At 45.0% G+C, this 129,020-nt stretch overlaps 2 protein-coding genes, 2 long non-coding RNA genes and 1 other non-coding gene across 6 annotated transcripts; 2 read left to right on the top strand and 3 right to left on the bottom strand.

Moving 5' to 3' along the window:
* The first annotated feature begins 2,590 nt into the window (after window positions 1–2,590).
* LOC100053336 (serine/arginine-rich splicing factor 3) lies at window positions 2,591–4,020 on the top strand. Its single transcript, XM_005602773.4, has one exon. The coding sequence runs from the start codon at window positions 2,703–2,705 to the stop codon at window positions 3,195–3,197; it is 495 nt and encodes a 164-aa protein (XP_005602830.1). The 5' UTR covers window positions 2,591–2,702; the 3' UTR covers window positions 3,198–4,020.
* A 13,223-nt stretch (window positions 4,021–17,243) lies between these two features.
* On the bottom strand, window positions 17,244–23,872 carry LOC111775185 (uncharacterized). The gene is made up of 2 exons (XR_002810677.2): window positions 21,405–23,872; window positions 17,244–20,430 (listed from the first exon to the last, which is right to left on the bottom strand). It is a non-coding gene; the product is annotated as an uncharacterized lncRNA (long non-coding RNA).
* Window positions 23,873–33,384: 9,512 nt separating this feature from the next.
* CRTC3 (CREB regulated transcription coactivator 3) lies at window positions 33,385–128,615 on the bottom strand. 2 transcript variants are annotated; one of them, XM_023649559.2, is made up of 15 exons: window positions 128,307–128,615; window positions 118,874–118,972; window positions 73,574–73,693; window positions 65,928–65,989; window positions 64,500–64,562; window positions 62,306–62,406; window positions 55,360–55,395; window positions 52,684–52,769; window positions 50,863–50,912; window positions 45,718–45,935; window positions 43,066–43,364; window positions 38,839–39,039; window positions 38,674–38,754; window positions 37,329–37,431; window positions 33,385–36,881 (listed from the first exon to the last, which is right to left on the bottom strand). In XM_023649559.2, exons 1-15 carry the CDS (start codon window positions 128,436–128,438, stop codon window positions 36,673–36,675), a joined length of 1,860 nt encoding a protein of 619 aa, XP_023505327.1. In that variant the 5' UTR covers window positions 128,439–128,615; the 3' UTR covers window positions 33,385–36,672. The 2 variants fall into 2 exon arrangements, with proteins under 2 accessions (XP_023505327.1, XP_023505334.1); XM_023649566.2 differs by having other exon boundaries at window positions 33,385–36,878; window positions 128,307–128,614.
* MIR9055 (microRNA mir-9055) lies at window positions 49,682–49,772 on the bottom strand. Its single transcript, NR_128076.1, has one exon. It is a non-coding gene; the product is annotated as a microRNA mir-9055 (primary transcript).
* Window positions 78,714–83,350, top strand: LOC138916972 (uncharacterized). Its single transcript, XR_011424249.1, has 3 exons — window positions 78,714–80,607; window positions 81,757–81,913; window positions 82,943–83,350. It is a non-coding gene; the product is annotated as an uncharacterized lncRNA (long non-coding RNA).
* Window positions 128,616–129,020: the final 405 nt, after the last annotated feature.

Below are 129,020 nucleotides of genomic sequence, written 5' to 3'. Positions count from 1 at the left end.
TAAAATGTCAAAATAGGATTTTGAAAATGAAATTGGCCAAGACATGTGCAGAAACCTGAACCAAATGGCTTAGATCTTGCCCTTAGTTCTTGCAAGTATAAGATGCACAGCTATCAAAGAGACAAGATGTTCTCGGGGCTGGTCCCGTGGCCGAGTGGTTAAGTTCGCGCGCTCCACTGCAGGCGGCCCAGTGTTTCGTTGGTTCAAATCCTGGGCGCCGACATGGCACTGCTCATCAAGCCACTCTGAGGCAGCGTCCCACATGCCACAACTAGAAGGACCCACAACGAAGAATATACAACTATGTACCGGGGGGCTTTGGGGAGAAAAAGGAAAAAATAAAAAAATCTTTAAAAAAAAAAAAAAGAGACAACATGTTCTCACTTTGAAATATTAATGGGTTTGCCCATGAAACTTTCCACTATACTCCTAGGGGCACCCACTTAAAAAAAATTATATATTAAGTGATGCTCTACTAAAGTCGTGCAAAGCATTTTTTTAAGTGTGTCAAGGCCTTCCATTCCTAAGTGCCCAACCACAGCCAATGCTGTCGGTGCCTCGCCCATGTCCCCTTGAATCCCTCTAATGCTGATTCCAGTCCTGATATGTGGGGTTACTTCCCCACACCAAACAATTTCCAATACCAGCTGAGTGTCCTACAATTCAACTCAATTCTAACACTATCCACCTGGAGATAGTGTCAGATTCCCACAGGCCGAGGGCTCAGTCCTACAAGACTGCTCCCACCCCACTTCAGATGCCAATCGCAAATCCAGATTGTCACCTGGGCTTCTGACAGACCGGCTATAGGTCGGAGGTTCCCACCATCCCCTCCTTGGGTTTGATGAATTTGCTGGCGTGGCTCACAGAACTCAGAGAAACATTCTACGTACTAAATTACCGGTTTATTATAAAAGGATATAACTCAGGAACAGCCACATGGAAGAGATGCATAGGGCAAGGTATGTGGGAAGGGGTGAGGAGCTTCCATGCTCTCTCCCAGCTCGCCACTCTCCCCGAATCTCCACGTGTCACCAACCTGGGAGCTCTCCAAACCTCGTCCTTTTGGGGTTTTGTGGAGGCTTCATTACATAGGCATGATTGATTATATCATTGGCCACTGGGACTGAACGCAATCTCCAGGCCTTTTCCCTTCCCTGGAGGTGGGGGGATGGGACTGAAAGTTCCAACCCTAGAATCATGTGGTTGGTTCCTCTGGCAACCAGCCCAACCTGAGGTCACCTAGGGACTTCCCAAGTCACCTGATTAACATAATTTTAAAAATGCCTTTATTGCTCTCATCACAAAAAATTCCAAGGATTTTTGGAGCTCTGTGCCAGGAATTGGGACGAAGACCAAATATACACATTTCTTCTTATTAATCACAATATCACAATCCTTTTCACTGTTTCTGTTTGGTCATCCTGCAGCTTCTGTGCCCTTTGTTTCCAAGGGCTTGTGCCTGTGACCTTGTTGAGAGGATCACCCTCGGCTATTGGGGCTACTCTGCACACCAGCACACAAAGGGAGCAGGAAGTGCCCAGGAGTTTATGTGCCCCTCCTCCCCACGGCCGTGGCTGCTGACAGGTGCAGGAGTACAAAGCCGGGCTCCTTTGTTTGAGGAGGGACAAACTCCGAGGGGTAACTTACCCTTCAGAGCTCCCCTGTGGATCAGGCTGAGGTTGGGGCGTGGCCGACATCCTAGTCTTGCTGGCTTCTTCCCCTTCCTTTACTTCTTTCCCTCCGCTGTTTTTCCCTGGAGCGCTTCCTTAAAAAATTATTTGCACATGATTCCTGTCTCAATATTTGCTTGGAGGAACCCAACCCAAGAAACTAACCATTCCTGATAAACCATGCTGCCATGCAAGCCTAGGGTGAGGATACACATCAAAGTTCGCCAGAAAGAAACTGCACTGAAACATGCTGAAGGGAATCTTTGGTCTTGAATCTACAATGCAGAGAGACTTCTGCTCCACTGTAGGCAGAGAGGGGCTTGCAGAGGAGAGTAATGGTGCTTACAGCTTTGCTCCTGACGAAGAAACAGGAGCAGCCAGAGAAATGCCCACTGCACTCATTTGTGCTTCACGAGGAGCAGTCACAGGGGCTGTTGGTTGTGACTTTGTTCTTCCTGGTTGCTATGGAATGGTCCTGGGTCTCTGTTTTAACTTGAAGTGGAAGATTTGCAACCACAAAATAAAGATATTCTGCTGATCCAAACACGTTTTTAAAAAACCCAGTGTCTCCTGTATTGGGCACTCACTTGGCTGTAACTATAATTTTCTCACTCATCCTCTCACCAGAAAGAAAAAACAGTGCTTTTCTTTGACTGACATATCACCGTGCTGCGTGCATTTTTTCTTGTTGGTCTGCTCGCAGGGGACCCACAGTTCCTGGAAGCAATGATATGAAATATAGACATTTTCAGACAAGCGAAACAGAAAATCCTTTCTCAGGAGACCTGCGCTACAAGTGCTAGAGGTTGTTTATCAGGCTGAAGGGCAAGGGTATCAGATAAACACCTGAATCCAGAAAGGAATGAAAAGCATCATATATGGGTAGCTATAAAAGACTATATTTCTCCGCCATTTCGTGGACGCCGGGGTAGCGTGAGCATCTGCGGGGTCCGGGCGGGAGGGGAGCGGGAAGAGCCTTCCGAGGGTGTGTGGATTTGAGCCTCCGCATTTCTATCCCAAGATCTCGAAATGCATCGTGATTCCTGTCCATTGGACTGTAAGGTTTATGTAGGTAATCTTGGAAACAATGGTAACAAGACTGAATTGGAACGAGCTTTTGGTTATTATGGACCACTCCGAAGCGTGTGGGTTGCTAGAAACCCTCCCGGCTTTGCTTTTGTTGAATTTGAAGATCCCCGAGATGCAGCTGATGCTGTCCGAGAGCTAGATGGGAGAACACTATGTGGCTGCCGAGTAAGAGTGGAACTGTCTAATGGTGAAAAGAGAAGTCGAAATCGTGGTCCACCTCCCTCTTGGGGTCGCCGCCCTCGAGATGATTATCGGAGAAGGAGTCCTCCACCTCGACGCAGATCTCCAAGACGGAGAAGCTTCTCCCGCAGCCGGAGCAGGTCCCTTTCGAGAGATAGGAGAAGAGAGAGATCACTGTCCCGGGAGAGAAATCATAAGCCGTCTCGATCCTTCTCTAGGTCTCGTAGCCGATCTAGGTCAAATGAAAGGAAATAGAAGACCAGTTTGCAAGAGGAGGGGCGTACAGGAAATAACTTCATTTGACAGGAGTATGTACAGAAAATTCAAGTTTTGTTTGAGACTTCATAAGCTTGGTGCATTTTTAAGATGTTTTAGCTGTTCACATTTTTTGTCTCTTGGAACAGTGACACATAAAGTTGTAATTCTCTATGGTTTGAAATGGATCGTATGAGGCATGTAATACCAGTTGTTACTTTACAATGTTCCCTTAAGCAAAATTGAATTTGCTTTGAACTTTATTTAGTCTTGCGTAGACTGATAATAAACCTCTAACTCCTGCCCAGCTAAAGTGTGATGTTTAATATGAGGGAGACAAAACTGGCAGAAATTGAACTAAGACTGACTTTTTCCATAGCTGGGATATGGTGTACAACTGTAGTTGAAAAATCAGTCGTTAGAAGTTGCTGCGAACACAAGGCAGCAGGTAAAAATTAAAGTTGTACCATTAAACTAAATTGGTGGGGGTTTGGTTTTGTTTTAAAGAATCCAACTAGTCTTCGCACTGGGCAGAGGTTGTCTAGTTGGTGTAGAATCTAAGGAGTTTCAAGAAAGTTAGTTTACCTTTGCTTTAGGTCATAAGGTCCTTACGTGATTGCTGTATATGAATATATAACTCTTTGTAACATTCTTTATTTGGAAATTTGAGACTATTCAAGATACCAGTGTCCTGCCAGTTTAAGGGTACATTGTAGAGCTGAACTTTTGAGTTAACTGTGCGAGATTTTTTTTCATGCTGTCATTTGTAATATGTTTTGTGAGAATCCTTGGGATTAAAGTTTTGGTTACAAAAAAAAAAAAAGACTATATTTCTTATTACAATTCTTTTAAAAGACAACTATTTAAAGCAATAATAATAGCAATTTATTATAGGGTGTGAAACAGGTGAAAGTAAAACATATGATTATAATATAACAAAGACAGGGAGGGTAAATGAAATTATACTCTTTTTAGGTAATAAATTTTATGGAAATTGGTATAAATTAATTCTAAGCAAAATGTGATAAATTAAGAATATATATTGCAATCCCTGAGAGCTAAGCCAATAATATTATACAAAGAGGTGGAGCTAAAAAGCTAATGGAGGAAATAAAATGAACTGCTAAAAATCTTTGATTAATTGAAGGCAGAAAAGGAGGAACAGAAGAACCAAATAAAAAAACACCAAGTGAAACTAATATAAAACAAATAGCAGGATAGTAGATTTAAACCAAATCATATCAATAATTGCACTAAATGTAGATGGACTATGCACTTCAAATAAAGGGCAGAGACCATCAAATTGGATAAAAATGACCCAAATCTATGTTGTCTTAAGAGACACACCTGAAATATATAGACACAGATAAAGCAAAAGTAAAAAGATGGGAAAATCTATTATGTAGATATAATATAGATAGTAAGAAGAAATACAAACAAAAATAACATAAGAAAGCTGGCAGGGTCATATTAATATCAGACAAGTACGCTGCAAGACATGGAGTACTACAAGATATAGAGAGAGATATTTCATATTGATAAAAGGGTTAATTAATCAAGAAAATGTAACAATCCCAAATACGTGCACTTAGTAACTGTATTAGTTTGCTAGGGCTGTCATAACAAAGCACCACAGACTGCGAGGCTTAAAAAACAGAAATTTATTTTCTCACGGTTCTGGAGGCTGGGTATGTGATCTGATGATGCTGGCAGGGTTGGTTCCTTCTGAGGGCCATCTTCTCCCTGTGCCTTCACATTGTCTTCCCTCTATTCATGTCTGTGTCTACAACTCTATGCCCAATAACTACAGAATACACATGTTTTTTCAAGGACACATGGAACATTCTCCAAGATAGACCATGTGCCAGATCTTAAAATAAATAAACAAATATTAAGGGATTGACATCTTACAGAGTATGTTCTCTGATAACAATGGAATTATATTAGAAACAATAAAAAAAGAAGTCTAGAAAAGCCCCAACTGTTTGGAAATTAGCACACTAGTAAACAACTCATGAGTCAAAGAAGAAATCACAGGGGAAATCACAAAGGGAAATTCAGTTTATCTTAAACTGAAAGATTATGATAACACAACATATCAAAATATGTGGGATGCAGGTAAAGCTATGTTTAGAGAGAAATTTATAGCTTTAAATGCTTATATTACAGAAGGAGAAAAGTTTTGAATCAATGATCTAACTTTCTACCTTAAGTAGCTAGAAAAAGAAGGACAAATTAAGTCCATAGTAACAGGAAGAAAGAAAATAATAAAAACAAGAGCAGAAATCAATGAAATAGAAAACTAACAAAAAATAGAGAACACTAGAAGTTGGTTCTTTGAAAAGATTAATAAAATTGATAAACTCCAGCAAGACTTAGCAAGAAAGAAAGAGAGAAAGTAAAAGTGGGGCCAGGGTAAAGGCTATATGGTGGTTCTTTATACTGTTCTTACCAGTTTTTCTGTATGTTTGAAATTATATCAAAACAGGGGCCGGCCCCGTGGCCAAGTGGTTAAGTTTGTGCTCCACTTCGGTGGCCCAGGGTTTCGCTAGTTTGGATCCTCAGCACAGACACAGCACCACTCATCAAGCCATGCTGAGGCAGCATCCCACATGCCATGACTAGAAGGACCCACAACTAAAAATATACAACTATGTACTGGGGGGCTTTGGGGAGAAAAAGTAAAAGTAAAATCTTAAAAAAAAATTATATCAAAATAAAAATTTAAACAAAGCAGGTGAAATGTGCAAACTGATAATATTGAACGACTTAAATTTTGTGTCTATTTTTGCTGAAATGAAGATGGGAGTGGGAGAAATGTGGGAAGGAATAAAAATTATGGTTGAAGAAATGAGAGGGCCGAGTCCTTAGATGCGCCACGAAGATGCCCTTAACTGATCAGGTGCCAGTGCACGGCTTCTCTAACCCAGATGCCTACACAGCTGTGCGGTGTCGTTGTCATCTGGAGTCTCCTGAGCTGCACTAGGTTTCCACGCCAGTTTGCATTCTCTCCTGGATGTTTCTTGCACCCAACACTTAAACTCCTCTTGCAGCTCTAACCTAAACGCCATGTGAGGCCAAGTTTTTTCTACAATGTTATGGGAAAGAGGATTAACTTTTACAGGGGGAGAAGACAGGCATTTAAATTTAGATGTGATGGATGAAAGCAAGTCTCATATTGCATCTGAATCAGAAATGAGGCAGAGCCATTTCTTTATTCTAGAAGGCAACAGCTGCTCAGAGACTAGCAGACTGAACCACTTCCTCCCTGCTCAGAATTTCTGAGCACACACACACACACACACACACAGGCATTCATATACATATATAGTTAGAAGAACAAAGAAAAGGAGCACAAAGATAAATAATTCATTGATAACGTCATTTACAACTTCAGCGCACCGTTATATGTTTCATACCATGTGATTTCCTGCAAGAAGCACGTTCATGAGTCCAGGCAATTCTCTCAAACCCAGAGGTTAAGGATTACCTTGCAGATAAGCACTAACCAACCAATTAAGATTGACTAGTTATTTTTTTAAAAGAGAGAGATATTTCCTTTTTAGACTTTTATTTTTTTCTCCCCAAAGCTCCCTGGTACATAGTTGTATATATTTTTAGTTGTGGGTCCTTCTAGTTGTGGCGTGTGGGAAGCCACCTCAGCATGGCTTGATAGCGGTGCCGTGTCAGGGCCCAGGATCCGAACCTGAGAAACCCTGGGCCCCCGATGCAGAGCATGCGGACTTAACCACTCAACCACGGGGCCAGCCCCTAGATTTTTATTAGGAAAAATTTCAAACATCACCCAGACTGAACAACCCAATTACACTGAGTTGGAAGAAGTCATAAAAGAGGAAGTCTGCAGACTGGGATCAGAGCAGAGCACAGTGAAATTCAGCTTCCCTGGGAGCTCGCTCCGATTTGATTAGTCAGCGGATCAAAGCTCTTTGTTTAATTTAGTTTCCTTATGGATGTAAAGAAAGGCTGTTCCCAACCGCCCCGTCTGCACCAAGTTTCTTTGGGTGGAGGTCAAATGCTCACGTTCTGCTCAAGATTCTTTTTCTTAGTTGATTCAATCAAGGTTGGGGGAAAAGACGGTTTTATGTTATTTTCTACATTTCTTTCAACAAATGTGAGGCTTACATTTTCTCACTACAATCTGCCGTGTTTGAGATGGTGACAGGGTATCTGTGTGGAGATGATCGTCGGGCAAATAGACCTATAGATCTGGATCTCAGGAGAGCGTTCTGGGGCTGGAGACCTGTTAGAAGTGGCAGTCCATAAAATTGGGAGACGATGTCAAGAAAAAAGGGTGTGGAAGGAGAGTAAGGCCTGGGTGGAACTCTGGAACTCTCCCACTCGGTTACAGGAGGGACGTGCAAGAGCTAGGTCATGAAGCACGTGGCCCTGGGAGAAAAGAGGAAGTAAAAGGGTTACCCACCGACGAGAACTAAGGGTGCTGGAGCCCGTCAGAAGGAGGCAGGAGACAGGCACGGCCAAAGCCTACAGACAGAGATAATCTAATTTCTATCCAGCGCATCTTACTTGTCCTGCCCCCTGCTGGAATCCCTGGTCTCTTGGGGAAACGGCCCTTACTCCTTCCCCCCACCCTCTTATCATCTCTTCCTCCCCATTCCTCCTGGACTGGGTAATTTCTACTCGTCAGTCAGATCTCAGCCTAAAAATCTCTTTTCTGACCTTCCTGTGAGATCAGATCCCACTATTATCTACTCTGTACTTTCCCTCTACAAAATGTGTAGGTTGTCATTGTGTGTTTTCATGACTCTTTGACTAACACCTACCTCGCTGAGTAGACGGTTAGCTCCATGAGGGTAGAGACCAAGTCTGTTTCATTGGCAAAGTCTATGCCACGTGCCTACCTCAGTGCCTGGGCCAAGCTGCGCTCAATAAAGATGGAATGAATGAGTGAGCGAATGAAGGCAAGGAGGTGTTGGCACATTCCCAGGACTCAAGGCCAGATATTCTCAGAAGTTCCACTCTATCATCTGCAGTTCCCGCTCAGGATCCTGAGCAACGCTGACTGTTGTTGTCCCCTGCTGCGGCTCATGTGGCCAGGGTCCCGCCTGGGGTCAGGCCAGCCTCTCCCCTGCCCTCCAGCCTCAGCGCAGCTCTGTAGAGATCACTGGCCATCTCAGTGAGAGGGGTTTCGGGGGACTGATGCAGTGGAAGCCAGCCCGAAACAAGTGGGAGGTGAGGAAAGGAGACAGTGGATGTAGACAGCTTTTTCTCACGTTTAGCTTTGAAAGAGAGGAGAGAATTAGGGTGGGAGCTGCAACAAGCTTTTGGGCCAAAGCAGTTGTTGGTTTTTTTTTTTTTTTTTTTTAATTCTGAGAGAGATTTGTTTAAATCTCTTGCTTAAATGTCAGTGGTAAGTTTCCAGTTAGGAGGGAGAGGTTGAATAAATAGGAGCGAGACAGAATCCTGAGAGGAGGAGCAGAGGCACCTCCAGTGGGCACATGGATGTTCATACAGCTCTTTCTGGGGCTGGCCTGGTGGCCCAGTGGTTAAGTTCATGCACTCCACTTTGGTGGCCCACAGTTCGCCGGTTCGGATCCCAGGTGTAGACATGGCACCGCTTGTCAAGCCATGCTGTGGTAGGCATCCCATATATAAAGCAGAGGAAGATGGGCATGGATGTTAGCTCAGGGCCAGTCTTCCTCAGCAAAAAGAGGAGGATTGGCGGCAGATGTTAGCTCAGGGCTAATCTTCCTCAAAAAAAAACACAAAAACACCCCCCAGCTCTTTCTACCTCACAGTGGGCTGAGGCCCCCAACAAGTGGGGCAGCTGCTCCCCCGTTTCAGCGTGGGATGCTAGACTGCCTAAGCAGGACTGGGAAGGGAGATGTCCAAAGACTAGTTCTGAGTCACTATATTGACCACCCACCTCCAGCTCATAAAGAGCTTGGATAGACAGAGAGAGGAACCAGAAATTACTAAGCAGATTTCTGTAGGAGAGGCTGGTACTGTGGAGCCCACCCCCAGCCACCCCCACGGAAGACGGGAGATGTGCTTCCCCTTTTCTCAAGTCAACCGAGGGGGACCGCTTGGAGAACTGGAAGGGCAGTCCCTGGAGCCACAGAGACAGAGGGGTGTCTGGGGCCCACCTGGAATGCAGAGGGGAGGCTGCGGCTGTGCCAGCTGTCACCGGCTGGGCTTTTACAAAGGGCTCTGTTTGAGCGGAGGTGAAGGTTGGTCAAATGTGTGCACTTCCTATGGATCAGATGTGAGCCACAAGCGCTAGACAGAGTGGCCAGCGGCTCTCTAGATCAATGATTTTCACCTGGGGCGATTTTACAGCCTAGGGGACATTTGGCAATGTCTGGAGACACTTTTGATTGTGATGACGAGGGGGTGCTACTAGTGGAGGTCAACTAGGGGACAGAGGCCAGGGATGCTGCTAAATGTTCTACAATGCACAGGACGGGGCAGCACAGAGGGGAGGAGGGTATAAGTTTGGGGTTGAGAAGTTGAAGGAGTCCCCATGTGATGGTCTAAACGCTTTCTGTGGAATAAGAAACTCATCTTCTGCTGAGAGTGAGGGGGAAGGGAGGCCCACAGAGATGTGAAAGAATGCAGAATTGAAACAGTCATTTCAGGAGCGAGGGAGCTAGGTGACACATGGTAGGGTTGCCAGACAAGATGTAAGAGAATGGACGGTCCAGAGGTGCAGCCCGGACAGATTCCTGGAGGCCACCCAGAGGAAGGGGGCTTTTAAAGGGATGCCATAGGAGAGCCTGTGTGCCCAGGCCCCTCAGAAGAATGCTGTTGAACCCTGGAGTGGCACTGAGGGTCTCTCTATTAACAGCCTCATCTTCCTTTGTTGCTGTAGGTCTCAGCTGTCCACTGGTCCAAGTTTGGCACCCCCACTGGTCACAATCAATGAGTCAGTTCCTGGATCAGCGATGACACAGTAACTGCAGGGAGCTCTCTGCCTCAATTGTTCCCATTTTGCCTTTACAGAGGGGACACCTGCTGACTGCACCCCATAAATGTCATCGAGCATGGCTCTGGCTCCATGCGGTCTTGGTGCTCCCGCACAAGTCTGTGGATACGGACGCAGGAGACGCTGCTCTCCGTGCTTCTTACAGAGATGACCTGGTGCTATGGTGGTGAGCAACAGACACGGACCCCGACCACAAAAAAAACTCCACTGGAAGGATATGGAGTCCCTCACAAAATAGAGAGGAAAGTTGAAGAACCTAGTCTGTAAAGGACAGGAACCAGGGAGTCGTTGGGGACCCAGAAGCAGGAACTGATTGATGGTCTCATCCGGCTACTACACGGATGTGTCAGCCCCCACTTCTCTGCTTTTGCTACCCTCCATCCAAGAGTCAGAGTCCAGGAGAGAGTGCCCGGGTGGGCCCAGTGTGCTCCCACCCCAGGGAGGAAGACACCGTCTCTGATTCCTGTGGGTAATCAGAGTACCGTTCCCAGAACCCGGGGAAGCAGAGGCAAGACTGAGAAAACAAGGTTCGTGGATCTCCTGGGCTTTGTCGGGAGAAGAGTTCTGGACGCTCATATCTGGAAGACACTCCACAGTCCCCAAGCGCTCCTTCCCCCATGATAGAGATTCCCAAACTCTGAGTCTCAGGCCCCCTTGCAACTCAGGTGGAAACGCAGGACTGCATGACAGTTTCAGGCATTGCTGGGCCTGCAGTCCAGACCCTTCTCTAGAAGTCTCTCGGCCTCTCTAGCCGGCGTCTGCCTGGCTCAGCTGCACGTCTCTCTGGGGACCTGCAGTTTAACCATTTCACGCCCACCGGCACGTGGGTCATACAGGCTGGGCCCTGAGCCTTGTCTTAACCTCGTAAATTTTTTTCTAAAAGGGCGAGACACTATTTCAGTCGCTGTTTTGCAGGGAGAAAAAGTCCCGTTTGTCCTTATGATTCATTTTGGTGGTTTTTGGATGATGTTGTATTGATTCATGACGACTCACTCGGCATCTGGTATGAATTAAACTGGACTTTCTCTTGGTGACAGTAAAACGAAAGATCTTAAACAAGGCTCACATTAAAAAGAGGCCTGGTGGGAATACGAGGGTTTGAGCAATCTTTAGGACTTGAGTCAGCTCAGTGAGATGCTGTACCGTCTCAGCAAGTTGAGCAGAAATCGACACGCGGCCTCAGTGTGGTGCTGCCCATGACGTGATGTCTGCTCCTCGTTTCCACCCCGCTGACTCCTCGCGGCTCAGTCGGCTTCCCATAATGTGTGGTTTTACCCTGTAGCCCTTGCCCCAGTTAGACACACGGGGAAACAGACAGAGGAAGCTGCCATGGACATTGCATCAGGGGCCAGATTTTCTTTCTTTCTTTTTTTTTTGGAGGAAGATTAGCCCTGAGCTAACATCCGTGCCCAACTTCCTCTGCTTTCTATGTGGGACGCCTCACAGCATGACTTGCCAAGCGGTGGGTAGGTCCACACTTGGGATCTGAACCAGCGAACCCCAGGGCATTGAAGCACAATGTTCAAACTTAACCACTGCACCACCAGGCTTCCCCAGGGGCCAGATTTTTCTCTGGTTTGTTCCAGGAAGTTTTCTGCGGAGTCCTAGAGGCCATCCAATAGTCCTCAATGGGGGATGGTTTTGCCACCCCAAGGGGCATTTGGCAAAGTCTGGAGACATTTTTGGTTGTCACTGCCGGAAGGGTGCTACTGCTCTCCAGTGTGCAGAGGCCAGGGATGCTGTTAAACATCCTGCAGTGCTCCAGACAGTCTCCACAACAGAGAAGTTTCCAGCCCCAAATGTCAATAGTGCTGAGCTTGGGAAACTGCTCTAATCCAAACTGACCCCAAATCCCAGGTGACGTAATGGTTTCAGGTCATTAACCAACTTCACGAAAAGGCCTCCAGCTACGTAAAAGTAGATCTTCTGAAAAACCACGTAATTTCTGCATTTAAAAAGTGTATATGTCAGGGACCGGCCCTGTGGCCGAGTGGTTAAGTTCGCATGCTCCCCTTCAGCAGCCCAGGGTTTGCCGGTTCGGATCCTGGGAGCGGACCTACACACCACTCATCAAGCCATGCTGTAGGGGCATCCAAAATGGAGGAACTAGAATGACTTGCAACAAGGATATACAACTATGTGCTGGCGCTTTGGGGCGAAAAAAAAAAAGAGGTAGATTGGCAACAGATGTTAGCTCAGGGCCAACCTTCTTCACCAAAAAAAAGAAGAAAGAAAGAAAAAAAAGTGTATATGTCTTACTTAGATCTTAGTCTCTAAATACCATTCTCCACTAAAAGGAACCACAGCTGCTGAGAAATGGCCGATCCAGGGCTGAGACAGACTAGTGAGGAAGATATCAGAGACTATGGGGCCAGAAAAAAAGGACACAGGAGCCAACCTGAAGGAGCTCTCTCTGGCCAAATATGGAATGATTTGAGCACCAAAAAAAAATAACGCAAATATGTCAAAATCCATACCTGCAAATTGAAAGAGGAACTTGTGATCAAAAGATGAAAAGCTAGCTCAAAACCATGTGGCTTCTAGAGGTTTCCTTTATTTAAAAAAAATGGTGCTTCCATTGTCTCTTAAACCTGGATGTTTTCATTTTTCTTTAGTGTTACCAACAATGGGGGAAAGGAAGTTTGCATCATCTTTGCTGAGCTCCTATATTAAAGCTGTTCCAGATAGACAGCCAGAACGAGGGTACACAGTGAACACACAGTCATCATCAAACAAACCGTGACGGTACACGAGAGCTGGGATGGCTGCAGCTCTCACATGGGAAAGAGAGAAGGAGAGAGCAACGCGTGAACAGGCGGAACAGACAGATCCATCCAAGGTAGGGCGCTTCAGCTGGATTCTTCTTATAATCGAAAACTCAACTCAAATGAGTTTAAACAGTGAAAAGAAGTTATTGCATCATATAATCAAGAATTCTAGATGGTGCTACTCAGAGTATGGTCCGTGGAGTGGGATGGCTCACAAGCTGATTGTTCCTGGTCCATAATGAGATAGCACCCCGTGCATGAAATAACCCTGTGCATGATCACCTTTCTGCAGACTTCCTTTCCTCCATTGTTGATAATGCTGAAGAATAATGAGAACACCTGGGTTTAAGAGGCAGTGGAAGTACTACTATTTATAAGGGAAACCTCTAGAAACCATACGGTTCTTTTTTTTTTTTCCTGAGGAAGATTAGCCCAGAGCTAACATCTGTGTCAACCTTCCTCTACATTTTATATGTGGGACACCACCACAGCGTGGCTGGTGACTGGTGAGTGGAGTAGGTCCATGCCCGGGATCTGAACCTGGGAACCCAGGCCTCTGAAGTGGAGCATACGGAACTTTAACCACACGGCCACAGGGCCAGGCCCCCTATTCGTTTTTATTGTATGTTACAAAAATATCGGTCAGTAAGATATAAAATATAAAAACTGGAAACAAAAAACAAAACTGCTTTTGTCATGGACAGTGTGAGAAACACTGGCCTGACATGGTGATTAGCAATCCTGGCTGCTCGTTACAGTCACCTGTGAGTTCTGACAACGCCTCACACTGGAGCCCATTCCCAGAAATGTTGATTTAACCGGTCTTGGGCGGGGCCCAGGCAGGGGTACCTTTAGAGACTCACCAGGTGGTTCTTATGTGTCGGCAGAGCTGAGAAGTGGCCGTCTGGATTTCAGCTGGCCTCAGATGAGGCTCGATGCGGACGTCCAGAATGTCACCAAGGACCTGTGTTCTCATAGCACTCAATGCTTATATTCAAAAAGAAGAAAGAGCTCAATCAGTGACCTCAGCTTCTGCCTTAAGAAACTAGAAAAAGGTGAGTAAGTTAAGTCCCAAGTAAGCAAGTGAAAGGAACTAACAAAGACCAAAGAGGAAATCAGTGAACTGGAAAACAGAAGAACAATAGGGGAAATCAATGAAACCAAAAGCTGGTTCTTTGAGAAAAATCAATAAAACTGATAAACATCTAGCCAGACTGACTAGGGAAAAAATAGAGAAAACATAAATTACCAACATCAAGATTAAGAGAGGGGACATTACTACAGATTCTATAGACATTAAAAGGATAATAAGGGAATATTATAAACAACTTTATGTCACTAAATTCCATAACTTAGATAATACGGACTTTCAGTTTCCTTTTAAGTCTCAAACTCCCAAAGCTCACCCAGAAGATGCAGGTGACTTGAATAGCCCTATATTTATTAAAGAAATCAAATTTTTAGCTAGAAAAACCTTCTCACCAAGGAAACTCCAGGCCCAGATGGCTTTACTGGTGAGTTCTACCAAACATTTAAGGAAAAAATAATGCCACTTCTACACAAAGGCTTCCAGAAGAACGAAGAGGAGAGAACACTTCCCAGCTCATTGAGTCCAGCATTACCCTGACACCAAAACCAAAAGCATTACAAGAAAATACACAGAAATCCTTAAAATCCCAACACCCACCAAATTGGCACCCTTTCTGGAGACAGTCGTCACTTGCCGCCTGCCCCTCCACAGCTCTTGTGAAAAGAAGTTACCCCAACCCAGGACGGGCCCTGAGATGGCCTTGAAATGTGCTACATGATTTTCTCCCCCTGGGTCCAGATGTTTGGACCCAAGGGCAGCCATTTAACTTACATCTGGAGGCTGGCTTGCAAAAGCGTGCTGGAACCCAATCAGATGCCCTTCTCAGGAGGCTGATCCAAGACACTCAAAGGGAAAGAACACTTGACTGTGGGAGCGGAGGATGGAGACTCATTTTGACTCAGCAGCTCTGGCAGCTATATTGGAACCATGAGGCAAAGCAGAGGAAAGGTGGGTCCAAAGAGGAGAATGGGGCAGATGCGTAGGCACTGGCAGAAATTGCCCGAGAGAAGGAGCAGGCAAGCGAGCGAGCAACGAGGGAATACCTCACGCTTCTGTCCCTTGTGAGGCCTAGCTCGTCAGATTCTTTTAGATTCATGTAAGATCCTTTATACTTGAGTGACACTGAGAGGGACTTCTGTTTCTTAAAGCCAAAACCACCCTAAGTAAACAAAATGCTCCACGAAACCCCCAATGTGGCTATCTTTGGAGATAAGATCTTAGGAGGTAATTAAGATTAAACAAAGTCATAAGGATGCGGCCCTAATCTGATAGAATTGGTGTTTTTGTAAGAAAAAAAGAGACCAGAGCTCTCCCTTCCCAGCCCACCCCCAACCCCCACACAAAGAAGAGGTCACGTGAGCACACAGTAAGATGGCGGCCACTTATAAGCCAAGAGAAGAAGCCTCAGCATGAAAGTTGCCTTGCTGGCACCCAGATTCCAGCCTTTGAAACTGTGAGGAAATAAGTTTCTGTTGTTCAAGGCACCCGGTCTATGGGATTTCGTTATGGCGGCTCAAGCAGACTAACATACCGTGTGACCCACACCTACCCTTGGTGGGAGCCAGGGCAACTGGCCCACAGTACAAGCAGGTGGCCTGTGCCCAGCGTGGGGCGGGAGGAGAGTGCCAGCAGCACAGCCCGGAGGGAGGCCGTCCCTGTGGCCACCAAGTCCAGGCCACTTCCAAGCTGACATGGACATATTGCAAGGAGACGACTGATAAATTTGGAACTATAGTTAAATGTCAACCAGCCTCTCACTCATCTGTCCCCTAGGAAGTGCTCCAAGATGTGCCAACGATCCAAGAGGGCTTTCCTTCCATTTTCCTGGTCCAAACATGAGCCTGGAGGGTAGACCCATCTGAGCACTGACTTGTTAGGAAAAGCTAACCCCTCCCGGGGGGATGGACTCAGCGCCATTCACCAGCCAGGTTACACTGGAGCACTTCCGGAAAGAGCGTGCTGTCTTGCCACTGCTTCACTCGGGTACTGAACGGCAGGCCCTGCTCGCCGGGATACTGCAGACACCTCGGCCCAGAGTAGCTGGGAGGGGTCAGTCCTGATCCAGCCCCCTTCCTCTGTCACTGCCCTATGGGTTGTCCACTCACAGACTTCTGTGTTCTAAGGTGGCCACTCACTAACCTTGTCCTCCTTGTGTGAGAGCTAACGGATCAGTGACCGAGAGCTCCTGGTCTCCGTCTCTGCAGTTGGGTGTTTCCATCTCTAAGGGAGAGTTTTCATGCCTTGTTGGTTGCTTCCATGATTTCTCCTTCTATTTGCTTCTGCAATGCTGCGAGGCAGCCCCTTCACCTGCCCGCCATGACCCACCCAGAGGCCTGCCCTCCTGGGGCTGCCATGGTGGGAGGGGGACAGGGAGTGGGTGCCTCCAGGCAGGGGGAGGGGACTCAACCAGAGAGGGACCCGCGGGGGCTTCAACTCTCTTAGTAACATCTGCTTCGTTTACTCACACTGGGTGATGGGGACGTGGGCGTTCTGTATTATTCTGTATGCCTTTTTGTATATCATGATTCATAAAAGCCTTGTAAAAAAAGGTTAATACAAAGGAAAGTGGGTATATATGAGTGTTATAAAGATAGCAGAGCAAAATTCACACGGCGCTGTGGTGCAGAGACCACCATCTCCCTAATGCAGCTGAGCACCACCTCCCCAGCAGAGCCCCGAGACCGACAGCAACACCTCACAGGCTGAGCTGGAGAAGGTGCTGGAACCGCTATGCAGTGGGTCCAGAGTCCTGGGAAATGCTGCCCTCAGCGCAGAGAACGAAGCTCGGCAGTTTGCGTGCACCGCAGACGCTGCAGTCTCCATCAGGAAGTTTGGGGCTTCTCGTTGATCTGAAAAGGAGGCACCTGGTGGACATGGTTGGGCTGGGAAAAAACCAGCAAGCATACAAACAAAAAAAACCCCACCCCTGTTTCTGGTCCTTGGGCGACCATTAAATGTTCTACCACCATGGAGGAAGGGACAACGGATGTCGGGGCCCCCACACTAGGGAAAAGGTGTATTTGTATGGGAGTGTGTAGGGGAGAGGTGCGAGATAGACAGCTTAATCTTCATTTTCCCTAGTAAGGGGTGGAAATCAGTAGATCACGGTTCAAACTGAAAAATCAGTCAATAGTCATAAAAGCATGTTATTGAGAATGATGGAGGTAATTATCAAAAGAAGTAACCAAAGAGTCTGGACTTTGCGGGGCTAGCCTAGGACACGGTTGCTGTTTAACCGATGTTTATTGTACAACTGACCAAATACAAATTAAATTAGGAAAATAAATAAAACAGATCAAATCAGAGCGGCTCTGTCTGGGCTGGGAGGGCAAACCCCGGCCCCAGCCCACCCCTGGGACTTTCACAGCTTAATTTGAAACTAGACAAACCAGCGTTTCAAGACATTCCCAGGAAACAAGAGGGAACCGCCAAACGCCTTGGAGGAGAAACAGACCCTTGAACAACAATTAGTCTCTGTGATTCAGGACGGGAGAACTTTGCTGCGTTCCGTTCCTACAAAGAAGCTGGGCAGACATCTCCCTTTTGTAGTTTATTCAGCTTTCAGAATCTAGAAGCAGCTGGAGTCTCCCTCTGTGGCTGTAGTCCCTGAAACCTAAGAATTGTCATTGGCCCCACGTTTAAGCAGCTGTGTCTTTCTGAGATGTCTTCTCCCGGCTGAAGATGTGCCTTCCTGGTCCTTCACAGGGATGTGAGGAGGGGGTCTTGAGAAAGAGCACAGCAAAAAGCTTCTTGCCCAGAGCCGTCTCTGACAGTGTGTAGAATTTTTCAGACACAGTCTTGGCTAATTTAAATAAAAGAAACTGCACATTTTGGTTAGGTCCTTCCTGGGCCAAGTTTTTACATAGATTTCCAGCAATGTCAATGCATGGTATACAATGATAGTCTCTTTAAATTGGGAAGAGGCTGCATGAAGATGCGAATGCAGTTGGAAAAGCTTTCAGCCTGAATCATGTAGAACAGGGACGTATTTTTACTACATTATTTCAGAGTCACGTGTGAACAGTCACACGTGACTATGTCCTTTTTAAGCCTTAGGAATTTATATATTTATAAAATCTGCAAAAGGGAGCATTACATGTGGGGTCTGCCCAGGGATTTCCAGGAACACCTTTTTGGGGGGTTTGTAATGTAGAAGAATTTTTTGAGGTGTGTCCCAAAGGTTGCCTCTTTATCTGAGAACTCTCACACCCACTGCCATCCCCAAGGGTGGGCCCTGCCCGCTCCCCCATATGTTCATGCTCACTAAGTTGAGCTGTATGACAGTCGGGGGGTCTGACCCAGAGGAAGCACTCCAGCAGCTGAGCCAGTCGCCTTCTCTGCCCTGGGGATTTGGGTCAGTTAGTATAGGCACCAAATTCATTAGGGTTATGAAAAGACCAGCCACGTTTCAACAGAGAGGAAAAAGCCGGTCTGCAGAGAGACCAAGCGAGGAAAAAGCAGGTGTACCGGGAAGCAGAGATGAGAGATGCTGGGTCTTGAGTCAGATCATCAGGCAGAGACCGACAGAGGCCAGGAGACAGCAAGACCAAGCGACAGGCAGATGGAAGGACAAAGAGACAGAAACGCAGTAAGAGAAAAAAGAGAGGACAGAGAGACACAGGAGCATAGACTGAGAAAGACGAAGCGGGTGGGAGACCGTGCCTGGGCTCCCCACACGTGCCCCCACCCCCAGGCGGGCTGCTCCTCATTCCAGGATCCCAGAGCGGGCCCTGCCATCATCAAGTAAATCGTTACTCTTTCTTAACCTGGTGGACGAAACTCTGTCCCTTTTGGCACAATTCCTGGGTGAGTCAGTCATCAGACAGTTCTCGGGAGTGAAAGAAGCTAGGGCTGCTGTTTTGTGTCTGTTCTGATCATTTATTTTTATCTTTTTTAGGAGGAGGGGGCATCCAGTGCTTTTTTCTTCTTTTTTCCCAAAGGGAAGGGAATTAAGCATGTCAGTCAGTATAATAAAATTCACGAAGTACATCTCTTTGTTCAGACAATGGTATTTTTTTCCTATCTCCAGTCATTAAGTCATTGCTGCTGTAGGAGTGACACTTAAGTGACTGGGTTTTTATTTTTGTCCCCAAGGGACAAAAAGTACTGCCTACTTTCTCACTGTGCACAGGGTGGGTGATGTGTCCAAGGCGATTGTTCCAGAGCTTCAGAGAGCTGGGAACGGTTGACCTGTGTAGAGACCAGCGTTGGCCATCTCTGTAGAGTGAAACCCCACCAGCTTCTAGCGCACAGTAGGTACACAATAAATACAACTGAAAGAATGGACAAGGGACGCACATGAGTGCTCGTGGATATAACCTGGCCACAGTAGCCCAAGCTGGAGGAAAGGAGCGGTGTGGGGACCTGGGCTTCAGGAGTCTCCTCCGTTTCCTTTCCTGCCATGTGGCAGGCTGAGTCACCTGCCCACCTGGACAGAGCTGGGGAGGGTCCTGGGCTGTGCCTGCCCTGGGACCCTGAGGCTCAGGAGGAAGGGGAGAGAGTAGGCTTCTGTTCACTGCTGGTGTGGCTGATGTCAAAGCACAAAAGACTGCTCCAGGTTCAGAGGGGTCCAGCTCACTAGGGTGGGGGCCCCTGGGGATCTGCGGGAGGGACCTGGGCTGCCATTCCCTCATCACAATGAACAGGGGGAGGGGTGCCCAGTCCCAGCCCCCGTCCTACCCCACCGCGCAGAGTGATCACAGGGTCACAGCCCAGGGTCAAGGAGTCTGCAATGTCACAGCTGGAGTTGCCAGTGGCAGGCTGGGCTGCAACCTGCGCAGCTGCCCTATGGGGCAGATGGAGGCTGCCCTGCCAGCCCTGCTGCCACCAACGTAAGGCAGCAGGCCAGCCCTGCCCTCTGAGGGTTGATTCAATCATTCTTTCACTTGTTTGTTGACTGACTGCCTCCTCCCCCTGGAACCCAGAACCCAAGGCCCAGGAGAAGGGGACAGGCGGCCCACAGACGGCAGTCCATCAGCGTCAGCAGACTGACGAGAGCTCTCGCTTTCCAGGTGTCCTTTAGTCTGTGTTTCACTCAAGGCCCCTGAGGCCATTTTCCTGAGGTTCTGGGTCTGAGGTTGCCTTTGACTGTCTTCCGGGCTTCGGGTTTTGGGCACCTGGGAGGCACATGTCCCCTCATTGATTCTCCAGTTTTCACTCTGTTGTCTCAGGTGATGACTATTGCAGTGTGAAGTTCAAAGCTGTTCCAATTATCAAGATTTTTGAAAGTCATCCAACTGTTTTTTGTTTGAAATTTGGGAGAAGTCTTTATTTTTCCATCGGGTTTAGGGATTTCACCAGGCTAGATCTTCGAGTCGGGGTAGCTTCTCATTTTCATTGGTATGAGATGACCCATCCCAGTCCATTAGAAAGTCTTTCATTCATTTATTTAACAGATATTAAGGGCTTACTCTGAGGGAGGGAGGGAGAAGGAGTGAGAGAGAGAAAATAAGCTTTGATTATTGACTGTGTTCTACTTGATTTATTCAGAAACACTAGGAATTTTTCCCCATATTTTATCTTCACACTTTATCCTAAAAGTCTGGTCTTTTCCCTAGCTTTCCTTTCGTCTCTCCATTAATCCTCCCCATTTGCCACATACGTTTCTCTTGTCTGTCTTCTGTTTAATCACCCAGTCTCCTGTAATCCTATTAATCACAGCTTCCAGTGACAAGCTAAAGCAGTGGGGCCCCCGGTTCCCCCGCACTGTCCTTGTCTAATGGCCCTGAGAAGAGGGAACAGTTGTTCTCTAAAATCTTCTCTCACTTGGTGTGAGAGATCCTTTTCAGAGAACAGGGTTATCCATACAATTTCACTGCTTTCTTCTTTTACTTCTGTGCTGGGGGCTTTCTCACTGGGATCAGATTAATTTTTTTCCTCTCATATTCAGACTCCCTTGCCATTCATGTGTAAATCCAATAAGAGTAAGTGGACTTTTTTTTTTAAAACAATCACTAAACCTTGTAGTATATGTGTGTTCAAAAGGGAGGAAAGAGAGGAAAGAGAAAATGAGCGGAGGGGAGAGAGGATCCTGTTTACCACTCTACTCGAAGAGTGCAGGCCCCACACGAGCAGAGACAGAAGATGTGATGGCAATCTGTGCTTCTCTTAGTGGGTCTGGGGTCCCATGTGCCTCTTGTACTGTGAGCATCTCAAAGTGAGAATGTGATTCCGATGTCTAAAGATGTGTATTTTTCATATGACAAGACCCATAAGGCAAACCAACTACTTCATCTGGTGCTCAAGCAAAGAAACAGCCATCCATCCCCACTTGGAAGGGAAAACTGGCTGAAGTGGATATTTCATAGGTGATACTGTACAGTAGAGATGTTTGGGTAATTTAAGGAGTTTTCGTGAGTAACTGACTATATGGGATAAAGTCTTACCTGGAGATTTTAGAATCCAATCCTCAGATAAGATGTGACCCCATTGTACAAGACACGTCAACCACGGTGTCGGGGATGCCACAGCTCCTTCTGGTTGAATAAAGTGGACAGGCACCTCTCCTCATAGCCTCTAATTTACAGGTCCCCTGACAACCTATGACTTGGTCCAAATAGACAATATGAGCCAGTCAGATTCCTCATCTCTGAAACTGGGGACAAAGAATGAGGCAGTTAGCCATGGGAGCTGAGACTTGAATGTCACACACTGCCATTTCTGCAATGTCCCATCAGTTGCACAGGTCAGCCCTATTCAGTGTGGGAGAGGACTTTGCAGACACAATTCATTAACACTTGTGGGCACCTGTGACATTGCAGGCACTGTTCTGGGGACTGAGGGGGCAGGGATGAAGAAGATTCCTGTTCTCATAGTGCTTACCCAGAGGGGTGCTCTCGGCAAGGCATAAATAAATACGTGAGCAAGAGGGTCAGAGAATAGCAGAAAACCCTAAGTTCTGGAATGAAGCCATGAATTCTTTTTGCAAGTAACTATTTCCTTTTTGAGAAACCTCTTGGCTTGCTTTTGGGTTCTGTTCTTATCTGTAAGTTTAAGCATGGAGGAAGGGCTGATGATGAGGTTAAGTAACCAACGGGGTAGACTAAAGAGGATGTATGTCAACAACTGACTTTGGCTTCCCCAAACCAGGGAATACTCTGCCTCTATTTTGAGAATTCCTCACCTTATGGACTCACCCCTCCACATGGTGGAAGCCAGATGCTTTCCCAGCCTTGCTTACAGAATAGGCCGAGCATGCAACTTAAGAAACCACCACTCAGATGCGCCTGCATGAGGCTAAGTGACACTGAGAAGCAGGTGCCAAGGAATCCTTCCTGGCGAGGACGGCAGCAGACCCATACGGCTCTGAGAGGCAGCAGCAGCAGGCATCCCAATGGGGGAACCGTCTTCAAGTGCCCACCAGGGCAAATGGCAGTGTGTGTGCATTGGGGGCTATCTGAGGACCGGTCCATGTAAACAGCTTCCAAGCCTAGTTTTCTGCTTTCACAAGGATTTTATAAGGCACCTAATATCCTTTAATAAATTCCTCTTCAGCTTCCACCAGCTAGAGAGGAGTCTGTTGCTTGTAAGCAAGGTCTCTTACTGGTATGTGGAGGGAGAAGGGCAATAATCCAATGAGTGAGATACTTTCTGACAGAGGTCATGCTAGGAAGATGTTAACACAAGGAGATGTGAATGGAAACGGAGCATCCCTTTGGAACTGACTGCACTTGTAAATACATCACACGGCAAGTCAGAACATGTAAATTGAGTAGTAGCTACAAATTTGTGACAGTGGAAACACATACACACACAAGGTGATGTGAGAGAAAGTGACAGGCAGGGGTGGGGGCAACTTTTGATAAGGTGGTCAAGATACCTGTCTGAAGGGGTGACATTTGAGCTGAGACCTGAAAGATGAGAAGGAACCAGCCATGCAAAGATATGGGTAAGCAGACTTCCAGGCAGAAGGCACAGAAAATATAAAGGACGAGTTGATGATGTTGAGGGACAGATGGAAAGTTGGAGTGTTTGAAGTTTAGTGCAGGTGGGTGAACAAGGACACGCTGAGATGGAAAGCGGGTAGGAGCCAGTTCATGCCAGGCATTGCCGACCACGGCCAGGCATTTGTATTTTATTCTAAGAGTGCTGGGAAGCCATTAGAGGGTTTTAAACAGGGAGTGATATGGTACCCATGGTAGCCAGCCTCCAGAATGTCCCCCGAGGATCCTGACCTCCTGGTATTTACAACTTTGTGTAGCCCCTCCCACACAGAATACAGCTGATCTGTGTATGTACTAAGATATTGCAGAAGTGACAACATGTGACCTTCCAGGTTAGGTCATGAAAGACATTGTGACTCTGCCTTCCTATGTTGGATCACTCTCTCTGGGGAAGCCAGCCACCATGTTGTGAGGACACTCAAGCAGCCCTATGGAGAGGCCCACTGCTGTGGCACTGAGGCCTCATGCCAACAGTCTTGCAAGTAAGACATCTTGGAAGTGGATCCTCCAGGCCCATCAAGCCTTCAAATGATTGCAACTCCAACCAACATCTTGCCTACAACTTCAGGGGAGGCCCTGAGCCAGAACCACTCAGCTAAGCAGCTCCGAATTCCAGATCCGTAAGTGCATGAGATCATAAATATTTGTTGTTCTAAACCACTGAGTTTTGGGGTAATTTGCTACCTCTTTCCATTGTTCACAGCTGGTGTCTGTTTGTTTGGCGGGTGCCCATGCTTTAGAAGTTGTTAGGTATTTTGACTATCAGCCCTGAGTAGGAGTGATGACACAGAGAAGAGTCACGAGTGCGATGAGACCAAATGGTGGAGGCAGAGAGAAAAGCATCTCCCTGGGGAGGGATGACTCACTGGTGCTATTTGCAGGAGGACAGAGCAAAGATCTGCAGCCCAGCTTGACTGCAGTCTTGGCTCTTCCTGCATCCGAGTTGTTTTCCTGGGTTCCCAAGTTTCCGTGTCCTCATCATAGATGCCCCACGACTTGGGGTGAGACAGGTAATTTTCTTCCTTGTTCCATTCAGAGCAATTGTGAACCTGATCTTGGAGGCCTGGGCAGTTGTCCTGGTTCCCTTTCCTGGGCTGGGTGCTCAGCCCAGATAAGAGCACTGGGCGAGGGCCAGCGGCAGGAGCTGCCTTCCTTCTCCCTCCTCCGTGCAGTTGTGGCCACTCCAGCCAGGTGTGATGGAGGTTGTGTGAAGGGAATCCACTCCTTCGTCTCTTCCCATTGGAGGGGCTGGACCATGTGGATTCAGGATTCAGAGCTACGCTCCTCCATTTTTGCTCTGGCTGTGCCTGAGAGTTTGTTTGGGCTGATTTCAAGGACTTTTTAATGGGATTTAGGGAGAGGAGATGCTGGAATTTCAGCTCACTCTCATAATTTCCCGAAAATCAGACACAGCATTTCCCCCCTTTTTGGCATTAAATTTAAAACGTATTAAATAGAAAAAATTCAAACAATATAAAAATAAAAGGTGAACTCCCCTTTCTCTTCCCACTCTCTGATTGTTCAGATTATCTCCAGCTTTTCTCTAATACAAACAGTTCGGTGAGGAGCATACTTCACTTATCCATGTACTACTGAGCAGGTGTCTCCAAAGAACAGATGTCTGGAAGTTTATCTGCACATTTTACATCTTGACAGGTTCTTCCAATGGCCTTCAAAAGGCTGTCCTGGCACAGAACGCCCCCAGCACACAGGAGCATTCCTTTCTTTTCGCCAATGCTAGATATTACCAAATTTCAAATTTGCATTTCTCTGATCTCTAGTGAGCATAAATGTCATTTCTCAATGCGAGGCCATTTGAATTTCTTCTCCTGTGAATTGCTTGTTCTTGTCCTTTGACCTTTTATATACTGACATATAAAGCTTTAGCCTTTGATATGAAGGGACTCTACATTTTAGGGTTATTACGCATGTTGCACCTACTGTCTGTCATTTGTCTTCTATCTTTGATATGGTCTCTAGCCCTACAAAAGTTTTAAATTTTTATGAGGTCAAATCTGTCCATCTTTTCCTTTAGGGCTTCTAGATTTTGTCTTTCTTACGAAGGTTTTCCCCACTCCAAGAATATAAAAAATATTTCATCATATTCTCTTCCAATACCTTAATAATTCTGTTTGATAGCTAAAGTCAAATTGTCCTCCAGAAAGGTCGTACCAATTTACACCCCACCGGCACTGTGTGAGAGGCCTCTTTCTCATACCCCCACCAGCCCTGAGCACCCGCGGGCTTTCCAAATCTTTGCTAATAGTGAACAATATGTATCTCGTTGTTTTAATCAGGATTTCTTTAATTATGAGTGAGATCCAGCATCTTCTCATATGGGTATTAGTTATTTGCATTTCCTTCTCTGTGAACTGCCTGATTGCATCTTCGCCCTGGATTTTCTGTTGGCTGTTGGTCTTTATCTTATCGATAGATGGCTCATTGTTTATGAAGGAAATGAGCCCTGTGTCCGGCCCCTTTGTGGTGAATAATTTCCCCTAGTTTGTCCTTATCTCTCTGCTGTCTGCTAGCAGCATCTGTCGCCAGCTGCTTGGTGCAGCAGGATGGGGAGGAGCAAACCCTTGCCACACCCCATCAGTCACCTTGTCACCTCTCCTGCTCCCCGGACCTGCCTCCCCTGTGCTCGGCACGCCCCGAGGACCAGCCCCACTTTACAGGCATCCTCTTCTGAACATTTATGGCTAGATTTTTACCTTCAACTCAATCCCATCTATCTGCCTTTCACTTCCCAGCATCCTTTATTCCTCATAATTTCTGATAATGAGGATATCCCTTTGTAGTTTCTAGCCCGGTTATAGATTTTTAAAGTACATATTTTTTCCAGTCACGTTTAGAGGTTGGGTTGGGCTGGGGCGGTTGGAACAAGTGCTCAAGTTGCCCTCTTTTTTTTTTTTTTGAAGATGTTATTTTTCCTTTTTTCTCCCCAAAGCCCCCTGGTACATAGTTGTGTATTTTTAGTTGTGGGTCCTTCTAGTTGTGGCATGTGGGACGCCACCTCAGCATGGCTTGATGAGCAGTGCCATGTCTGCAATCAGGATCCGAACCGGTGAAACCCTGGGCCACCGAAGTGGAGCACGTGAGCTTAACCACTCGGCCACGGGGCCGGCCCCCTCAAGTTGCCATTTTGATTCAAGCTTTCCACCGTTAATTCTTATATAATCATGTAACTGATTTCTCTTACTGTTTCTTCTGGTCTTAAATTTGATTTTCTCCAAGATTTCAGGTCTAGCATCATGTCATCTGCAAATAATGATCATTTTACCAAACACATTTTAGCAAGCTTGCGTTGGCGAGCCACACTCTCATTCATGCAAACTAGATGACCAGGAAGACATTTAGAATTGAAAGAAAAAAACAAACCCATCTTCTAGACCAGAGGCTGTTGGTCAGCACATCCCGGGCGGGGTGCCCCCTAACAGTTATTACAAGGCAGTGGGAGAACGCCAGGGGGCGCTCTGTAGGCAACAGTTCCCTCTCCAGTGAGTATTAAAGTCTCCGCAGGTGAGGCTCCTTGGCGGGTCCCTTATTCATATTAATACTGGTAATCAACAGATGTAATAATCATATTCATGGATTGGTCAGAGGCATCGATCAGACTTCCATGAGCCTGGGACCGCTGGGTCCTCCATGTTGGAAACTCTGGGTGCCCCCTCCTCCTTTCTGTGGGCTCTTTCTCCGTTTTTGCTCCATCCTTTCCTCCTCCTTATTTGGTCCTTTCAAAGTCTCTGATTCTCTCCCGTATCCTGCCCTCACCCATCCCTACATGTCTCCATGCCTTTCCCAGTGTGCCCCACAGAACATCAGACTCACAACGTGGTCCCGACAAAAACGACTGAGAGGTCAACACATTTGAAAAATGCTGACCACCACGTCAGCCCCGTGGGGCTGGGCTGGCATTTTACAGCCTGTGGGAAGTCTTTTGGTGGAGATAGCTCTTCGCCGTGTTTACCGGGGCAGCAAGTACCCCGCGCCTGCAGAAGCACTGACCCGAGCACCCCTGGTTGGCACTCTGCAGATCCAGAGCTGGCCAGGCCTCGCCGTGGGGAGCGCTGGCTCTCAGGCCCCTGGGCAGGAAGTGATTAAACACACTGTTCGCAGTGGCTAGAGGTGTGTGCTGGTGTAACACTGGAAGTTCCCCAGAGCTAGGCCAGCAAGATCCACCGGGGAGACGCAGAGCTGCAGCAATTCCTCGGAAAGTTCAGTCTTTGCAAGCTGGCAGGCTGAAGCAACTCTTCGCTCCAGGGGACTTCTGAGAAAGTCAGTGGGGCAGCACACACACTCGGAGGAACTGCTGAACAGCCAGGGCAGAATAATGGCTGCTCAGGGGCCTCACGGGAACCTTCTCTCCAGGGCACTGCCATTAATGTGGCTCAGTTTCAGTGACCCCAGACTCTGTCTCTCCCATTCAAGCTTCAAATCCCTGGGAGAGAAGATCTGGTTGGCCAAGAGGATCAAACAAGCATGGCCAGGGGAGCAGGTCTGTGAAGGCCTGGCTTCTGGGAGCCAAGGGCCCGAGCAGCCTCCAGTTTGCATGGCTCCCCCTGCAACCAGTAAAACCAGCCCCTGGCAGCTTGGTGGAGGGAAACATGGGCCCTGCCGAAACCAGTTATGGAAGATTCGGTGCCTATAAGGCCAGGCTTTGAGTAGGTGAAGAATAAGCACCATTTGAGGTTAGACTGGAAAGCTGGTGCCTTGAGAAGATCTGAGCGCGGCCACTGGTGCCCTGGTCACACTGGTTAGCAACGCCAGCTCCTTAGAGAGGAGTGGGGAGGCTCGGACAGGAACCCTGGGTGTGTTGAGAAAACGATGTCCAGTGCTCCTTTCAGAGTATGGGCTTGGTCTTCTCAGTAAACCCTTTTGTTGTGTTTCTGAGGTCTGGCAATAAAGGACTCGTTTAATAAAAAGAGTAACAGGGAAAACGATAGCTAACATTTAGGGAGTACTTACCAGGGCAGGCCCAACCCCCATTTTGTAGATCAGGAAACTGGAGCACCCAGAGACCACTGCCTCACTCAGGCTTCACTGCCAGGAAAGATAGAGACCAGATTTGAACCCGGGTCCCTATCACTCCAGAGCCCATGCACTTGGCCCCTAAGCAACACTAGGTCTTGTCCATACACATACGTCCTGGTCATGTCTGCTGTCCTAGCACAGGTATCAACACCTTTCACTCTCAAAGTGTCCTGGTTTGGATGATAAATTCTAAGGAATCCAGGCTAGATGGAACCGACATTATCATAGCAAGATGCTGGTGGGCAGAGTTTGGAAATCCTAGGCTGCAGCTGCCCCTCACTGTCCCAGAACGCTGGCTCCCAGTGCTCCTTCTCCCAGGGTGGGTCTGTGTTATGCTGGGGAGATGGCCTCATTGCCCCGATACCTGGGCACTTTGCAAAGCAGCCTTCCGAGATTTCCACGACTCCAAGGTTCTTTCTCTGTATTCTCCCTGCTCCCACCTGCTCCATGGACTTACCAAGCTCTGCTCCCTGTTTTCATGCCTTAGCCTGGCTAGGAAAGCAGTTGCTGTGGTCCCTCTGTTCCCAAGAAGGGAGTCACGCTCTGAGTGTTTTCCCCAGCCGTGGGTACGGAAGCTTAGGGCTTTTAACCTTCTTGTCCAAACCTGCAGGTGAGTCCTGGAAGCAGAGGTGTTGGGCTCTCCACTCAGACGGGGCTGTCCTGGAGAGGGCGTTGATGGCAAGGATGGGAAGGAGGATACTGGGTGCCATTTAGTTGGGCACTGGGGAGCCACGATTGAGTCAGACACAGTCCTTGTTTCAAGTCGTTCATAGACCAGGGAGAAGGCACAAAAGAGGAAACGAACAGAGAAGGTGCATCAGTTAACTATTGCTGCAACAATGCTACATAGCAAATGACCCCATCATTCAGTGGCTTACTGTTACAAGTATTTATTTCTGGCACATGTATCTGCAGATTGACTGGGGCGGCCCTGCCAATTTCAGCTGGACCTGGCCAGATTGGCTCCTAGGCATGGGTTTGGTTGAGGTCTGCCCTGTCTCTCATTCTTCTGGAACCAGTGGGCTACGCAGGGGGAAGCTGTGCTCATGACAATGGCAGATGCCCAAGGAGGGCAAGCTCAGCCACCCACTCCCTGCCCCATCCCCCCCATGAATGCTTCGCTCCAGGTTTTGTCTCCAAACATCTTATTGGCCAAAGCAAGTCCTACAGCTAAGCACAAGGGCAAAGGGGCCTCGAGGGGTACCATTCCCACAGTGGGAGGAGAGGGAAGGAAATACTTGCCAAACAATAACCCAAATCTCACAGAAGGCTTCACACAGGATTTTTCCAAGTGAAGATGGGATAGGGCGCTGCTGTCAGCGAGATGAAATGCGTGTGTCTGGGGAGTTGTTAGGAGGCCTGGTCATGGGGGTCCCCTGAGCCGGAAGCCTGGCATGTCCTTTCTTTGAACACAATACTACCCGCGCCCCCCCCCCCCCAGTCATTTTCATTATTTCCAAACTCTAAAACTTCAACTCTATGTCACCAAACACAAGTTCAAGACTCAGTTTTCAGCAAGGAGTCATATTGGAAAGTGTAGCGCTTGGCCCTGCACTGGGGATTTATGCCAGTTTCACTGGTAATAAACCAGACAATGTTAGCCCACTCACCCCCATTTCAGGGTTCAGGTCTCCAACCTTGCAGCCCGGCAGCCACCCCGGCGTGGCTGTGACCAACGCAGCCCTTCCTGAACAGACTCCTTGACGACCAAGTCAAGGCAGCCATGAAGTGAACCCAAATAGCTCAGTAACGGAGGACTGGGAAACCCATTTTACAAGGACTGGCAGCAAGAGGGCGGCCCATGTGCACCAGGAACTGGGGCCAAACAATAGTGGGAAGGATGGTTACAGGACAGGACGCTCGTAGCGCAAACGTTGACAATGTAGAAATAAGAACTCACAGCATTAGGGAGGGGAAGGAGATAGGAAGTGGGTGAGCTCATTTCCTCATCCTAAATCGCAGGCTGTCAAGAGATACCATTGACAGTTGAAACATGTTTAAAGAATGAGTCCGGCCCCTTCATACTTTCCTTTTAGAGAAATAGTTTAGAAACAGAAGAGGCACAACTATTTACAGCTTGGCAACTTCTTTAGTTACATTTAGGTTTCCTTTTGTTCTGTTAAATTTAAAGACTTTTTCCAAAAAGAGCATGTAATGTGTGAGTCCTTTTTTGTAAACATTTCCATCCATCTCCTGTCCTTTTCTCTGAATGGGTGTGTAGAGAGATGTCTCCATTGAGGCTTCTGGGGGTGCTGGCTTTCCAGACCACTCGAACGTGTTTTTTGTACTCTTTAGTGTTACATGAATTTCTTATAAGGAGCATGCACCACTATTATAAAAGCAAAGGCTTTTTAAAAAAGTTGAAATACATTCTGGAAAAGAGAAAATTCTGCACTCCTTGGTTAGGCCCCTCTCACTTGTGCATCCTCCTGGCCAGGGCGGCCACATGGTGGACACTCCGTGACGGGCCTGGGATGGTTCCTTGGTGGCTCCAGGCCATCCACTGCCGGGAGGGGTGTGGTTCATCCCACTGGTGGCCCGGCTGGGGGCAGAGTGGGGGACCACTCAGAAGTCAGCAATGCTTGCAGTCCCGAGTGGGGAGGCACCTGGCCTTGGAGTTGGCCACCTGGGGTCAGAGCCTGTGCTCTGCATTCTGCGGGCTGACCTGGAGCCTCTCTGGGCCTGTCTCCTAGTCTGTAGACCCAGAAGCCATCCTCGTCCTGCTTTCCTTTCAGGCTGCAGTGAGGGCATGTGATGCGCAGAGTCTGATCGCCCACAGTCGTGTGGTCACTCAAGAGACTTGTTATTACACTGTGCCATCACAGGATTCAATTCTAACCAACACCGCTGCCAACGCAGTCTGAAGGCTAAATCTGAGGGTCAGGTGGCTCTATCCCGCTGTTTTCAGGTCTTGACAGCCACTCTTATGGTCTCAGCTCCATCTAGTGTCCACATGGAGACACAGGCACATATAATAGGCTTATTGTAAAACTTCTAATTTTTCTTCTAATTTCTATGCTAACTTCTACTAATTTCCATACTTGCAAAGAGTACAGCACTCATCAGGCAAGGAGGACGCAAATAAGATCTGTATCGAGTATTCCTCCCCAGACTAAGATTTGGTCCTTCAAAGCAAGCGTTCTACAAATCCAGTACTTCTAAAGATTTGTGCACCCTGTCTTTGAAGGGATAGCATATTCACGCAACAAATAACACTTACAATAACTGACATTCATTGAGTGTTCACTGTGTGCTGCGTGCAATTCTAAGTGCTTTAATTGTTCACCTCACCCTCCACGACGCTATGAAGCAGGGGTGGGGGGTGCTCCTTGTCCCGATTTATAGATATGAACACTGAGGCACCCAAAGATAGTAAATCTGTCACTCTGCTAATTTCTGAGGGGAGGCAGAGGCTGCCTTACTGGGGCTGGGGACGAGGAGAGAACCAAATGGGAAGCTACTGCAAGGCTAGGGAGACAGGGATTGGTGGCCGAGACAGTCCTTGGGGACTCTGGCTGGAGTGAAAGGTGAAGGAGGAGGAGGGTGCAGAAAGGCCTGCTTTCTGGCCTAAGCATCAGGGCAGAGGCTGTGATCCAAGAGAGCGTATACAGTAGTCAGTAGTTTAAAACTATTTGTTGAGCACCTACCACGTGGCAGGCACGGGAGATGGAGAATTCCAGTACACAGGCGTGGCCCCCGTCCTCGCAGAGCTTAGAGCTCCACCGGGAAGGTGGGTGTCACAGGGTGACAAGGCACGCTTGCTGGCGTACACAGGTCTACACAGGACAGGTGCAGGTGGGGTGCAGCGTAGATAAACCTGAGCTGACAGGTGGGTGGGGGTGGGGGCCGAATGTGGGGTCATTGACTTGAGGACTGGACAAGGTGGCCCAGGGACAGTTGAACTGAAGAAACAAAGATGGAAGGAGGATACACACAGGAGATGGATGTGTGACCTGAGAGAACAAGGACAAAAGGGTTTACTGGGGCTGAAGAGAGGATTTGGGGGAAAGGGACTGGCCACAGGGCTCAAATGTCAGGGAAAGGCCATGGAGGAGGGACCGAAGAGGCCACCAGACTGGACAGGCCAGAAGGGCTGGCAAGAGCATTGGGCAGTGGGACTCTGCAGACAGGGGCTGTGGATGGCAGGGAAGGGGGTGGAGTTGAGCGTGAGGGACTTCAGGGCGAGAAGGAGACAGGACTGTGGCCTGAGGAGTGACCGAGGCTGAAGAAAGAGTTGTTTCATCCAGTTTGCTTTATCAAGGAGGAGCCAAGGCACATCCACAGGCTGACGGGGACGAGCAGCTGGAGAGGGCTAAGCAGGAGGCAGGGGCTCCTTGGAGGAGGAGCCAATCCATCACAAATGGGGAAACGAGAACCAACTGAGGCAGGGGGAAGGCGGTAAGATGGGTATGGGTTTGGGACAATTCTGAGAATGGGGATAGAATGGAGAGCAGGTGGGATGCTGAGGGAGCTGCCCCGATGGCCTGGAATTTCTGGACGTGAGGAGAGAAGGGAGGGCCTGAGGAGAGGAGAGGTCTGGAGCGCCCCTGGGTGGCAGGAGAGGACTGGGTTAGTGGACAGTGTAGGGCTGTTGGTTTTCTTTGGCAGGGAAAGGCCAAGGGTCAGAGCAGGAGGGCTGGTGAGGGAGTCAGGGAGGCTACCGACCCCATGGTCTAGGCTAGGGAAGGAAGGGAAGTCAGGAGTGGACAAATAGCCTGAGAGAAGAAGAGACAAAGGATAGAATTCTCAGTGGGGTCAAAGAACAGGGTGTGTGTGGACCAGAGTGGAAGTGGTGGCTCAGGAAGTTAGGGCCAGAGATGGGATTTCTGAGGAAGATTTCGGAAGAGTCGCCTTTACGATAAGCCTGGGTGAGGCTGAGGAAGTGGGTCTCTGAGGGACACGTGTGGCTGTGTGCTGTTGGCAGGCCTCACTTGTGACCATGCTGGGACAGGGGGAAAGGGGGTGGGGACGGCAGGTAGAAAAGAGAACCGAAGTCCTTGGTGAAGTGGGAGAGGGCCTAAAGGCCAGCATGTGACAGCAGAGCATGGGGGGAGGAGCACCAGTGGGCTGAACCTCCGCAGGGGAAGGGAGGTTCTAGGTGAGGGCAGGGCCAGGGCTATGGACAGGGTGCTGGCAGTGGGAGGCAGAATCCTGAGGCCTTGCCAGGATGCCGTCTGTCCTTGGTATTCACGGTTGAAAGGAACCGTGTGCCTCAACCTTCTGAACTTCTCTCAGGAGTGGATGCAACAGCACGTGTTAAGAATGCTTGATGAGCAGGCCAGTGCAGGCCCTGCCACGCCAGGGACCAGAAATCCCCAATGGCAGGCAGAGACGAGGCTTCCCACCAGTTCATCCCACCGAGGCTGAAGAAAAACACCAGATGCAGATGCCACCTTATTGTGCTGCTTTTAATTACGAAAGATGTAAAATGAGGCGTTATAAAACTCGGAAGCTACTTTACACAAATTCCAATCTTTAAATATTGTTTAACAAGGGGCTGGGACTCAGGACACTGGCGGGCAGGCTGACTAGTTGCTCTGATGGGTCCACCATGAAGCAATGGAACCATCTGTGCATAAATCAGAAGAGCCCGTGAGAGTCAGATTGGAAATGTCTTCAAATACACAAATGGTTGGAATACACAACATCTCAGCTCAGGTGACAGACAGTAGACTTAGGAGAAATGAAACAGGACAAAGGAGAATTTATGTTGATCTTGACATGATCAAGAAAATTCTCTCCTAACACTGTCTGTCCTAAAAACCACAACCACACAGAAAGAAAAAACGGAAACAGATAGGTTTTTAGTTCTATGCTATTTAACTGCTAGTAAATGAAAGTAGTACAGCCATAAATTTCTTGTGACAAAACTAAATATTGAAAAATAGTTTATTTTGAAGTATGCAGCCACTTCAGATGCCGAGGACCACCCCTGGTTTGTTGCAAAGGCAGCAATGAGTGCAGACTCAGCCGCTGAAGGCACGACACCTGTCCATGGGTGGCCTGGACACCATCTAAGCAAAGTGGATGGTCTAATGCCCAAAACCTTTTCACAGGACAAGACTGGACTGATGGACTTACGGACAAACTTAGTTCAGTGCTAAACCTTACTGTCATCATTACAGTCCCGCCAAAATGTCACTTTTCCTGGGAGCCTCCATTTCCATGTGTCACCTGGAGAATGCCCCAGGGGCAGCGCACTTCACAGTGTAGGTCTCAGGGTCTCCAGTTGTAAGGCACGGCTGCCCTGCAGACAAAGAGAGCTGGCACCCCGACATCGATGATCCCCATGGGAAAGGCACTGTGCAAGAGTGGATTATGCTGGGACCTCCATTTCTCAAAAAAAAACCCAAAAAACCCCACACCAAAAACTTCTTACTAACAGCATCACTCCCTGTCTCAAAGGCCAGATCAGATTTCGGGGACCTTCGACACAGGAAAGGCAGCAAGGAGGTGGCTTCTGTCGGCACACTGGGGTGCTGTGTATTGTTACAAGGAAAGGCCCTTTGAACAGAAGTCACCTCCGTCTGAGATCTCAAGTCTAAAGGGATCTGCAAGTTGCACTGGGAAGAAGGCTTGGGGGGGAGGCCGACTCCTCTCCGAGCCAGGGCTCAGGCAAGGACTGCGGGTGGATCTGCCGATTCAGCAGCAGGGGTTCAGGGCTAATGCGAAGCGAGGAGACCTGGGTCCCCCAGAGGAGGATGGAGTGGTGTGCCAGCAGGGTAATTTGAAAGACTGGACGTAAGGCAATCCCTCTGAAGACAAAAGAGAAACGGGACGAGGTCTGGAGATGTTGACAGTCAGGATCCTGCGACAGACTCTTGCCATAAGGCACAGAAGTGTCGGGTTCAGACCCTCCTAGCGCAGCCTGGCTTCTTTGCGGGAAAGCAGTCTAGCGACCTGCAGTGACACTCCTGGTGGCCCCAGGAAGGGCCATGGCTGTCCAGGCAAAGGTTCGGCATCTCTCATCTTCCTGCAGTGTTGCTGTCCTCCCCGCCCTGTCTTCCCATGCCTATGCTCTGCTCCACTGCCCAGACCGCTTCCCAGAAGTGCTCTGAGGCATCGTCCCCTCTGTTCTCTTCAAACCCACCAGTCAGGTTTCTGGTCAGGGGCTGGCCTAGCCTAAGTTGGAGGAAGCAGGCAGGGGTGGAAATGTGGTGACACTATTTTATACTAAGGTACTGATGACTAATGATGGTTTCATGAATTAGGCCTTCAATTTACTATAGACTATTTCTTCAACCTCAAAGAATGAGTCTCTTTTTAAAGCAATCTAGAGCAAAACGTGCATCTGAGAGGGAAGACCTTTTGCGGTGGAGGCCTGGCCAGGATCCCTGAAGCCCCAGCCTTGGGAGGCTCAGACATCCTGGAGGCGCTCAAAGATAGTCTGTGCCTACCTGCCACGCAGAGCAACTCAAGGAGAGCACAGCACCCAGTCGGATTGTGGACTTGGTCACCTAGTGTTACAGCATATTAAAGTGCACGCTGAACTTAACCACAGGCGTGTTAGAAAAGCTAAAGCTCTGAGATTTGGCAAGGAATAGGGATAGGTAAAGATTAGACTGCCTCCCGGCAAGGCAGATTCGCTCATTCATTCCTTCATGCACACATTCAACACGCAGTTACACAGCACCCACGCAGTGCTAGGCACTTAGGTACTAGGGGTTCAACGAGGAAGAAGGCACAGTCCCTGCCCTTAAGGAGCTTACGGTCTAGTGGGGTCATAGTGCCACTCCCGGTCCACAGAGAAACAGCTTCCCTCAGTCCAGACCTCCGGCCATCCCCTCCAGCTGGTCTGCAGAGAGGGAGGCCTGCACTTGCCTGGAGCTTGTCTAGGGGATGACACGTGTCTGTGAGACACCTACAGCCCCCTTCCTTCTTCCCCAGCCACCAAGAACAGCACTGTTCTCCTCAGGCTCATCTATCACCAGGGGACTTTCTTTCAGTGACTGAGTAGAATAGTCTTCCTCTTCCTCTTGTCCACAGGAAAAGGGATCCTGGAGCAGCAGGAGAGACTGTAGACCGGAGGAAACAAAGTAGACTTCAGTTTGCTTAACTCAAGTCTGTTCTTGGCCTCGTGGTAGTCTTCTTCATATTAGAATTAAGGCATCGGAGAGAACACAGCTCTCCTCTCTGTTCTGGCACATCCCTGCCACCAGCTGGCGGGCGCACAGCCATAACAGCTAGATCGAGAAGGCCCGAGGTGCTGGGGTACTGCTGCTCAGACCCAAGCCCGTTCCCGAAAGCCTGTGGCTCCTGCCGGCCTCCCCTGCAGGGCCCTTCTTCAGTGTCGGCTGAGATCAGTGGTTCTGAGCACTACGCAACGCTACTGGGGCCTCCAGTGCATGGTATTTTCTACTTTTACACATCGATCAACCAGATGGCCAACAGAAAGATTTAACGGTCACGGTGAGGACCCACTCATCAGAAGCTCCAAAGCAGCCTGCCTGCAGCAGCACCCTTGCCGCAGGCCTGGGAGGCAGTGCAGAGCTCTGTGGTCGAGAGGGAGCCACAGCGTGCGAGACGCAACCTCATCCGAAAGCTGGGGGCCGTGGAATCGGTTCCTTCTACGTCAGAAGCTTGAGATAACTACAGCCCAGGGGTCTAGCTGGCTCCATTCTATTCCGTTCTATTTTAGCTGTTTCAGAAATAAATTCTCCTGTTCTGTTTCACTCTGTCACAGTCGGTCAGCTCGAAATGTCTCTTCCACAGAAGGGTCAAGCAGGCCCATGCTGGAGTCACTTAACATGTTGAGTCCGTCCAGGCTCAGGGGTTCAATTTGGAGCTCTTCTTCCAACGGAAACGGAGTGTCCACGCTCAGGCTGACCTCAGGCATGCCTGCCAGTGCGCTGCTGAGGTCTTTGAACAGGCTGGTGCTCGAGTCTTCTGGAAGGAGCAACGAGAGGGAGAAACAGTGCGGATTAGGAGGCGTGAGGGCCCCAGGCTAAGAGGACACAACTGATGACATCTCCCAAAACACTGTCCCTCTTATCTTCCCAAGCAGGACAGTGATGGCCTGTGTCCCAAGCACCCCCAGGTCTGCAGTTTTGCTGTGGAATCTACATTTTTTTCAGTCAGTTCCACAACTCCCTTTGCACAGTTGTCAGTCACTTGAAACTCAACAGTTCAGAAAAGGCTCAGGTCACCAGGTCCCTTCCCCAGGGCCTCGTGGTCTCTGGGGCTGGACAGCTGCATCTCAAAGAGGTAAAGCTGAGCTGGGGGACTTGCAGGTTCGCTTTATATAATATTGTTGTTTAAACTATCTTACAATGGAATCTTTAAAAACTAGCAAAATAAAAATAGCAAAGAAGCTGAGTGGTGGCCCACACTCACCTGTCAGCACGGTGTTTGGGAAATTCCCGCAGTTAGAATACAGGTTTGGTCTCAAATGAAATGAGTCCTGGGGTTCTCGTGGACCCTGCGGCACCAGGGGCACCTGGAAGCATCAAAGGTCACGTTGTAAGGGACCATCTCTGCTTCCAAGGAGTGAGAGTGCAACGTGCTCTCAGAGCAAAACCGGACATGAAAACTCTCTTAGAGGCCCTTCTCTCTAGGATCCGAGAGTGCTTTGCCATTATGATAACCTACGCAGAACATTCTTCTCAGGAGGCAGATGCTAGGGTGGAGGAGGGGTCCCTGAGGCCCACAGTTTGGTGACCTGTCCCCGTTCACACAGGGTCTGGCCCACTAAGCCATCCCAGGAGGCACCAGTGGTCATGGTTTCAGTGGCCCCTCTGGTTTCAGACACCCTTCCTCCTCAGTCTCACCAAGACTGAAAACCTTTGCAAACTCTGTGGTGGGAACCCTTCAAAGGCTCCATCTGTAAACAAGGAAGTGACAGGCTTTTTTCCTTTTTGGTGTCTAGAAAAACAAGAAAGTGGAAACTTTTTCTTCTCACACTCAGAGGGAGGAACCTCAGGCAAGCCCCTCTCTATGAGAAAGCTTCTGTGAGGACTGGTTCACCTTCTGACTCACCTAGACTAAAGCGGCTTCTTCAGAAGACGGGGAGGCAAGGACTACTGGTTCCTACCACAAGGCTCCACCACGGCCTACTCAGGAAAGATCTATCTTTATTTATTTTACTGTTATTATTAAGTTCTGGAAAATGCTCCACTCTTCCTTCTCTCCCTAATCCAGCCAAGAGCCCAATCCATACTTACTGAACACTACAGCATCCCGGGATATTAAAAATGATCAGTGTTAGGGAGAAACTAAAAAGCAAAAGGAAATGGCTGAAGGAAAATATCTTAGGGGAGGACCCCTGTCCCCACCAGGACCGAGCTCTCCCCAGGAGGCCACACACAAACCGTGTTGGTACAGGAACTCGGCCTGCAGGCAGAGGCCTTTTTGTGTCCCAGTCTCCTCAACATGACAGATTAGTGGACTGCTGTGGTCCCTTCTGGTGTGAACAATCCTACAATTCTATGACTAGAGTGTCATCAGAAGTCTTCTTGAACCAATTGTTCCAACAGTTTCTCTGCAGAGGCCTGACACTAAATAAGGCAGCCACACCAGCATCCTTAGGGCCAGGGGAGAGTCCAGGCTCGCCTCACCACCGAGCACATCTGAAATCAGGGAAGTGGAGTACCAAGTCCATCTGGTGTGGGTTCCACACTGGGATGGCCCAAATGGGGCAGTCCCTGCTCCGAGGAAGAGGCAGGCCTGGGCGATCACTCACCTGTTGGGTAAATGCTGGGTCTGGCCTCAAGGACTGCTGGTCAAAGCTCACATCCGGGAAGAAGTTGGTCAAAGAAGAGCCCTTCAGGGAATAAGGAGGGGACCATTCAGCTTGGAACTCAAGGCAAAATGGGTGTTCCCTCCTGATATTCCTGCTGGGACTCACCTGGGGCGTGAGGAGCGGGAAGTCTGACTGTGGCAGAGATGAGGCTGCCTGGGGCTGCTGAGCAGGGGGCTCCTGGGTGCGGGGCTGCTGCAGGAGAGGCTGGGGGAGCTCCTGGGGTGTGGGGTAAGGGGGCGGTGGGGACACATGGGCTTGAGCTTCTGTTGGCAGGAAAGAGAGCGGGCTTCGATCGGAAGACACCATCTGTAACGAACAAAGCCACTAATCAGCGTGGCTTCTGAGCTTCTAGTGGTTAAGTCCTTTAAGATTAGGAAAAGCCTGAGCTCTTCCTCACCATGGTATCCTCTGCGATGCTCTGAGAAGCCTCTTTCTCCTCCTTCAAAGCATATCTCAAATCTCACTTCCCCATAAAGTATTTCCCATTCAATGACAATTTCGATTGTCTTAAACCACAAAAACAAAACAAAACAAAAAACAGCCAATTTCACAAATTTCCTTGCAGTTTTCTCAGTGAAAATCATGTTTTTTTTTTTTAAAGCCATAACTTCTGGTTAAAGATGGGAGACTGAAAAAAGCACTTACTCTGCCGTCTCCCAAAATTCTACTAAAAACACTAAGATAACATTAAATAACAATAAAAATTAAGAAACAACACTAAAAAAACCACGAAGACAAAGATAAACGGAGAGAAGAAAATGGTAACAAAATATGGAAAATGAAAAGCAGATGGGGGGGATGGCCCCATGGCCTAGTGGTAAAGTTTGTGCGCTCTGCTGCAGGCGGCCCAGTGTTTTGTTGGTTTGAATCCTGGGTGCGGACATGGCACTGCTCATCAAACCACGCTGAGGCAGCGTCCTGCATGCCACAACTAGACAGACCCACAACGAAGAATATACAACTATGTACCGGGGGGATTTGCGGAGAAAAAGGAAAAAAATAAAATCTTAAAAAAAAAAAAAAACAGAAAAGCAGATGGACAAGTAGCAACTGTCTTAGCAGAGCTGAGAAAGCCAAATGCTAAGCTAGTAGCAGGGAAAAACCAAGAGGCAATGGGATTTGCAGCACAGCGGCCCTTAAGGGTCTGGAACCAGGACTGTGGGAGCAGCAGGGGAAGCCAGAGCCAGAGCCAGGGGGACCTCAGCAAAGTGGAGGTGAGCCGCAAGCAGGCTCTGGAGCCCTGCCTGCCAGGGGACCGGAGGGGTGTCCTCTGCTGGGAGCACCACTGAGGGTCTCGGGACAGGGGATACCAGACCCTGGAAGGCGGCACTCACGTGAAACCCAGGGTTTATGAGAAAGCTCACCTCCGAATCTTGAGCCCTCCACCCTTCTTTCCCAACTCGGCTCTCAGAATGCTGGTGTCCAGGCATACACCCAGGTGCATGATTAGGAGAAGTGTCCTTCAGGCACCTGATAAGCCTGAGAGAAAATCCTAAAACTTACAACATCAGAGGTTCCCCAAGGAAATGGCCGAGCCAGATGACTCAACAATGAAGACCACACTCAACAAGCCCAGCCATCTACACAGAGCTCCCAATCAGGTTGTTTGTGACTGTTCTTAACTACGAGCAGGGCACCAAGGATCAGAGGACTATGAGGAAAGCAGCTGAATGAAACTCAGAGACGAAGGCAGACACACTGAGAAGAGAAGCTTAGAGAAATCTAGGCAGGAAGAAGTAGTCAGGAAAAACAAAATTACCATTATAATATTTAGGCTATTAAAGAGCTCCTTATCTGTTAGAAATACCCATTAAAATAGTTGCAATATGTATTTTGATATACATTTTTTAAAAGAAGGGATATGGATGAGACAAGATTACAGAAATGCTAATAACTGTTGAGGCTAGATGATGGGTATAGAAGAATTCCTTATATTATGTTCTCTACTTTTATGCAAGTTGGAAAATTTCTATTACAAAACATAAAAATAAGAGAAACCAGAACAAAAACTACCACTGAAAACCTCAAAGAGATAAAAGATGATATTGCATCCATGGAATAAGTATGATGCTATAAAAATGGAACATTCAGAGAACAAAAAAGAATTGTTGGCAATTTAAAAGTATGAGAGCAGAAATGAAAAACTTAACAAAAGGGTTGGAGGATAAAGTTGAGAAACTCTTCCAGAAAGCAGAGAAAAAAGACAAAGAGAGAGAAAAGAGGCGAAAGAAAAAAATAAGGACATTAGAGGAACAGTCCAGGATGTCCAACATTTGTACAACAAGAGTTCCAGAAAGAGAGAACAGAAAATCAAAGGGAAGAAATCATCAAAGAAATAATTAAGGAAAACTTCCCAGAGATGAAGGATATGAGTTTCCAGAATGAAGAAACCAACCAAATATCCAGACTCATGTCAAGCCACATTATCTGGGAGTTTCATAACACCAGGGACAAAAAGATCCTACAAGTCTCCAGAGGGGAAAAAAGGAGATTTCATTCAAAGGAGTAAGAATTGGAATGCAACTGGATTTCTCAGTAGCAACTCTAGAAACTAAAAGGCAATAGACTAACACCTTCAAAATTTCTGGAGAAAATTATTTCAAATTTGAATTCTATAGCCAATTATTAATTAAACGTTGGGTAGAATAAAGACATATTTAAGGCATGCCAGGTCACACGTACTCATTCTTATAAAGCTACTGGAGAAGTTGTTTCTAAATGTATTGAGAGAGATCTACCCAATTCTGAAGGTTTGGGATTCAATAATTAACACACACATAGAAAACCAGATTAACTTCAAAGTGAGACATTGATTAACTCCCAGGAGAAAAAAACTGTTATTTCAGAGTTTACTATATGGTTCAATGATGACTACACTATTTTAACTATAAAAACACTAAACACTGAGTAGTGCTCTAATCAGAAAAACAAACCACATTGTTGGAGACGAGGAGGGTAAGTAGGAGTGTGTGTGTGTGTGTGTGTGTGTGTGTGTGTGTAGAGGGTTCAAAAGAGTTGAAAGAGAACTGATTCCTAATCTTCCATGTAGGATGCCATTAGATACTGCCTAACACTAAACATCTAGAACAAAGTAAGCATGAAATAGCAGTTACACCCCAGAGATTAGCTAAAGTGGTTGAAAGCAGCCACGTCTAGGCAGAAAGAAATATGGTTAGTGGGAGGGGAAGACAACTGTTATTTCATAACAAGCCCTTTAAAACTATTTGACTTTTTAAACTACGACATGAATAACACTGGGATTTTTAAAAATCTAAACATTAAGCAAATAACAAATGAAAACATCTGAAAGACGACACTCTCTATCCCCACAGTCTCCTTAAAATGTGGCTAGAAATTAAGAGTGTATTCTTTATATCCTATAAAATAATCTTGCAAAATAAAATAAAAGGCAATCCAAGAACACAGAAGAACCATTAAAAGACAATTATGAAATATCCTCTCGTCCTCTCCCGGAAGGGATTACTCATATAATCAAGATCCCGTAGTTAGCGACTGGTGAAGAGTGACTAACAACTGATCTGCTAACTCCTGCTGCTGTGTTCTGACTCCCCCTTGCTAAATCATCACTCATTTACAGCGAAGTGGTGAGTAAACGACGTTATAATGTATCTAGAGAGTGACCAATAGGTTAAAAATATTGATGGTTATGGTAAGGGAACCATCCTAAGGGCTTAGAACAAAGACAAAGCCAGCAAGTTAAAATATGATGTTTCAACTCCTAAATTCCTGTAACAGACTTATGACTTCAAAATGTGCCTCCTTCTAAATAGACCTCTTTGGGTCCTTTTACGGAGCTATGATTTTTATTATACCTAGTATTTCATGAATAATAAAAGTATTGTTTCTCAAATCTATAGTCCTAACTAGGGAGGAGGTCTAAGCCAATATCAGAGCTTCAGGAAGGCTCTAAGTGTCTTCCTCGGTGTTCCCCTGCAGCTTAAAGAACTTAGAGAATCAATTATTGATTTTCCATGCCAATTTAAAAATCCTAACCTGGTGTCCGCTGCTGTCTCAGATATATCTGGATTGCATCCTCTACGCCCTACTCTTTCCCCCAACCCCAACTTTGTGAGTTAGTGATTACAAACTGTCCAATGTTTGCTTAAGAGTAATCTGCTATCGGACCAAGAAATCTGCTACTAGAAATCATTAATGCATTCTGAATTATTCACACTCCTGCTCTCTCTGATTTAACATATAAGTGAGAACTGACTGCACTGGAGACCTCAGGGACCACGCCTGGCGTAACGGACCCTATCCATTTCCCACATGCTTCCGTCTGTTCCACTGTGAGTTTGTGTTTGTTTTTACCTGCGAGGCAGGGTATGGGTTCAGTGGGCTGGTTGAAGAGAGCTGTCTGCTGAAACCTTGAGGTGCTTCAGGGCCAGGAGAAAGTGTGAGAGGGCTGACGGGAGGCTGCCTACGCCGAGAGGGGCCGCTCAGGTTTGTGGTGGGAAGAGAGGGGTTGCTAAGGGAGAAGAGACGGAGTGAAGGGTGAAGAGCAGAGGCACTGGGAGCGGACGTCTGCGGGTGGCGACTTAGGGAAGAGGAAAGCGCCGTCTTGTTGAGCGTGGCCTGGATGGAGGGGTTACTCCGAGAACTCTGGAGACCTGGGAGACAACAAATTCACAAGTTACTTGCTATAATTTCAGAGAGTTTTCCAAAGATGAAAGGAAACTTAACTTCCTACCATCCGTACTGACGATGATTCTGTATGTAAAGGAGCTCCCGGGCAACTTTCCTACTGAGAATGTGTCAGATGGACCAACGCAAGGAAAAGACGAGCTCAGACGGAGAGAGAGACGCCACTGGGACAAGGATGAGTTTCTCTTAAGAGGAGTGAGAGCACGTACACCCCCTGGGAGGGCAGGCCTAGGTAAGCATGGGCTAGTGGAAGCGAAATGTTCGGTGTGCTCAGCTCCAACGCAGAAAAAGACCCCAGGGCTGTACAACAAGTTCTGTTGAGTCCCGAAGGTGTCTGTCCCAGGCACACTGCCCGGGTCCTCTGCTGCCTTTAGAGATGTCCTGTCACTAGGGTCGTGGCTCTGGGGGAGCTGCCTCAGTGGAGCCTTTAAATACCCTGAGCACCCCAGGGAGTCATAGGAACGGACACTCTCACGTCTCCTGCCCCGGGTTCCTTTCTTTTTGTTTTTCCGGCTCCTGAGAAATTGTTCACCACAGTCTATTCCAATTCAGGGAAAATGAAGTTCTTGCTGGCGCTTTGCTTTATTTGTGGGGAGGGTAGTGAATTTTATAGCAGGAGCAAGAGAGTTTGGGAAAGGCATTTCCATGACACAGGCTGCTAGGGCACAGGCTCCATGAGGCCAGGGACCCTGTCCCATGCCCTGCTGGATCCCTGGTGCCTGGCACGGGGCCTGGCACAGAGTGGATTTGCTCTGTGAACAAGGCTGCTGCTGCTGCTGCTGTGTATCTCAACTGGCAATGCCCCTGTTTCAAAGCCCAGCCCATCATTCTTGTCCAGCAGTTGGGGTGAGCAGAACTGTCAGTTGTATCATATTGATGAAAAACTAAGTGTTAGATAAACGTTATGGAAATGAAGAAATGATAAAATAAAGCATTTTTAGTTGGCAAATTATTTTTAAAAGGTAGGAAAGATGTCTCTGATAAAACCCTAACTAGTTAACCCACAACTCAACTCCATGAAAAGGGCAGAGATTCGGCTGGCTCAAATTAGAATCAGAGCTAAAGATCTGAATTTAGATTAAAAAAAAAAAACCACCATTCATTCATTCAGAAAGCTCAAACACTTTAAAAAAATATGTGCAACTTTGTATACCATGCATTTTAAGGAGTCGGTAGAAAGTGTTAAAACTTGACACTGGTTCTGACATGTTCCAGAAAAAATAATGCTTTTTTGAGGAAAGTAACAGCCAGTGATTAAACATGGGATTTTCAGCTGCAGCAAAGTGTCAAAGGCAGCACTGGAGAATGCTAGCTTCCCCAAGACCTGAGGGAGCCAAGTGCCAGTGCTGCTTCACTTATGTGACCTTGGATGTCCCTGTTACAGAGAATTCACCGGGGACACATATATAGCAAAAGGATAATAACATGACCAAAAATAAAGGTTGCCTCTGAAATCAATTCTTCAAATGTAATATTATGTTGCACAATGGCAGCATCGCTGCAACCAATAGGAACCTTCCAGGTGACTACCCCAAAGGGGATCACTCTCATTTGATGGTGAGTTCTGATTTGCATGGACAAGTCTTGCTGAACCCAGAGTGAACCAGCAAGCACTTCCCCTTTAGTCTCTCTCGAAATTGAATGGGAAATTGGAACATCGGTCAGGGTTCAAGTAAACATAGTCATGTTTCAACATGGGGCCCGAGCTGGGGGCACTCAGACTCCTACAGTGACACCAAGACACATTATGGGTAGCATTTTAATACAGCTGTATTCTGCATTTTTAAGCACTTCTGAAAATTTGAACCAGTAATTTTGAACTGTGGTAGATTTGTATTTAATATACATATCCATTAAGCATAAATATTTTCACCGTATCCATTATAAATTTTCTAAAATTTAAAATATTCTCTTTTGAAATCCAATGGGAAATTGCAGGGATCTAGAGAGACACCTGTAATTACAAAATATCACATGTTGACAAGAGCCACTAAACTTGTTCAGCCAAGAGAACAGAATGACACTTTTCTTGACTCTTGAATCTTATTCTCCAAGCCCCAGCACGCATGGGCTAGAGAAGGCGACAGAGAATGAGGTTTAGCAGAGCCGCTCCAGAGCTCATGAAATCCAGCAGACCTAGATCACCAAAGTGAAATGCCAGCAGGGTCAAGAGCTACAAAAACAGGGAGGTTATCATCTCTAACTCAGATGCAGTCACTCTCATTCAGCAATTCACTAACAGGCCACCTGGGCCGAGACCCCCCAGGATCAAGCACCCAGAGGACACGGCACGGTCCTTGCTGAGCGGGGGATACTTACCAGAAGAGCTTCTGAGGCCCAGGTGCGTCATAGCAGCGGGGAGGTTGCCCACACTGTGCCCTACACTCATGCTACCAAAGACGTGGTCACCGGTGTCCAGGGAGGCAGGCAGGGGCGTGGAGTAGTGGAGGTTGGTTAGATCTGGCAATGACCCCCCAGTGTTCAGGGTCCCCAGAAAGGGTGAAAGGCCTATGTTTTGACCGTTGTGTGGAAAAGCGCTGGAAAAAGAAAGGTAAATGTTACTTTCTAAAATGCACTTGGCTGTTGGGGAATAGTACACATATGATACTTTCCTTGTCAAATAAAGCAGTGGGTATCAAGGACCCAAGTCCTCAAACAGGGTCTGACTCTCGCTCATCTGAGAACTTGCGTCCTTGGCTTGACCTCTGTGAAGAGCAATTTCCTGACCTGTTTGACTGGAGTAAGGATGTCATCTATGTCTACTTTACAGGACTATTGCCCAAGACCAGATTAGATTACGGATGCAAAAGAACTTTGAAACTTATAAAGTACTATATAAAATGTGACGCACTGCTTTGTATTTATAAGGTTCTTTTTGCTAGATTTCTAAATTACCTTTCCTCAAAAAAAAAACAGAATCTCTATCAACCAGATAACTTCTAAGATAGAGTTTTTCAGTTACAGTTTTCACAAACTTTAAAGTGAGAAAGAGATGCTACCATTCATTTATCAAAATCTGTTGGTTGGTCACTGTGTGCCAGGCACTAGGCTAAGTACTGCAGTACAACGATCAGGGAGCAAAGTGTGCACATTGGTGGTCAGGCCTGCCCCTAACATCTGCAGGCCTGGAGTGAGAGTGCACATGGAGGCCCATATACCATCTCTTCAAATTTATAAAAGTTATAAATCAGATGAACAAACCTTTAAATGAACCATGTTCTATGTTTCTATCTTGACAAATCATACCTTCCTAAAAGCCTGGAAGGCCAGATGCAAGCTGAGAATTCTCCTGCTCCTTAGAGTTCTGCACCGCAGGGCATACATGTGGCTATTTCAGCCTATAAACCAAGCTCTGGCCGCACTCCGCATCCCTCTTGGCCACCCCTCAGGCAGGTGGTGTCCCCCCTGTGGCCCCTTGGATTCTATACTCCATGGGAGTGGAGGGGCTCAGGGAGGGGCTCCCAGCGCGCGTCTGAGGAGGCACTGCTCTTGGATTCATAGGCAGGCAGGAGACAGACTGGTAAAGCGAGCAACTGCAATATGGAAGGAAACATGCTGGGCCACGTCTGATATGGGGTAGGATAACCATTAGGTACAAGCGACACTGGGAACACAGAAACAAGAGTCGTCAACGTTAGGATGGGCTAGAGAAGAGAAGGCCTTACCAAGGACAGGACAGTGTGTGAAATGGGGTAGCAGGAGATGAGGTGGGAGGGGCAGATAAGTAAGAAAACAAGGGCAAGATGACACGCTGTTCTGAAGAGTCTGGATCAGAGACTGCAGGAAATAGGGAACCCAGGTTGAAGCTAAGAAAACGTCATTTTCTTATGACTATGATTTTGGTTACAGTGTAGAGGACGGCTTAAGGGAACAGAAAAAGAGGCAGGGAGAACCAGTTAGAAGGCCACTGCTGGGCTCCAGGTCTGACTGAGGAAAAGAGCAGTGAGGTTGAAAAGGAGGAGAACGGTTGGAGGAAGGTGCCACTAGCTAGGAACAGGCGGAAGGTGATGAATTAGCTTAAGGATGAATTCATTCTTAGGACAGTGTGGCTAGCAGACTTGGGGGAGGGAGGAGCAGGGTGTAAGGAGCAGAGCCGGGAGGCAGAGAGGTGAGTTATGATGCTGCTGAAAAGTCAAACAAGACACAGTGAAAGCATGGGGATGGGGAGACAGAGAGGAGTCCAGAGATATTTCAGGAAGTACTCAAGAATGACTCCTGATTTTCTGGCACGGGGACCCGTGGAGCCACCCACTAGGAGAGGGAACATGGGCTGCACAAGTAGACTGGGGATAAAAGCAGGTGGTATGGGTAAGATAAATTCTGTTTTAGACGGTGAGTTTCTGTGATGTAGGAAGACATGTAACAGGGATGTCACTTGAGGACAGCTCCATCAGAACAGCAGTGGTGGCCGGCCGGCCACAGCGGCTTGAGGAGTGGACAAGCAGTAAGGAAGGCTCAAGAGTCAATATCCTTTCACAAAGAGTGGCTGAGAATTCTGGACGAGAAGGAAGGAAGTAACTAAAAGGGAATGCAGGGTCAAGGAAGGACTTTTTAGTGAAGAATCCTTAAGTACATTTAAATGCAGAGAGAAAACCTACTAGAGAGGGAAGGTTGAAAATGCAGGAGTGGGAAGGGTAAGCAGGAGAGAGAGGCCTCGGAAAGGCCGGTGGGGACAAGGGCCAGGAATGGGGAAGTGACCGGCCTTGAACAGGAGGGACACACCTGTCTCTGAGACCTGGAAAAAAGGATGGCGAGAGGGGAACTAGGGGCAAGTGGGAAGCTGAGCATCACTCCTGATGGCTTCTCTTCTTGGTGAAAGTCGGAGGACTGTGACACCTGTGGAGGCCTGACAAGAAACGGGAGTTGGGAAAGGTGGCCAACTGGATGGATGAGGAGGAAGGATGATTTTGGTTGTAGAAAAGCTGAATTGGGTATCTTGTCTTTCAGATGGCTAGACGTAGCAAACTGGTTATAGGGTTCAAGGTCAAGGACTAGAAAAATAAACTGGAGAACCCAGAGCTGCTCACTCAGAGAATAGATGAGCTCTGACTGAGAGAAGAAAGACCCACGGGCAATCAGGTGGGAGTGAAGGCAGAGGGAGGAAGGCAGAAGGCAGAAACAAGTGCGCAGTGGCACAGAGCAAGGATGCAGAGTGAGAAACTGTGACCGATGTGAACAAGGTCTTTACTGATGCTCAAAACAAAATCTCTCCGATGAGAGAAATAGAAGTTGTAACTTTCCAAATATAGTGACTACCTGCTGGAGTCACCTTTTGGATCTGATATAAGGCAGGTGATGCTCTCCCTGGTTTGAAACCCTTTGATGATTCTTATCTTACCCTAGTCAGATCTAAGCTACCTCAGCCTCCTTGCTCTGCAGGTACACTGCTGTCTCAGGATCTTTGTACTTGCCGTCCCTCTGCCTGGAGCCCTCCTCCCCTTCACTTCGTTCCAGGCTCTGGTCACATATCACCTTATCAGAGGACCTTCCCTGACACCCATCAGTGCCCCTCTCTGTACTTTGCCTCTTTTTCTTCATTCTATTTGCCAACACGTGACATACAGTACATTTACGTGCTTCATTGTTTTTGCCCATCTTGCTCCACTGGAGCCTTAAGCCCTTGAAAGCAGGGACTTGACCTGGTTCGTCCATTGCTCTACTCCAGTGCTGAGAATTAGGGGTTCAATAAATACTTGAACGAATAGCAGTCACTGAATGGAATTCTACCTCTAACGTAAGAGCAAGAAACCGACTACCTAAGAAATACCTGCTGTAAAACTTGGCGGGTGGGAAGGGGTTAAAGTGCTGCAGCCTGACTCTGTAACGCAGGCCTCCCAAGCCCGCCTGGGTCACTCATTGTCTGAGGGCTGAGCCAAAACTGGTTCTTGAGGAAAACCTTGGCCCTGTCTATGGGGACATCCTACACCCCCAGGAGTGCTGGTCTTCTGTCCAGGTGGGAGTCCTGGCAGGCTCTGTGACTTTCTGAAAAGAAGGTCAGCCTCACCTCGGCTCAGTGGGCTGTTAATTACATCAGTTTATATTTAATCAGCCGAGAAGAATGTCTGCACTCTAGGTACTCAATAGTGAGGGCCTGAACTCACTGCTGGCAAATACTCATAGAAAGCTCTACTGGGGGAACCAGAGTTTATGGATTGTCCGAAATAGGGTTAGTTCATCCACAGACCCTCTAAAACCTGTGCTTCTTCTCAGCTAGATCATGCAAAGGTCCCATTTTCAAACCACATTATTTTGGCCCTGGGAAGAGGTGCTGTTTCTGAGCTGGTTTTGGTTCCAAGCCATGGGACAGCACGGAGGGACGCTGTGATAAATAGCCCCACGCAGCTCCCTTGGTGCTCTCTCAGGACACTGCCCATCAAGTCCCAAGGGGCGGTCCTCTGTGTGAAGACCTGTGGGAGAGAGTTCTTCCAGCCGGTCACAGCATCAGGGAGCCGCTGCTCCTCCCCTGCAACTGCCTGTATGCATCACTTAACTCGTCTTCTGATGGGTTTCCTCTGCTTCATCTGTTAATGTGTGGGCTTCATTACCTCTCTCATCTTCTCGTTCTTCCTTAGTCCCAATTTCCTCATGATCCTCTTTACTAATTTTTTGTACTATATGTATTTTTGTCAACTGTCTCAAATCTTTTAGGAAGTAAAGTTGTATAATACTAAATACATTAATTAATAAATGGCTTCATAGAAACTTTTTATATTGCAAATTTTCCTATTCACTCATCTTCCATTAATTTTGAACATTGTGGTAAAATATACATAGAATAAAATTTATCCCTTTTGGGGCCGGCCCAGAGGCGCAGCGGTTACGTTTGAACTTTCCACTTCAGCAGCCTGGGGTTCGCCAGTTCGGATCCCAGGTGCAGACATGGCACTGCTTGGCAAGCCATGCTGTGGTAGGCATCCCACATAAAAAATAGAGGACGATGGGCATGGATGTTAGCTCAGGGCCAGTCTTCCTCAGCAAAAAGAGCAAGACCGGCAGAAGATGTTAGCTCAGGGCTAATCTTCCTCAAAAAAAAATTTATCCCTGTTAAGTGTACAGTTCTGAGGCCTTAAGTACATTCACGGAAACTCTCTTAATTAACTTCCACGTAAGCAAGTTGCCAGGTGCCCAGAGCCTGCCAAAGGCATGAGGCTGGTGGGTGCTCTAGAAGCCCTCTCCCTTCTGCTTCTGCCAGTCCAGCTGTGTGTTTACCAAGAGTCAGTGGTGTTATTCTGAAACATATTTACGGCGGTTTTATTTGTTATTACAGTTATGTAATTTAATTACTTTAAACAAATGAAGTATGAGTACCAAAACAGAGCTGCTGTTTTTATGAAAATTCAGTTGACTTTCAATTTATACATAACAAGTGAAGTTTCCCAGATTCTGTAACAAAGTAGTAAGACTTTCCTTTTGGGAAAAGCTGAAGGACAGTCTCTGAGCCACGAACAAAAGAACATTACTTACTTGCCACCTCCAACATCACAGGATCGAGGGCGCCCTGACAGGGACTGCATCTGGGGAGAGACAGAAAGCTGGGCTTACATTGTGAAGCCAAATTCAAATTTTCAAAAAGTGTCTTTCTAAGTATCTTGGGCTCCAGTTAGAACAAGTGAAAGCAGCCCATACAAACAGCATCCTCGCACAGCAGCCATTTAAGTTTTGACCAGACTTTTCTAGGCATAAGGGTAGCATAACATTAATAAATTTTCTTAATTTGATGCTTTCTTAATTTATCTTCTAGATGAATATTATTTCCTTCAAAAAGGCCAAGGTTTTCCATATAGAGCTTTTAAATAAACATTCCTTTTCCAATTGGCCTGAGAGGAAAAGAAGAAAACAGAAAAACAAAACAGGGTGAAGAAAGAGGAAATTAAAGTCAGAAGAAAATAAATATTTCAATTAGAAAACAGGCTCCAGGGTGCAGGAATTCTTACTTTTTTTTTTTTTAAAAGATTTTACTTTTTCCTTTTTATCCCCAAAGCCCCCCGGTGCATAGTTGTATATTCTTCGTTGTGGGTCCTTCTAGTTGTGGCATGCGGGACACCGCCTCAGCGTGGCCTGATGAGCAGTGCCATGTCCGTGCCCAGGATTCGAACCAATGAAACACTGGGCCGCCTGCAGCAGAGCATGGGAATTTAACCACTCGGCCACGGGGCCAGCCCCTTATTTTTTCTTTATTGCAGTATCTCTGCACCTGGAATGCCTGGCAATAAGTGCTCAATGAATGTATGTTGAAAAAAATGAAGGAACCTATTGGCTGAGCTGGTCTCCCCGAAATGATCTGTGGAGGACTGCAGACCCACGAGAACTGAGGGAGGGGCTCCTCTTCCCAGGGAGCAGTCCCTGGCATGCAGGGAAGAGTGGGCACTTCTGCCCTCTTCGCCGGAGACAGAGCTGTCCTCTGACATAAGTCCCTAAAACCACTGTGCCTCCCACAGTGCGGCTGCTCCTCCTATGTTTAAGAACGGGAACTTTACATCATATCTCTTTTCTTCCCCCAAAAGATCAAACATCAAATACTTCTTGCTTTTACAAAAGACCCTTCAAGCCCATCCTAATGCTAATGATGACTTTGGCAGACCTGGCAGAAGGAAGTGGAACCGGACCACAGGAAGCCTAAACAGGCGGGGACAGTTAGGAACGGAGACAACACAAGCAACTGCAGCAGAGCATCACTAAGGGCTGCGACACATGAACTCTTTTCCGTCAAAGGCAACACAGCTTGCCTCTGGGAAGAAAGGCCAACTCAGGCACCGTGCGGCTCACAGAGAGAGCCATGGGGGAGGTCAGTGAGTGCAATGTGGACACAAACACTCAACGCCTCACGGGAACCACAGAAGACTTGCCTACTGACTCCTGGTGGACTCAGGTCAAATGCTCTTGATTAAAAAAAAGGAATATCTGGTGAACCAGCAATTCTAGACAGGAGTTGTGACTGGTAGAAGGTGTTAGCTACAAAACAGAAAAGCCTGCCTATGACATTACCAGATTTCTGTGCTTTTAGTAATATGAATGAAATATGAGGGACTAACAGGTTTTTCTCAATGAGTAAATTCACATGAAACTGAAGAAGTCAAGAGATCACTGCACTAATCCATCAACACAATTGTGATAATTTTTATTTGAACCATCATTCCCTAGTACATTCTTCCTATCTTTGTCCCCAGACATCCTCTCTTCCTCTTTCCCCAAATCCTCTTGTTTTCTCCTCTGCAGGATTTTACAATGACCTCTGAAACGCAAACAGTCAGGGACAACAAACATAGCTGAGCGCTCTTCACCCACCTCCTTGGTCTCCCACAGCTGTTTTGGCAGTGGCTTGGGAACATTTAACAGATTCTCTTCTTTCAATGGGCCAGGGAAAGACACAACTAAAGGGGGAGAAAAAAAGCATCACATTCATTGCATGAGAAGGCAGCCATCCCATCTCTGGCCAAACAAATTATCTTTATAAAAAAAAAGATTGATTTCACAAATATTTATTGACTGTCTACTGGGGAAGGTGTTCGGGCATGACTGTGGGGCTGCATAGACAAGCAGGACATGGATTAGGCCTTTAAGGAATTTATAATCTAGTCAAGGGAAAAGGATAACACATACACACCCACGACTGAGAGGAGAAACGAGTGGAGGCCCACGAGAGCAAAGGCTGCTGTGCTGCTGAAGTGCCGACAAGGAAGAGACCATGGCAGGCCTCTGGAGCTGGCACTGAGAGAAGCCCTTGAGAGGCACAGAAAAGGCATTCCAGAGAGGGGAAAGTAAGAAAAAAGGCCCAGCGAGAGGGCAGATGGTGACAACCATTGAGTAGAGCCGCTCTTTTCAACTGGAACGTAGGGAAGTAAAGAAGAGCGGTAGGAAATAAAGTTTGGAAGGCTGAGGCCAGATCAGGGTGGACCCGCAAACTTGGCAAGGAGAGAATGGAAGAAGAGGGATGAGGAGAGACCCATGATCTAGGAGAGACGAAATATCTCTAATGTCTCTAATCTAGGAGAGATGAAACGAGGAAAGCAGCGAAGAGAGAAGAGGACATTATAAGGGAAGACATGGTGGCAGTGAAGCTCCTTGGAAATGGGCTGGGAGTGGGGGATAAAGAGGAATCGAGAACCCAGATGATTTGAGGCTGGGCAGCTAAAGGGACCCACACTGGCCCTTCAATGCTGTGAAACAACCTGGCTCTGTTCCCAGGGATGGTTCCGGCGCTTTCTGCTTTAACACTCTCACTCACACCAGGTAAAACAGGAGTGCTGAGTCATAAAAAAAGGGAAAACGTTTTGTTCTCAGAGGGAGACCAGAAAAGGTCCAGCCCTCAGGAATTGAGGCATCTGAAGTCAGGAAGGGGATTCAACATTACAGACACTGGTGACTTCTTAGAGCTACAAACACTGTTAGGTTCTGGTGACCACGTAAGCTCCAGTGTGTCGTGATTGTCCTGTCTTAGTGCCACCCAGGATAACCTGTTTATCCAAGGATAGCAGACCCTAGAAAAAAGTCACTTAGAGACCACAATTTCAGAGCAAATTCTGCGCCTGATGTGATGCTCTTTACAGTTAGCCTGCTCGGTACCATCACACAGCAGGCGTCTACGCTCACGTATTCCAGGGCTCATCAGTGTTCCCAGCTCTCTCAATCCTGATAGTCACATCGCTCTCTTTTGGAAAGCTTATTTTGTCAATATCCTTGTTTGACTTCCTTTCCTTCAAATGCTACCTTGTCTAATTGTTAATACATATAAACTGCTTCAGAAATTAACTCCGGGAGGGAGGGCCTTTATTTTATTCGCTGCTGGGAAGTGCTTAAAACAGTGCCTGGCACACATGGCCCCACAGCTGGCTCTCAGCAGACTGGAGGACAGGGACGATGGCTTTGACAGCCTTCACACAGCAACACAGAGAGTCAGGAACAGAAAATTGCTCTGAAAGGTACTGTTGGATGATAGGAAAAGTTTCAAGGGCTGAGAGAGGTGGCTCTGTGACCCGAGGCTGCCTCTCATACGAGTCTGGTCACAGGAAGATGGCTGGGGCCGATCCTAATGCCTTAAAGGGTACCGTTTCCTTAGAGACGTTCATTGTTTTTAGTCTCTTTTCACATCCAAGACTGGTTGGGAATTCTTCAAAGAATTCACTGGCGGAATGCAAACAACCTTGAAGCCATTTCTTTATTTCTGTCCTAGTGGATTAGATATTTACTGATGTTTCAGCTTTTCAAGATTTTATTCCTGCCCAGGAAAGGAGTATACAGGATGATGACAGGGAATTGTGCCCTGGGACAAGATGTTCCTCATTTACATATTCCCTGTGAGTCCTCATCTCTGAGATATATAAACCTAATTTAGTTGTTCACTTTCAGACTATGAAAATTAAATTTCAGATTATAAAGATTTCAGGAAAAGGAAACAGTGCCTGATACTGAATGATTAAATGAACTGTGTCAGACCCTCATTTGTCAATGGCTTTGAGTGTCATTTCAGTAGATCTCCAACATTACTTCATTAGCTTTATGAAACTCCTCTACAAGTTTTGCAATTTCATTTTGCAATTAATTTGCATTTTCCTCAAACTGTTTATTTATATCTGTCAATTACTGACTCACAAAACTTTCTAAACTGGCAAAGAGATATCTGAGGAAGGAAGGATACTGGAATAACTGATGGGTTAAGTGACCAACTCATTAATATTTTCATGTTATTACAACTTTTGCTTCTCCACATAGCCTTGTGACTGTGACTGTGGGACTCCAATGATGAGGAGCCTTGTAATCTAACCACATGCTTTCTTTCTCATGGCCTTGATCATGGCTAGCCTTAATTTTATAGAGCAGCTCAGGAAAGTAAACCAATCAGCAGTTGGCAGCATTTGGGGAAGTCCTAAAAACACGAGTATTAACTAGTTCAGAGACTGAAAGAAGGTATGTACACTGCAGTCAGTATTCCACTCGGCACAGGCAGGCGAAATCAGTTCATACCTTCCCCGTGTGCGTCATTCTCACCATCACAGAAACCTAGTGGGAAAGAAAAAAACACTTTTATGTGGTGCTTTCATGTTTATTTATTCATGAATTAGTAACTCTTTCTGATTTAAAAGTCCATGTTGTATACTGTTATATATCTTTTTGCAAACAGTCAAGTTATTTTAAAAAGAAATTTATCTGGAGTCTCAGTCAATTTAAATTATATACATGAATAGCTATTCAAGAAGTTTTAAAAATTTGACCTGGAATAAATTGTGGCTGAATGAAGTATTTTTCACCTTAAAAATATATTACAGATGCCAAGCATTGTATATCCTATTGCTCTAAGCTAAAACCAGAGAATTATGCCAAGAATATAGCATGTTAGCATTCTCCTGGGAGCAATCAAATATATCAAATGAGCTTTCAGTATAAAATCAGGACAAATTTTCAAATGTAGCTTATTTAAAGTTTAGATACATTTCTGGATAAGCTTAATCTATAAGTTTAACCTTATTAGTCTACAATCATTCATTCAACATATATTAACTAAGTTCCTGCACTGAGTAAGTGCTAGGGGTGGTCAGGCGATGCTGTGTGGGAGAGACGACAGAGCAGGGCAGCACCTTCTAGAACGCAGGTGGAAGAGACCAGACTGCAGTGGAGCCCAGGAGTCGGGCAACACGGGGAATCCCCAGGAGCACTAGGAGGCGGGTAAATCAAGCACGTTCCTAAAGACAGAATTTCTTTCAGGCCTACGGAAAGAAAATCTAAGTGATTTAAAACTGTGTATTAGTGCACATAAAGACCACTTGGGTTAGCTTGTTAAAATGCAGGTTCATGGGCCCAAATCTCAAAGATTTTGATTCAGAAGGTGTGAGAATGGGCCCAGGAATCTGCATTTTTCATAACCGCCTCAGAGGACTCTACTACAGAAGGTTTCTCACTCTTGGAGAAACTTGGACCAGGCAATAGCTTAATCATGATTTTAACACGTCTAAAGAAAGGGAATGTGAGCAGAAGAACACCAGAAAACGAGGTGCAGAGAGACAGAAGGTGTGGCTCTGCAATGGCACTGTCAAGAGGAGAGGAAAAGCAGCTTCTGATGCATATTGTGGTGTCCCTAGGACCTCATGTTGGAAAAGGGCAGGGAACCTGACCATTCTGATCACTAAAAAGTGATTACCCTATTACAAATAAAAAACCAAGTTTTATACAGCCCTCTGGTATGGTTTGTTGAAGCATCTCTTCATCGTCGAGATACCAATCCCTCTGGGTTTAATGAGAAAGGCCAGTTTTCAGTTCAAAGCAAGACTGATCTGTCCCTGGAGCATAAGAACTCACCTGAGGACTACCGTGTGAAACCGCCTGAGTGGTGAGCAGCTACCCCACAAGATACCCCATTAGTGCCACCCTCTCCATCAGACTGGAACAGAACGAAGGCTTCATGGAGGAGATGGCACTGAAGGATAATGATGAGGACTAGAACTCCAGGACTAGAACTCTGGCCTGCGTGCCTTCAGAATGTCCATACTGCTGTACCTGGAGCGATTTAGACCCTTGGGAGTGAGGCTGAAGGGGATGCCCCAGTGCAAAGAGAGGGGGAGTGGGAGGAGGGTGTGTACAGCAGGGGCAGAGAACGGTGTGGTCTGGCTGGAGCACAAGACAGGAGGAAGGAATGGGAGGTGAGGCTGGACTGAAGGAGGCTGCCAGAAACTTGGCATGATGTCAGGAACAGGAGGTTTCAGTTAGAGAAGTGACATGATTACAGCTAAGCTTTGGAGAGCATGTTCGTGCAGCAAAGAATGAGATGGATTGCAAGGAGAAAGCCTACAAGCAGCAGGACCAGGTAGGAAACCAACATAATAGGGTACTGGCAATGAGGATAGAAAAGAGGAGGCAGGATAGAAAATTTGAGGCACCCTGAAGGAATCGAATGAACAGGACTGGGCTACAGAACAGGTGTGACGGGCACGGGAATGAGAGTAGTTACAGACGACTCCCAGGTTCTGAGTTCTGGTGACCAGAAGAATGGTGGTGGTGGTAACTGATATGTTAGGCCCGAGCTAACATGTAACCAAAAGATTCAAGCCTCGATTTTTACTACTGGATAAAAAGCATCATAGGATACGACTATGAATGAAGGGTTAAAAACAAAAAGGAACAAGTTGTGACATGGTATCTGGAAACAGAAAAAATTCATTCGCATCAGTCCTGCAGGGGATGGGACAGCAATGACCAAGGCTGCCTCTGTGTTCCAGTAAATCTCTGGGTCTCGCAGCCCCAGAGGGCTGACTTCCCGTACAACACAGTTCTGAAAGAACTCCCAGCACAGTCTTGATTTGCTCAGTAGACGGGTGCCAGAGGTAGATCCCTTAAGCACAGCACGTCCTTTAAGAACCCTCTGATGCTTCAGCCTCCCCATTCTGGGCCCTCCTGCCTCCTGGGTGACACCTTTTGCCTCTCTTTAGGTCTGGGGTGCTTGTGCCCTTCGCCTCTCCCTCCTATCTGTGCAATTAAGGGTCACTAAGAGGCTCACTACTTTTGTCGCTATTTGCATTTTAAACTTTCTCCTTAACTATGAAGGGGAGAGCTAACAAAAAGTGTTGAATGATCTGTTGAAAGGTCATTGAGGTCCAGGCACACCGCTTTCCCAGAGGAGGAGCTCAGGGCTGTCCTTCCCAAAGCTGGCAACAGTCAGCATCTCCAGCTCTCATGCACTCTTCTGCCCTGAGCTCTAGACTGCTCCCTGAAAGGATACGGATGCCCCAGACTCCTCCTCCACAGGCAGGCGATGAGCGCAGGGGAGTCAGGAGACAGTCTTGGGCTACGGGACAGGTCAAGTGTCACAGAGAGCCCCTTAGACTTGCCCGGCTGTGTGTGTGTGAAATGATCAACATTTCTCTTTATAGATTCTGGATAATTAAACAAGAAGAGAGAAATTATAAAAATCTTGTTTGGTTGAATAAAAGTTTATTTCTGTCATTCATATCAACTGCTTACCATTTATGCCTAATTGTCATGCAACTCAATAAATATTATGAAAATTACTAAGCATGTATCAGATTAATGGCTTTATTTTCTTGAGACACAAACCTCTACTCATGAATGTATCATCGTTTATTGCTCATGTAGTTAGGCTATGAGCAGATGCTCTCTTATCATCCGCTCACAACCAAAAAAATAAACAAACAGTGGGAACATTAATTGAGGCTACATCATTATGCTCAGGGACGATTCCCAGGAAAAGAGTAGTTATTATTGCTTCTGCTAGGGAACCCAATTCTGGGTTTCAATTTTCCCATCACTTTTTTAATCTTGACTTTATTTGGTTGGTCCTATAATAAGAAATACCTTTTTGCAAAGCTAGTTGATATTTTTAAAATCCAAGAGGAAAGAAAATAAAAAATTTTAATGAATTACAGGGGAAAATACATGAAACTATTTAAAATAGCTCTCACCAACAAATATAATTCTCCAGAAATAATTCCTATCCTTGGAGACTTGAATAATATTTTAAACACACTGGCTTTCCCATGTAAACACATCCATATTTGGATGTGTTTCTGAGTTCTGCTATACTTGCAGGGCAACTATGCAGACGCAGGCACACAGTTCAGACATTCGGGCTGGAGGTCAGCCCACCTTCCATGGTTGTCAGATACTGTGGCCCAACAATTTCTAACTGCTGATTTGAAAAGGAGTGACCACCATGATTCTCCAGTCCACCCAGGAACTCTGCTCCAGGATTTCTTTCTTTCTTTCTTTCTTTCTGCTTTTCTTAGGGCTCTGCCTACCAGGACCAACAATTGCACCCTTTGCCTTCCTTATTCATCCTTACTCACACTTTCTGCCTTTCTCCCCTCCTCCCTCAGAGCCTACATCACTCAGCATAAACACTTCACTCAATTAATCACTTTTATAGTTACTTTCTTTTCTCTCTGCATGGAGACCTCAAAACCTCCTTACTTAAATTATCCATGATTTCCTTGCTCTCTCTAGGCCTCTGTCCCTTTCCAGAGAAGCATAAACTCTGCACAGACAGCACACAAATGGAGGAATGGCAGAGGCAGAAATGCAGCTCTTGGGGCTGGCCCGGTGGCGCAGTGGTTAAGTGTGCATGTTCTCCTTCTCGGCGGCCCGGGGTTGGCCGGTTCAGATCCCCGGTGTGGACATGGCACTGCTCATCAAGTCATGTTGTGGTAGGCATCCCACATATAAAGTGGAGAAAGATGGGCACGCATGTTAGCTCAGGGCCAGTCTTCCTCAGCAAAAAGAGGAGGATTGGCAGCAGATGTTAGCTCAGAGCTAATCTTCCTCAAAAAAAAAAAAAAAGAGAGAAAAGAAATGCAGCTCTTTATTTGAGGTTACAGGGTAAAAACTTATCAGTCTGGTCCCCTCCCAGTCCAGGGAGACTCAGATCCTGCTGCACTCACCAGGGAGACCCACCGATCCCAGTCTCTGCTTTTTTAGGCTTTATTTATTTATTTTTTTAAAGATTTTATTTTTTCCTTTTTCTCCCCAAAGCCCCCCGGTACACAGTTGTGTATTCTTTGTTGTGGGTTCTTCTAGTTGTGGCATGTGGGACGCTGCCTCAGCGTGGTCTGATGAGCAGTGCCATGTCCGCGCCCAGGATTCGAACTGACGAAACACTGGGCCGCCTGCAGCGGAGCGCGCGAACTTAACCACTCGGCCACGGGGCCAGCCCCTTTTAGGCTTTATTTTTATATTTTCATCTCTACCTATCATGAAGCTAAACTACTCTGTCTTCCTATATATCCCACATCTCTAAGCAGTGAGCAGTGGACCCATATCCAATTCCAAAAACATTGCCAGCTTTACTCTCATATTCCCATGAGTGAAAACACAGCTAGAGAGCCCTCGCCAATTCTAAAAGATCTCATACTTTACAATCAAACAACTGTTTAGGCAAACGTAGTCATCTCTGAACTGCACCAAGGGAACAAATACAGTGACAATTACTCTTAAATCTCATTCCTACTATATGCAAGGAAACAAGACCTGGAATGTTCTCCTCAAAAGGAACAGCGACTACGTAGGCTTTCAACTGTCTAAAAACTAAAGAAAACCAGAGAAGCTGGTATTATCTTGGTGAAAGATTTACTTATTCCTGTTTCAAGATCAAACACACAGCCCTAACTGTTTGAGGACAAGAGTCAACGTGCATATGGAATGGGTAATTCAAGACCATTGTTCCCAGCAGATTATAAACCCCAGAAAGGCAGGCTTGGAACATGTCTTAGTGAACCAGCCTTGTTTCACATGCAGGTGAGATGTGAGCCCAACAGTATGTTTTAGCAAGAGCTCTATACACTTAAGGCATTCTGTAACTTCTCCACACTTCTCCATCATTGAGGGCTCTTCTGTGCCAGGCCCTGAGCTAGAGATAAGGCCATTAAAATGCGACTTCAAGAAATCTACACTGAGCAGGAGAGAAGCACATCCATGAAAAAGGCAGTCAAGTGACACAGGTGCCAAGACAGCCATCTACATGTAGGAGCTTTTGGATCTTAGAAGGACACAGGTAGTTCTGGGATGGCAAAGAGAGGAAGGTCAAGGATGGCTCCACAGGAATGGTGACAAAGCTGAAGTAGCCGGTCAGGTAGGCCAGGAGTGAGTTAAGAAAGGAAGAGTTGGGAAAAGGATGAAATGTTAGTAGAACCCAAAGTGGTTCACATGGCTGACTCGGAATAAGGCTGATGAGTGAGGAGAGAGGGGAGAGAGGTGGGCAAGGGCTGGATCCTGGAGCTCCTGTCGTTCCCAATCGGGAGATCTGGACTCTCTCCTGGAGGTAAGGGGGTGGTGATAAGGATTTTAAGCAGGAGAGTCATATGATCAGATCTGGGTTCACTCTGGAAGCGGATGGTGTGAATATGCCTTTTCCCCATCCTGGTCACTGTGGCCTCTCTCCACCCTGTGACTCATTCTGGCCCAAGGGAGGTGGAACACTGATCCGACAGGTAGAATGGGGAACAGCTGAGCAGGCAAGGCCGGGCTCTGGCTCAGCTGCTGCTTCTCCTGCTCAGGAGCGTGCCTTTCCTCAGAGAGCGTGCCTTCTCTGCTTGGCCCTGCCCTTGAGTCTGTCCTCAGTACTTCTCCCATGGGAGGCCACCCTGAGCCAGTGCTGCTGGCCACAGGGGGAGTCGGCCTCATTCTGGGGTTCAGTCATAATAGGCCACTGACCCACAGAGAGAAGCCACTTCCTCTTGGCAGTAATAAAGGTGATACTGAGCTCCATCTGTCACTTCTGGTTTGATTTCTCAGTTTGCTCAGATCCTGGATGGGAAAAGAGGACCTTCAGAGAACCCAACATACAACTGGATTAGAAGGATATAAGACCAGAAACAAGGAGCCCAGTTAGAAAATTACTGTGAGTCCAAGTAAAATATGAGGGCCTAGGGGCCGGCCCAGTGGCGCAGAGGTTAAGTAAGCACGTTCCGCTTTGGCGGCCCAGGGTTTGCCGGTTCAGATCCTAGGTGTGGACATGGCACTGCTTGGCAAGCCATGCTGTGGTAGGCATCCCACATATAAAGTAGAGGAAGATGGGCATGGATGTTAGCTCAGGGCCAGTCTTCATCAGCAAAAAGAGGAGGATTGGCAGCAGATGTTAGCTCAGCGCTAATCTTCCTCAAAAAAAAAAAAAAAAAAAAGAGGGCCTAAAAAAGGGACAGTGTGGTGGGGGAGGAGAGGAAGCTTGAGGGCCAAGAGATGCCAAGAAGGGAGAATCTGCAGTGGAAGAGGCAGGAGAAAATCACATGACGTCAAGAGCTCCGTTCTCCTTTTACCATGAACACACACACATCCCCTGCTGGGAGCTTTTTCTCCGACAGCTGTCAAACTGGGGAAGTGCATGCGCCACTTAAGCTTTTCTCCCTCTTGGTTCCAATAGGACAGAATGAGAAAGCACAGACCCTGTTAGCAGTGGGCCTGTGTGTCTTACCCATGTATGGGGCAGGCCAGGCCGACTGGGCCCCTCCTCCATAGGGGTCCTGGGGCTTGGTGCTCAGAGCACTTGTGTGAAGAGCAGAATCAGAATTGGTCCTAAGGGGAGGAGGAGAGAGTCTGGCTGAAAATCCATTTTTCCTTAGTGAAAATGCAATATTCTTTGCTGAAAATTACCAACAGGAAAGAAGGCAAGAATAACTGATTTACAATCATTCATAAAATGAGGGCTTTGGACCTACCTGAAGTCCCTCACATCAGTAACAGCCTCTGAGGATCACCCGCACCCAAAAAGATTTTAATTTGTACTTGTATAGTCTTACACTTTGAAGCTAATGGCATAATCATCTGTTTCAAGAAGGCAGACCTCGGATTCCTGGCTTCCTCTAACTAACTTTCTTTTCTTCCTCACAACTCAGAAGATCACCGTGACCAGTATATTCTCCATGGCTGCACTAGATTCTTCTCCACCTGAGATAACTCCTCCTATATGAAGGATCACCCATAGCCATGGCTCTCAAACCCTTCCAGGGAGAATGCAAGGTCAAGGTCTTTGTCCTTTCACCCTCCTTCCCTCATGAACACAGCAGGGTCTTCCAGCAGCTGCGTGATGTGTGATGGCACCACAGACTGAGCACATAAGCAGAGAAGCCAGCCATCTTCAAGAGATTTGTAAGAAGTACAACGATGCCACTCTTCTCAGTAAACTGTTTTGTTTTAGAAAATAAACTGTGCTTCCTAAAAAAGATATTATTTATGTTGACATGTACTGAGTTTACTATCGTCATTTTGTTATTTTTAAATGCATTAATTAGTATCTTTCATAAGTCTCTCAATTTAATTTCCAATATCAAGAGAAAATATCAATAGATACACTCACATAAACAAACACTCTTTGAGGGCCTCAATGGTTTTTAAGATTATAAAGGAGTCCCAGGACAAAAAGTCTGGGAACTGCTGATCTCTAGCAAATTTCTCAAATTCTCCCAGATAGCTCCAATTTATACACAGCTTTGACTCCAAGAGATGATTACTTCTCTCATCCAAGGGTCAAACTGTCTGCCATAAAGACAACTTGTGAGCGACTTCAAATTAGCCTAAAATTCTTCTTTGTGCCAGCCTGGGGGCCTGCCTGAGTGCAGTGGCTGTGTTGTATTCAGATGTGGGAAGAGGCAATTCAAAACCTTCCTGATGCAACAGGAAGAGTGTAGACTCTGGGATCAAAGAGCGCTGAGTTCAGATTCCTGCTCCTTTATAAGATTCAAAGAGGTTCAAAAGAATATCAATCAAACGCAGAGAGACAACTGGGAAAATTTGAATATGGACTGGGTAGTAGATAACAGTAAGGAATTACTGTTAATTTTGTTAAATGTAATAATGGCACGTGGTTATGTTTTTTTAAAAAAAGGTTCTGATCAGTACACTGTTAGAGGTATTTACAGGTGAAATACTGTATCTAGCCAGAGGTGGAATGGGGCTGGGAGGCGGGGGGGGGGGGGGGGGGGGGGGGTGGGCAGAGAAGAAACAAGACTGGCAGAATGCTGCGAAGTGCTGAAGCTGAAGGACGGGCCCAGGGATTTATAACGCTTTTCCCTTTTGTGTATGTTTAAAATTTTGTACTATAAAAAGTTTTCTTTTCAATCCCAGTTCCATCATATATTAGCTAAATGGCCTTAGACAAGTCATTTAACCTCTTGGAACAGAAAATAACACTCATTCTTGTAGGATGTTATCAGGATTGAAACAAATGACCTATGGAGAACACTGACCACTGGAGTCGTGATCATGGTTAACTAACCATGGATAACCATGGATAAGCTAACATTTATTGAACACTTGTACTTCCCATGTTTCTTATTCAATCCTCACAACCATCCCTTGACATACGTACTATTATCCTCCTTTTCCAGATGAGTAAACTGAGGCATAGAGAATTTAAATAACCTGTTCGAGGTTACACAGTAAGAGGCAAACTCTGGAGTCCCACTCAGCCCTCATGTTCTCACACTGTGCTACTGTCCCACGTAGACATTCAATAAATGGTGAGAGATTTGGGTTATTTTTTAACACTTATAGAAACACAACTGATATGAACATACTCTGGCAACCACATAATATATAAAGAACATTAGGACAATCCAATGGATTGGTCTTCTCTAAAATTTATTTCTACTACGAAACAAACCACGTACCTGTTAAGGGCAGACGTTAGCCTGAACCCAGGGTGCTTTTCTTCTTTCCAAGGAGGCTGCTGCCTTTAAAAACCAGAATAAAATAAAAAGAAAAGAAGTTCAATCCACAGGGAGCAAGGGAGAGCCTCAGGCCTGGGTTGACAATGGCTCTTCTATCTACCAGCTCAGGAACCCAAGGAAAGTCGCTGCGGAGTGCTCTGCGTCTCACTCCCTCTGTCATCCTTGTTAAAATGAGGTCAAGCTGAAGGATCTCTCCAGTTCCTATGATTTCTGATTCCATGATGAAAACTGTCACAGCCTTGAGAACAGGATTAGCCAGCTGGGCACATAACAAATGTTTGTTTGTTTGTTGTTTATTTTAAGAAGGGCAAACAAACACCTCTGAATGTCTTTTGAAATTGTTCAAATCTATGACCAACTCCTCTCCAGGGGGTGTAAGGCGTGTGTGTGTCTCCAGGGAGCCCTGGCGATCCTGGATGCAAAAACTTTGCATTTTCATACAGATGGCCATGAACAGAAATATAAATGTTATAGTTGCCCAGTTTATGAAAATATTAATCTAACTAATCCTAGAGCTCTGGAAAGCATAAGACATTTTTTCTTGGATAGAAATTTTTTAAATATCAGTTTGGAGATGTCTTTTTATGATTTCAAATAAAATACTGTATTAATCCTACAACCTTGGATGCCAAGATTCTTGAGGGTAGTTGAAATCTACTTGAGGTAGGGGCCAGATGTTACCCATCTGCACGCCAACCTTGGCCAGGTCCTGACTACCTACAGTAAGGGTCAGCCAGTGCTCGCTCAGAGAATGGATGGCGAGTAGACCTCAATCCGGAGAGCTCCACTTTTCAATATGTACATTTCAAATGCCTCCTAAGTCTGACTTCGTGATGTGAAAATGATACTACATACGCAATGGATGTAGCAGTCTTTTCAGTTTATTTTATATTCTATCACCCTCTATGCTCAAAACTACTCATTTTTTTTTTGTACCCATACTCTATGTACAAAAATACTCAAAGAGACCCTAAATCAAGTCCTCTGTGCAAATTACCATTTTAGGAGCTTACTAAAGCTTTTGTTCCTTTCAGTAGCTTACTAATACACCCTGAGAAAAGAAATTTATTTTTCCACATCTCAAATATAAGAATACCAAATCAGAGTATTCTATTAGTAAATGTATTTGAAACGTGTTTCTATTTGGTTTTAAATATGAAGATCTAGATTTATTCAAATAACTTTTCATTTTAGACTTTCATATAACCCTACGATTATACATGCAAAGACTTAAGTTTTATAAGAGAAAACAAGATTCTATGCTTTATATTACAAATTTCTAAAACAACATTCAAGGTGGATAAAATAAAGTAAAACCATCCAAAATAACTCATGCCCATCATATTTTTTAAAATACAGCTTGCTTACCTTGGCCAACTCTCATCCAGGGGCTGTGAGGAGTAAATGCCTCCAAAAGTACTACCATCAAAGTAGAATTTTTAATAAAGGAAAAATAAAATTAATGGAAAGGTGAAGCAGAATTAAGAAGCTGGAAGGGTGGAGAGTTAAACAACTGAGTTTTCGGTTCTTATCTGTTTCTCTACATTCGACAGCTCTTCCTCTGCGCTTGCTCTTATCCACTTCCTCTGCCAAGTCTCTTCCTCCATCTTCTGACCAGCGCTGTCTCTGCATGATTCATGTGGGGTGTTTTTCTTTGCCTGCCCAGCATCTTTTATTTTCAAGAACTCCATCCACCCCTACCCACACCTGGGAAGGCTGCCATGCTGTGCAGGCCTTCTTGTCCCACGGGATGTCCCCAGGTCAGTACTTTCAGGTACCTTATCCCCCTGGAAACAGTGATTTGTTCAGGGATGGGCTCAGGACACAAACAGGACCAAAAACAGTGCTTTTGAGGGGAAAAAAAGGATTGCCCCCACTTGAAGTGGTGGGCCCGAGGACCAAGTGAACCTGGGTTTCTCTCCTTGGAGAAAGCCTGTCTACGCATGGAGTCAACACAGACGTAGCACCTCACAGATGCAGTCTGAGTACGACTGTGCGAGCCCCTGGATGTAGCCCTCCGGCTTCCAGTGACATAAGCCAGTAAGTTTCTTTTTTTCAAGTTAAGAGGGTTCCTGTTACTTATAACCAAAAGAGAGCTGCATGCGATTTGTGAAGAAATGTTAACTTCCTTGGGTTGTCAGGGGCTCTGTTTTATAAACTGCATTCTCCACTGGGTCTAGCAAGCCTTAGAACATATTCCAGATGCAGAGAGAAACAAATGTGATCCTGCACTATACACGCTGAGTGTAGCAGAGCCATTTTGGTTAATTTATTTAAATTATACCCAAAGAATAGTTTTCTTAAAACATTTTAAATCATGCTATTCTGCTAAAAAATCTTCAGTGATTCCTTATAAAAGAAGGCATCATCTCCTTGGGCTCAGGAGGAGATGGGAGCCTTGATGGACAGAGGATCATGCAGGCCTGGGCTGGGCATCCCAGGTAAATACAGAAAGTGGTATTAGTAAAACACGGCACTAACGCGTTCTTAATGGTTTAGTGTAAGATGCTAATCCTTTGCCAGGAGAAGCATTTTGATCAAAAGTCTCACTTTCTGTGTATTGGTTGAGTCATATCTAGTTTTCTTATTTCTTAATCTGAATCTACTCAATACAGCAAAACAGATATTTACAAAAGACAGATACTTCTTCAACATTAACTACTAGGCTTAATGTATGTGGAGAACAGATGAAAACAGACCACAGGAGGAGACAGAAGAGGAAACAGTGACAGAGAAACAGGAGTCTCTCTGAGAGACCCAGCATGCCAGTATTTTAGGCAGCAGAGCCATTAGGGAGAGACAGTGAGTCTGATCACCTGTGGTTATCTGCCTCTCCCTTTTCAGCAGTCTGATGAATCTCTGTCCAGAAAGCTTAATGTCATAAAGCAGATGTTTACCACTTCTCTCAGCACACTGCCATCTTTAAAGTCAGTAAGTCCAATTATCCAGTACTGGTAATACAAGTTAGAATGCAGTGAGGTAAGAGTAATGTAATAATCAAGCACTGATTGTTTCAATGTTGAGATGTTAGTGTTTTAGCTTTTCTGATGTATATCAACAACATGAAAATGTCGTAATTTCCTTAAATTTTTACTATGACTAAGCTGAGGCATCAAAAGTTAAAAGATGTGGGCTGGCCTGGTGGTATAGCGGTTAAGTTTGTGCGCTCCACTTCAGCGGCCTGGGGTTCACCAGTTCGGACCCCAGGCGCAGACCTATGCACCACTTATCAAGCCATGCTGTGGCAGGTGTCCCACATATAAAATAGAGGAAGATGGGCACACATTAGCTCAGGGCCAATCTTCCTCAAAAAAAAAAAAAAAAGATGTGACCTCTGAGCTCTCTCAATTCTCAGTGTCACAACTCATTTAATGGATATTTAAAAACCCAAGAACAGTTGGCATCAAGAGAACCATTAATGTTATTAGCTTACAGTTAAACTCAACAGAAGGAAAACCCAGAAAAGGTTTATTTGTTCTTCTGAAGATGTTAGAAAACTTCACTCAAATGGCTTTAATTACTCCACCACACTGATAAGTCCTAAAGAACAACTTAAAGACAGAAGAAATACCCTTATTTATAAACTTGAATTTACCATTTATTTAACATTTTTGGAGAGCCTGCCAGTTGCCAACAAACAGAAGAGCAGCACAGGTGACAGGTTTTTAACAAGCCAGACCAGCTCCTTATCCATTACTGCCTTAGTTAGTTATGCCTAGGTTAAAAAACAAGCCCACATTACCACGGACCTTTTTATTTATTCCCATGTGCACTCCTTGTCAGCTCCTTTGCTGGTTCCTCCTTCTCTGCCTTCAGTCCTGATGTTCCCCGAGTTCTGTGGCCTCATGGCCTCTCAGCCCACATCTGTTTGCATTGCTCTCAAAGGAACAGGATGAGAAGGGCCTCCAAATCACCGGGTACCACCGAGAGTGGGAGCCAGGAAGGCAGCTGCAGACTCTGGGCAGACACTTTGGGAAGAGCACCCTAGAAGACTCTGAGAGCTGGTACCCACCCCTACCTCCATGCTTGCCTTGGTCAGTCCCACCCAAGTCTTTGGCTCCAACTATCACCCATAGTCCAGTAACTTACAAATCCATACCTCCAGCTCCCAACAACTCTCATGAACTCCAAGTCCATATTTCCCATTGCCTACTCGGCTTCTCCACCAAAATGGACCTCAAATTCCACCTAAAACCCAAATAATCATCCTCCCTCTCATCTGCTCCTCTCCTCATAGTCCGTCGTATCTAACGGAGGGTGCCATCTACCCAGGTGCTTCAGTTGGAAATCTCAGTCATCCAGCCTGTGCTCTCTCTCTCCAAGTGCCTGCGGTTCTGCGCAGGAAAATCCTTCTCCTGTTCCTGCCTCGATCCACTGACAAGGGGACTCCTACTTCTACTCCTTCTCAACTTGAGGAGTCTGAGAGGGCAAGTTCTTACTCACTCTTCTCCAAAGGAAGGGGAGGAGCTCTTCTGTTGGTAAGACAGGACTCTGTGGGCCCACTTACCCGTGGGGTCATGGAGACAGAAGCTCCAAACAAGCTTCACCCTGTCTCCCTGCTGCCGCCTCAAGGCTGTGAGCTTAGCCAGGGTTCTTCCTTTGGCTTCCTGTTTCCGCGTGATGAGTGCACCTGGGGCAGCTCAGGAACTGCCTTCTAGAAGCAGCCTGGAGGCTGGCTGTTTTCTCTCCTACCCTCTGGAACTCTGTGTCCTATCAGGGGCAGTTTGTGGGGCAGGTCTGTGACCTTCCACGCAGCTGGTGGAGTAAGTGAACTCAGAGTCTGCTGAATAGAACCTATCCACCAAGATGCATTCCGAGTCAGATTTAATACAGAAAACCGGGCACAATTTGGCTCCTTCCTAATTTCTCAAGCATGTCTTCCCCACCACTCTACTTCCTCTTGTCCCTTTGCCTCCAATTTTGTCCTGCTAGAAAACATCTTAAAGTCAAATTTTAAAGCAGGCATATGAGTGGGGTCATTTTGACTCTGCATATACGAGAAGTTTTTCCTGTTTACCTCAGCACATGGGTGACAAACAGGTTGCATGTAGAATTTTGAAGTCAGAATATTTTTCCCTTAAAACTCTGAAGATTAGCATTTCCTTGTCCTTTGCGATGGAAATCTCTAATGGGTGTTAGGTTAAAAATTGGGGTTTGTGATCAAATAAGTTTTGGAAACACTGGGTTAAAGATAAGATGTTTCTTAACCGCAGGGCTTCTCAGAGCCCTAATATAAACTGGGAAGCTCCAAGAGGGAACAGGGAGTACGGTGTTTCTCAAAGGTAACAGGCCATGCATTTCACGGAAACAGAGTTCTACAGACCAACGTCCTAAAATTTTCATCTCATTCTACGAAGACAATCAAAGCAAGGCCTGTTCCAAAGAGGAAAGCCATTCCTAACATTGGCAGGTCTTAAGAAATCTCTCCATGACTGTCCATGCCAGTTTCCTAGATATACCCTCAAACAGTGTTGGGAATACAAATCAGAAATTTTCTAAACACTTGTTTTTCTTTCTAAAACACACTTCTTTTAGAGGAAAATATTTTCCATGATTCTTCTGCATGTCCCCTTCTTTTTCAGTGTATTACCCACAGGTCTGAGACAAGACTACATTTGCTGCAAATTGATGTTAATAGTTCAGAAACTCAACAAGACAGTGTTTGGGACACACATTTGCTGCCCTTGAGGAGTGAGGAGAGAGGGCTGCTGAAGACATAAGCGGCTGGAGGAAGGCAGAAGAGCTTCTATCCAGAGTTCTCAAGCCCAGGCCCCAGCCAGCCACCAGCCCGAGCAGTGCCTTTCCTCTGCCTCGAGTGCAGCCCGAGGACTGGGCCCAACTGCAACAGAGCCCTGGTCTTTTCTTTTGGTGGCCACCCAGGCCAACAGAAGCCCACTGCACTAGTATTCTGTGCACTTATGGCCGCCCACTGCAGAAGGAATCTCCCTGGGCCAGAACTCTGCTTGTGGCAGCTGCCCACTCTGGGAGGAAGCTGGAATATTTTTTAAACAATATGCATTTTATTTGAGATCACTGTATCACAGGACTGAACCCTTGTCTAGGCCAGTTTGCCTGTTCTAAAATAACGCCCAAGCCAAGAAACAACTGTAAGAAGAGAATCTGAATGTTTTTTTCTTCTTGATCTAACAAAGATTCAAACCAGTGTTAATACTTTCAAACAATAAAACTTCATTAAGGGGATAATAGACAAGTGTGAAAGGCAACCATTTTAAGCAAATTATTTCCCAACGAACAGAATGCAGGCCATGGAAGGAAAGATGGTATCACAGACCACCTCCTCCAAGTCCTCCTAAACATATGAATATCATCACCTAAACATATTAGTATCATCTATATAAAATCATCCTACTTTTATATTTTACTAGGAGCTCATGGCCCCTTGATTTCTCCAGAGACTCGCTGTTCATTAAAGGGCAGGCCTACACTAAGGGACCTTTTTTGCATCAGCAGATGCCCAGTCCCAGGACCCAATTAGGTGCTTAATAAGAGAACGTGAAGAGATGTCTCATGGTCTGTGAACCAGACTTGCACTCTCTGATGAACAACTTTAATTTTTCTGTATATTAATTTGGTTTTTGCCTCTCCTTCCCTTACGAGTTGATCTGCTTTGCTCCTGCTCTCACAAGTTGACCCATATATAGGGTCAGGTTATGCCCTATGATAAAAGACCGAGTCCTCTGAACACACAGTGTAGTCTCCTTCCTGGACTTTGCACAGCTATTCCCTCTGCTGGGAACACTCCCTCTCCAGCTGTCTTCCTCTCTCGATATCGCCTACAACCATCTGAAGCTATTTTTCTTAATGTTTTTTTTTGCCTGTTTGCTGTCTGTCTTCTTGCACAGGATTGTAAACTCAAGAAGGCAGGGACACGTCTGTCTTATTCACTACCGAGTCCCAGTGCTTAGAACAGTACCTTGCACAGAAAAGGGGCTCTGTAAATATCTGCTGAATAAATGAATTTATTATCCCTTACTTCTTACTTATCCTTCAGGCCTCAGATTTTCCTCCCGGATGCCTTCCCCATCCCCATCAGACTGGTTTAGGCTGCCCCTCCATGAGCTCGCACAGCCCCTGAGCTGCCTCAACTACAGCTCCCCACACCATGCATGACCCCTTCTTTGCCCAGCTGCCTCTCCCCCTGAACTAGGAAGAACTTGAGGCGGGGGTCATATTGTCTTCGCCACTGTATCTACGGTGTCTAAAATGGGGCCTGACACTAGCAGATATTTAAATCATTTTTCAGTGAATGAGCATTCTTCTCTGTCACTTTTCTTCAATCCTCTCCTTTTCTAAGTTATTCCTTTGGTTAAAAAAGCTGTGGGTATATGTATATATGCAGACTACACTTGCTGCAAAAAGGATCTGGGATAGCTATAAATATATAAATAGCTATAAATACATATAATATTTAGAGAGAACAACTACAAGAGAAAGAGGGAAATGAGAAATCAGAAAAACACATATTGTTAAATCAAGCAAAGAAATACTGTCTTTTGCTTGAAAATTCCAAGCAATTTAAACAATGGTTTGACGTACTACTCCGCCCACACACTGTGAATTAGCTGAAGAATTGCCTCAATTCTCCTTTCCCTTTTGCATTCTATGTAAAACATTCTATGTTATTACACATTCCAGAAAGGAATTCTCAAAACCAGTTGTCATCTTCACTTTGCCAGATAATGGCCACATAATATACAAAACTGGAAGTCAGGGTATCTCGGTGGACCAAATGTAGTGTGTCCCTGGGGGTGGACGTGGGGGGAGAAATAAACGTTCCCTGGGGTCATTATCCTTGCCTCCAAATGGATGAAAACTGCAAGCTTAAGAACAAGAAAAGTAGCAGTTTCCTCTGTGTGTCCCCACAACTCCTCCCACACGGTCTCTCTTGCAGGTGGCCCTGGGAATAACTCAGTGGTAGAGGGAGGGGAGGGACCGGGGCTGGGGAGTCGGCTTGAGCTGAGCTAAACCTGGGTCCCTCCAACTTCAGCAGTGGAATCTTGGGCAAGTTACTTTGAAACTCAGTTTCCTCACTGGAAAATGGGGGTTAAAAAAATAAACTACTCAGTGAGTTTTGAGGACTAAATGACATAAAAATTGCCCAGCCCAGTGCCTGGCATGAGTAGGTGCTCAGTAAACAGGAGTGCCCTCCCCCCACTTCCTGGTTTCGATGCTTGTGAAGCCAGCTCTGCCATCACTGCCAGGAATTCAGCTCTGCAGTCAGTCTCGCCCCGCCTCTCTTCGCCTTCCTCCACCCCTGCCCGTGAAGAGCCGAGTGAGCGTACAGGCCCTCCTGGCACACTCACTCTATGTCTTCTCCCACAAAATCCATCTCAGTTCTGTGTCCCCAGAGCCCTCAGCACAAGGCTGGTCACCCATGAGCACACTCCTCCCCCGCCCCTGAGAAGTACTGGTCAAATAGAATTGTCAGATGAATTCACAGTCTCCTCTTTATTCCTACTTAACAGCACAGGGTTTGGTCTAAGTGTACATCACTGTACGAGAATGTTCCTAAATACCAGCTTTATATTTTAGTTGTCCTTTATTGACTTTGAAACTTCATAAATAGAAAATCAGACGAAATTTCTTCTGTAAGTTCCAAGAGCAGGGTCAACAGAAGTAAAAATAAATCACATATCTGAATATCTGTTTTAGTTGGACTAAATCCCTCTAACCTGATTTAGGGTCAGGTTTAACTGACATTGCTGATTTCTGAAGAAAATGCTGAAACAGCCTTGCAATGGGCTCAATTCCCTCTTGTTTATGCTCAGTTACTTCACCAAGCCAACGTTTTCATAAAGTAAGCATCTACAATGATCTTCCCAAGTTTTGCCCACAGAGCTGTTTCTAGTGTCCAACTTACTTATTTTTATTGCCTTCGTTCATCAGATAAAACGAAGATTTTAGGTCAAAACGGAATGGCAGGGAAGATAAATCCGGAAAACCTTGCAAACATTTCCAAACGTATGACCTCCTCAGACAATGAAAAAGGATATCTGTCGCCCTGGTTTGTCCCCAGACCGTCGGTGGAGGGGGTGGAAGCGGGTCCTGGATGGCCTCTCCACCAGCCCATGATGGCGAGTCCCCCGTAGGCTATCAGCTTGGTGAAAGGACGGCTGCAGAGAAAAGGGAAGAGGAGTTGGCCTGTGATCATGACATTGCCACTTACCTAGGAACAACGATGATAACAACAATAGATTAAAGATGGATTTTAATATTTTACTAGTGTACACAACTGTGCCTTAAGTCAAGGTGAATAAAACAACGCAGTACATGGAGCTGCTTCTACATAATTACAGAATAATTTAAAAGATTCTTTAATGTGTTAAGATGAAAGCTGACAGAATGATGTATGAAAAGCTGTCACAATTAGGAGTGGAGAATCAGGGGAATAGATTCATACATCAAATCCCAGAAACCAGGGGCTGGCTCGTGGCCAAGTGGTTAAGTTCGCGTGCTCCGCTGCGGCGGCCCAGGGTTCAGATCCTGGGCGCGAACATGGCACTGCTCATCAGGCCACGTTGAGGCAGCGTCCCACATCCCACAGCTAGAATGACCTGCAACTAAGATATACAGCTATGTACGGGAGGGGGGGGGCCCGGTTTGGGAAGATAAAGCAGAAAAAGAAAAAAAAATCCCAGAAACCAGGAAATACCCTTGAAAGTAAAAGAGGTATATTTAAGAAAGAAAGAAACTGGATAGCTACAGTACCCAGTATTCAGAAATACAGATACAGTATCCAGAAATAAAATGGGATACCTACAGACTCTGTGGTATTTGTTCTGCATGGTGTCTTTTCAAAATTTTTATTGAATTGACAATGTACAAAAATTCAGTAGGGGGGCGTAGCCCAATGGCATAGTAGTTAAGTTCATGCACTCTGCTTCAGTGGCCCCAGGGTTGTGGGTTTGGATCCTGGGCGTGAACCTACACACTGCTCATGAAGCCATGTTGGAGTGGCATCCTACACACAAAACAGAGGAACACCGGCACAGATGTTAGCTCAGGGTCAATCTTCCTCAAGCAAAAAGAGGAAGACTGGCAACAGATGTTAGCTCAGGGACAATCTATCTCACCAAAAACAACAACAAGAAAACAGATTTGAGGCTTTTAGTAAAAAATCAGAACATCTTGGCCACACTAGTCCCACATTCCCAACATGACAATAATGGGCTGAACTTGAGAATGGCTGCTCTCTGTAGGTAGGGCACCCACTCTCATGCTTTTTATGCTTGCACCAGACCACTTCATTGACTCAAGATGTTAGACATTTGAGTTTGTAACCCCTGAGTTAAGGAGAGAAACAAGAATACTATCTAAATACAAGCGGAAAACATGCAACTTATTATTCCCAAAATGGCACAAACAAAAGCATAAACAGATTCAAGATAAATCCATGGTCAATAAATCCAAAATTCTTTATTAAGGGATGCTTGAGGTATATTCTTAACATTTTTTGAGATGGGTATCATAAAGGAAAACCTTTTTGGTTGTGAAAGACCAAATACCAGGCTGGACCATTATATCTCACATAATGGGGAAATGTGTATACATATTATGCAAGAGATGTGCTTGTGAAATATACAAAACCAGATTTTCTTTTAGGTAAACTGAACCATATGTGAAATAGGTAGTTACTATGAAAGGAATCCTATGAGAATATGTTTTTATAGGGGACCTTTCTTTAGCTAAGAATTGATCGCTAATTTTTTTGCTGTTAAACATGGATTTTCTCATACAGGATTTGGGAATTACTCCTATTTCTTTTGAGGGGGCTGATAAAATGTCTGAACTAGTTTAGTTTAGCAGTTCCAATCTATTTTTACAATTTAAATCTATTAACTCCTAAAATAAAGAGATCTAATAAAAGAACAACTTCTGGGCCTGGAAGACTAATATTCACTGTGACAGGTAAGCTGGACATTGATCTCAGACAAGAGAACACACTCTCTAGGGCATGACAAATTGAAACACCTTTGTTCATCAAGAGGATGCATACCCACAGCACACTTTATTATCAGAACCTGTTTACAAAATAGACATAATTAAGAGACAGATGACTTTGTTCCAGGATAAAAGAAAAGGGAGCATTCTCTGGTGATACGGTCACATATTCTCTAAAGTAATGTTAAATGTATTTGAAAACAGCACATTTTCATACGGGAGTCTTAGCACAACTACTGCGGCCTGGGCTCGTACAGCCCACCCTCAGAGGAGGGGGCTGAGGATCTTGAGAAGGGGTCCAAACAGCAGAAAGCACAACAGAAGAAACATCTTCTGGACTTCCTATCACACATGCGTTTTCTATTCACCCTTGCCTTGTCTGCACTAACCCTGCTGGCCCAAATCCTGTATTACCGCTTGGACTCAGTTTTGGGGGATAATCTGTGCTTACATTTGGTATTTTCTTCTCTTCCTCACTGTGGGCCAGCTTCAACTCTCTGCCCCTGTAGTAGTTGATCTGATCTTCTTCCAAACCATTTTTGGCTTTGGCCTTCTCAATTCACAGGGACCTGCCTTACTCATCAGATGAGCTAGAGCAGTTGTTCACTCAGGGAAGCTGGGCACTGGAGGAGGTTTCAAAGCAAAGGAGCCTGTCAAACACTACAGTGTTTGGAAGCTGGCCTAAGTCTCTGGGTCTCAAAAACGCTAGTGCGAAATGGACACATGATTCTCCTGGTTCCACCAATTGCCAATCTTTTGCTTGCTGAGGGCAAAAATTCTGTTATTTAAAAATGTATTTAAGTCAACTTTAAAACAAAAAAAAGAAGTAAAACCCTGCCACCCTGAAGGCAAGTACTTCATTTTTTCTGATCCTTTTCAAGTTTTAGCCATGGTTTTATCCAAGTTTTACATGGTTGTACTCACTTGTACATATATCTTTGTGATCTATTTTTTTGTACTTAATATTACTGTGTAAACAATTTTCCACATATTATATAATCCTTAGTCATTAATTCAATAATTATACAGTATTTCGTTTCTAATGTTCATAAAGCCAACATTCCATGTTCCAGTTCAAAGAACATGTGATTTGGAGTCAAAGAAACAGTTCAAGCCCAGGATCTTCCACTTACTAACAAGTTAACTTTGTCTTTCTTTTCTGTAAAGTAGAAATGATGATGTTGATAACTTCCTCACAGGCTTGTTGAGAAAACAAAATTAGATCATGTATGCGAACACTGCCTCATCCCAGGGATACTGGGTGCTATAGACTGAACTGTGTCCCCCAAAATCCAGAGGTTGAAGCCCTAACCCCCAATGAGAGTAAATTTGGAGATAAGGCCTTCAAGGAGGTAATTAAGGTTAAGTGAGGTTACAAGGGTGGACCCTGATCAAACAGGACTGGTGTCTTTATAAGAAGAGACACCAGGAGCACGTGCACACAGAGGAAGGGCCACGTGAGGACACGGGGAAGGCGACCACCTGCAAGCCGGGAATAGAGACCACATCAGAAACCAAGCCTGCCAGCACCTTGATTTTGGCCTTCCCAGCTCCCAGAACTGTAAGAAAATAAACTTCTATCACTTTAGCTACCCAGTCTGTGGTGTTCTGTTAGGGAAGCCTGAGCAGACTAAGACATTGGGCATTAGGAGGATGGATGTCCAAGGGGTGAGACATTAGAAAGAATCTTGTTAAAGGTGAGGTCATCCTACAGCCCTCTCATGGACAGCAGGCATCATCGTCAGGGGCTTCCCCAGCATTCTGAGACTCCCAAAGCCTCCCAAGGGACCTAGATTTCAGTTAAGCACCCACCTGCTGGCCATGTCATGTCACCTCTAAAGTGACAGCCTGGGATGAATGGCTGAAAAGAATGCTGGCAGGGCCTCATGACTTGCTTTGGCTAATGGCTCATGGGCAGACATGATGTACATCTTGTCCAAACAGAAACTCTCATGTTCTTTTCCTTCTGCCACGAGAATGTCATGTCCCAAACAGGGGATGTTCCTTCAGCCTCAGCTGCAGAAGGATAAGATACATGGAGAAATGAGCAGCAGGTGCCCTGCAGCCACCAGTAGGTAATATGAGTGAAAAATAAATGTTTGGGGAAAGTCCCAGAGTTCTTGGCTTGGTTGTCACTGCAGCAAAACTGGTTAATATGGTAGTGAAAGCAGAGAGAGACTGCACTGAGATGGAGAGTCTCATTTTTCTTGAAGAGCAACAAGGGAAGTGTAAAGTCAAAAGAACTGCAAATTGGTGCCTTGGTGTTTGAGGAGGGCCTCAGGCTCAGGCTGTGAAAAGCACCATCCTGTTTCAGAACACGGCACCCAGACATTAAAAGAAGAAGATAGGGCTCCCCCGCTTCCATATACAAAAGCTCCTCCACATCGATGCCTGGGATCTGGTGCTGACTACCCACAGGTAGGCCATCAGCAAGGCAAGGGCAACACAGAAGATGACTCTGAGAGAATTTCCAATAACATTCAAAGGGTTCACTCTGGGAAAAATCAGAATGTAGCTGAATTTCTTTACCTTTTTGTTTTCTTGTTTGTTTTTGGGTGGCTTAGTAGTTTTTATTTACTTTACTTATATATATATATAGGAATAGGAGGTCCATTATCTCTTCAGGGCCTAGGCCAACACAGGTCTTAATGTGGGCCCCTGGTACTAGGAAGCAGATGGGAATGGCACACTGGCAACGACAGTGCTCTCAGTGCAGCCCGAACACTGCAGAGGTGCCAGCACCAGCAGCCTGGCAGTGAGTTACCACCAGGAGGCTCAACCAGCAAGCTCAGCAGCACCCTCTGCTAGAGGGTGGGCTATCGAATTCTGTTTCACATTGTGACCTAATTGCCAGGGGCTGAGCAGGAGGAGAAATGACTTAGTGGTAACCCAAGGCAGGTGAAAGGTGCGTTCTGGGCGTTAAGTCACCAAATCTGAGAAAGGGCAGACTGAGGACGGAGCACAGAACACCAAGGTTCCATGCGCCTCAACACTGAAGCGCAATGGTGGGGGGCGGGGGGCTAAGGGTGATTCCTGAGTTGGCAACTAGATGGCTACAGCCAATTCTTACTTAGTTTATGTGGTTAGGTGTGGGGGGCAGGGAGGAGGCACAGCCAAAGTGGTTCAGGTACCTCTGGGAACTAGATCTCCACCTGCAGAGAGCTCCCACCTCAGGCTCTCCTCATCTTGCAGGACTGCTGGTTCCTGAGGGCTTCTGAAAATATCTCCATGTCGATGGCAAATTGGTTCAGTTTTGCAGATATTGAGAGTGGCTGACAGGGTGGGGATGACACAGCTAATGCTGATGGCAGAACTCTTTCTGAGATGAAACAGGACATGTGAATCTTCCAAAAGAAGCAGAGTTGCAGATTTCCAGGCAGAAGTCTGGAGCTCATGGCAGACAGTTCCATACTCACAGAGCACTCCCCCTAGGGACCTCGATCTTATTCAGGCATCTTTATGTCTAGGCACCCAACTGCTGCCCACATCCGTCACCTGTGAAAGCTGCAGCCTGGGATGGATGGCTGAAAAGTTGCAGCTGGATTTTTTCCTTTCCTGGGAGAAAGATTACTTCCTCTAATTAGACACTACTGATCTATCAATGTGACCTATATTTGCATGAACTCCTTTAGCAGACGTACCACACTGCTGCCACGTCATTAAGTTTGTGGTTAATTAGAAACCCCAGATCTTTCTCACATGACTCATAAACCACAAGCAGATTCCTATTAAGCCCATGTTTACTCATGAAATGAGCTGAAGTCTGAGAATTGGAGAGTTTTTTATTGTCAATTCAAGGAGATTATCATTATTAAAGGTATATATGCTACAGTATATTCTTTACTAGTGAACAACCAAGCCACACTTTTTTCTTCTGCAACAAAATCAATTCTAGCTTATGGTTGTATTTTGAAACAATGTTATTAAAAGCAGGAGAAATATAATTTGCAAATTCCTTCAAGTGAAATATGGATTTCTAAATGCTAATAGGATGACCAAGTACATTCTTACATGTAAGAAGTTCTACCAAGTTTCTAAAAATGTATTTAAAAACATATAGAAGACCAGGATTAACCATTTAAATGGTTTCTTTGAAAAGTCTTGATCCAGAATACCAGAACATCAGCATCTTTACAAAGAGGTGCCTAATAGATATTCTCAAAGGAAGCAATTCTACATAAGACAACTCTCAATACCTTCATTTGTAGAAATTACGATGACTAGAGAGCAAGAAAAAAAATAAACCTCCTCTAAGAGTAATAAATATTTTTCTGGAATACCACTGTCAATACTAGAAATAAGGTACTGGCAGGGAGCTTTGACAGTATGGAGGAATTGCACTGGAGTGTGATGTCACCATTATTTTATGGTATGACACAATGTGCTAGCTTGAACCAGGGGTCATTCATTCATGTGGCAACTTCACCCATCTCAGCAGCAAGCCAGGAAGCAGAGAAAGTCTCTAAGCAACAAAAACACCTAAGAACTCTCGAGAAGAACACTCAGAATGGAGCCCATTGGATTCTCCATTATGCATCGCCCAAGTCTAATCAATGGGGCCACCTCATTTTCTAGCCCCCAGTGGGTGAGAATAAGCTGGGGATGAGCAAAAGAAGGGCCCAAGGGCTGCTGGCTTATCAGAGTGAGCTATACAAATAAAAGCCCAAGGACTGCTGACCTCAGTGGAATCCAGTTCCATCCTTTCCTTCTAGAGATGAGAAACCAAGATCCAGAGAGATGAAGTGACTTCTCTGCAGGTCACACAGCTAGCAGCAGCCTGAAAACTTGAATTCAGCATCCCGAGCCTTATCTAGTGTTCTCTTCACCTCGCCGTTTTGCCTCCTTTACTAATTAGCCTACATAAAATCAGTTATTTTTGAGATTGTAAGTGGATTTTTGCTGACATATACTGAAAAGAGTGAAGATATTAAGAAATTTTCCAGATAAAATTTTTTTATGTCCTTGTAAATCTACTGAAGATCTAAGATTCAATTAAAGGATAATAACCCTGCTAAGATATCTGACTATCTTGTAGCATCAACAGCACATCTACAACTTGCTAGTGGATCTAGCGGTCTCATTCCAGGTAGGTGTCTAACTTCTTATTTTATAAATGGTTAGCTAAAAGTCCCAAGACTATTTATTGACCATATCATGCTTCCTCCTACGGAATGAAGATGCCACCTCAATCACTCTAAATTCCTCTATACAGCTGAGTCCACATCTGTTTCCCCCATTCCCAACAGAGCTTAGGTGGGATAGGTGACTGGTTGAAATTTAACAGGTGGGAAAGTTACTAGATAGGGTGAGTTAATGCTTGGCCCTGAGGTCACACTTACACTCACTATTTTGCTCTACAGGACCTCCAGCTTGCCCCTAATCGAGGTCAATTCTCTTCAGTTCTTGGTATATGCATAAGAGACTTGGCCCCTCGCACTGGGTAAACTTCTCTTGGGGAAGAGTGGAGATTTAACTAGCATAGGAAATAAGGCAGCTTCCTTGAGCCTGTAGGCCTTTTATTTATATGCAGGCTACAGTTAATGGAAGACATCACAGGCCCCCTCTTTTAATAAGGGCAAGTCTAACAAAGGGACAACTGTGCCTCTCTTGGAACTCAGCTGGAGATCATTCCAGCCACAGCCACACCTCCTTTGGTTCTCACGATGAGGGGAGGGAGTTGTAAAGACCTGCCCACAACAGAGAAGAGGCTATTAATTCACTGCCTTGGAGTTAAACGGACCGTTTTAATTTTACCTTGTAAACTGAGCAGAATAAAAAGGATTTCATAGCTTAGTTAGAGACTCTATTTTACTACCATGAAAAAAAAATTAAAGAAAAATTCAAAATACTTTACAAATCTGCAGGGTCAGACCTGCCAGCACCCTGCCAGCCCTCCCTGATGCAGCTCCCCAACCTCTTCCTTTACCCTCTGTGGTGTCACAACTGGGCAGGAGCTGGTGCTCATACAGGCCAGAGGGCCAAATCTCGAGTTCACAAAACTCCTTTAGGGCTCCTAATTGTTCTGGGAAGAAAGCAAGGCTGTTCTCCCAACAGTCCACCAGAATTGCACTATCTTCAGGGCTAGTCTTAGTCCAGTGTGGCAGGGTAGTTTGACCCTCAGAGTCCCCGAATTACCCGGAGGTGTAGTTTGTTGTGTTTTTTGTTTGTTTCTTTTTAACATGGAGGCTATGCCTTTTTTTGATCAACTGAATGTGGGATGTGATCTTCTCCAAAGGACCAAATGATTCCTGCTGTGAGGATGAAAAGAAGACATGAAGAGCAAAGCAGACCAGAGAAGGTGCTGGCACTTAACCTTCCAACCTGAGACTTGGCCTGTCATCATGTCTGTGTCCCTTGTGTTGCCCCTTCCTATCCTTATTTTTAAACGAAAGGTAAGAGGGAAGTAAAGTCAGCAAGATAAACTAAGCTAAAAGATCACTGTAAAAAATGACAGAGACAAAATTGTTTTTTAAGGCAGCAAAGGTCCAAACACAAAATCAAAGCAATCAAAATGACCTCAGAGGGCTAGATGAAATAACCTGTCAAAATAAGAAATAACAACAAAGGATAAAACATGCCTAGAGTGTGGGGTCTAGGGTTCATGCTGGGGGCTCCTGTTCAGGAAGAGGCAGATGACAAGGTCAGTGTCCCAGGTAGGGCTCACACACGCTCTCGCTGGACAGGTCAGTGTGACACTCTACTGACCCAGCGGGCTATAAGCAATGAGATCTGTCATCCTGCCCCTAGCATCTTCCCTCTCAGCACCATACAGTGTCTGCGACAGTACATGTCCAATACATGTTTGGTGAGTTATTATTATGTTTCTAAATAATTGGGCTCCCAAGCAGAGTGGATGTGTACAGGGTGTAGAGAAGACCTTAGGAGCTCTGTTTCCACTTAGCTTTCAATTTTTTGTGTACATGACACAACAGTAGTGATATGTGTATATAATTTATAAACAAAACAAACATACCCAGATTGGGGATACAAAACTCTTTTTTACTACTAGGATGCATGATCAAAAAGTTTAAATGACACAATGCTGATTATTGAAACTAGTGATGGCTATATGGGAGCTTATTACTCTATTCTTTCTATTTTTCCATAAATTTTCCATAATAAAATGAAGAATTTCAACTTCAGATCCTCAGGGATGGGCATGGGCACAGCAGGGGTTAATGTAGACCCCAAGCCTCTAAAGCCACATTGCTGTCTTTCCAGGAAATGCCACACAAGCCCCACAGAGGTAGAAGTTCTAAACTGCCTGTTCCTATCTCCACCTTCCTGCCTGGTGCGACGTGTTTGGTGGAGAGGGAGGCCTCCTGTTAAGTGTAGTTCCCCTTTTAACTTTGCTACGGATATGACCGTGACCAGAGAGATTAGTTCCGGGTGAACTGAGTCTGCCCATTTATTTCTTCCAGAAGCTGACTGCTTCTTATGGCGATGGCAGAATGATGGAAAGGAACTGCAGAAGGGAAGAGCTGGTTTTCTCGAGCTAAGATTTGAGCAGTGACAGGGCAGAGGGAGCCTGGCCTACAGGCAGGTTAAAGAGGAGAGCAACTGGCCAACAGAGTAAGGCCAAAGGTGTCCTTGGAGGCCAGAAGGGTCAGGCAGGCACTTCCGGTCAAGAAGGAAAGGAGTCCAAGCACCTGATCCAGCTTCTTCCCATCACCTGCCTCTTCCTGCCGAAGGAAATGGTGGTAAGAAATTCTGAATCACACCGGACACACCACTGTGATTAAACGTAGTAAGACATTTCACTGAGTTTAGAAACCATCTTCCCTTTTGCTGGCAAGCTGTAATAAAATCATTTCTCTCCTACCACCTTGCCTCCCGACTTACTGGCATGTCTTGTGGTGAGCAGATGACCCCCACTTCTTGGGTGGTAGCAAATTTGGCAACTCTGGTGGGATCTTGAGTCCTTTTCGTGGACAGTCGACCTCAGACAGGCAACCTGTTGGGTAAGTCCCTAGTGGCCGCCAAGGCTCTCTCTGTCTTGGGGAACTGCCCTTCCTGCTTTGCCGTACTGACCCTGGCTGCCTCCTAATGCTGACTGCGGTAGGAAGAGAAATGGCTGCATCTGGCGAGTCCATGGGCTCATCTGGAATACAGTAAGTCGCCTTGGGGATGCCCGTGAACTTCCTTCGCCTCCATCTTGGGTCCTTTCGTTTACAGCAGGGCCATCTGGGGTCCAATAGGACCATCTGGGCTTGCATTTGGAGTGGGAACAGTTGTAGGACTTGCTACCCTAAATCTGAAAACTAGTTCACTGGTGTCTGGTTTTTCTGTGTCTGAGTTCGTAAATAGCTTAAAATTGGCTTTTTGGGGACTGCGTTTCTTGGTGATCGTAACAAAGTCTCTTTAGAAATTACCTTGTTTGTTGCAGCCACCTTAGGAAAAGCCCCCTAAAATGGGGATAACTGTAAATGGCTGGCAGGATAAGCCAGGATAATTTAAAATTACAGTAGCCACTTTGGGCTTCATTAGAGCTTTCAAGGAGAAACAAAGAAATCCTTAAAGAGCCAATGGCTCCACCTTTTTATCTAAAGCTTCCAGGAGCTGTAAATGCTTACAGACAACAGCAGAATCTTACCAAACTTGTTTTGTGTCCTGAGGGCTTGGCTGGATAATCATCAGGTTGGGGGGTCCCAAAACTACAGTGGGACAAAAAAATGCGGTTGCACTCCATTTTGTGGTTAGAGATGGTGGGACAGAAACACAGGTTGCACTCTGGTCTGTGGCTAAGGATCCCACCAAACTGCCTCAGCCTCAGGGAAATTACATTAGCCATTAGAAGAAAGTCTTGGCTTGGTCTTAATTCAAGGGTCTTGGTTTCATAGATGCCCGAAAATTTTCACGATCTGGTTCTAGCTGCAGCATAAATACACTTTTGACCAGTCGTGTCTAAATTCTGAAATAATGGAAAGCGCTAATTTGATCCCCACCTATAGCCTCTTAGGCTGCATTTCCCCAAATTGGGCAACTTTTAGCTACAAGTATGTAGTACGAACTACTGAGTATTCATGGGTTTACTGATCCTTTTCCTCCCAGAGATAGTCACTATTTTTCCTAGTTCTGTCTTTTGTGTCACTTGTCATAAAAAGGAAAAACCACAGGGCAAGAAGCAGGTATCTCTATAAGCATATTGTCTGGGAATATGGGCACAAGGTGAAAGCTGTTGCTAAGGGCATCTTGGAAGCCAAAAAGGCTGCAAATTTGGTGGGCATGGGTCAAGCAGTTAAGAGCCATTAGGGCACTTGCCACCTAAAGAAGACTCCCATGAAAGGATGAGTTAGTCACAGAATGGGGTAGATGACACAGGTCCCCACCAATGTCAAGAAAGTGTCCGTGCAACGAGGTACTCTGTAAAACCACACACAATCCCAACCCCGCGGTACCTCCCTCCTAGGTATAATTTGGCTCCAAGAGACCCAAGGCTTAACTGAAGCTGTTAATGTGCATGTAAGATGAGCATTGTTTCTTTTGCCTTGCTCTATGTCTTGAGAGCTTGGCTTTGTGACCTCTTTGGTCTCCAGCATCCAGAGGACACATGTACCGGTGTGCATTTTGTCAGGCAATCAAATAGACTGGGGTTCCAAGAAGCACTCTCTGTCCAGCTGCATCAGCTCTCGGGTGAGTTTGTCACAGGGGTTCCAGTCGCTTTCATAAGGGCCTTTGTCGTCTCAATCTCCGTTGCTTGTCAGTGCACTACCGCCTGTGCAGTGGAAGCCTTTGCTTTCTTGGACTGTTTTCGGGAGAGAGCTTTCTGGTGTTGTGAGGGCTGCTTCTTTTGCACTCTCTTTCAGGGAAGCCTCTTGTGTCCATGGTTAAGCTGTAAGAGGCTTACTGATTTGAGTCGCTATTAAGATCCTACTCATCAATATGGCCAGGCAAAGGATCGTTTATTGGAAAAACTTCTAAATCGGGAAAAATTTTTAGAGAGCTCTCATCATAATTGTTTTATTGATACCTATGAAAAGACCAAATTAAAAGGAAATACAAAAATACGGACTAAGCGGCGGCCCCGTGGCCGAGTGGTTAAGTTCATGTGCTCTGCTTCGGCGGCCCAGGGTTTCACTGGTTCAGATCCTGGGTGCAGACATGGCACCGCTCATCAGGCCATGCTGAGGTGGCCAATCTTTTTTATTTGAGGAAGATTAGCCCTGAGCTAACATCCGTGCCCATCTTCCTCTACTTTATATGTGGGATGCCTATCACAGCATGGCTTGATGAGTGGTGCCATGTCCACACCCGGGATCCGAACGGGCGAACCCCAGGCCACTGAAGCGGAACGTGCTCACTTAACCGCTGTGCCAGCGGGCCAGCCTCTGAGGTGGCCGATCTTCAAAAATAAAAAATAAATAATGACTGACCTTAGAACCCCTCCTCTCCTACCACCTTGCCTCTCGACTGTTGGCATGTCTTGCGGTGGAGACACGACCTGCCCCCCTCAGGCAATAACATAACTTGGAATTAAAAAAAGAAAAGGAAGAGGGGATAGATGAAACAAAACTGACAAAATGTTGAAAATTATTGAACCATGGAGGGGTAGAGAAAATGGGCGAAGGTGGTCAAAAAGTACAAAACTTCCAGTTTTAAGATAAATGAGTTCTAAGAATGTAATGTACAGCGTGGTGACTATAGCTAACAATACTCTATGGTATATTTGAAAGTTGCTAGGGAAGTAGATCTTAAAGGTTGTCATCACAAGTAAAAAATCTGTAACTATTTGAGGTGACCAATGTTAACTAAATTTACTGTGGTGACCATTTCACAATACATATATATAGCAAATCATTATGTTGTGTACCTTAAACTAATACAATGTTATATGCCGATTATATCTTAATACAACTGGAAAAATTTATTGAAACTGGTGATGAGTATAAGGTGGTTCATTATTCCATTCTTTACTTTTGGGTATATTTTAAATTTTCAAAAAAAAGTTTAATTTTTTAAAATTAAAATTGTGATACTGTAATAAATTAAGGGTGACTTTTTCAGCTTTAATCCAACAACTTCAATAGACATACAAAGAAAGAGATGAAGGCTAAGTTATCTACCATAAAGCCAGCAAAAATTATTACTGAAATACTTCTTTTCACATGACTTTAAAGGACAAAATAAGTGTATAATTTCACAAAGGAACCAGAAAATTGTCATAAGAGAAAAAGTTTCTGGAGGGAATAAAATAGTCTGGAATACTTAGATATAACAGCACATGGCAATTCTAAATAAAGCATTTTGAGTTAAAAAAAAAAAAAGTACATCCTGTTTTTGATTTAAAAGAGCAGAGGGTACTTTTCCTCATCTGGCTGTCTGCTCACAAAGAGGCACACACAGTGTCCTGTTCTATCTGGATTCATACAGTCATAAGAGCTAGGAACGCCCTTACAGGTCAGTCAATCCAACCACGCAGCATCCTGCCAATGGCCATCCATTCTCTGCTAGACCCCACTGGAGATGGGAACCCACCACTTTCCCAGGCAGGCCACTCCTTTTTCATACAGCCATGCATGCTTCTGGTCTGTTTTCCCTTAGGCTGAGCTGTAAAAGGTCCTTGACAGAATCTCTTGGGGGAATCTGCCCAGATGAGAGGTTTCTAAAAATTCACCATTGTTAAGTTCATTCTTCTCCATGAGGAACCAAGCTACCAAAAGTGGAAGAATAGGTCCATGTGACCAGGATCTCCATTTAATTTGAGTTAAAACTGCAAATGAGTCTGGTTGATTATTTGGAGACTCCGAGTTAAGTTGGTTTGGAATTCCTTTTGTCAACCAAATAGAAAAACTGGCAGAACTCATAAGGAGGAAGCCTTTTCTTCTTATCTGCAGGTGCCCACCTCTGCCAACAGGCAGGGTAAGGAAAACCAACCTTGAGCTCAGACCAGAGCTGCTGAGAGCCATGCTGAGGCAGTCCTCCTCTGGATGGGTAAATGGGCTACATGCCTGGGGCAGCGCTGACTGTTTTTGGGTTCCCAACACTAGGGCAGGGTCTGTCCCTCACAAGGAGGATGGACCTTTCTCCAGTTCCGGCCTGTGACCGGAGGGGTAAGCCAGGTTGGCTCTGCCTATGCAAGCTCAGGAGGCCTCACTTTGGGAAGAGGAAGGAGGGTGGAGGGATGTTTCATTTTGAGCCCACAGCCCAGCCCAGTGGGGCCTTGGAAGCTACTGAGCAGCCAGTGATAAAGCTAATGATTTGGTCCTCCCTTGGCTCCCCACCAATAAGAACCCAGGAAAGGGAATGGTGGTGATCAACCAGCATCCTCAATCGCCAGAAGAATGACATAGTTCAGCTGACTCAGATTAGGCACCATCAACACAGAACCAACAAGGTATATCCCTCAATTTGGGGAATTTACCTGGTACCCTAAAAAATGGATAAGTAAAGTTAACATGTGTGAATTTGGTTATTTTTGTGAGATTTCAAAGTATTGAGGTGATTTTTCCATGTCATGTGATGCTCCACAGTGGGGGTGTGCAATCAGCATGGAATATAGAGCCAGAGATTAAAAGTGAAATATGTTTAATCAATGCAGTAATTCAGCCATTTGCTCTAAAGCCACAATGAAACTTACTGAAAAATGCTAAAGAATTTTCCCCCCATTTTCTGCATATTTTGCTTGTTTGTTCTTGGGAAAATTTTTGAGATTTTTTGGAAAGGTTTTGGAATTCCTGGGAATAATTTATAATAGTAATGGAGAGACTGATAATCACAGGATTAACTGTCACTGGGATGTGCCGCAGCTAAGAAGGGGAGAGATGGTGCGAGGCTTCTGCTTGTTTCAGGATGATGACTGCCCCCTTTCTCCTTTCCCTTGCCTATAAACCAGCTTTAGAGCTGCAACACTGGGATTTACAATAAGAAATATCTATTTGGTATTTGTCCCAGTTTCTGGCACAAAGCTTCTAAAACCCTCGGGAATTTCCTAAGTGATGAGAGCAACACAGCTGTCTTTTTTATGTTAATGAGGTGACTGAGAACACACCTAAGGGTGGGGGCTGGTGGTCAGGAGAACCCACCCTGAGATTAGAGGGTTGGAACCTTGGCTACGCCCCATCCCCCTACTCCCTGGAGCGGGAAGCAACTGAAGTTCAATCAATCGCCAACGGCCAATAATTTCATCAGTCATGCCTGTGAAATGAAGCCTCCACAAAATCCCAAAAGGACGGAGTTCAGCAAACTTCTGGGTTGGTTACCATGAGGAGATTTGGGGAGTGTTGCACTCAGAGGGCATCAAAGCTCTTCATCCCTTCCCATATACCTTGCCCTATGCATCCTTTATCATATCCTTTTATAATAAGCTGGTAAACATAAGCAAACGTTTCCCAGAGTTCTGTGAGCTGCTCCAGCAAATTAACTGAATCCAAAGGGGGAGGAGGTCACAGGAACCTCCGATTTGCAGCCAAGTCAGACAGAAGTTGCAGGTAAGCTGGGGACCCAGCCTTTGGACTTGCCACTGGCGTCCTAAGTGTGTGTGTATTAGGGGCAGTCTTGTAGGACTGAGCCTTAACCTGTGTAATCTGATGCCATCTCCAGGTAGATAGTGTCAGAACTGAGTTGAATTGTAGGAGAATTGCTTGTTGGTGTGGGGTACCACCACACCCTCCTATGGTGGAACTAGGTGCAGAATCCTTAACAGCCCAGGCAGCCAAGCTGTGGCTAATAGGGCCAGGATGTACCAGGCCAGGTCGCAGTCCTCTTTCCTGAACCAAGATCCAGGACTATCCACTTCCCCAGGGCTGCTGGTCTCCAGTGAGTAAGAATGGAGAAAAGGCAAAGATCCACACCTCACAGGCATAAAGAAAGAGTTTGCGGGGCCGGCCCGTGGCCGAGTGGTTAAGTTCGCGCGCTCCGCTGCAGGCGGCCCAGTATTTCATCAGTTCGAATCCTGGGCGCGGACATGGCACTGCTCATTAAGCCATGCTGAGGCGGCGTCCCACATGCCCCAACTAGAAGGACCCACAACTAAAAATATGCAACTATGTACCAGGGGGCTTTGGGAGAAAAAGGAAAAATAAAATCTTAAAAAAAAAAAAGAAAGAGCTTGCTTCTTAGTGGTTCTTAGATGTGAAAGAAAAGACAGACCACAGACACTTACAGCCCTCAGCAACTAAGGAAATTCAGGTTCTGCTGGAACCATTACTTTTAAAGAGAACCAACTAGCTTAGATCAACTTACTTGAATAAGTAATATATTTATGTTCTTAAATAAAAACTATAAAGATGGACAGGGAAGAAGCAACCTCCCACTCTTGTTCTTCTACCCAGTTCCTACCTCCCAATGGGTAACCAGATCATTAAGTTTCTTGCGTGATTCCTTCCAAATACTGATTATGCATGCACAGCAAATACGAATATACACTATTTCTGCTCCTCCTTTTTTACACAAATGGTAGCATACTAACACACTGTTCTGTACCTTGCTTTTTAACTTAATCTCCAATTAAATTTCTAAACCTGATTCCAATTTCTTAGTTCTTTCTCCAAATTTTCTAAATACAAAAATAGCCAAACAAAATATTAGAAAACTCAACAAAATTAAAAGTTGAAACTGTCAGAGAACATCTATCAACATTATAACTGAATTACTCTCTTCTAGACAGTTCATGCTGGCCAATTTTACTAAGCCCTTATATCCATCTCAGTACTGCCTGGTCCTCAAAGACTAGGATCACAAACCTCTTGCCCTCTCTTGGCTCCCTCCCAGCTCCATTTAACCACAGCCAAGCTTCTCCCATGGTGGGGGCCGGGGGTGAAGAATAACTCGATGCGTCATTCTTCTCCTCTTCACCCGGTGCTTCTTCTCCTCTTCACAGCCAGGCTTCATGATGAAGGCGTTGCCTCTACCACTTCCTCAATTCCCATTCACCTCAGCCCCCAACCCACCCCTCTACTCCGCTGAAATTTCTCTCCCCAAGATAACTATGAACTTTTCTTGTTACTAAATCCAATTGGACTTTTTCAGCTCTTAAGTTACTTGACCTCTCAGAAGCATGTGAAATTATTGATAATTCACTGTTTTGAAAACGTTTTTTTCCTGGTTTCTGTGACTCCATGCTCTCCTGGTTTTCCTCCTTCCTCTTTGGGTGTTTCTTTCCAGTCTTCTTTGCGGACTCCTGAGCTTCCTGACCATTCTTTAAACGCTGGGGTTCTTCAGGGCTCCATCATACAGCTCTGTATCTCCAGCCCCGATCTCTCTCCAAAGCTTCAGATTTATATATTCAACAGCCCACTGGACAATTCTTCTAGGACTGCCCGCAGGCATTTCAAACTCAACAGGTTTAGAAGTGAATTTGTCATCTTCCTCTCAAACCAGCTCTGTCTCCTGTGTTTCCCATCTCTAGGAATGGCATCATCTAAGTGCCTAGCCCAGGAAGCTTGGGGTCATCCTTAAGCACTTCCTCCCCCATCTCTCCCCATTCCAGACATCACCAAGTCACTCTAACTTTCTAAACATTTCTCAAACCCACCACTATCCTCAATCTCCCGTCTATCCACTCTCCCCAGGATTACTGCAACAGCCTTGTAATCGGTCTGTCTCTAATCTTGGTTCCTCCAACCTAGTTTCTATACTGTAGTCAGAGTAATCTTCCTAAAACACACATCTGATCACATCACTCAGCTGCATAAAACCCATTAATGCCAGGATTTTTTTTAAAAGATACTAACAAGCTGATTTTAAAGTTCACCTGGAAAAATAAACGTGCAAGAAGAGCCTGGAAAAAAACACTGAAAAGAAGCATGAGAGTGAATTAACCGTATCAGAATTTTAGAATGTAAAATAAAGCTACAATAATCAGTTAAAACAGTGTGGCTCTGGTGTATGAACAGACACGTAAATCAATAAAAGAGAATAGGCAGTCTCAAAATATAAGCAAATGTGGGAATTTAGTATATAATACAAGTGGCATTTGAAATTAGTGGAGAAAAGATGATTTTTCAACAGTGTTGGGGCAACTAGCTAGGAAAACGAGAACAGTGGTCAGATCTACACTGCACACTTTATTTTAGCATAAGCTCCTGATGGATCAAAGATCTTAAATCTAAAAATAAAGGTACAAAGTATTACAAGAAACAAAGGGAAGAAGACTCTTTAGCATAACAAAAAACCTAGAAGTCATTTAAAAAACTAATTTTTTTTAAAAAGATTGGCACCTGAGCTAACAACTCTTGCCAATCTTCTTTTTTTGCTGTTTTTTTCTGCTTTTTCTCCCCAAATCCCCCTAGCACATAGTTGTAGGTCCTTCCAGTTGTGGCATGTGAGATGCCGCCTCAACGTGGCTTGACGAGTTGTGCCATGTCCATGCCCGGGATCTGAACTAGCCAAACCCTGGGCCACCAGATCAGAGCATGCGAATTTAACCACTCGGCCACAGGGTTGGCCCCCTGAAAAACATTAAATTTTGATACATAAAAAATTTAGGGGCCGGCCCTGTTGTCGAGTGGTTAAGTTCTCACGCTCTGCTTTGGTGGCCCAGGGTTTCACTAGTTCAGATCCTGGGCACGGACATGGCACAACTCGTCAAGCCACGTTGAGGCAGCATCCCACATGCCAGAACTGGAAGGACCCACAGCTAATAATATACAACTATGTACTAGGGGGATTTGGGGAGAAAAAGCAGAAAAAAACAACAAAAAAGAAGATTGGCAATACTTGTTAGCTCAGGTGCCAATCTTTAAAAACAATTTTTTTAAAAAATTTAAATGTCTGCATGGAAAAAAATCCCATCATAAAATCAAAAGACAAATGGCGAACTGGGAAAATATTTACAATTCATATCACAGATAAATGTTTACTTTCTCTAAATGTAAAGAACTCCTAAACAAAATCAATAAAGAAAATAACCGCCCCAAAGAATTAAGGGTAAAAGATATGAATGGATTGTTCTCAGTAAAGGTAACACAAATGACTCATAAGCATAGGGAAAAAAATGCACCACACTCATAATAAGAGAAATGGAATTTAAAACTACACAGAGGGGCTAGCCCAGTGGCACAGCGGTTAAGTGCACGCATTCCACTTCTCAGCAGCCTGGGGTTCGCCACTTCGGATCCCAGGTGTCGACATGGCACCGCTTGGCATGCCATGCTGTGGTAGGCGTCCCACATATAAAGTAGAGGAAGATGGGCAGGCATGTTAGCTTAGGGCCACGCTTCCTCAGCAAAAAGAGGAGGACTGGCAGTAGTTAGCTCAGGGCTAATCTTCCTCAAAAAAAAAAAAAAGAAAAGAAAAACTACACAGAAACATAACTTTTCATCTATAAGACTGACAAAGATTAGTTTGATAAAACACTGAGTCAGGGAGGATGTGGGCAAACAGGCACTCTTATACATTGCAGGTAGCGAAGTAAACTGGTACAACTTCTATGGAGGGTGAACTGACAATCTATCAAAACTATAAGTGCATATATTCACTGCCCCAGCAATTCCACTTCTAGAAATTTTTCTTGCAGCTACAGTGCATGTGTACAAGGTCATTCATTGCAACACAGTATATTTTTAAAAGTCTAAATAAATGTTCATCAATAAGGAACTTGTTGAATAAATTATGGTAATCCATACAACAGAATACTGTGTGCTCAACAAAAAAACCCAGAAGACGTATGCTCTTTGTGAGCTGATACGAAAAGATCTCCAAGATACATTGAGTGAAAAAAGCAAAGTTCAGAAATGTGTATGGTTAGCTACCTTCTGCGTAAAACGGTGGGGTGAGGTGGTTTATATATTCACATTTGCTGATATCTACATGAAATGTCCCTGAAAGACTGAACAAACACAACACTGCCTGTGGGGAGTGAACTGGGTGACTAGGACAGAGAAGGAAATGATACTTTTCACTGCACATTCTTTTGATTATCTTTAATCTTGAACTACATGAATATACATACCTACATATCTATTCAAAACACAAATAACTAAAATTAAAATCAAAGAACATATTATAAAGCCACAGTAACCACACTGATGTGGAAATGGACAGAGGAATAGACAGCCATGTCAACGGAACAAAACAAAAGAAAGAACCATATAAAAAATAAATTACTCAAGAATTGAGACAATAGGTTGGCCAGAGAGGTAAAAAGTGAGGTCTCTGTCTCAAGGGTCACTTCAAAATAAATTCCAAAGTAATAACAGTATTAGAGTAAAGTATGGGTTAAAAAAATGGGTGAATGTTTGAGAAATTTTGAAGTGATAAGGCCATTCTAAACACACTGCAAATTATGACATAGAAGCCATGAAAAGACCAACACGTTTGCCCCATAAAAATTAGAGCAGAAAACTCCCAAACAAACTAAAGTTACTAAATGGAGAAAGTGTTTGGAATATATATGCGGCTGTGATAGACATACTCTAGGGTGTCCCCAGTGAAGCCCCCCCTCCTGGTGTTCAAGCCTTTGCACAACTCCCTGCCGCTGAGCGTGGGCAGGACCGGGACTCTCTTCTGACCACTAGGATATGCAATAGAATCATTACGTTTTGATAGTTAAGACTGTATTGCTTGCAGAGGTGCTGGGAGAGTCTCCTCTTCACTGGCCTGAAAGAAATGAGCTGCTATGAAGGGAGTGGCCACGCTGGAGAGGCCCACATGGCCAGGAAGTGAGGGTGGCCTGTAGGGAGCTGAGGGGAGCCTTGGGCAAGAAACTGATACCTCAGTCCTGCAACCACAGGCAAATGACTTCTGCCAACAACTCCAGGGAGCTTGGAAGCGCACACTCAATTTAGCCTCTGATGAGACCGTGGCCTTAGCCGGTCTCTGGATCGCAGTCAGGCGGGACCCTGAAGCAGGAACCGAGATAAGCTGTAAGGAGACTTTTGACCTACAGAAACTGTCAGATAATACAACATGTGTTGTATTATGTCACTAAACTTGTGGTAATTTGTTACACAGCAACCGAAAACAAAAACCCCATTTCCTTAATATATAATAGAGAATTTTTATAAACCAATAAAAAGATAAAGTACTCAACAGAAAAACAGGCAAAAGACTTAAAAACATAGTTCTACAGAACAGGAAATACAAATGGCCAAAGAAATATAAAGAGATGCCCAACTTGTCTTTTGTGTTATGTCCTTAGCAATTTAGAAGAGAGCCACACACACGGTGCCACTCAATATTTATTTGTTGAAAGAATTAACAAATTTCACTCATACTTAAAGAGATGCCAATTAAAACAATGAGATGCATTTTTTACCCATTAGGTTGGCAAAGATGAAAAAGACAGATACAACTGGAATTGACATTTCTCCAAAGATGATATGCAGAGTTCCAGTGAGCATAAGAAAAGTTGTTCAACATCAATATCACTAGAGAAATGCAAACCAGCCACAATGAGCTATCACCTCACACACATTAGGATGGCTACTATCAAAAACACAGAAAGTATCAAGTGTTTCGAGAGGATATGGAGAAATTAGAATCCTTGTGCACTATTAGTGGGAATACAAAATGGTGCAGACACTATGGAAAACAGTATGGCTGTTCCTCAAAATATTTAAAATAGAATTACCATATAATCCAGCAATCCCACTTCTAAGTATACATCCAAAAGAACTGAAAGCAGGATTTCAAAGAGATGTTTGCATACCCATGTTCATAGCAGCATAAGTCACAATAACCAAGAGACGGAAGGAACCCAAGTGTCCTTTGATGAATGAATGGGTAAACAAACGTGGTATGTTCATACAATAGCATACTATTCAATCTTAAAAAAGAAGGAAATCTTGTCACATGCTACAACATGGATGAACCTAGAGGACATTATGCTCAGTGAAATAAGCCAGTCACAAAAAGACAAATACTGTATGATTACACTTATATGAGGTACCTAAAGAGGTCAAATTCATAGAGAGAGAAAATAGAACGGTGGTTGCCAGGGTCTAAGGGGAGGGGCAAATAAGGAGTTGTTTAGTGGGAATAGAGTTTCTGTTTTGCAAGATGAAAAAGTTCTGAAGACTGATTGTGCAACGATGTGAATGTACTCAACACTACTTAACTGTACACTTGAAAATGGTAAAGATAGTAAATGTTATGCTATGTGTTTTTTACCGCTATTTTTTAAAGTGAGTACATCCCATGGTGAAGACAATATGAAGAAATAGACACTCTTATAACGCTGGTGGGAGCAGAAAGTGTAATTACCTCTATAGGGACTAATTTGGTAATATCCACCTTAATTTTAAGTGTACCAACCCTGTTCTCCAGCTATTTTACTTCTAGGTACATATCCTACAGATACTCTTACATAAATACCCGAAGATACACATAACAAGGATGTTTGCTGCAGTTTTGCTTTCTAACAGGGACACTGTCTAAATGTCCTTCAATAGGACACTGCTTAAGTAAATGATGGGATAACTATATAAAAGTATATGATGCGGCCATTGAAAATAATATATATCTTTTTGTGCTGATATAGAAAGATGTCCGAGATGTTCTAGTTTTGTTTTTAAGGTGGAAGTTACTTAGTATGGCACGATTCCATCTGTGTAAAGAGAAAGTAAGTATATACAATATGCTTGCATATACACAGAAAACTCCTGGAAGGGCGTGAAAGAAACACTTAGCAGTAGGTACCTCTGGGGATTAGACTCGGGGAGGGAGTGAAGGCGAGAAGGGGAGATCTTTTCTTTTTATATGCTTCTATATTATTTGAGTTTTTGCAACAAACGTATTATTTTTATGTTAAAATTAACTTGGAAGAATAAATGAGAAAGCAGGCAAGCAAATAAATATTTTTCCGATAGCTTTACACTGCCCTTAGGACAAAATCTAAATTTCTTAAAAAGAAAGTAAGGTCCTTTGTGATCTGGTTCCCGTTCACGGTCCAGCCTCATCTCTCACCACCCCCACCTCATACTCAATCTTTGTTCCAGTCTCACTAGACTACCAGTTCCTCAAATAAGACATGCTTTTTCTTGCCTCCAAGCTTTGCCAAATGCTGTTTCTTTTGCTTGGAACACTCCCCACTCCAGTCATCAGTTATCTAGCCCTCAAGTCCAAGCTCAGACATCTCTTCCTCCAGGAAGCCTTCCCCGGTGTTCCCCCACCCCTGGTCTGGGTTAGATGTGCTGCAGCTGTTCTCAGAACCCCTCTCCCCTGGGTTTATCACAGGGTCTCACAGCGACTTGTAAAATCATCTGCCTCTCCCGCTGGCCTGAAGTTCTGCCAAGCAGTGACCGTGCCTGTCTGGGTCATTGTCCAATCTTCAACATCGAGCACAGTGTCTGGCACACAGATGACATTCAATAAATATTTGTCAAATTGGACTTTTATTACAAAAAGAAATAGAACCATATTATAGACAATTGAGGAACACAGAAGCAGAGAGGTAGAATTATAATTCTACCATCCAAACACAAGCACTGTTTTCATCCCATGTTTTTGTTCCCTGTGCATGTTTTCTCATAGCTGTATTCCCAAGCTGGACATTTTGACAAGACCCTTCTGACACAGTCATTTTGGTTGGGGAACATTTTGTTGCACCCTGTCAAAACATGAGGCTTTTATAAGCCAAAGTAAAGATCGCTGTTTTTATAATCAAGTAATGAGCTCAACAGACCACAGACATCCCAGACCCTTTCTCATCACTAACCTACCTCTCATTCCTGGGGCCATTTACTTTGCCCTTCATTAATTACTGAATAAAACTCTTAAGAGGATGCATTACTATTATAAAATTTTTTAAAAAGCAAAGACTTAGTTTATAGCCTCCTGGATTAGCTTCTAAAAATCATTATTCCTTCCCCAAAATAATCATTATAAAGAAGAGTTAGAACATTTAATATAACATGTGTATGACTGAAGGAATTGTGAGGAATTTCATTGAGGATGTCCCTAACTGTGGTGAGGTCAAGAGTAAGATACCACACCGATGCCCACGTATCCCTCCCCATCCCCCTACCGAGGGTCTACAAGTTCAAGAATTTGAGAAGAAACCCATGTGAGCGACAAGTGACTCCTGGGAGCATCTCTGAGCTCTGCCTCATCCCTCACTACTCTCCCTCTCTCACCCTCTGCCCAAGATTAGAAGTTGGCAATAGGGGATGAGACTCAGGAATGGGATTAGGTTCTATGTTTTGCTCATCAGCTCATAAGTTTTTTTGCCACATTAAAAAAAAAAAGTAGCAACAGAGTCTAAAAGACCCTGGAGAGGGGCTGGCCTGGTAGCTTAGTGGTTAAGTTTGCGCGCTCTGCTTCAGCAGCTGGGGGTTTGCGGGTTTGGATCCCAGGCGCAGACCTACACACCATTCATCAGGCCGTGCAGTGGTGGCATCCCACATAGAAAACAGAGGAAGACTGCCACAGATGTTAGCTCAGCAACAATCTTCCTCAAGCAAAAAGAGGAAGATTGGCAACAGATGTTAGCTAAGGGCCAATCTTCCTCACACACACACAAAAAGACCCTGGAGACAAACCAGCTGTGTGAAAACTTCATATATTCCTATAATCATTGGTGCATACAATTTTGTATCTTTTAAATTTTTGCTTAACATAGTAATATAAGCATTTTTCCATGTAGCTGCAGTCTTTACAGTCATAATTTTAAGGTATACTGAGCAGATGTATCATATTTCACTCACATCAATTATTCACTCTGATAAATAATACTGTAACATTATCAGGCCTAAAATTTTCTTTTCACACCTTAATTTCTCAGGATAGAGTACCAAAAGTAGAATTTATCAAAGAATAAGAATATCTTAACACACTTCATACATATTCTTAAATTGCTTTCAAAAGATACATACCAATTTACAATGTCTGAATAATGTCTACAAGAACAAATTTTATCCTGGCCTCACCACCACTATTAACTCAAAATGTTTTCCTAATTTAATGAGCAAAAAGACTAAATTATTATTTTGATAAGAATTAACCTTTATTGGCATTTACAAGGTTCTAGCTACAGCGCTAGAGGCCTCACATACCTCCTCTCATTTAATCTTCACAACAACCCTGTGAAATGGCACTATTGTTATCCCCATCTTACAGATGAAGAAACTGAGACCTAGAAAGCTTAAGTTCTTGAACACAAACCCCATAAAGGGCGGAGGAGGCTTTGAACCCAAGCTGCCTGAATCCTGAGTCCACAGCTACCCACTCCCACCTACGGCATCTCATCATTATTTCAGTCCACGTGTCACTGCTTATAGTGACAACAAACAGACTCCCAGCGATTTCTTTGCCGGGTAAAAAGGCCAGATTAGGGCAGAGAGAATCAAGAGGAGGGTCAAGGTTGTGGCCCTCCAAACAGCTTCAAAAGTTCCTGAAGAACTCTCTCCACTTCATTCTTGTGTATGAAGGCGAGAGAGCAACTATACCAGCCCTAATGATGTCACAGGGTTAACAAATGAAGAAATCAGGAAATGGTTTCTTTTCTCTTCAATACTCTGGTTGAATTTCCTCAACAGGTTTCAACTTCTGCATTCAGAGAGAACAGTTCTGTTTTAGTAATCCAACAAAGAACAAAAAAACTGCCAGAAGGATAACTAGTAGTTACAAGCATGAACGCCAGAATCAAAGAGCCCAAACCTGAAATCTGGCTCTACCACTGATGGCTGTGTGATCTAGGAAGTTCCTTAGTTCTCAGCCTCCATCGTCCCCCTGTAAACAGAGACAGTAACAGTACCTACCTCTAAGGGTACTGGGAAGATTAAATAATGTATGCAAACCACTTCGTCACAGTGCCTGATGCAGGGTACAAATTCAGTACATTCTCACCAACAGCAGTAGGCGAAGAAGTGGTAGTAGCACTACACCAACGGTGGTAATCTTGGAAGGAAGGAGTAAATTTCCTTTTCCATTGCATTCAGGAACAAGGGACAAATGTGTTGATCAAATGGTTTGGAGTGATTGAAAAACTCCCGACTAAGTAAGCAAATTTGATACCAGCACCAGCCACTTACTAGCTGGGTAACATTAAGCTAACCACCTAATTTTTCTTGCTTTCAATTTTCTGACGTACAAAGTGAGAGTATTGCATCAAAAGAGTTACAGGGTCTATTCTGGTTCTAAGAATTCTGATTCATCTGCCAGGGCAAGTAGTCAATATGGAAAGATCTCTGTTCCAAATTAGAACCGTCCATTATTGGCAAGAGCCCAGTCGAGGCTATGTTTTGCTTCCCATAAATGTTTCCCCTTTAATACTCTTCTCTCTGCTTCATTTTGAGTTACATTTTAACTTATAAGCTGTTTCAAACATTTTAAATGATAGTTCTAAATTAACCCTCAAGACTACTTAGAGATTGAACAGGCACAGACTAGCATACAGTGTCTCTTGAGCAATTTCATGTATGACAAGATGGCGGGTGAGGGCCACTGAGACGAGCTAAGTGCAGGCTCTAATTCAGGTCCCTGAGCTCCTCAGGCACAGGCATCCTGGCAGACTCAGTGGCCCATACTCAGCAGCCACAGCAATGAAGAGCCATGACCTGTGTGGCCACATCTGCTCTTGCTGAATCCTATCCTCACAGGCTCTCTGATCTTTGGGGACCCTGCCTGCCTTCCTGGTCTTGCCTACTCCCTCCCTTGTTAACTGATGCCCCTCTTTCATCCTGGCCTTAGCCTCCCAGTTCTGGCATTTCCTGACCAAGTTCCAGTGTGAAAATCTCTGTTCAGGGGAGAGTTAAAATTAACCCAAGGGCAGATTTCCTAGATAGTCAAGGGAAGAACTGAAAGTAGGATTAAACTAGCAAAAAGACTTCTCAGGTGGCTAAGGGGGTGAACAGAATATAATTTAAGAGAATGAACCAAGCAAAAGTCACATTGAACTGGGCATGTGATGGCCCCAGGGGACTAGAAAAAGGCATCTATGCAGACTGAGAAAAAGAAAGAATAAAACATTTTTCCTAATTGAAAACAAATTGATTTTGTGTATCTCTACTTGTTCAATGTGCAAAATAAGAGCAAAAGCCTGGGAAAGATAGTCTGAGTTTGAATCCTGACTGTCATCTACCACTTGTATGACCTTGGGCACATTACTGTTTAAGCACCAGTAAAACAAGGATACTACTACTCAGCTCAGAGGGCTGATGTGAGGCTTAAATGACACAGGGTACACAAAGCTTAGTCAGGTACTCAGTAACTGTCTGTACTCTTCCCCTCACTGCTGTTAAATTTCTATCTAATTAAGGTCTGTGGGGAAGCCTTTTCTCTTGCACTCAAGCAAACCAGTAGAAAAGAAGGTGGTTACCGTGGTGACCGACTCCAAAGAGGCTGCAGGAGAAAATGGGGAGGAGGGAGCCTTCTGAAATCACATTCCCAAGAGGCTGGGGGTAAAGACAGAACAGGGCTAAAATGTTAGTTAGCTGGCTGTTGTCAAGGCAGCCAGTTTCTATACCCAGGAGCTCCCTGAGGCCCAGACTATGGCCTTTGAGCAAGGAAACCACTTTGGTATCTGGCATCAAGCCCTGTGTAGAATCTTCTACAGATGTTATCCTGACTCTTAGGAAATATCCAAAGTAATAACAAACAACTACAGCTTCATTTTAAAGTATAAAAACTGACTGTTTATAACATAGGGACCAATTCTGACTCCTACTATTGTGAAACTTTGTAAGGAACTGGAACAAAACTTTGGCTGGTCCTACTACCCAAAACTGCAAGAACTGAGAAGTTGAGTTAGAGACGCTCACGGCTGCACATGTGGTGCTTCTCCCTCTTTAGGACTTGGCAGTCAGAGGCTGGCTTCGAGGAGAAAAGCAAAAGGATTGCTTCATCTCAATGTGATCTGAACTTAGCATGGAATCAAAACTCGAGGGGATCTGGTGACCTGGGCTCTGTCCTGGTGCTGGCTCTGCCGCTACCCAGATCTGGCTCCTCTCTGGGTCTTCCCTCTGCCTCTCCTGGAAGCTGCACCGGGTCAGGGCATCGACACACAGCCTGGCTGACCCCAAGACTCAGCAAAAGTGTTCTCACCTAGTCAGCAAAGAATGAGTGGGATGTAACTAGCCTGTCTGGAATTTAAGAGGCTTTATATAAAGAGCAAAAGCTTAGTTCTCTAGCCCTGGATAGCGCACCTGCAATGAAAGAAGGGCAAATGGCACTAACAATTTATTGAAGTCAATTAGGAGGCTGGTATGCCCAGCTTCTAATACTTCACTCAACAGGAGGGTTTGTACCACGAACTTTGCAACATTTATTGAGCAATAACTACGTGCTGACATTGTTCTAAGGGTATACATGCCTTAACTCAATCCTCACCACCACTTTCTATGAGGTACTATCTAGTAGCCACATCTCACAGATGAGTGAGCTGAGGCAGAGAGAAGTTAAGGATCTTATTTAAGGTTCCCATGCTAGTTAGTGGTAAAACTGGTAACTGGATTCCCAGTCTGACCCCAGGGACCCCCCACATTTGACCACATGCTGAGACAATTTTCATGGGGTGTGAAAACTGTGTTTATTTTAATGCACTGGATGGCAGGTTGTAGAGACTTATGGAAGAGATTTACTGAAGCTGCTTTTCAAAACAAGGACTTGAGTGTTATCAAAGGCTTCTGAGAGGCCCACTTTGTTGAACCCAAACTGGCTTAAAGATAGTTCTTGTGTGAGACATCTCGACAAACTGAAACCGGAGGGTGAAAATAGGAGCAGTGGTGATTCATTCAAGGGGCTTCACTATTCAGACTCGATCTGGACCTGTAGCTCAGGCAGGCAGCATCCGGATGCCACACTCACTCCCCATTGCTGCAACACCCAGACCTTTGAGGATCTGCAGAGTGGGTGCCTTGATCTGATGTCACATGACTTCAGAAGAGCCTCCCAGGTTTTGAGCATGTGCACTACAGTCTAGTTCCTGAGGCTGCCTTTGGATTCACCCCACGTCTGGGGACGTCTGCCGTGTGTATCATCCGCCCTAGGCATGCTGTGGAGTTGCAGGGAGGCTGGAGTAAACTGAAAGCGAACTCTGCCCGAAGAGAAGACAACGTATGCCTGATCACTTGGAGCCAAGCCCACAAATTCCACAACTTTAAAATTTCTGATTATGTGGCCAAAGTCTGGAAAATGTTTGGGTCTACTTGCCTCTGAGAAAACACATTCTCTTTCAAGAATCTGCTAAAACCAAAGCTGAGAGCCACCATCAGTGACGCAAGCTGAAAGTCAGGATTTAGAGCTGTCATAACTTAATGAGTATCCCACAAAGTTCTAGCACTCTGTAAATACTTGTTGAATGAATAAATCTGTATTCTCACTGACTGATCCATCACTAACACTGCACCTCGAAGTATGTGAATAACAGAAGATTCCAAAAACATTATCAAAAGACAAATGATAGTGTAAGGAGAACTATTTGTAATACATAGGACCACATGTGTCTCTAACATTCGAAGAACTCCTGCAACTTAATAAGAAGAAGAATAAACAGAAAACTGGGCAAAGGTTATGAATAGGAAATTCCCAGAAGGAGAAATCTGAGTGGCCCATAAATATATGAAACAAATGTCAACCTCACCAGCAATCAGGAAAATACACGTGAAAATAACATACACCTGATTTCATGCAATCCTTCCACCTGAGAGGTAGAATCATTGTCCATATTTTACAACTGAGGAAACTGAAGCCTGGAAGGGTTTTAACTCCATCAACAGAGCTGGGACTTGAACGCAGGTTTGTCTGATGATAAAGGCCATGTTCATCCTAACATGCTGCCCTATGGAAATATTTGTGTGGCGGCTCCCATCCTCTTGGTCAAGTCACTTAACCTCTCTAGTTAGGCTCGGTTTGCTCATTGGCAAAATGGGAATCACCAAAGTACCATCACATAGGGTTACTATGAGAATTAGATGATGCATATACAACACTTGGAACAGTGCTGACACATGGCAAATATTCAACTATCTGACTCACTCATTCAGCAAATATTTAACAAACTCACAACCTGGTCAGGCACTGTTCCAGACTTCGGAAACAGAGCAGTGAGCCAAAGTGCCCTTGCCCTCATGGAGCTGACATTCTAATGGAGAAGACAGAATAGAAATCAATGCATAGAAATATATATAGCATGTTGCATAGTGAGAAGGAAAAAGAATTAAGCAGGAAAGAGGGTGGAGGGGGTTGCAAATTTTAGAGCAGGAAGGCCTCACTGATGTGATCAGAGGTATTTGAATAGAGTTAAGAGAAGTGAAGAAGTAAGCCATTCAGATATCTGGGGAAAGAGCATTCCTGGCAGAGCGATCCCAGGGAGGGTTCAATGAGCAGAGAAAAAGGCCAGTGTGGCTGGAGCGGAGTGAGTGAGGAAGGGTGCCAGACAGACACGTAGCAGGTAAGAGCAGAGAGGTAATCGGGGCCTGGTGGGGCAGCGTATGCACTTTGACTTTACACTGAATGACATGGGAAGCCATTGGAGGATTGTGAAAAGAGAAGATAATCTGGCTCATATTTTAAAAGGATCATTCAGACGGCAGTGTTGAGAATAACTGAAAGGGGATAAGGATAGAAGCCAGGACACCAGTCAGGAGGCTACTGCAAGAACCCAGGGTGGAGCCGATAATGCTTCAGATCAAGGCAGTCAGATTCTGGATATATTTTTAACATAGACCCAAGAATTTGCTGGAGGCTCAGATGTGGGATGTGGGAAACTGGGAGGAGCTGATGATGACTCCAAGCTTTTGGCCTGAGTAACTGGAAGAATGAAGTTGCTCTGTGCTGAGATAAGCATCCAGAACAGAGGCTTCCTGACTGAGGGCACTGCAGAACAATGAGAAATCTAGGGCACTCTGGAATCCACCAGAAAGGCAAAATGGGTGGCTGACATCAGGAAAGTGCATCAGTCACTGTGTTTCAGGGCAGGACTTCAGGCCCTGGGAGGGAGGCTGATAAAAACAAGGCAGAGGGACATGAGGCAGGTTACCAAGGGATTCTGGCACCCAGGAAGCAGACAAGAGTCCAGTTATCAGAGCTAAGGCACAAGGCCAACAATGGTGACTTGAGGCCAAATTACAGAGTGTGAGGCAGCCTCACTCCCTGTGTTTCAGCCCGGACTGTGTCCCAGAGATGGGCAAGAGGCTAGCTAGTCAAGGGTCAAGGGCCCCAGGAGCCTGGGGAAGAAGGTTACCACAGAAGCCAGAAACCAGACAAGATCTGACTCGATCTGCACCCACAGCCATATCATCAGGCTGATGTCGGCACACTATAGACTGACTTGAGGACTCTAACATACTGGGCAGGGCCACAATGAAATGCCAGAGCACCATGAAAGATCCAGGCACACAGAAATATGAGTCCCTCCAAGAGGGACCCCATTTCATGTGTCTAAGACTTGAGGCCTCACCAGCCTCAAGGCCCACATGATTGAATTTTGTGCTTCAGTAAGCATGCAAACTACTTTATGTCATGAACTTTGGACTCCTTCTTCAAGAGTCAACACTTGAATGTCAGATCTGCAAAGGCTAAGGATCTCCTGTACTTAAGGTAATTAAATATTCAAATTAATCAGAGTCAAAAATTTTGTTAGGTTAAATATCTTTGCCAAAAAGCAACAAAGCCACACGTATTAATACCTTACAAATATTTCAAGTATTTCAAATACTCTTGGACTGAATTATTCTACCTACGGAAATCTAGGATCAGAAACACAAATGACTCATCTACCAAGGTGTTTATTACTATGTTGTTTATAATAAAGAAAAACTAGAATCAACCAAAATGTCCAACATATAGAGAGTGGTTATAAACTGTAAGTCATATATGATGAAACGTTATTTAGCTATTAAAATTAGACTTATAAAGTATTTTAACAACACATGGAAACAATGGTTATATAATGGCTGAAATGAAAAAGAAACAGGATACAAATACGGAGAATACCACTTGTATAAAAGTTGCACGAAAAATAACTAGAAAAACACATTAAAATGGTAATTTCTAATTGATGAAATATGGATAATTTTTCTGTTCCTTTTTAATTTTTACATATTTTCCAAATTTTATACAATGTACATGTATTATTTTTATAATGAACAACAAAGAATTAAAGACCAAGCTATAAACAACTCTGAATGTAACAGTTTAAAAATGGAAGCTAAAAAAGAAAACACTAGAGTGAATGCTTTTCTACTAGAGTTCTTGTGTACACAACCTATCAAACTTGGTAAGCTCCTTAAAGGGACATTGTCTGAATTATCTTCATAAACCCAATAATATCTTACTCATCACAGGACTCAACAAATATTTATTAACGAATAAAGTTAGTGCAAGTTACAGTGGCTGTTTAATGTACTAGAAAAGTGATTTTAACAATAAAAACAAGTATTTTCCTGGTAGCTACATACGTTTGGAGAGGCTAAGAATGGCTGGGTTTTGGGGGCTTGTGGCACTTCGGTCTGAAGGAGCAGGGCTTTGCCACAAGGAAGAGCGTGAACAGCACCCCCTGCGGCAGAAAGGACGGCGCCCCAAGACCAGCGATTCTCTAGCACGTTTGCTGCCTCGACACAAAATGGTCAACTTCCAAATGAGGACACCCGTGCCCTTAGGCGTACCCAGGTGTGCCCAATCCTGGGAGCCCAGGACTGTCTCCTCCAGGCGCTCTCCACTCCTCAAAACAGAAGTGAACAGCAATAACATTAAGGTGGGGACAACCTTGACTTAGCGCTAATTAATTTTTAAAAATAATTCTCAAGCATTGGTAGCTTATTAGCAAGAACAAATTGCTTGTGACACAACTCACAGCGGAGACCAACACTCTACTGTGGGCGATGCCTTGATGGCCGCTGCAGCGCCAAGAGCAACACAGCAACAGCACTTACGGCTCCAGGTACTGTGCTCAGCGCCTCACACTAGCATCTGGGTCCTCTTCACCACAACCCTGTGAGGCAGATGCTATGAAGAGCCCTATCTTACAAATGCAGAGACGGAGGCTTTTAGACTTAAACAGGACACCCAGACGGCAAGTGGCAGAGCTAGAACTCAACCCTGGCTGATGCCAAGCCCGTGATGTAGTAGTGGCCGTAGAGGTGGTGGTGGAAGTAATTACAGTGGTGGTAGTAACACTACTGAGAACAAGAGGAAACACCTCTAACGTGCTCACCTCGCACCAGGCACTGCTCTAAGAGTGCTATGTAATTAACTCATTTATTCCTCACAACAAAACTCTGACATTGGCATTACTACTATCCTCATTTTTACAGGTGAAGAAACCGAGGCTAAGAGATGTTAAGCGATTTGTCCAAGGTCACACAGCTGGAAAGCAGCAGAGGCCAGATTTGAATTCAGAGTCGGACCTTGTGGTCTTCCTTCTATGCAGCCTCTGTACCGCCCTAAAGCTTTTATTTTAAAACAAAACGTATGTTAGCACTTCAGTCCTCAAGGTATTTCTTTTCAAATAGACATCAGACTTATCCAAAGGATGGACTTCTCAGGAGAAGCTCCCATCTCTTCCAACTTTTCAGGCATAGAGATTTTAAATTCACGGAATACAATTCAGTCTTTCCAAGCACTATTTGGAGCATCCATACTATCCCGAGCCTCCACTGCAGGAACAATTGGGAGCATGTGAAAGGCGGAATGAATGTGGCAGGGTTCCAGTTCTCTTGTGCAAGTTCTCATGGATGCAGATGTTCCTAATTCAGTGAGTGGGGCCAACGCTTCCTTGCCCCTTCTAAAATTTCAAGACCTTTACTCCCCATTACTCAAGATTCGCAAGTTGTCTACTTCTCTCTTTCATTCTATAAATCTACTACTCAACACATATAGTTAGATAAAAACACAGGGAAAAAAGTACTACCCAAATCTGTATTAAAAATGTGACAACCATATTCTTGGTCACAGTTCCTATTTTGGGACAGATGCACATTCCAAAGCTATTAAGTAAGCCCCTAACTTTCTGCGCTTCTATTTCCTTAGGCAGAAGAGAACACGCTGCTGGAAGTCAAAAATCAAAGGCAAACCAGTGAGCAAATCAAACAGAGAGAGAGTAAGAAATCACAGCAGCAAAGTGCCTGCAGTTTGGGAGGTATGGACTCCTAAACGGAATTTAGGGAGAGGGTGAGAAAAATGCCAGTCTCTGAAAAAGAAATTAAGATATAACACAAAATAGATATTCATAATTAGTGAAAATCTTTCCTGGAAATAATGTACATAAAATAATTTGTAAATGAGGTTTTCTAAATCTCATGAAGAAGCCCAGGGTCACTGTCCTATCTCATCATATCTAATAGTATTTAGATAAAAGGGTATTGTTTCAGGGCTGACAGAAAGCATGCTGTACCCATGAGCAGGGCTGGCTAAGGTTTATGACCTTGGAAACAAAATTCCTTCTCATTTTTAAGTTTTGAGCAGATGACTATGCCACAAAAGCCACAAACTATGACGAGTGAGCATACATAACCAGAATTCAGTTCTTGGTTGGGAAGGAATCAGTTATCTTTACACCCTAGTTCCCTTAACTCACTCTCCATGCCTCCCACTATCTCAGTTTATCCTACGGGTAATTATTAATATCCCTATTTTACACAGGAAAAAACAGGCTTAGAGAGGTTGAGGAAATGCCACAGATTAAAAGAGTGGTGGAGCCAGGGCTCACACCCAGGTCTGCTGGACACCCAAGCCATACTCGTCATCACATCATAGCCATGTCCTGGGCAGTACCCAGAGGAAGCAGAGGCTTAGGGCAAGTTCACCTTGCAAGTCACTGCCACAACTCCAAGAGACAGAACTAGATGAGGATGGTCAGGAAATAAGAGGAACTAGGAGCTGAAGGTAGAGATAGACAGAATTTCTGAACACCAAGAGACGGCACAAGAGGCTGTTTTGAGGTCTCCGAAGAGATTCTTTCATCTGTGACTCAGGACATAACCATTTTGGGATAGGCTCCGAAACTCCATGGTCATTCATGACTTAAGGCAGAGCAGCTCTCCTTCAGTGAGGGGCAGTGGCTGGATGCAAGCTGCCCAGACCTCAGGACACAAAACTGATGGTGCTAAACAAGGACTAACTGGGCCACAACTGACCTCTGTGGAGGGGCCAACTTACTCATTTCCATGCTTCCCATGCCTCATACAGAAAGATTATATTTCTGCCATCATAGTAGGAGCTCAAGAAATATTTGCTGAATTTATTTAATTATCTATCAATTAATTAGAAGTGAAAAGAGTAATTAACTCCTCCCAGAGAGGAGGGAGGGAGCAAAAGAACACAAGCCCCGCCCCCCCGGGTCAGTTTGTTGGTGCAGATGCTTGCGTGCGTGCGTGCGTATGTGTGTGTGTGTGTGTGTGTGTGTGTGTGTGTGTGTGTGGTAATGTAAGGATAAGTCCTTTCACACAGGCTTTCAGATTACCTGCCTCCTTTTATTCTGTGAAATTCTGCCAAGTAGAGATTTGATTTTACAGGCATCCTCTTTTGAAATGTATGTGCCTCAGAGTAGTTAAGTGGAGGCTAAAATTTTTTATATGAAATTTAATCAGAATACTTTTCTTATAATCCAAATAAGCACTTTAGCCAAGACACAGAAATGTGATTGGCTGATGAAGGGAAGGAGGAAGGGAACATCATCTTCGAGCACTGGGTTTTTAGGGGAAGGGAAGGACTTAATCCAGTGCTGAAACTGGGGACCAGAGTGCAGCATGCGAATGCTAACTGGCTGGAGTTGCACTGTCAATGCCCTAGCACCAGTCACACGTGGCTACTGAGCACTTGAAACGAGGCTTGTGCCACCAAGAAACTGAACTTTTCATTTTATTTAATCTTAACTAATTTAAATTCAAATAGTCACATATGGCTAATGACTATATATTGGACAGCATAGGTCCTGGGTGTGGAGGGGGAGGCGGGTGAGAAGAGCACAGACAAAAAAGGGGCAGAAAGTGATAGATACAAACTTCCTACTTCAAAATTGCCCCTAAGCACTATTTGGGTTCATAACTGAAGGTTGCTTGGTACTTTACTTTCCAAAGCTCTTCTGCATTTATTCTGCATTCATTAGGTCCTTACAACAACCATATCAAGTAATTGTCATTACCGTCATTTATAGATGAGGTCAGAGAATTCAGTGATGTGCCTAAATCACAGTGGGAGGGTGGTCTGCAGCCCTTCAGGTTGTTTAACCCCAAAGCTATCCGGATGGCATCAAGGAACCTCAGCTCTTCCTTTCGGAAACAGGAAGTACAAGATGGACAGGTGCCTTGTTCATCTCATCACTCTGCCCTACACAATCTGCGAGAATGTTCAGTGAGAATCCGCCTCTCCTGTTTCACTACAGATGTTTTGCACCTGCTTGGAATTCAGCTCCTTGGAGCTGGGAGCGTTCCCTGTGCTGGGTGGAGGGCGGGCACTGCTCAACCCTTCAACCAAACCTGCTTCTGCTGCCCTTCCCCCTTCCCAGGCCCCCACAGCCTACAGTGAGGAAGACAGGAGCCTGGGGGAGCTCTGAGAGGCGAGCTTCAGCTGCAGAAAGGAAGCTTATGCATGGTGCTACCTATAGGCCACTTACGATATCACTTGCAAATTCAAAGCAGCAGCTCTCAAGATCAGGCCTGCAATTACCCATTCAGGAATGGATTTTCCGCATGAGGACAGAAGTGATTTAAAGGCTGATAAAGGATGCTTGAGGATTAAGGCAGCAACGGCAAAGGCATAGGTGTTTCAGACAACTTCTTTTCTGCCTGTCTAACCCCATACTAAGTTACTGAATCATTTTCCACAATTTTCCTCTATATATATTTTACAGATTCAGAAAACCAGGTACAGAAAGATAAAGGGAATTATTTTTTATATTTAAAACAAACTTATAAATGTAAATCATCCTAGGCCAAGAGCTCTTGATATGCGATCAAGATACATGCAAAATACACACAAAATGAGTGTAATATGTTTGAAATTTTCCCTACTAAAAAGTTTATTTAAAAAAGAAGTGGATGAGAGTATGTGTACATCTGTATATATTTTTCTCAGGAGGGATTCACAGCTTTCATCAGATTTTCAGAGTGAAGGCAATCTTTTAGCTTTTTATTTTCACTGATGTTTTTTAGATTTTTTCATATAGTTCTTATAAATTTTTAAGTAAAACAAATGTTTTATACATATATACTTTTAAGCTATTATAAATGTGATCTTTTTCCCTTTTATGTATTCTAACTTGCCACTGATAATGTACCTTATAGTTTTTGAAAAGGATTTAAAAGTTTTTCAAGTGGCTGGATTTTTTAATTTAAATTTAATTATTTATTACAATTTTATCATTTATGCTCAGATTCAATTTCTCCTTTTTTAATTTACCAAGAATTTATTTGGCCTAGTATATGATCAATTTATACAGACACACGTATCTTATGAACAAATGGTGAAAACAACCCAAATGTCCAACAATAAGAGAGCAGTTAAATAAACTGTGGTACATCCATGTCATGGAATATCCTAAGTCACTAGAAATGTTTTGAAGATCATTTAAACATATGGGAAAACGTTCATGACACACAAAAAAGATACAAACTATACAGCAGTATGATGTTGATTTTGTTTAAAATATTTATAGTCACAGCAAAACTATTGAAAGAAAAGAGCCAAAATGTGAACAGGGACGTTACCTGTTTTCTATAATAAGCAAGTCCCACTTTTTTTTTGGTGAGGAAGATTGTCGCTGAGCTAACATCTGTGCCAGTCTTCCTCTATTTCGTACGTGGGATGCCACCACAGCATGGCTTGACGAGCAATGTGCAGGTCCACACCCGGGATCCGAACCCGGGAACCCCAGGCCACCAAAGCAGAGCGTGTGAACTTACCCAGTACGCCACTGGGCCAGCCCCCAAGTGTCATTTTCATAATCAAGAGTATCTTATCTTTTTATAGAATAAATTGTTGTATACAGTAATTCTGATTGTTAATGATATCACTCTCTTTTATCTTTATTTTGAATACTGGCTCAGCCACTACAGTGAATTAAAAATCTACAATTGTGCTATTGTCACATTCATCTCAGTTTACTAGGAGTTGTTGTCTTTCGCAATTTGTTGCTATCTTGCTTCATCACATAAAGTCAAATAATGCTATGACAATTAACAAACACATATACCAACCCCAGAGGGTTTTTGTGAAGACTAAATAATCTATGTAAAGAGCTCAATGCATTGTCTGGCACATAGCATGTACTCAATAAATGTTGGCTATTATTAGCAGTATTTTGAGATTAATATTGATACTTATGTTTTCCATTTGTTTGAATTTAACTACCTTTTGCCAATCATTTTTTTTTTTTTTTTTTTAGATTTTATTTTTTTTCCTTTTTCTCCCCAAAGCCCCCCAGCACATAGTTGTGTATTCTTCGTTGTGGGTTCCTCTAGTTGTGGCATGTGGGACGCTGCCTCAGCGTGGTCTGACGAGCAGCGCCATATCCGCGCCCAGGATTCGAACCGACGAAACACTGGGCCGCCTGCAGCGGAGCGCGCGAACTTAACCACTCGGCCACAGGGCCAGCCCCTTGCCAATCATTTTTTAAAAGAATTTTATAAAAATTTGAAAGGAAATGCAGCAAAAGAAGGCACCGAAATTGAACTACGAGTCAAAGGCTTGATTTCTAAGTTTTGGTTCTCTTACATACTTGCTATACAAGCTCTAGGCCTCATTATACCCACCCGTATTGGTAGTGGGCCTCAAGAAAATCACTGTTCTGGACCTGGCCCTCCAAGCCTTTACTGTCATACAACAAGGCTTCCTGCCTTTAGCCACCACATTGTTCCCTAAATTAGTTAGAACTATAAACCCTCAGTTATAAACAAGATGATGCAATTTTGTAAAACTGTAATAGTCAGAAACGTAGAAGTGTGATTAGTTTTTAGTGATACAATTTGAAAGGACTAGTTGGATCACATGAAGACCATGAAAGGCTACAACTACACCCAGATAGCCCTATGCAGAGAGAAGCCCTCTGTCCCTCTCTCTGTAGCTGCCTGAGAATCAGGCCACACAGCCAACAGGTGCCCTGGCTGCTATGCAGGCTGGAACATGCTAGAGAACAGTTATCCTTCCCGTAACCAGAAAAGACAGCCCTAGCCCTCAGAGAAAAAGATAAAGCCCACTTCCTCCTGTCTGCCTTCAACGTACTATTGCAGGCCCTGGCTGGAGATATGAGGGCTGTAACTCTAGCCACCTCACTGAAGACCTGCCCCTTGCTAAGGATTATCAGAAGGCAGCCTGCAAAGCTTGCTTTGGTTTACTCATCTGATAAGTCTGTGTTCTCTGTGTAAGGGACCAATGGGTTAGAGGAAAAGAATGTGCTTTTAGATCTTCCTTTAGGATAGAAAATTGACCTTTAATCAACAATAAAATAGTATGATGCTTACCAACTAATGCTGTAAAGATCCATTAAAATAACAGATGTGAAAGCATTTTATAAATTCCAAAGTGATCTACAAACACAAAAGGAAGGGGATTGTGTTTAAATAAATAATTATAAGCAACTTAACTTGAATCAAAATCTGTGCTTCTGTACCATGTTCATGGATTAGAAGACTCAGTATTATTAAGATGTCAGTTTTCCCCAATCTGATCTATAGATTCAATGCAATCTCATTTAAAATCCCAGCAGGTTTTTTTGTAGAACTCAACACGTTGATTCTAAGATTTTATGGATAAGCAAAAGAATAAAATAAGCAAAACAACTCTGAAAAAGAACAAAGTTGGAGGACTCCCACTATCTAATTCCAAGCCTTCCTATAAAGGCACAGCAATCAAGACAGTATGGTATCAGCAAAATGATAGACACAGAGACCAATGGAACAGTAGAGTCCAGAAATAGACGCACACATACATGGCCAGCTGATTTTCAACAAGATGCCAAGGTAATTCAATAGCAAAAGGAAAATATTCTCAACAAATGGAGCTGGAACAATTCAACATCCATATGCAGAAAGAGTGGTCCTCCAACCTATATTTTGCATGACATAAAAAATTAACTTGAGGCCAGCCCGGTGGTGCAGCGGTTAAGTTCACACATTCTACTTCTCGGAGGCCAGGGGGTTCACCGGTTCGGATCCCGGGTACAGACACGGCACCACTTGGCAAAAGCCATGCTGTGGTAGGCATCCCACGTATAAAGTAGAGGAAGATGGGCATGGATGTTAGCTCAGGGTCAGTCTTCCTCAGCAACAAGAGGAGGACTGGCAATAGTTAGTTCAGGGCTAATCTTCCTCAAAAAAACGAAAAAAACTATAAAACTTCTATAAGAATACATAGGAAAAAAATCTTTGCTTGACCCCAAGTTAAGCAAAGAATTCTTAGATAAGACACAAAAAGGCACAAATCATAAAAGAACAAAACTGCTAAACTAGACTGCATCAAAATTAAAACTTCTATACTTCAAGACTTTGTTAAAAAAATGAAAAGAGAAGCCATGGACTGGGAGAAAATATTTGCAAAATACATATCTGATATAGAAATGGTATCCAAAATATATAAAGAACTCTCACAACTCAATAGTAAGAAAATGAATTCACTTTAAAAACCGGGCAAAAGATCTGAAGAGAGGCTTCACCAAAGAAGATATAAAAATGGTAAATAAGCATACAAAAAGGTGTACAACATCATTAGTCATTAGGAAAATGCAAATTAAAACCACAATGAGGGGCCAGCCAGTGATGTAGTGGTTAAGTTTGCGCATTCCACTTCAGCGGCCCAGGGTTCATGGGTTTGGATCCCAGGCACAGACCTACACACCACTCATCAAATCATGCTGTGGTGGAGTCCCACATACAAAATAGAGGAAGACTGGCACAGATGTTAGCTCAGGGACAACCTTCCTCAAGCAAAGAGAGGAAGACTGGTGACAGATGCTAGCGCACAGCTAATCTTCCTCACCAAACAACCACCACCACAAAAAACACAGTAAGATACCACCACACAGGCACTAGAATGACCAAAATTTTTTAAACTGAAATACCACTACCTCACACCCATTAGGATCACTACAATCAGGAAAAAAATAAAATAAAATAAACAGAAAATAACAAGTGTTGGCCATGATGTGGAGAAATTAGAACCCTTGTATGCTGTTGGCGGGAAGGTAAAATGGTGTAGCTACTCTGGAAAACAGTCTGGGGGGTTTCTCAAAAAATTAGAAATAGAATTATCATATGATCCAGCAGTCTCACTTATGGGTATATACATAAAACAACTGACAGCAGGATCTCCAAGAGATAATTACACACCCATATTCATAGCAGCATTATTCACAATACCCAAGAGGTGGAAGCAACCCAAATGTCCACTGATGGATGAATGGATAAACAAAATGTGGCATATACATACAATGGAGTATTATTCAGCCTTAAAAAGGAAGGAAATCCTGTCACATGCTTCAATATGATTGAGCCTTGAGGACATTATGCTAAGTGAAATAAGCCAGTCACAAAGACAAGTACTGTATGATTCCACTATATGAGGTAACAAGAGCAGTCAAATTCATAGAGACAGAAAGGTAGAATGGTGGTTGCCAGGGGCTGGGGGAAGAGGGAATGGAGACCTATTTAATGAGTACAGAGTTTCAGGAGGTTTTTTGTTTTTTGTTTTTCTGAGGAAGATTCGCCATGAGTTAACATCTGTGCCAATCTTCCTCTATTTTGTATGTGGGTCACCACCACAGCATGGCTGCCAACAAACACTGCAGGTCTGTGCCTGGGAACCAAACCTGGGCCGCTGAAGTGGAGTGCACCAAACTTAACCACTAGGCCATGGGGCCAGCCCTGAGTTTCAGTTTTATAAGATGAAAAAGTTCAGGAGATCGGTTGTACAACAATGTGAATATACTTAACACTACTAAATCATACACTTAAAAATGGTTAATATGGTAAACTTTAAGTTGCGTTTTTTACTACAATTTAAAAAAAACAACGGAAATACCAAGGCTGGAGAGAGTGCAGTCACTGGAACTCTCATACACCGCTGGTGGGAATGTGCAATAGTATAACCATTTTGTAAAACAGTTTGGCAGTTTCTCATAAAGTTAAATACACACTTACCATGTTTCTCAGCAGTTCCACTGCCAGGTGTTCACACAAGAACTGTATGTGAATGTCTATAGTATCCTTCTTTACCCACAACTGCCAAAAGGTAGAAACAATCCAAATGCCCACCAACTGATGAACGGATAAACAAACTATAGCACCTCCATACAATGGAATACTACTCAGCAATAAAAAGGAATGGACTACGGATAAATACAATGAAGTGGGTTGAATTATGTTCCCCAAAAAGATACGTTCAAGTCCTAACCCCAAGTACCTGTGAATGTGACCTTATTTGAGAAGAGAATTTTTGCAGATGTAATCAAGTTAAGATGAGGTCATACCAGATGAGAGTGGGCCCTAAATCCAATGACTGATGGCTTTATAAGAGACGGGAGAGGGAGATTTGAACACAGAGACAAAGAGGGAAGAAGGTCATATGCAATGGAGGCAGAGAGTGGGGTGATGGAGCTACAAAGCAGGGGACACCAAGGACTGGTGGCAACTAACACAAGCCAGGAGGAGCAAGGAAGGCTTCTTCCCTAGAGCCTTCAAAGAGCATGGCCCTACTGACAGCCTGATTTCAGACCTTCAGCCTCAGAACTGTGAGAGACGAAATGGCTGCTGTTTTAAGCCACCCAGTTTATGTTCTCTGTTATAGCAGCCCCAGGAAACTAACACACACAACAACATGGATGAGTCTCACGTGCACTATGCTACGTGGAAGAACTCGGCAGGCTACGTATTTTTGATACCATTTACAGGACACACTGGAAAAGGCAAAACTACAGCTCAGTGGTTCCAGAGGCTGGGAGCGGGGGGGTGAGAGATCACACGGGGACATAAGGGACCTTTCTGGGGATGATGGAACTGTCCTATTTCTTGATTGTGGTGGTGATTATACAACATAGAACTGTATACCTAAACAAGGGCAATTGTACCATATGTAAATTATACTTCAGAATGTTTACTTAAAAAAGAAAACCTAGGGGCTGCCCCGGTGGCACAGCAGTTAAGTTCACACGTTCCACTTATCAGCAGCCCGGGGTTTGCCGGTTCAGATCCCGGGTGCAGACACGGCACCACTTGGCAAAAGCCATGCTGTGGTAGGCGTCCCACGTATGAAGTAGAGGAAGATATGCATGGATGTTACCTCAGGGCCAGGCTTCCTCAGCAAAAAGAGGAGGATTGGCAGTAGTTAGCTCAAGGCTAATCTTCCTCAAAAAAAAAAAACGAAAAGAAAATCTATGCTTCTGGGATTCCCTTTTTTCCTCAGTTTGTCAAGAAGAATCCCGGGAAGAGGGCTCCCATTGGCCTAACTATCCCCTAAAGGGATAATGTGAGGATCAAAATAATAACAATAATAGTTATATATTATAATGCATTGACTAAAATAAGAAACCACAAAATCATATATACAGAAATAAATAAATGTATAAATTGAAAGTTTGATGAGAATCAGGATAAAATATCTCCTCACAAAATATCTATTAATACAAAGAGGAAGTGTAACTTAACAGTGGAGAAGCCTAACAGACATCACCTTAATTGATAAAAGTAACAGGCCAAATGAAAATCACCCACTTAGTGGGATACAATAACCACATCACTTCTGGGTTATTCTTGCCAAAGATGCATAGTCACGAAGAAACATCAGATAAACCCCAAGTGAGGGTTATTCTACAAAATAACTGGCCTATAATCTTCAAAAGTCACAAGGTCACAAAAGTCAAAAATTATTTTTTTTAATGTCAAAAATAAAAGACTGAAAAACTGCTCCAGACCGAAGGGAACTAAAGACAATAACTAAATACATGTCATTCTGAACTGGATCCTTTTGCTATAGGGGACAGTAATGGACACTAGGTGAAACTTGAACGGCATCTGAGGATCAGACGGGAATAATGTATCACTGTTAATTTCCTGATTTTGATGGTGCTATTTTAGTTATGTAGGACAATATCCTTGATTACAGGAAATACACAGTGAAATATTTTGGGGTGATATGGCATCAGGTCAGCAACTTATTCTCAAAGGGAAAAAACATTACTTGTATGGTACTTCCAACTTTTCTGTAAGTTTGTGATTGTTTCAAAGTGAAAAAAGTATTCAAAGAATGAATCCCAGGAAGGCCAAGGCTGTCACTTCATCCCACTCCCCAGTGAAACAGGAAAGGGACCTGAGAGTAAATTCTGTATTCCTCTAAATCTGACAATAAAGTCACATTTATATAAAGACCACAAAATCAGGATCTCAAACACAACAAACTCTGACAATGCTCTATTTTCTTAAGCATGAAATCCAGCATAAAGCAGAGATCTACTTTATTTGGATACTGAATGATCCAATAGGCCAACATATAAGACAGTTCGATCTACAGAAGCAGATCTCTAACATCAGCAGTACTATAGTGAGATTCCAATGTCATTATATTAAAGACAAGATTCCAGGGAAGTAGGATAGAAACATGTTTACATTGTACTTTTTCTAATCACCATTACAGTTAAGGGTTCCTATTAACACTCTCAAATGGAAGTCTCCAATTTAAATAATACTTTTGTACTATGGGACATAATCAAACAAGTGAACCCAGTTTTTACAACAAACAAAGATGACAGTACTTTTAAAATGGAGAGGCATCCAAAAGAATAAAGCTACGCTTCATCTTAAAGTTCATATCTCACCTTTAACACCAAATCTTAAATTGTGTAATTAGAATGACATGCTCCTGATTTTTCAGAGACTAGCATATCTAAGTAAGTCTAATTCTGTTCTTAACAAAAATATCATATACCATTGTCAAAACAATTCCACACTGTTTTGCACAAGGCTCTTTACTGACCTGAATGGTTAAAGCACCTGAGACACTGCACTAATCTAATGCAATACAGACCACTTATCTTTGCCTTAGATCTGCACTGTCCAACATGGCAGAAATGGCCACATGAAGGGAGAGAAATGTGGCTAGTCTGAATTGAGATGTACTTTAAGTCTAAAATACACATCAGATTTCAAAGACTTCATACAAAAAAAAGAATGTGAAATATCTCATTAACGTTTTTTATACTGACTATATATTGAAATGATAATATTTTAGACGCTTTGGGTTAAATAATTATTTAAATAATATTAAAGTAAAGTATACGTTTCTTTTTCTTTACTGTAGCTACTAGAAAAGTTTAAATTACATAGGTGGCTCACGTTGTATTTCTACTGGATGGTGCTGCATTAGACTATTTGTGAAATAACACAATCTTACGCTGCAGAAGCCAGGAAAGAGAATAATGATGGACTTCCCAGGAGAACATTGAATTGTATCAAGGTCCAGTTTATCCTTCAAGATCTAATCTTTTAAAATATAATCTCTGCCTATCTTTTTACACTCCACTCAGTTTAAAGAAAGCAAATATCTGGAGGTACCTGAAACTCTGGCGCACTGCTCCGCAGCTGGCTCACATTTGGTAAGGATCCTCCATGGTACTGTGTAAGGCGCAGTTGCTGAAGCTTCTGAAATTGAACCTGGAAACAAAGCGATTTCAAGACTGTTGAGAGACGACAGCAAAGATCTGAAAGAAGCATCAAAGTATGGTGCTTTGTAGAGAAACGGCTCCAGAATGAAAGTCTTGGTTTCAATTTCTTCTCTACTTAAAACCTCCAGGTTTCAAGTGCCTTCTGGCTTGATTAGTCTATTTTTGGAAAGAATTTATCCAGGTTCCAAATGCCCCATGCACCAGGACAGCTAGGGACTCTTGCAAGGTCTTTGAGGGTGTATGTGTAGGCATGCAGGCACAATCTTTAACAACCCAATAAAAGAATTTCTCAAAGGAAAACTAAGCCTCTATCTATGACTCTAAGACATTAACCGTTTTTCCTTCCCCATCATGCTTTTTTTCAGTCTCCATTTACATTTATGTGTAATAACTGCACAGTTGTGACCATAAAACATAGGTACAATCTCACATGCTTACATCATAAGTCTTTTCTATGATATTACATAATCATTTTCAATGGCTACATAACATTTCCTCTTCTGAATTATTCCCTTAGAACATATTCCAAAGAATAATTCCTAGGTTTGGGTATGGGCCTTTTGATGGCTCTCAACACATACTGCCAAAATGTTTTCCCAAAGGGTATACCAATATATATATGAGAAAACAGTCTCACCAAAAAACTCACTAACACTCGATATTATCATTAATTTGGGGTAAAGAAGAAGGCCAATTCAACAGGTATAAAATGGTATCCCACTGTTTTAAGATGCCTTACTTCTGCAAGTTCTTCCTTCATTTTCCAAAAGGCAGTAAACTGGTTACAGTTCTTGTAAACCCCAAAGTGGTCATTTGGTCTTTAAGAGTTCTGTTTCTTAAATAATAAATTTCTTCTGTGGTTATATAACCCTTGGCACTTATAATTCACGTAGGGAAGAAAGGGTAGACAGGAACCCTGAGGCAGATTTTTACCCTTTCATTACTCTCTGCCTTTGTCTAATGATAATAATAATAATTACCAGATCTGAGCCCCTAAGACGAGCCAGATGCTGCCCTCAGACGCACTACCCACTTCATCCCTAACCCTCTCCACAACCACCACAGGAGACTACATTATCCTGCTTTTGCAGACCTGGAGCCCCAGACCTAGGAAGTTCAGAGACTTGCACAAGGTCACACAGCAAGAAGAGGCCAAGCTAAGGCTGTCTAACTCAAAACCCACATTCTTATTTCTGCCATATTCTTTTCCTTTCTTCTATTTCTCCCTCGATGGTCACACTATTTAAAAGTTCAGAGAAAAGTGAAGTTTGAGTGACCAAAAGCATTGCTGTGCCTATGAAGCTCTCTGATTTTGTTTTTACATTTATTATGATAACTTTCAAATACATATAAAATAAAGATGAGTATAATGAAACCCCATCTATCTTCCAGCTTCAATAATTATCAACTTATGTCCACTCTTTTTTTTTTTTTTTTTTTTTATTTTATTTTTTTTTTTAAAGATTTTATTTTTTCCTTTTTCTCCCCAAAGTCCCCCGGTACATAGTTGTGCATTCTTCGTTGTGGGTTCTTCTAGTTGTGGCATGTGGGACGCTGCCTCAGCGTGGTCTGATGAGCAGTGCCATGTCCGCGCCCGGGATTCGAACCAACGAAACACTGGGCCGCCTGAAGCGGAGCACGCGAACTTAACCACTCGGCCACGGGGCCAGCCCCAACTTATGTCCACTCTTGATCCATCTTTACCCCCTCTGCTATCACAGCACCCCACTAAAAGAAATCCCAGGCATTCCGTATTTCAATACGCATCTCCAAAAAATAAGGACTTACATCTGTCTGGAAGTTTTAAAAGTATACAAAACCCTTTGGCAGCCTTAACTTCCTTATACCCACAGTATCTGATTTCTCAAACATATTGCCCTGGGAGACGGTTATAATCTATTAATCAAAACCCAGATCCGAGAGCCAAATACGAGAAGGAGGACATGGTGAGCTTTTTCCATCTATCAGCTGAGTTGTAAGAATAAAGTCTCAGCTTTTGATCTTAACATTCTCAAAGCACTTACCAGAAGCATTTGACTCTATCCTTGAAATTCTCTAGGCAAAATTCTCAGCCCCCTTGATCTAAAGCCTTTGATCCCTTCTTCCATCAATCCATCCATTTACTCACTTACATAAAAATTTTTTTTTTCTTCACTTTTTTTTGAGGAAGATTAGCCCTGAGCTAACTACTGCCAGTCCTCCTCTTTTTGCTGAGGAAGACTGGCCCTGAGCTAACATCGTGCCCATCTTCCTCTACTTTTTATATGTGGGACGCCTACCACAGCATGGCATGCAAAGAAGTGCCATATCCGCACCCGGGATCTGAACTGGCGAACCCCGGGCCACCGAGAAGTGGAATGTGCGAACTTAACCGCTGCGCCACCGGGCCGGCCCCCATAAAAACTTTTAACTGTGTGTCAGGTACTGTGCCAGGCTCTGGCTTACTCAGAGGAAAACATGCCAAAGTTCCTGATTTCAGAGTCCTCACAAAGGCTTCAACTCTTACCCAAAAGCCGTGACACTTCAACCAAGCTAAATTCTAAATCTAGCTAGAGACCTGCTTTCAGCTGAGCTGAAGGCTCTCTCACAGTCTCCTATATCTGCTCTCCCTCCCACAGCGCCTATTTCTGGAGCTTTCCAAGACCAGTGCACTACAGTAAAAAGAGCACTGGAGCTGGAACTGGAAGACCTGACTCTGTAACCTGGAACTCCCCTGGGGTTGGGCAAGCTATTCTGCCCTCTATTTCACAAAGACAACGTAAGGGTTATAAGAGAGGATAGACATGACGGTGTAAAACGTAAAGCTCTGGACAACTTCCCAAAATACTATCTTTATTGTTGATATTCTCAACTATCTTTTTTGTTTTTAAGGATTGGCACCTGGGCTAACAACTGTTGCCAATCTTTTGTTTTTTTTCCTGCTTTATTTCCCAAACCCCGCACCCCACCCCCTCCCCCCCGCCGCCCCCGGTACATAGTTGTATATCTTAGTTGCAGGTCCTTCTAGTTGTGGGATGTGGGACGCTGCCTCAACGTGGCCTGACGAGCAGTGCCATGTCCGCACCCAGGATCCGAACCCTGGGCTGCCGCAGCGGAGCGCACGAATTTAACCACTCGGCCATGGAACCGGCCCCTCAACTATCTTCTAAACCCTTGAATAATTTTGATATTTTCCTCTTTTAAAATTCAGAATCATTGAGCTAGAAAGAACTGTAGGGACTGTCTTCCACACCATCATGCTCACTGGTGATGAAAATGAGAACCAAAGAATGACTAGCCTAAGGCGGAGAGCACCAACTGGCAGGAAACAGGCCACGTTTAGCCTTGAGAGTTCTGTATGACCCACATGATACCTACTCAATGCTTGAAATTTTAACTTTAAAATTGGCAGACTGCATAAATATCTGAATTTCCAACTTCTCTTGATTGAGAGATCAGACAACACTAAACCCACATTCTTGCATGGCAACAATGCCCAGCGCTGAGAAGGGACCGCCCCCTTAGACGTGGCTTGGGTTCCCCCGTTGTCGAGTCCTCATTGTACCCTATTATTCCTCCACTACGACCCGAGATCAGCAACCATTTATCATCTCATTCCTGGCCCCTTCACTCCTTTTCCTCAACTGCCTCACCCTGTAACTTGAGTTAACAACTGTTAGCCTATAGTCACACATTTTAGTGGAATTTCCTTCAATGTCTTTATGAAATGAGATCTAAGCCTCACTAATTCCTTTTTGAAAAGGTCTCTAATAGTCAACACAATCCCAAACAAAACCCCAGCAGGCCTTTTTATAGAAACTGACAAGATAATTCTAAAATTTACAGATGAGCCAATAACCTACAGTAGCCAAAGCAATTTTTAAAAAGAGCAAAATTGGAAGACTTAAGTTACTTCATTTCAAGACTAATTATAAAGCTACAGAAATCCAGGCTATTGCCCAAAAGAGAGATGTATAGATCAACAGAACAGAAGAGAGAATCCAAAAATAGACCCACACATATATGGCCAATTGATTTTTGAGAAAAGCATCATAGCAATTCAATGGGGAAAGAAAAGTGTTTTCAATAACTGCCACTGGTACAATTTGATATCCTTATGGAAAAAAAAGCAGCTGAGTATACAGACATTCAGTGTGACAGTCAGATTCAAATCGCAGCTCAGCCACTTACCAGCCATGCAACCTTACCTCTCAAGCAAAATGAAGAACATTCTAGAAACACACTCCATAGGGTCATTATGAGAACTACGTGAGATAATGAATATAAAGAGATCAGCACAGAGCCTGGCAAAGATAACACTCAACATTTAGCCCAAACCTAATCTTTCTAGTCTCCTTTCTCCACCCCCTCAGAGGCCTCGCTACTCCATAACGTATCTAATTTATTTTAATCTAAAAATAATGGTTTTTTAAATATTCAAGCCAAATTAACACTCCAAGTCGATGTGCTGAGTTTATCTGGCGGTTTCTCAACACTACAAGTTGTCCTTCTAAGCCGACCTTCTTGAACAAGTTCCCAACCTTGTCTCCATTTTCTCCCATCCATTCCTCAGTGCCCCACAACCTCCCTTCCACCCAGCACTCTGCGGACACAGCAACTCTCCCCAAGGTTAGCAACGACCTCCACGTGACCGGACCAAAGCACACGTCCTTATCACGCCAGACCCAGTCAGCAGCACCGGGCTCAGCTGGCTGACACTCCTTCCTCTTAAAAAGGATCCTCCTGGCTTTTCCCCTACCTCTGGGTGCTCTTCAGTCTTTTTTTCTGGTTCCTCCTCCTTGCCCTCCCCTATAAATGGTGGAGCTTCTTGGGCTTCTCCTAGGCGCTCTTCACACCTCACTCTACAGGAGGGGTCATAAACTCAAATGCCTACAGGTGCCAGTACGGAAGATAACTAAGTGAAGAGGGCTGGAATGACTGTGAGGAACACCACAGGGAGTGGTAGGGACTGTGGCAAACTGAAAAACATACACATGCCCTATCTAATGGGGGCAGCCACTACTCAGCTCCAGGCAACTGCTGCCATGCAGAAATGTAGGGTGAATGTTGTTAGATAATCTCGTTTTTCAAAAGAAGCCAAAGTCCAGATTTTAATATAAAATCTCAACATTCATTCTTGGCCCTAGTTTTTTTTAAAAAACACATTTGCCTTCCCCCTACCACCCCAAAATACATCAGAGGGCCAAATTAGAATTTAGGCCACCAACTTGCAAGATCTGTTCTAGAAATTCTTCCTAGGCAGCTGAATCTACTCCCACAGCTACACACCAAAGATTCCCACGTTTATATCACTAGCCTGAACTTCCCTCCTGAGCTCCAGGACCACACACAAACTGCTTGCTGGACCATCTCTACTTAAACTTTGCCTCTCAGCACCTCGAACTCAGCATCTCTTGACATTGAGGAGTCTGCTCCCGACTTACTCTTGCCAGTGCTCCCTCTCTTAAAGGAGGACATCCTGAAATGGCTCAAGTCTGAAAGCTGAGGATCATGCTCGAGTCCTCCCTCTCCCTCACTTCCCTCAACCGTTCACCAAGTCTGGTCCTTTCTACCTCCTAAGTATCAGTCTGTTCCCGTCTCTGCCTCCCTGTTGCTATCAGCCCAGTCAATGCCATCATCACATCTCCCAGACTAGTGTTTCAACCTCCAAACAGTTTCTCTGCTGCCTCCTCCTCTTTCCACCCACCATTCTGGAGCTAGAGGCATCGTTTAAAACGCAAAGTTCCCCTGGTTCAACAGCTGCAATGACTTCCCACTGTCCTCAGGATCACATCCCAAACCTCGTCTCTACAATCTGACCTCTGTGAATGCCTCAACTCAAATCGCCCTCCTCATCCCCTTGTAGAAACTTTGCCCCCTGTGCTGGAACATTCTTCCTCCCTCAACACATAAGCATATACCCCCAAATGCCTTCCCCACTCCCAGGAATCCTCCGGGCCACTAGATGAGGTGAGGACTCCCTACCACACACTCTCAGAGCTCCATCTGCTTGTGCCTTTGTAACAGTCAACAAAATGTGTCCTTACTTGTCAACTGGATGTCTTTCCCATAAAATCCTAAAATCCATGAGGAGACTGTGTTTGGCCTACTCACCACTATATCCCCAGTGTCCATCCTAACTCCTGACACACACTAGGGACTCAGTAAGCACCTGCTGAACAAATTAATAAGCTCTTTGAAGTGAGACACCACATCTTCAGCTCCCCCACGCACACCCCCTAACTACAGTGGGCACTCTAGTACCGACAGATTAACAAAGGAACAAAAGGACGGCCTCCTTCTGCGCGTACCTGCCTCTGCTTCCATCCTCGCCTTACCAGCCCAGGTACCACCTCCGAACTGAGCCTCCTAGGATTCTCTTCTCAGAATTTTCCCACTGCTTCCTGAGAAGGCTGAACCCCTAAAGCTAGAGTAAAACATTCTCCATAATCTAGTCCATCCCACCTACTAGGCAAACAGGATTTAACTCCAACTCTGAAGGATTAGCTGTGATTATGCAGAGAAGGACCTGAAGCCCAACACATGCTCAGAGAGGTAAAAGTACTGAGACTGATTAGCAATGTCTGCCCCATGAGTAAGCATGTCTGCCATAAACCGGGAATGGAAAATCAGTATATCTGCCATGCGGTTACCAATAAAGAACTAGATGGATTCTTCTGCACCTGGGATCTTCAGACCCTTGGAGGTTCACACATACGCTTGGGGATCTAAGAGTTCTCTATGAGAAGTGTTAAGTTTTGTGACTTTATTAGGAAAATAACCCTTAAAATTTTTAAATATTATTGGGGCCGGCCTGGTGGGGCAGCGCTTAAGTTCGCACGTTCCGCTTCGGTGGCCCAGGGTTCGCCAGTTTGGATCCCGGGTGCGGACATGGCACTGTTTGGCAAGCCATGCTGTGGTAGGCATCCCACATATAAAGTAGAGGAAGATGGCATGGATGTTAGCTCAGGGCCAGTCTTCCTCAGCAAAAAGAGGAGGACTGGCAGCAGCTGGCTGAGGGCTAACCTTCCCCCCCAAAAAAAATTTTTTTTAAATATTACTGGCAAATTCAGTGTTATCATTTGCCTTCATGTTTATGAACACAGTGGAGCCCAGTAGTATTACTGTACTAGCAATGGGTAGAGCAGAAAAGAATACAGGCAGAATTAACATGTAAATGATGTCCTGAACCAGGTGAAGGGCAAAGTGACACCATGATTTTGTGGTAATCAGAACAGAGAAGAGGAGTGGCCTGAGTTATCACATGGGGCACAGCTCATCAGGCCTGCTAAACTCAAGAGAATCTGAGCTATAGTGGTTAGCCGCATATTCACAGTGAGAGCTTCAATTCAGTTCAGCTGAACAGCATTTCTCACATTAAATTAATGTTGTTACTCTGAATTTATTGAATTTATTTTTACCTTTGGTTGAATTTATTTTGTACATGTGTTTTAGTTTGCAGTTGTATCACAGCTTTAAGCAAACGATGTTATATGTGAGTTTATGTCTGAACACAATTGAGTAACATAATCAAATTCATTTAAAGTGAACACTGAGGATCTGTGAAAAAATTTTGCCTTTAAAAGAATCTGTACGTTACTCATGGCTTCATCCGTCAGGGATGTTTTAAAGGGAATTCATGAATTGGGTGAGAGATTGGATCCACTCTAGGTATACAGACATATAGAGTGTTCGTATTTGTACATATACAATTTATGTATCTAAACAACACAGGCCCCAGCATTAATCCTCAGTTTTCACACATTCTCCTCAATGTGCTCTGAGCTTGTAATGTTCATCCCTGAATCGAACCAAGATCACAAACGTAAATGCCTGTGGATATCAGGCAGGTAATAAATGAGTGAAGCTAGTAAGGCGTGAGAAAAAAAATTTTTTTGTTTTTGGCAAGGAAGACTGGCCCTGAGCTAACATCTGTTGCCAATCTTCCTCTTTTTTTTTTTTTTTTCTCCCCAAAGCCCCAGCACATAGTTGTATATTCTAGTTGTAAGTCCTTCTAGGTCCTCTATGTGGGACCCCACAGCACGGCTCAATGAGCAGTGTGTAGGTCTGTGCCCGGGGTGCAAACCCATGAACCCAGGCTACCAAAGCACAGCTCTGGAACTACCACCACTACACCACCGGGCCAGCCCCCAGAAAAAAAGTTTCTTGAAATCCTCAGTCTTCTTTATCCACATATTTTTTTCTCAGCATGACAGAAGTGTAAGTGTAAGAAATATTTCACTTTCCCCTTAACTTCACTAAAAGAAAACACCATCGAAAATATGACAAATGGCAAGTGACACCTAGCCCCAGTGTGGGGGATCATGACAGGGTGTGGTGACAAGTGTGGCCAACTAGAGAATTCACGCTCCATTGGCGGGGCAACCACCACCCAGCTCCAGCTCCATTCCCATATGACTGTCATATGGGAATTCAGGATATATATAGAGAAAGAGAGAGAAACAAAAGAAAAAAGAAAGAAATTTTGATTTTTAAATGAAAATCTCACAATTAAAAAATTCTGGCAACAGAGTCAAGCAGTTTTCCCAAACACAGCCCTAGCCAAAAAAAAAAAAAAAAAAGATGCCTGCAGCTCGCTGAGCCAGGGACCGCCAGTTTGCAACTCTGTTCTCAGCTCTTCTTCAAGCTGCGCCCCCGGCCCCAGCATCTGCAGATCCTCCCCCATCATCCCGATGGTCCTTCAAGGTCAGCCTTCAGGATGCTCAAGGCCGGCCCGGCTCAGGCCGACCCTCCTCCGGGTCCCGCGCGCACGCTCGCGCCGGCTCTCCATCCTCCACCGCTTCGCTCAGCAGTCAGCCGACCTCGCCGGTGTTTGTCCCGGCTCGCGCCTTACTCATACCCCCGGGCCCCCCTCGGTCTCCTGCAGCGCCATGCACCTTGCCGGGTCTCAGGAAACACCGGGAACCGGACTCGAGGAAGCGCCTCCCAGGAGCGCGAGGAGCAAAGCCTCACGCTCGCCGCGGGATCACACGCCGGTACCCGGCCCCGAAGCGGCTTTGAGGGCGACCGCGGCCCGCGGCCCTGCACGCCGAGGGGGTGGAGGTTCCGAGCAACGCGGGGCCGCGCCGCCCGCCTCCGGGCCCTTCGCGATTTCCTCTCGGGGCTGCCGGCGCCTCCCCCGCGGCCGCTCCGCCCGCCCCGGCCCCCGCACCGCGGCCCGCGCCGCAGTCCCCCCTGCGCGGCGTCCGCCAACAGCCTGAGGCGCCGGGAGGCGGGGAAGCCCCGAGGCCGCGGCCGCCCGCCCGCCCCGCTCCCGCGCGCCCTCTCCCCGCCGGCGGGTCCCGCCCGCGCCCCTGGCCGCCCGCGCCGGCGCAGGCCCTCACCCGCGACAGGGTGAGGTCGGTCATGAGCTGCTCGAAGGCCCGCGTCTCCTCGGCCTGCCGCTGCGTGTGCAGCGCGATCTTCTCACTGAACTTCCGCGGGTTGGCGCTGCCCGAGCCCGGCGACGCGGCCATGGTGCGGGCCGGCGCCGCCGCAGGGGCACGCGGCGGGCGCGGGGCCTGCGCCTCCGCCCGGCCGTCCGTCCGTCCGCAGGCCGCCCAGGCCGCCCAGGCCGCCGCCCGAAGCACGGCCTCCGGCGCGACCCGGCAGAGGAGCCGCCGCGGCCCCACAGCCCGCGAGCGGCCGGGAGCGCGCCAGGCCCGCCCCCGCGCGCCGGCCCCGCCCCCATAAGGCCCCGCCCACCCAGCGCCGGCCCGGGCGCCTGGACAGGCCCCGCCCACCCGCGCGCCAGCCCCGCACACGGCCTCTCGAGCCCGCCACACGGCGCCCCAGCCCGGCCTCCGGAGCCCGCCGCCCGCCCCGGCCCAGCGACTCCAAGCCCGGCGCAGGAGCCCGCAGCGCGCAGAGACACAGGAAACCCCGTCAGCAAAGCGAAATGGCTCGGCCGCGTGGGAGAAGCCCCGGGCCCATGTTACTGCAATACTCCCATTTGGGGAAATCCTGGCCTTTGGATTTACGTGACGATTTTGGAACAGTTTTAACACCCTTCTCCCGTTCCCACAATTATAACGATTTACTTCAGGGGCGGAAAAGCG

The sequence above is a fragment of the Equus caballus genome, chromosome 1, assembly GCF_041296265.1.
Source record: "Equus caballus isolate H_3958 breed thoroughbred chromosome 1, TB-T2T, whole genome shotgun sequence".
In the NCBI taxonomy this organism is placed as follows: domain Eukaryota; kingdom Metazoa; phylum Chordata; class Mammalia; order Perissodactyla; family Equidae; genus Equus; species Equus caballus.
The sequence above is the reverse complement of the archived record's forward strand: the minus strand, read 5'-3'. Positions and strand labels throughout refer to the sequence as shown.

Excerpts from the sequence above, each read along its gene's own strand:
- LOC100053336 (XM_005602773.4), top strand. The coding sequence starts at position 2,703 with ATGCATCGTGATTCCTGTCCATTGGACTGTAAGGTTTATGTAGGTAAT.
- CRTC3 (XM_023649559.2), bottom strand. The coding sequence starts at position 128,438 with ATGGCCGCGTCGCCGGGCTCGGGCAGCGCCAACCCGCGGAAGTTCAGT. Across the intron at positions 118,973-128,306 it reads CCGACCTCACCCTGTCGCGG|GTTCAATTTCAGAAGCTTCA; the intron begins GTGAGGGCCTGC and ends CTTTGTTTCCAG. Across the intron at positions 50,913-52,683 it reads AGCTGTGGGAGACCAAGGAG|ATGCAGTCCCTGTCAGGGCG; the intron begins GTGGGTGAAGAG and ends GTCTCTCCCCAG.